The sequence below is a fragment of the Prenolepis imparis genome, unplaced genomic scaffold (assembly GCF_030444845.1).
Source record: "Prenolepis imparis isolate NDT839.2.m4 unplaced genomic scaffold, iyPreImpa1.0 SCAF_1, whole genome shotgun sequence".
NCBI classification, from domain to species: Eukaryota; Metazoa; Arthropoda; class Insecta; order Hymenoptera; family Formicidae; genus Prenolepis; species Prenolepis imparis.
The window spans coordinates 14766517-14869541 of record NW_028141159.1 but is presented as its reverse complement, the minus strand read 5'-3'; the positions used below and the strand labels follow the sequence as shown (position 1 = coordinate 14869541).

The 103025-nt window shown below is 32.9% G+C and overlaps 9 protein-coding genes, 1 long non-coding RNA gene and 1 pseudogene across 18 annotated transcripts; 6 read left to right on the top strand and 5 right to left on the bottom strand.

Annotated features, from left to right (window-relative positions):
• Positions 1-2320: 2320 nt before the first annotated feature.
• Positions 2321-3428, bottom strand: LOC145939637 (uncharacterized). Its single transcript, XM_083044093.1, has one exon. The coding sequence runs from the start codon at positions 3374-3376 to the stop codon at positions 2450-2452; it is 927 nt and encodes a 308-aa protein (XP_082900219.1). The 5' UTR covers positions 3377-3428; the 3' UTR covers positions 2321-2449.
• Positions 3429-3873: 445 nt separating this feature from the next.
• On the top strand, positions 3874-4914 carry LOC145938867 (uncharacterized). Its single transcript, XM_083043112.1, has 2 exons — positions 3874-4200; positions 4519-4914. Exons 1-2 carry the CDS (start codon positions 3874-3876, stop codon positions 4912-4914), a joined length of 723 nt encoding a protein of 240 aa, XP_082899238.1.
• Positions 4915-7784: 2870 nt separating this feature from the next.
• On the top strand, positions 7785-8655 carry LOC145938212 (uncharacterized). The gene is made up of 3 exons (XM_083042051.1): positions 7785-7834; positions 7962-8258; positions 8364-8655. Exons 1-3 carry the CDS (start codon positions 7785-7787, stop codon positions 8620-8622), a joined length of 606 nt encoding a protein of 201 aa, XP_082898177.1. The 3' UTR covers positions 8623-8655.
• A 328-nt stretch (positions 8656-8983) lies between these two features.
• LOC145937569 (uncharacterized) lies at positions 8984-11402 on the bottom strand (annotated as a pseudogene).
• LOC145945237 (uncharacterized) lies at positions 11199-31885 on the bottom strand. Its single transcript, XR_014426815.1, has 3 exons — positions 31703-31885; positions 11338-11576; positions 11199-11241 (listed from the first exon to the last, which is right to left on the bottom strand). It is a non-coding gene; the product is annotated as an uncharacterized LOC145945237 (long non-coding RNA).
• Positions 12674-17832, top strand: LOC145939621 (alpha-tocopherol transfer protein-like). Of its 2 annotated transcripts, XM_083044076.1 has the most exons (7): positions 12674-12815; positions 14713-14857; positions 15140-15299; positions 15446-15626; positions 16856-17041; positions 17122-17227; positions 17483-17832. In XM_083044076.1, exons 2-7 carry the CDS (start codon positions 14719-14721, stop codon positions 17644-17646), a joined length of 936 nt encoding a protein of 311 aa, XP_082900202.1. In that variant the 5' UTR covers positions 12674-12815; positions 14713-14718; the 3' UTR covers positions 17647-17832. The 2 variants fall into 2 exon arrangements, with proteins under 2 accessions (XP_082900202.1, XP_082900210.1); XM_083044084.1 differs by lacking the exon at positions 12674-12815 and having other exon boundaries at positions 14704-14857.
• Positions 31886-31903: 18 nt separating the features above from the next.
• On the top strand, positions 31904-42575 carry Rhobtb (Rho-related BTB domain containing). 2 transcript variants are annotated; one of them, XM_083053980.1, is made up of 14 exons: positions 31904-32086; positions 32426-32529; positions 32593-32790; positions 33793-34000; positions 34223-34465; positions 34546-34631; positions 35050-35176; positions 35248-35382; positions 35861-35884; positions 36670-36823; positions 36888-37018; positions 37288-37530; positions 37610-37758; positions 38022-42575. In XM_083053980.1, exons 1-14 carry the CDS (start codon positions 31907-31909, stop codon positions 38269-38271), a joined length of 2232 nt encoding a protein of 743 aa, XP_082910106.1. In that variant the 5' UTR covers positions 31904-31906; the 3' UTR covers positions 38272-42575. The 2 variants fall into 2 exon arrangements, with proteins under 2 accessions (XP_082910106.1, XP_082910154.1); XM_083054028.1 differs by lacking the exon at positions 35861-35884.
• A 5177-nt stretch (positions 42576-47752) lies between these two features.
• Positions 47753-48607, bottom strand: Nhp2 (NHP2 ribonucleoprotein). 2 transcript variants are annotated; one of them, XM_083053838.1, is made up of 3 exons: positions 48346-48607; positions 48106-48162; positions 47753-48022 (listed from the first exon to the last, which is right to left on the bottom strand). In XM_083053838.1, the coding sequence occupies exons 1-3, from the start codon at positions 48432-48434 to the stop codon at positions 47851-47853; spliced, it is 318 nt and encodes a 105-aa protein (XP_082909964.1). In that variant the 5' UTR covers positions 48435-48607; the 3' UTR covers positions 47753-47850. The 2 variants fall into 2 exon arrangements, with proteins under 2 accessions (XP_082909964.1, XP_082910038.1); XM_083053912.1 differs by having other exon boundaries at positions 47753-48005.
• A 71-nt stretch (positions 48608-48678) lies between these two features.
• On the top strand, positions 48679-50929 carry LOC145944960 (RING finger protein 37). Its single transcript, XM_083053712.1, has 2 exons — positions 48679-49747; positions 49830-50929. Exons 1-2 carry the CDS (start codon positions 49128-49130, stop codon positions 50698-50700), a joined length of 1491 nt encoding a protein of 496 aa, XP_082909838.1. The 5' UTR covers positions 48679-49127; the 3' UTR covers positions 50701-50929.
• Positions 50930-51024: 95 nt separating this feature from the next.
• On the bottom strand, positions 51025-67505 carry Vps13b (vacuolar protein sorting 13B). 6 transcript variants are annotated; one of them, XM_083053348.1, is made up of 40 exons: positions 67457-67486; positions 67265-67372; positions 66441-66723; positions 65959-66136; positions 65799-65880; positions 65495-65670; positions 65275-65378; positions 64915-65164; positions 64653-64834; positions 64359-64568; positions 64149-64287; positions 63960-64077; positions 63739-63881; positions 63453-63625; positions 63170-63346; positions 62807-63095; positions 62559-62721; positions 62073-62466; positions 61801-61936; positions 61444-61611; positions 61115-61332; positions 60813-61032; positions 60539-60740; positions 60233-60410; positions 59774-60100; positions 59493-59696; positions 59236-59351; positions 58805-59159; positions 58606-58728; positions 58414-58533; positions 58045-58308; positions 57350-57973; positions 57179-57274; positions 53529-57093; positions 53031-53435; positions 52767-52943; positions 52501-52671; positions 52234-52427; positions 51822-52163; positions 51025-51752 (listed from the first exon to the last, which is right to left on the bottom strand). In XM_083053348.1, the coding sequence occupies exons 3-40, from the start codon at positions 66525-66527 to the stop codon at positions 51522-51524; spliced, it is 11301 nt and encodes a 3766-aa protein (XP_082909474.1). In that variant the 5' UTR covers positions 66528-66723; positions 67265-67372; positions 67457-67486; the 3' UTR covers positions 51025-51521. The 6 variants fall into 6 exon arrangements, with proteins under 6 accessions (XP_082909474.1, XP_082909377.1, XP_082909631.1 ...); XM_083053251.1 differs by having other exon boundaries at positions 67265-67505; XM_083053505.1 differs by having other exon boundaries at positions 61801-61927; positions 67265-67505.
• A 12938-nt stretch (positions 67506-80443) lies between these two features.
• Kl-3 (dynein heavy chain 8, axonemal kl-3) lies at positions 80444-102814 on the top strand. Its single transcript, XM_083034019.1, has 66 exons — positions 80444-80572; positions 80876-81098; positions 81200-81351; positions 81592-81790; positions 81881-82044; positions 82116-82292; positions 82541-82762; positions 82910-83011; positions 83136-83282; positions 83376-83650; positions 83736-84075; positions 84408-84634; positions 84727-85214; positions 85300-85459; positions 85626-85834; positions 86072-86193; positions 86331-86511; positions 86709-87046; positions 87204-87367; positions 87550-87804; positions 87895-88135; positions 88234-88433; positions 88530-88701; positions 88777-88922; positions 89004-89142; positions 89304-89534; positions 89687-89892; positions 89976-90196; positions 90288-90573; positions 90800-90938; positions 91097-91317; positions 91407-91590; positions 91786-91926; positions 92026-92373; positions 92453-92642; positions 92987-93132; positions 93225-93423; positions 93519-93637; positions 93732-94068; positions 94141-94411; positions 94491-94691; positions 94770-95015; positions 95258-95576; positions 95697-95923; positions 96004-96226; positions 96320-96496; positions 96577-96744; positions 96864-97079; positions 97316-97453; positions 97525-97821; positions 97895-98050; positions 98169-98324; positions 98393-98528; positions 98625-98776; positions 98867-99120; positions 99238-99666; positions 99906-100182; positions 100266-100452; positions 100551-100812; positions 100898-101137; positions 101229-101396; positions 101532-101673; positions 101751-101940; positions 102032-102150; positions 102224-102385; positions 102689-102814. The coding sequence occupies exons 1-66, from the start codon at positions 80444-80446 to the stop codon at positions 102812-102814; spliced, it is 13779 nt and encodes a 4592-aa protein (XP_082890145.1).
• The last annotated feature ends 211 nt before the right edge of the window (positions 102815-103025 follow it).

The following is a 103025-nucleotide window of genomic DNA, read 5'->3' as shown; positions in this document are numbered from 1 at the left end:
TTTCTGAAAATTTAGTGCATTATCGATTTTTATTTACGGATTACGGTGTTGAAATTGAAATTATTGGCGAGGAGAAACTTCGCCGACATTACTTTGCCAGTACCGAGATGCTTAGTTTGACCGGCAATATATATTCACCAAGAAGATCCATTCATGCTAGGCGGAAGTACGCCTCGTTCTACCTCGTCACAACGCGGTGCGGCTTTTGCACGCGTTCATATCGAGAAGTGGCATGTAGAGGCAATTTGTCGCGCTTGTTAGATCCTGTGTATACTTATATAGCACTTGTCAGAAGCTAGCTGTCAGTTATTGTGAACATTGCTACTTAGAACTCATTTTTAGATTCAATCATGAATAGGTGTATATATCAACATGTTGACATAATGCGTTTGAGTAATTCCCACTTAGATCTCATTTAATGATCACTTGTGACTATTTATAGTTTTATTACATATTTATAGTGACTATTTATAGGTTTATGACACTATATACATTCGCATTTAGATAACTGTTACAAATATAAACTGAATAAATAAATGTTTATCGGAAAGAAATAGTGAAAAAAAAGTAAATTAAATATTATTTTATAAACAAAAAATAAAGAGTTGTAAAAAAATCAAAATATTTCAAAATTTAAAATTTATTAACTAGATTAGAAATCGATAGTGATTCGAACGTTCGCTTTTATGTCAATAAGAATGATCAGAAATATTGATTTGCAACATGGAAATTGAATTAAAGCTTGTTATAAATTAATGAAATTAATCGGAGTAATTTTCTTGAAGCTGTCAATAAAGATTATTCCAATTTAGAATTTCATTGCTTTTACGCGAACATTTAGAAAAACAGCTTATACAACTCTTGAATTATGTGAGGAGATACATTGCGCCACTGTGTGAATCACACAATTTAAATTCGAGCATTAATAAATCCGTAACATGAAAAGCATATTGCTCGATTGAAAAATCACGCTGCTCACAGTATTCGGCTTATCATTATACGCGTCAATGGAACGGCTCGATTTCGGATCGCGTACTCTTCACCAAGAAATCATCGTTTTTTTTTCTCCCCATTATCCGTCCCATTCTTCTGAGACTGTCGGGCGTCAAAAAATGGGGGCCTTAGTGTGGGCGGGTGGCTATTCGAATCTCCAAGAAGAGATGAATGAAAGCTAGAAGTCCATTCACGGGCGCACCTGACTCCGAGCGTCGAGTCGTGAGAATCGAGCCGGAGATTTTTCAAGATCTCTTTCTTTCCGCGTTCTAGGCACTCCGTTTGAACATCTTCGGGAATAAAGAGTGCGATGCACGACAATCTTCTCCTCGGCGACGTTTCTTGTCCCTCGATTACGTTTGTGTTACGTCTGTAATGCTAGATTTTACGTATGTCGCTCTTACATCGAAAACGAAAAGATTCGTCAGTCCGTTGAGTCCGGATTTAATTTCGATAATAAATACTTTTATCAACTAGCTATCAATTTTTTATTAATAAAAATAACGAGCTATCGATAGTTTTGCGATTGTAAATAGTCGAAGATAAAACTTGCAAGAGCTTTGTAGCAATGTAATAAATTATAACTGTAATTAATCTGTCCTAAAACGTCTTATTTTTTTAATGATATATATTATCTAATTCAGAAATAGAAGATTCAATTAATAAGTTCGAATATAGAAATTTTAGATGTATGATAAATGTACGGAATTTTGGAAAATTTGATAATTGGCTTTACTTAAGACCTGAGAGCCAAGGAAAGATCGTTTCAAAAAAAGCGGCGTTCGCATTGCACCTGTCGCATTATTTTGAAAGGATATACCTGATCCGAGACAAATTAAGCACATACAATGAAAAACTCACAATCAGTAGAGCTATTGACTATCGAACTCTTTATTCTCGTACGTTCCGGAAATTTAATTCGATACGCATTAATCATTATCTGCACCATGCTGATAGTCTAAGAAAGATTGATCTCGTGAGAAAATATACACACACACACAGTGGATCTTATTATATTTTTCCTTGAAACCCATATAAAAAATAATTAGCAGCTATTGTTTGTTTTCAATCTCTTTAAAAGTTGAAACTGAGAGAATTATTTAATATTTTGATTCGGTATATTTAAGCAAGAATTTTCTTATGCAATAATTATATTTATCATTTAATTATCGTTAATTAAAATTAGAAGCAACAGAGATATAATTAAAGTTTCATCATATTCTTTTATAATATTTATTTTTCAGTATGTTTTTTTATTAATGTTTCTTCTTTATTTTTCAGTTCAGGAGGATATTGAAAAAAATTTCTTAGCATTCGCCATTGATCTTATATGCGGAGATATTAGTGCTATTATTATATATAATATTACAGAGATGATGGGATGTTAAATTACAAATTAAACGCAAAAGAGATATAGTAAAGAAGTTTCGGCATTTTCTTATAAAATTAATCTTTTTTATTCGTCAATGTCTGTTTCTCTGTCAATATCTGTCTGCTCGTCATCGTCGTATCCTTCAACTTGGTCTTCGTGTTCTTCCAAGTCCTCAGACAAGTCTGTGAGAAGTTCCTTCTTCTTACCGTTCCTGGGTCGCCAGGGTCGCGGTGCTCGGAACTCAAGATCGATCTTCTGTTTTTTATCACCGCTATCACAGTGCTTCCTGATTCTCAGTAAGAATATATTCGGATTCTCTTCCAGATCAATTTGTCTTTTCGATCTCTTAACTTCTTCTTTTACATTCGGATACAACATGAGAGTACGACATCCGGTCTCCTCTCGATCGCAGATTTTCTTCATCGACGACGTATCTTCTCGAGAAGTACGACAGAGTTCCAAACTTCCGTTGGCCATGTCGAATGTGACGCCGTCATCGCATCTTTTTAAACTCGACGTAGATTCTTTTACGTCTGCTTGACTGACGCATTCACATGGAGGATCGTACTCTTCCTTGATCTGCTCCTTATGCATCCTGATGATGACGCGATTGTCATTGATGACAGCTTCGATCTCTTTGTACGGTTGTCTCTTTCTAACGATCTCGGAAACAACTTTGTCAGTCGGAGCTTGTTCCATGTTTGACATTTCGGATTTTTTCTCCAACTTCGATTTGCTTCTGCTTTTTGAAAATTGCTTGCTCGTGCTATCTTTCGACATGCAAGTTGTCGCACTTATCGGTCTTCGTGAAGGGGTTTTGAACATATTCATAATGCAATAATTGGAGCATTGTAAAGGAATCGATGATAAGTACGCTTGTTCTCGTGGTTGATATGAAACAGATGGACGAAAGCACCAAGGTGAACAAGGTGCTTGCAATCCGACTGATTCAGCGATCAATGAAGGTTTCTTCAATATAGGACAACCGCAATTGTAAGTTGCCGCAATCATCCTTGCTATTTCTCTTTCATTGTGAAATAATTGAGCTTGTCGGATTACATGATGGCAAATTTCGAGTAATTTAGATCGGGTTATATCGGAACGATGACATGATGATTTGCTAAAAATAGCATGAATCTACGACATGAATTTGTTTTCTGATGCGCACTGAATATAGTGGATTGAAGAATCGATTTTAACAAACTATACGAATTACATAACCACATCTTTGAAAATGGGACGTTAAATAAACAGATGTTTTGCCTTCAATAAAGATTATTTCCCGTAAACTTTAAATTGCAAGTAAAAATGCAACCTTCTAACGATAAAAGTAAATATAAAAACATTTTTTTTTTCAATTAAAGACAGAGGTTTTAATTGAAATTGTATTCAAGATTTTATCTCTTGCTGTTTAAAATTTAATGCTTATAATGAGATAAATAATATTTTTCCAACAAAAAATGGAAATTTTTATATTATAAGATCACCTTAAAATATTTTTACAAGATATGTGCCTTTGTCCTCCAATGTCTCATCCGTCGTCTTCAATACTCGCCAAAGATGCCTGCTCAAAATATTATCAAGAGGTCGGAGCAGAGATGATTAGCAATCAGCTGATCATTAGATTAGAAAAAGACAAAAATAAACAAAAAAAGAAACGAGAAGAATGGGATCCACCTTGCGATTGCGTCGAAATTCAAAGACCAACAAGCAAAAAGGGCCCCAAGATAATCAATGCAGATTATGACGATCGCATTGTATTTCGCGTCCACTCGGCATCCCGTTTCTATGAACAGGAAGAATCTCCTTACAAGTCACAAACAATCGCCTACAAGGTTTGTCTCTTTAAATTTGTCATTTAAAATTTTAAGAACTTGATAATTTGTCACTTACGCCTTTAATAAAAAATAGATCAATGTTTTAATTCGTATATTGCGACCAGAAGAAACTGCTAAATTTTTTAACATTTTATGTATATAGACTCTCAAATCTTTTCTATATAAAATTTTCTATATAACTCTTATTAACTAAGAGAAAAATTTTCATAATAAAAGAAAGAATTAAAAATGGGAGATAAAAAAGTGTAGAGACAATTTTTAATTATAATTTTGATCCGTTCTCTGAAAAGAAATACGTAATTCAAATTGCTGTAGATGAGATCGTGCACAGACGAAAAAGATAGTCATCAATGCAAGACCATCACGGTTTATCCGCAATTTGCCACAGAATCTCAAGAAGTGTACAGTGATCACATAACAGAGGGCAATCAGAATATCTTCTTACTAAGGGTAAAAAAGAAAGCGGAATATTCTGAACAAAAAAATAGAAACGTTGAACTCGAACTAAGAACACCTAAACCGCCAACGCTACCTGCACCTGCGTCCACACCTGTATCTGCAGTTGCACCATCGCAACCCATTTCCGATCTAATTGTAGAAGATGTAAATGAACCCCATATGCCGGAAGAAATTACAAAGCAACCAGCAAAAGTATTAAAAAAAAAAAAAAAAAAAAAAAAAAAAGAAAAGAAAATAATTGACAGCTATTAACAGTATTACTACGTATTTATCTTGCTCTCCTCATATCATATATAAATTTAAATTAAAAATTTAATGTAATTATATCATATTATATAAAAGTCTTGAAAAAAAAAACATTGAAAAATAAGATCACTAATGATTTCAATATGCATTAATAATTTTCTATATTTTATATTTTGCGCATTAAATTTATAAATATTTTTTTTACTTTTTAGTTTATCTAATATTTATGTAAAAAATACATTTATCTTATTAGAGATATATTTATAAGAAGAAGATAATTGCAATATCAGTCAAAACAGCAAATTCAGAGAATTAGCATAACTCGAAAAATTTTCCAGGACTTTAAGGAACATGATTATCACGAATCGGATTTATTGGTAGTCGCGTCGATGACATTCGGAAGAAAAGACTAGAATTTCGTCAATGACTATGTAGAAGGAATCCTCAATAAAATACATGTCGTATGTCGGATAGGCGTGAATGTATAAAGGCGTGCGAAATTCAATGTGCGCTCGGTTCATTCATCGTTTCCAATCGACCAACCGTGCAAAATTGTTTTGTTACGGCTTACCAGATGAACCTCTCGTTCGGGACTATTTCCTCGACTCCTTTCCTCCTCGTACAAAGTCTCAATGGGCCTTACGACTATCGATAGCATAGCGTGTCTCTGGAGACCGCATTGTTAAATCCTGCAGCATTATCGTAATTGCTGCTAACTCCTTCGAGTCTTTGTGTCGGTGACGGTAAGCGGCCAACTTGCTCATCGAAGAATAGAGAAGGCTACCGTGACTTGTCAGATGTCGAAATTCACAATCACTTTGTAATATTTATGTTTGTAATCTAGGTCAATCGAAAATATGAGCGAAGGCGCATATGCGAGAAACGATCTCTGTACAAGTTTTCACGTATAAAGAAATGCATTATATGTGTATCTTATCCATTCATGACAACGTTGAATTTTTATTTAGAAAAGAATTTGTCCATCGTTAATCGATCGTCAGATCAAAATACGATACGAATGATTCTTCATTGAGTATAATTCACGATGCATCGTTTTATAAGTGATTTCGAGGACATTTGAAAAATATCAAACTGTCCTCATATTTCCTCGGTATAGTCACGAGAATTTTCTCGAGGTCGTCACAGTCGGCGAATCACGAATATCCCGCGAACGTCGTCCGCGATGTCCTATGATTCAACGTATAAGATTGAATGCACAAAGAAAGGAGGATAAATGTCGCGATTATCGGTGCGTAGAGGAAGCGTAAAGACGCACAATACGGAGAGATAGCGGGGGTAAGAAAATGCATGGGCGGTTTCGTAATCGTGAATGGCGTGGGAGTTCATAAAGGTGTCATTCGCGTTCTGTGTGGTCGCGCGTTTAAGAACGGTGACAATGAATGCTGGCCAATAAATTAGGACGCCACGAAGAATGAACACGCTCTCGATACACGCGGGAAAACAGCGTGACGAGCAGCAGCGGTCTCGCGGCGGTGAGTGAAAAGCTACTCGTTTTTCCGGACTAAAGAGAAGCCTGCGGTAGCTGATGAATGGAGCGACAAGTGACCGCGATATTATTATACGTGGGACGGCTCTCAAAGCTAAGGAAAGGATCTCGACGCGCGAGATCGGGCCCGTTTTCGGGATGAAAGAGCGGCGATAATTCACGAACCACTTGGAGGAAGCGTAAAATCGAGATTTTTTCGCACGATTCGACGTGAATAAAATTGAAAGTATATAAAGCAGCATCTTGCAGCATCTCAATTAAAGAGAATTCTCGTGTTAGAAATATTTCTTGCTCCACCATCTAAGACTATCATCAGCGATGATTTTTTTCTTCTTTGAATTTTGTCATTTACCTTTAGTCTGATATAAATCGTTGATTTTAAAGTCTCGCGAACTCGCTCATTTTTTCACGTTAATGGCACTAATTGTCGCCAACAGCGGAGAAATAAATAAATTAGCGAACGCGCATTCGCCACAGGTGGTGACGATCGTTTAGGGTGGTCCGTCAATTCTTCGTATTGTCATATCGAGAACCGCAACCGAGCCTGCTTCGTATCCGCAAACGAAAGATAGGGGAGGAAAAGCCGTAATATCATCATTATATTACGTCACACAGATGCGCGGATCGGGGGATCTCGAGACCAGCATTTTTATATTGCGGTTACGGCATCATTGTGCGTCCCGGTGTTCACAAAAGGTCCTTGGAGGACTCCCGTCGAGAGAAGGTCTACGGCATAGCGGGGTTGCTGATTGGCCGATTCCCCTGTCAACAGCTATGGTAATCTGTACGCATTTCCTGCATATCTTCCCTTTCCGATCCCTAATCATCACCTGCCGACTCCGCAAACGAGACGTTTTTGATGAATTTGAAGAATATGTCGTATGTAGGTAAATTTAAAGATCACTACTGAATTCTTTGTATAATATATAGCCATATATAAAGTATATTAAAGTTTAAATAATATATAAAAATTGTTTCAAGAAGAGAAAGTAATTTTTATTCAAATTTAATGAAATTATTCCTTCGCACATATTTTCGAATATATTAAATAATTTACAAAGTAGATATTGTGTTTAAATCACAGACATCTATATGTTATCTATATATATACTAATATATAGATGTCTGTAATTTAAATACTTTAATTCAGTCCGAACGTTGTTACACTCGTAATTGTGAAATATCGCGAACTTAATCGAATTGATATAAATGCCATAAATGGTCGTCATATTATTAAAAGTGAATATGTATCAATTTATCTGATTTTTCGTATAAAATTAAAAAAAAAAAAATTTGCAATAATAGTTGCGTCTGACAAGAAGGGATCGCGGACAATAAACCGTTCCTTTAATCGAGAAAACGAGGGAAGATGTTGGCAAATCATGCTAGAACCACTAATAGTTCTGACGGTGCTGAATTGTATTTTAATGTTCAGTTCCACAGTCACGACCTGCACATTGTTGTAATGAATGATTCGTCCGAATTATTTTATTCCTATTTAAATGTTACAATTAGAATATTAATAAAATTTTCGACATTATATAAGTAATAATTATGCTATCGCACTAATAATTTCGCATATTAGGTGGCAATATCAGGGCCACCATTGTTGCGCTAGGAAAACTGCTCAATCAAGAGCTGACTTGAAAAGATCGAGGATCACACGAACTACTAAAAAGCCAGGAAAATCAGATTTTGACGGCTATGGTGACGTTAAGGTTGTCAGCAATTCCAATAGAAACGATAGTCGCGAGTATAGAAATAAAAGGAAGAAAAGATCTAAGAAGAGTTTGAGATATTTGGCGGAATATCAGAAGAAGAGTGAAGAGAAAATGTCACTCCCGTGAGTCCATTTTTATATTACTTTTTCTTAATTTCCCTTTTTTGTTCTTTATTTTATTACCAATATTATTATGCGCGTCATCGTTTTATTAAATTTGTATTTTAGAGACAGACTGGAAGCAAGAAAGTTCGACGAAAAATCGAAAATGTCGGAAGCTTCTCAAACAATAAATAACACGAAATCGACGGTCGTAATGGAGTTTTCAACAGTCCAAAAAGTTGTGCAGATTGTTGACAACGATTCCGAGGTTAATTTAATGCGACCTCCTTTCAAGGATATTGTCATCCAGAAAGATACGACGGACAGAAAACGTGATCATAACGTTGAGCATAATTTCGAGAGCGATCTAGCCGAAAATACTTAACAATTTATGACACACAAGTTAATAAATTAATAATATAACTCTCTCATTATACAGATAGCGCAGATATTAAAATAAAAAATAATATAGTGACGAAATAAATATATCATATTTGGCATATTTGCTTTATTTTTATTGTCGCGTATATATTTTTACTCAAACACTTGCAAATATAAATAAATAATTCTTCTTAATAAACGTTAGGATATTTCAAAGATTGTATGCATTTCTATGCACTTAATAGCATTGTTATTGATTTTACTAAACATTTAACATATTCTCTATTATTATTCAATATTTGCATTTTAACTTGCACATTTCAAGATTATTTTCAATTTTTGAAAACAGATATTGTCAATATATTTCAAGATCTTTTACAGATATATTCGCTTTTGTCTACTTCCAAATTTGTGTTGCTATTCTTTTTGCTCAGAGATCTGTCCGACTTGTTGTAACTATTCGAATATTTGACCGGTCTTTTATATATTGGTAAAACTGTTTTATCCTTTTTTAAGCATCGACATGCATTTTGACGTTCTCCCAATGCTCGATCGTATATTTTTTCACGGGGACGATGTTCTCGTCGATCTTTATGATCACGTTCAAAGTACGAAAAATCCCTAAATCGTCGTGCACGAACTGAATCAGCTTTCACGCATCTTGAAAAATCACGCGAATGTACTTTTCGATCTTTCAGATTCGACTTTTTGGGTATGCAACACTCGCTCGAATCTACTTTCTTAAGATTTTTCGAGAATCTTGGAAAACTAAAAGGGAAAAGAAAAATAATTTGATCGAAAAAGACACACAGAATATGCTTTAGCATATTCCTACAGATCAGCTTGCAATCGATTGACTGTTACGAAATCGTACCATACCGAAAAGAGAATGCACCAGATACATGCTATGCAGGCGCTGTTGCATATGGTAATGCAGTCCACCATCTCGTGAGTCGATAGAAACTTTACATTTTGTGAATTTCAGAACGACGTTCACGATTTCATGTTTTGACAGCTGAAGCCAATTTTTTTAGACATAATGATGGAATTTTCAATGCAATTATTAATAATGACACTATAAATTGCTTAAAGTATAACGATGTAATGATAACACGTGAAGTATAGAAAGAATGATCGGTCATCATGGCATTCGTCAGCTGTCGTGTCGACTGCAATGAATTACATAAATGCCATTTACAACGAAGATCATGAAATTAGATCTTTTGTCAGTCGCATGTTACGTCAAATCGTTATATTTTTCAATTGTTGAGTCTCAAATAAATTTGAAATGTTAAAAATTATCGAGTTATGCAGCTGCATCTATCTGGCACTTTGGTATTCGAAATGTCAATTTAAGTTGCATTATCTATTTAATTCATTTTACATCTATTTATAAATTGACAGCCACTTTGATTGAGTATTCCGCAAACGTTAGCAGCGTTCAAAGTACAAGTGCACTTATACTTTGACCGCAAACAAGCTCATCATAAGACAAATCCGAAATTTTTCGTATAAAAAAAAATGTCTATGTATGTCTTTATATTTATCTTGGTAATATTGTCAGTATATATATATATAGTCAATATTTAATCTTTCAAATTTAATCACGGATATATAAAAATGCATGATTATCTTTTAACAGTTTTTTTTTAACACACAAGTCTGACTATATTAATTATTATAAAATATTAATTATTTAAGAAAATTAATACATTGAGTTAAAATTATAGATTTAAATATTATAGCTAACATATAAAGTCCTTTAAATTTCAAGTATCTAAATCTGCGAATTTTCTGATATTTGTACAATGGAGAGAGAAACATCGTTTAGGATATATCGAGTAAATTATACTCATGTTTTATGCGTCTTGATAAATATTGCACAATCAATATGCACTCATCGATATAATTTTATATTGTAATTTTACGATTGCTCGAATAGGTTAATATATGGTTTTTAAAATATTCTTTCGGGGACTCTCCGTACTTGCGCACCATAATTCAACAATTTTCGCAATCAAATGCACGGTGAATTGATTACCTTAATCACAAGTTATGCTACCAAAGACAGACAGCTTAAAAATATGATGCAAATAAATATTTGTGGATATTAACAACTATAATTTTGGCCCATTTTACGAGTTATCTTTGTAAAAAACAGTGTGTGATTAGGAAATATTTAAAATCAATTTTAATTTACTCGTTTTCAGCTAATACATATTTATATTGACATCTGCGATGTATCTATTTTATCATAGAAACATCAGTTACGTAAGATTATGTTAGATAAGACTGAATTATGCATAACTGGATTATTGCTTTCTAAAAAACATGCCTTTTTTAGAATATGTTAAAAATATTAAAATAGTAATATGTTGTAAATAATATGTTATAATACTTTATCCGCGATATTAATATTTTTTGACAGAAATCAGCTGATAACTATTAAAAATATTAATCGAGTTTAAAGTATTATAACATATTATTTAAAATATATTACTATTTTAATATTTTCAACATATTATATACACCTCCATTACCGCTATAAAAATGTTATAAAATAAACAATTTGTCACTCACCGATACGTACATACAATAGCGGAGATGTAGTAGTACACAGCATCTGAAAACAAAATATTCAAATTATGTAGATATATGTGTGTGTATGTCGAATATCATAAATAATGCATTTTGGAAAAAATGTTTTTATTTTGCATACCTCACAGTTGCCTCGCTGTCACCCGATGCCTCCCCGGGCCTCCTCCTCCTCTCTTGATCGGCCATCATTGCTCCTTCGTAGCACTCACGACACTCGCGAAAACACGAATAATTACGATTATCCGACACTTTACACGGCACTCCCGACACGCGAAACTTTACATGGCACTCCCGACGCGCGATACTTTACACGCCACTCCCGACACGACGCGTGAATCGCACTTTGTATCGCAATGCTACCTGCAACAAATAAAATACATACATATATTAGAATAATCTTCTTATTTCGCATTATAACATACTAGTTAGAATATTTAATTAGCAAATTTTCGCTTTATTAATATTTTTTGACAGAAATCAGCTGATTAAAGCGTTAATTTACTAATTAATTTTTTAAATAATACCTATATATGTTATAAAAATTAAAATAATAATATGTTATAATACTTTAAACTCGATTAATATTTTTGACAGTTATCAGCTGATTTCTTTCAAAAAATATTAATCGAGAATAAGATATTATAACATTATTTACAACATATTACTATTTTAAGTTTTTAACGTATTATTATTTTAAAATTTAATTAGCAAATTAACACTTTAATCAGCTAATTTCTGTAAAAAAATATTAATCGAGTTTAAACAAACTTTATATTATTTTTTTTAAATATCATTTTTTTAATATAAAATCGAAGAATGCGCGTAGCGCGCGTTTGTGCTGTTCAAGTAAAGTAAAGAGCATATTGAGTCTCAAAAATACAGGAAAATTATCTAGAAATATATAAAAGTAAGCCCAAAAGTTTATAGATTAGTTGCACTGACGCGTATAAATTAACTTATATTTTCAAACATGAGGCTGTCAGTTTGGCATTTTTGAGACACATTTTTTAAGTCTAACTCAACAATGGCTCCATTAATATACACGCTAAGTAAAGGCTTTGGCTTTATTTCAGTGGATTTTCTGAATGATTACAAAAGGGAAATCAAAATTGATTTTGATAAAATTAAAAGTTTGTATAACAAACTAAGAATTATTTTTTTATCAGATCGCACTAATTTCTCGTGCGATTCTCAACTCGCTACTTTCGCGCGAGATCAACGATCGAAATCGAGCAATCATCATTGCAATCCGCTCACGTCAGTCAAGTTTCGTTATGAAAACAATGAGACGGACAGTCTGCATTCTCTACTTAAGTTTACGCACGTGTTGGGTGTCACATGTGTATGTGTGCACGTGGACATTCTTTCCATGTATGCAGCTAACATATTATATATGTGTACGGTACTTCTATGGTGGGGAACTTGAAGTACTGCTCAAGGAAGAAAGGAATCGCTCTGCTTCGAACAGATAGAAATCCCTGAACGCCAGAAACGGAAGGTACTTCTTTACTCGCTAAACTGAGCTGCACGGTGCAACACGTGAAATTTTGACGAACGTCACGACATTTCGGCTGCGATTTATTATCAACTTTTATACAAGTAAGTGTTGCAATATGCTGGAGATTGATCCTCGAATTATACCTTTTTCAACCCGTAAGTGATTCCAAAACACGACTCGTTTCATTGCTCTCGCAAATGTATAGAAACATAACAGAAATTATGCTCTTTTTTTATTTACAAATTTTGACAAAATTAATTTTTTTAGAGAAAATATATTTTATAAAAATCTGAATATATTTTTACACAAAAAACTATTTAATATTTTTTTTTTAATTTAGTCAAATTGACTTTATAGAGAGATATGAGGAGGTAAAAAAAACTTATTTTGCAAATAGTTTTATTCACTTTACATTAAAAATACGTCTGGGAACTGTAATTGACTTTAAGTGACTTTGTGTACAAAACAGTCGTTTCATTATTAAAAAGAAAAGCATGTTCCTTTATTTTAATTTTCATAGCTTTATTTTGTGATTATTCTTTGCCTGATTATACATAATTGCTAATTCTTCCGTAACCGTTTTCAATCATTTTTTTCTTTTGCAACGTAAAACTCTACATTTATGAGAAGAGATGAGAAAGCTGAAAAACTCAAGCAACAATTCGGAGCAAATTATTTACAATTATATAAATATTTTTTTAATATCATGAATTTTATATAATATTTTTTTCCAATTTCTTTTGATTGTGATACTATTTATATGCGAAAAAAATATTTTAAATCAAAGCCAATCAGTCGATTTATAATCTACATAGTGCCAATTTATTATTCTCTTTCCTCATTAGCAAAATTTATCATTATAAGTATGAAAATTCACCAATTGTAACATCAGCGCTGCTTTTTCATGCTTATACGTATATACGAAAAATATGACAAATAAACAAATATTTAGCTATATTAAAAGTCAAAAACTCAATTTATTAGTGTCGAAACAATTTGATTTAATTTTAACTTTTGTGAAAACGATAAGCGTATATATGCGGATTGGAATGCAAATGTTGAGAATATCGACATTTCCGTTTCTTTGCAAATGTCGCAATCCTACGATAATAAAAGAAAATTGTAAACTGATTGATATTCAATACAGTCGATCGGTTTTCGCAAAAAAATGCGTTCGAAATTTGGGAATAATTCGGATACCCCGTCGGCGAAATCATGTCACGTACGCGTTCCCTTTCCTGATGGTCCCCTGACTCGCCTGTATGTTATTTCCTATTACTCCCGCACCTTCGTTTCTCAAGCAAATATTTTAAAAAGGTAAACATCGTTTGTGACGCGGAGAATGGACGAGGTCGTCTTTTCGCAGCAGTAATAAATCATGCTCTAAGATGTGATCAATATAAAAGATGTGTGTATTTTTTTCGTGCAATATGACAAATGACGCTACGACAAGTCAAATGAAATATAAAGATGCAAGGAAATGAATCACAAATATTAATATAAAAATAAATAAAAAATATATGATTACATACATGATTACATTTTTCCTTTATCATTATACTTTATCTTTTGTATCATTTCTTTTTATATTTTTCCAAAATTCTTTGAATTCTACGTTATGAATACCGTTCATCACATAATATTCGGAATTCGAGATTAAATATTTGTTCGCTAAAATGAGAAAATTAAACTGCGAAGGCATGTGGCCTAGTACTATCTTTATTTGTCCTGATAGGAAAAGTGCGAAAGTAAATAGTAGATGCAATCTTATAACGTCAAGTACATTGATTACGAAAGAAATGACATACGTTTACTTTAAAGTGAAAAACTGCAGCGCTGCAGAATAAAGGAGAATAAAAATGTTAAAACTATATTTGTATGAATAAATAAAGTAACAAAAAATATATACATATATATATTATTGGAATTATTCCTCTCTTATATCGAATTCCGTAATCCTCACATCGTGGCCAGACAATAATTCGATAGTGGTTTCAGAAAATCATGACATTGTTACCGCCAACGCTGGCGCAACAGAAACGAATGGACAAGGAGCTCCCACCTGATCCAGAAATGAGAAAGCAGGATATCAGGGCGCTTCGAGAATGGCTTTCTAAGCAGCCGCATTTGCCAAATCATATAGGTGTTTGTCCGTAATTTTATTTTAATCAAAAACAACGTATGATACGCGATTTTGATACTAGCAGTAGCTTCTCATAATATTCAAATTATTAAAGAGCATCGTGCATCTTTTTTCTAATAATAAGATCTATGGCAAAAAATAGAATTTATGTTTATCAAAAAATGAGGAAAATAAAGTACTGGGCAACAATATTGATTTTAGATAAAGAATATATGTCTAACACGCAAAAAGCGAGCGACATTTTGTACAGAAAAAAAACGCATATGATTTTACTGATTGTAGATGACGGCAAACTGGGGAGATTTCTTTACAATTGCAAGAATAGCGTCGAGAGGTGTAAATTAATCCTGGAAAGATATTACACCATTCGAACATCCTTGCCGGAATTTTTCACCGATCGCGATCCGCTGTCTCGAGATATTCAGGACTCCGTTGGCGTAGTGTAAATAAATCTTACATTCTTTCGCACACTTCCAAATAATTTCTGAGAAAGAATTATTAGAGTGCCCCCCTGGGGTTTCGAAACAAATTAGAAAGTTCTAAACAAATTCTCACAGTCATAAGTTTTTAAACAAATATTTTCGTTAGAGACTACTTCGTCTTGCCTTCGTTAACCAAGGAGGGATATCGTGTCAGCATCTTCCGATTACGCGATACCGATGTGGAGAAGTTCTCTTTTCAAGCGGTAGTCAAACGTATCTTAATGATACTTGATGCTCGTTTATGGGAGGAATCCTGCTTGTCCAATATTATGATTATAGATCTTGAGGTATGGATTACTTAATTTTTTTTCTACTGTGCTTAATTTTTCATATCAGAAATGCAGTTTATAAATCTATATATAAAATTTTATTTTTTTAAAATTAATTTATAATATATATATATATATATTATAAATTAATTAATTATTAAACGATTGATGTATCATGAATCGCAGGATCGAGTAAATAAAATAAGGATACGCTCTATGATACATTAATCATCTAATAAACAATTAATCTCTATACTTATAAAATAGTTAAAATATTTGTATACTGTAATATTCCGCGTATATCATATACACTCGTCAAAAAAATTATCGCAACACGTAATTAATATCAAAAGCATACATTCAAATAAGCGTATCTCCGCGAAAAATTGTCGTATTTCAAAAATTTTGTTTTTGTTTTAAAGGGTAAAGTCTCTACTTTAAGGAACTTTCGTTCGATTTTGATTTTATTCTCTCCCCCTTTCTCCATCCCTTTAAAAGGAGGGACGTGTTTTTTTTTCAAAAAATTGCATAGTTTGACGAACTCTACGGAGTGTACTAAATTTTTTTCGCAAATATCATCATAACTATCGTAAAATATGGACTTTTCTCTACAAATTAAAAAAAAAATTTAATACCGTACGATTTTTTTTCGCGAAGTTACAGCATATCAAAGTTACCTATGCATTTTTGCCTATATATTTAATTACCGCCAACATTAGCATTACCCGATGGGCACTACGGGGAGGTTGCTGGTCGGATTTTGCCCATCGTGTGTGTGTATTTATCACTTTAACAGAGCAGTCGCATTTATTTTTCTTTTTTACTATATTGTTCATTCTTTAAGAAGAAAATGTATACAAAGGGTTGGGTGTAGAGAGCTAGGGGATAAAATATGGAAAAATAGGTTGCATTGAAGCACCAAGTACATCGAGTGCACTCTCACTTACGCCATTGTTACGTCGAAAGCAAATCGCGTGAGATGCTTCATTTATAAATCTAGTAAATATAATAAAAAGATATATATACGTATAAATCTGAAAAGATCTAAATAGATCTGAAAGAGATTACGCGCGCGCCTTAGATCATCAAGGAATATTTTTTATAGGCTTCATCTTTCATTATTTTCAGAGATATAATTATATATATATATATATATACACACACACACATATTTTTAATCACTAATGATTTAGCATCAGTGATATAAATCTCTTGCAATTTATATAAAAGAAAATTTATTCTTTTAGAGATGTAGCACAGCACATTTTGCAAAATTTATTCCGACACAATCTATCGTAAGACGGGCGATGTTGGCAGTGCAAGATAGTATGCCTTTCCGATTATTTAGCGTTCATTTTCTTAATGCACCATCGTTAATAACCAATATTGTCAATATATTTTATCCACTTTTGAAAGAAAAGCTGATTCAAAAGGTAAAATTGATACAAAATTATGATAAGATATAATTTAAGATTAATTGCAGACATGCTAGACAATTCTTATATATTTATAGTTTCACATCCATAATGGCGATGGACAGGAATTATATACTTATATGGACAGAGATATACTTCCCAACGAATGGGGTGGCAAAGCAGGCACTTTTCAAGAATTAAATGGTAAATATAATCTTTCATTTATTATTAACTTATAATCAATTCCAGAATATTTCTCTTTTTTATTATGAAAACGTTTCTTCGCGCTTCGTAAAAAATATTGCTTATAAACAATATTATCATAATTAATAAATATATTAATTGTAAAAGTTTCATACGTTATGCATGATTATATTAAAATTACGAGACTTCTACGCATGATTTTATTAAGCTTAGATAGTTGCTTTATAATATTATCTTCCACACGCATATACATAGCTGCGTGGCAAGAGAAAATTGAAAAGAACAGAGATTGGTTTCTGCGGGACGAGAAACTCAGTCGTACGGACGAGAAGACTCGTTTGCTGGAATCGAAAACGTCCCGTCTGTTATTGGAACTTGCAGGAACCCAGGGTACATTCCGAAAATTAAACATAGATTAATCCTATTTTTAGTATCAGAAGCATATTTTTGTATCAATAGATCGAAGCTTTTATTGATCTTCAAAGTTACTTTTTAATCGGATTAAATTGCAGATTATAATTGTCCTAGAATTTTTGTGAACTTGTATAAAAATGTGAAATCGTATATGAATCGTATATGTATATGACGATAGCAATGATAGTTTCAGTAACAGATTTATATAATTTTATATTTTTTAAAATAAAATGTAAATTGTAATTAAAAATAAAATAAAATAAAAATAAAATTATACAGTGCATATGTAGCCTTGAATTTAGTATTAATTTATTGTTTTTTTTAAGACAACAAAAAAAACTAATTTACTATTAAAAAACGTAATTTTATATTTTCGTATAATAAGAAAGAGTGATTTAAATATTTATTAAAATTATATTTTTGTTGGCATAGAGCTTCCATTCTAAATTACTTGTACTGTATCAATGCATTATTCGATGATCGGACGAGTTTTTATTTGTTCTTTATTTGATGACATTGATCTCAAGATAGCGCCACATACTTCTATGCTTCTATCATTGTTAGATACATGTTACTTGATCTGATAAATATCAAGTATATTAAAAGATTTCGTTTTATGATATTTATATTGATAAATAATTTAATAGCAGTAATTAACACATATATAAAAATTATATTTTATATTTTGTCTTATGTTTAAAAAAAATATGTATATATATAAATATACACATCCTTAATATCTAATGTAATAATATAAATAATAATATATAATAAAAGATTAAAAAGTTTAATTTTAAATAAATTTCAATTATTAAAAAACGCTAGAAAGAGTATATAAAATATCAATAAATAATTTTATTTTTGCACACGACTTTGATTTATATCGTTATTATATTACAAGAATAAATGATATACAGCACAAAATGCATAATTGTGCAATTATCTGTAAAATATGTAATTTTTACACATTATCGAATAAAAGCATCTAAAAAAAGTCGCACGCTGCAATTTGCATGACCCAGATATGGTTATCGATATAATAGTGGACGTCTAATCGTCTTGTGTTAGGTTGACGGCTAAATCAATTTATTCCGGCTATTTATGGCGATTTATTTTATGCAACTTAAAGATCGTAAGAATTATAAAATGCCTTTTATGTTTTTCATAAATAAATTTTATGTACTCGTGAATTATAATATATATGTTTCTTAAATGTTTATTTAACTGTATACAAAAAACTCTATTAATATTTATTTTTAGAAAAAAAAAAGATTAATTAATTTGATCAATTAAAAAAATAAAAAATTTACAAATTTTTACACTTTGTATGCTATTGCCTATTGCCTTATCTGCTTAACCTGCATGTGAGCAATTTACTTTTCAAAAGCAAATAAACAATATATGTTATTCTAAAAAAGTTTCACATTATATAAAGAAATATATATTTATTTAAATCTCTCTTCTTTAAGCTAGAAATTTATTTTAATAAGCAAACTTGGTTAACATTTTATGAGAAATTCGACATACTAATTGTTTGTGTGACAAAAATTAATGAGATATAAAGTTACAAAATAATATTGATATCGTTTATAAATATTGTTTATTTATGTGTAAGATTTTTTAATTAATCCTTTGGATTTATTTATGCTCTCGCTCATAGAGCGATTTTATCCAATAATAAAGCCATACAGAAGATAAAAAATGATTATGCTCTATGTTATTATAAAGATAAAGATATTCTTTTCAAAATGACTGTTATAAATGTATCTTTAGTTCAGTGTCAGATGGAAATGTAAATTTTAAATGTGCTAGAAAAAAAGAATCATAGTACAAGGTACAAAATAAAATATTGCGGCTCTAAAACGACGCTTAAAGGCAACTTATGACTGCCGCGATGCGCAATGTTGCCTTCTTTCGTCCTCGCTTAACTAACTTAATAAGCTAATGATGCATGATTTGATGCATCGAATAATGTCTCTGTTGAATCTACTTTGATTCCTCATGCCGAATACGGCGTCAGAAACGAGATTTATTTGTCTCGTACTGAAAAAGAAAATTGCGAAGCGTGTCTGACCATATCCAACTTTTTCTACTAATTCATCGATGAATAGTTGTTTTTTTCACTTCGCTCGCGCGTTTAAGAAACGTAACATTCGGCGCCGCTTCGAGAAACAATAGAAATAATCAAGGAATGCAAGGTGCATGTACTCGTATCGTCTTTACACTCTATTGTTGATATTGTCTTTTGTTTAATCACTTGGCGCCTATTTTGATCCTCTTCGCTTACTTATCTCTCCTTATCTTCATGTATCGTCGCGAATGCAAAGTAAGTGCGCATAAAAATGTTATCAGATGTTATTCTCCGAGCGACTTTGCAAAAGTCATCTCTGTTTTGTCTTGTTATTCTGTTACATTATCATAATTATTCGTAATGGAGTGGCTAACGAAAAAACAACTTCTATGAGTCTCGTCCCATTAATTCCGCGAATATTCGTTTGCGAAATTTCGATTTGCGTCGCATGTGTTCCATACATAGTTGAAGAATCTTTAGACAACGCAATAGAAAGGCTGCCTAGCATATAAATCAAACGCATACACGCATACACACGTGAATGCAATCGCGCGAAGAAGCTGCTTTCGCGAAACATCGAGACATCACGTACGTAAAGAGTATCGCGATTCAGATTCCATTTTCTACAGGCAGCATCCGTGAACGGAAGGTAAACAAGTCAATTTACTGAACTACGCAGCGCATTTATCGCTGTTCCTTTTTGCTAATTACACGCGTTAATAGCGCGCGCACCGTTATCGAATACCAATGAGGCGCGCCGTCTAGCCATAAATCGTTGTCGTTCAGGTCGGAAAATCATTTAGCTTGTACGTATAAATATCCGTACATTGTTTACACAGCGTTATATAAGCGACCAAGTGCTCGGTCGATCAGCAATATCACATATGTACGTATATATTTGCTACTAATAACGGAACGTTATCAAGTCCTTAGATGTGCGTAATAAAGAAAAAAAAATGACTCTAACATTTTTCATGAAAATAGCGATACTCATTAGTCACTGACATATGTATATTTATATGTAAAAAAATATAAAATATGCATGTGCATGAATGCAAATATATATAAAAAAAAATGTTATAATATTTGTGTAAAAAAAATATGTACACATTTACAGCTAATTTTATTAGTTATTTTATCAAATATAAATAATTCGTTAATTCTTGCAAAGATAAAAAGACGCCTTCCTTCAGCGAGCTTCCTTTCATTTTCATTGGCGCCTCGACGTAAGCTTCGTAATATAATTTTTTTTATTATAATGATATAGAATCGTTATCGTCAATCGTATCATAATGTACACATAATACGCGACGAGCGCTGCATGAATTACTTATCCATGAGACACGTATTTGTCTTTCTCAGTCAAAGTCAACGCATTAATGCACTGCGTATAAGACGCTGATTTCAGTGTCGCGATTTCAGTTGTAGCTAACAGTCAACCGAGGGAATTTCGCGTGGTCGGTCTGGCACAGTTTCGGGAAAGAAGCGACTGCTACGTGGGCGGATGCACGTTGCATTTGAGTGCAAGCGTGTTTTTATCGTTGCTTATTGGTACGTGCACAAGTAAGACACGCAATCGTCATTATACGTAATATTTGAGTAATTTCGCATATTAGTCTTCCTCGTCTCCGCTGTTACATAAGTATGTATTACTATCCACGTATGTGTTACTGTGATAGACAGGTCGAGCCAGTTAATTAATCGGTTAACCAATTAATTAATCGTTTACGAATACAACGTGTAATATGTGCCTTTTATTCACGCTACGATTATCGCGAAACGATCAATTTTGCAATTAATAGATAATCGTCTATATCCCAGGAGAACACGCAATAAATATATACGAACATTTCATTCAGTGGGTATTAAAGTTCTATTTATTTCGAGAGGAATTTAAATTCTGTGACTTAAGCGAAATTTCTGCCAAGTTTTAGAAAAACAGTTTTGAAACTTTAAATATATTAAGAAAACTCGTGTAATTTTTATAACCATATGGAAACTAAATAGAGAAGAAGACTTATCATTAGTTTTTTTTAGCTATACGATATATGTTTGCCTTTTATTATTAATCTACTTAAAAAATAGTGGATGATACACCGAATGACTAACCATAATTCATAATCAGATAATATATTCGTGAACACGAAAGCAACAACATATTGCATGGTTTAAAAAATATGCAAAATTTATAATTACGTATCAGTAATCAGTTTCTGATATAAAATTATATATTTGACAATATTTAATTTTACATCAGAAGAAACATGTCTGTAATTAAGATCGGTGATAGTGGAAAATATTAATATTTATATGAAACATCTCTAAGTGAGAATAACCTAAGACTATTTTAGACATCTCGAGCGAACATTGCTTTAAAACGCAGTAATGCGGCAACTAGTTACACTGCGGTGTAAACCGCACCATGACTAAAGATATGATAAAATTTCTACGATGCGACCGTTGATTCGCCTTGACAGCTTGATAGTCATTCGGTACGATTCGCTTTCTATTCAAGCGTAATTTAAAGTGCTTCAAGGATGATGCATGCAACATTTGCGAACCACAATTGCAGTTGATCTCGTTCGCATCGTAGGGATAAACATGATTCTCCTGGTCAATCGATTAGACGGGTTGCGAACTCGAGCGTACGCATCTCCGTTAAATTGCCGAAACCTCATAAAATTTTCTTTTATTGTCACGCAATTACAATCGTGCGAGCGTGACTGCTGTAACAATTAACAGCGACGACGGAGGCTGGTGGTGAGACGTAACACACAACCCCCGGCCTCGTCGCATGCTACAGTGTGGCGGCAGGGTGGATTGATTTTTCGCCCCCTGACGTCACAACGAATCCAGCATGCGCGTGATGGTTAAACACGGTGCCGATATCGGTACCGGTGCATGTTTCTTTGTATTGTTTCCTGTATGAAATGGAGGGCTAAAATTCTTACGGCTTGTCACTTTACGGGAATCGCAATTTGCCGCTCATTAGTAACAAATTATTTTTATCGCTTAAAAGAAGTTTTTACGGAGGATTATTATGATGCACTAAATAAGTATTATCGCGATATTATCATTTCCATTATTTCTTTCTTTAAATAAGATAATTGCTATATTTAAGCAAAGTAAGATACACACACATATATATATATATATATATATATTTAAATAAAAAAAACTTAGAATGTGCATATTTTTACAATTATAATATAATTATTGCAAAAAATATTTATATCACTCAATTAAAAATTATATTAATCATAAATGTAATTTTTTGTTATATAGATTAAATTAATGTTAAATAATAATTGTGCGCGCGCGTTTTATTTTAATTTTCTAACGTTGATATTAATTTGAGAAAAAAGAAGACGTCAAATGCAAATAAGTTAACTTTGTTCTATTCAATTTTGATGAGGTTGTTCGAAGATCCATTCAGCAAATTTCATTGACGATGATCAAACCCTTTAAGTGTAGCTAATAGCTACTGGCACCGACAAGTAATAGATATAGAATGATTATAGCTGACGAGAGGAGGGGAAGATCTGACGCACGTAGAATAGATAGCGCAATAGTGTTCCAATAAGACTGCATAAGTCTGCTCATAAACATACCTCTTTCATAAAGAAGAAATATAGAGTAATAAGTCTGCTATTATCAACACGCAGGATCATTACAATCCAATCGAACATTCGATTATTGTGCCATTTCCTAAATGAAAGATTATCAAATTGCAATCTACTTCTGATCCATCAAATTCATCAAATTCATCAAATTAACAAATTAACATCGTGGTCTATTCTTCACTTTTTAAAATTTTAAGTCATCTTTAGAAACTAGGCGATGATTATCTTTGCTATTCTCCAACAAGATAAAAAAGAGCGATAATTCCTTCTATTATTATATACATGGACAGTTTTTATCGTTGATACAATAAGGAGGAAATTAGATTTGAATCGGAGAGATTATATTTTTGAAGAGGAGCAATAACATGTGCGAGGAGAATTTCTTGCAATTATTACAAATTGTGAAATTTCGTCCAAAGAGAGAGAACCAACCAATTTAAGCCGAGAGAAACTTCAAATGCGTCATCGGAAATTTTATAAAATTTTATACGAGAATCTCTTTCTCAAGACGATACTTCCCCGGGGAAGAGGGGTCGGCGTGCAACGTATCGCTGCATCCCGAGAGACGTCAGCGCGGTCGAAGGGACGAGAGGGTCGCGGAGGGCAGGACGAGCAGCAGGGCGTTTATAAAATAACACCAAGATCGTGTCGGGCGATGGGGAGGAGAAGGCAAACGAGGATCGACGGGGATAGTTGTGTGATTCGGGAGGAGGGTCGGAGTCACGGCGGGTTCATTCAGCGATGTGTAGTTGGCCGGGTGCTGTCGGGTCTATCTCGTCAACCGAGCCGGCTCCCTCCCTCTCTCTCTCTCTCTTTCTCTCTTGCATCTTCCTCTCTTTCATTTTCCCCGACCGGCGCGATGAAACCGTTCTCCCTACCCTATCCTACCCTACCCTAACTCACGTCGTACATACGTTCTCACCGTCGCCGACGCGCCCGTCGACGGCCACCGAGGCAGCACCGAGCGGACAACCGTCGACGACGACGTCGACGACTATCGACCTTTCTCCTTTCATTCCGTCAATCAGTTTCATACCGGAGAGACAGAGCTAAGACGGTACAACTACGTCGTCAGTTCTTGGTGCACGAGACACGTGCGTCGATATGACGCTAGCTCAACATCCTCGTCGTCCACCTGGTGGCTGAGCCTTGGCGGCAGCGGTGGTTTCGATCGACTGACGGCGGCGGCGGCTCTCGTAAGCGGAGGTGGGTCAACTCACGAACCAGCGCTCGTGCGACCGTCAGTCGTTGACAGGTGGTGCGCAGTTCTGCTCGATTCTGCGATGCATACGGAGTCTCCCTCCACGAGATCGGAGACTCGTACGCGTCGATCCGCTAATCGGCGCCCTCGTGAGTTATCCGCTCGAGGGCAAGGTCGAAAGAGAAACTGAAGGGACGCGAAGGGACAGAGAGAGAGAGGGTGGGAATCGCGTAGAAGGGTGGTGGGATACGCCACTTGTCGCGAGTAGAGAAACGAAAGAGATAAGAACGAGGGTCTCTGGTTCACGACGTCTGGAGAACCTTCCTCTTTCTTCCTTGCTGCGATCGCATGGAGAACGTCTGGAACCATCGTTCTGAACACGCGCGATCGTTCCGCGAGCCGAATCTTAGCCAAGGAACTGTCATTCGTCGCAAGTGATCGTAGTCGAGATCTTTCGTCTTTCGTGAAATCGGCGATTTTTTCCAACCAGATTAATCAGACAGGGGGAACAACGTCGAGAGAGATCCGGAGGAGTCTGTTCGGTCCAAAGAATATACACAGGGCGCTTCCTTCCCTTCCTCGCCTCGGCTGGAATGCCCCTCCTCGCGCGCCCATCCTGTCAGGACGTCAGCTGGAACTTGCGTGGAACGTCCTGGTTGCGCGATGTGCCGCCGCTGCAGTTTCTAGTCCGCTCCGACAGACGGTAGCGGCCGAAGAAGACGGGAGGAACGAAGAAGCGGCGATCGTTAGACCGTTCTCGTCTCTGCTATTCGCGACGCGGTGTGATTCGCCGTGTCGCCTTCGCGGAGAAAAGTCCTCTATAAGGGAGACACAGCTTCGCTCGGGAAGAAAAAGAGAGAGAGACACCCCATCGAGTCAACAGGCGTGGGAGAGTGCACGCGGGTAATTTCTCGTGCGTCGACTGTGAATTCCACATCTCCTTCCTCCGGCTCTCTACGCGCAGTCGATCGTATGTACATATGTATACAAATGTACATATATCTTGCTCTACTCGCGCGAGAGCATGCCACCTCGCCAAACTCGTCGCGTGTACTTGCATAGCATGCGTCAGCCGAAGTGAGCGAACCGGCGTGCAGCTGTCATCGGGAAAGAGGAGAGAGAGAGAGAGAAAGAGGGAATCGCCACGAGTGCATTTTCGCGATCATCTCCTCGGTGCCACGTCTTATGAAGAATATAGATTAGTCGCGGGTGTGTGCAAGTCGAAGGGAGAGACAAATACGTCGGCAAGTGTGAAGGGGAGACGCATGATATAAATTGATCACCCACAGAGTAAGTCTCCTCTATCAGAACGTATAGTCAGCTTGTCGACTTGTTTCGTGCGTCGTGTTCCAGCATTTAACTTGACGACACTCGTGAGAAGACTGCGGTCGCGAGCCAGGCAATTTTGTCGTTTTTCCACGAGGGAAAATCTCCCTTTTTCGCGGGATCCGGGTGAACGTTGTCTCGGAGGAAGAACGACAAAGTCGCACGCTGTTTCGAGAAAAGCAACAAAGTCACACGATGAGGTTGCGCTCAATGTCGATACGTTCTGGCCTACGTTTTATCGCCTGTGTGCTGGCCGTTGACTATTATTCCATCTATTTATCTCTCTGGTTTTACTTCTGTCTCTCTCTCTCTCTCTCTCTCTCTCTCTCTCTCTCTCTCTCTCTCTCTCTTTCCTTCTCTTTTGAGTCCATCTCTCTATCTCGCTTTTAACTTATATAAGCACTGTCTGCAGAGCAAGTACGAGCGTCCCCGCCGCTGATGCAGAGGCGAACCTCGAATTTGCAGCACCCTGCTCTTGCGAATGTTAATGTTGCTAGTGCAGCTGGCATTAATATTAGTTTACCTGTACCTATACATATGAACATGCATTCTCTCTTGCACGTGTCATACACACAACATCATCACATACATCATACAATCATTCGATCAAATGCATCACCACCTCCGCTCATTATCGCGAATAGCCAAATATATTTCTCTTGTTATAATCTTATGTAATCTCGTTAAATCTGGGGTTTTTTTTATCTTCATTGCTTCAATAATTTATCTCAAATAAGGTGCAAATGAACTGGCGAATACACAGAACTGATTAGCCATTCGCGAGAACGCAGAGTGTGCCAATGAAGATCGCAACTCGACCGTCGACCCATAGCCGCGGCACAGTTAAAAATTGATTTATGCCCTCCCTCTAACATTGTGACGAGACGTCGCTCGGCATTGCGGTATATCGCGATCGTTTGCTCTAACGACGTCGATTGCTGCGTGTATCGCGATTTAAACGGCGCGTGCCGATGCCGTCTGATTTTATCGCCTGCGTCACGGAGAGGATGTTCCATCGGGAGATATCGGAGCAAAGATATAGACGACGAAAGCATGATACGTGTTGTATATATTGATAGATAGAACGCTCCGAAATTGACAGATACACGTGACGCAATGATTTTCGCGAGACAAAGCGTAAACTCCAATTTCGTTGCTTCGAAGCTTGTAACCATCGCAGTTATTCTGCGATTAGTCGCTGAAAGAGGTCGGCAATAAGAACACCGTTTACTTAATTAATACGGCCGACGACGGACGGACGCGACCGGCTCGTTGACCCCGCATGCAATTCTCTTGGACTTGGACCGTCCTTCGGTCGGGATTGATTTACTGCCGCTTGACGACGCGACGCGGCTCGGCTCGGCTCGGCTCGATGACGAAAAAGGCGAGAGAGAGAAGAACAGAGGATGGAAGAGAAGAAAGTATAGTGCGCCGACCCGGGTCGTCTGTGCGACTTTTTCTACTGACGGCGGACGACGGTGGTCCTCTTCTACTCGCGTTCGCGGCTGACCTCCCCGTGACCCGCGTTCTGCAATGCGTCAGCTGTTCTACGCGCCGCAATGCACGGTCTTCTATCGCCACTGGCACATATGTATCTATACAGTCCGCTCTCGCACGTTCTACATCCGTTCTCTCCGAGCTTCTCTCTCGTTGCTCCAAATACATTGGAACGTCATGTACACTCATGGCATTCGCGAAATGTATTTTTTAAAGAGATATTTACGAGAGAAAACGCGCGCGTTCGATCATACGTCATTTTTGATAGGAAAATAGGCAACGTCGAGCAACAACTGACAGCTATCGAAACTTGTCATGTGTCATATCTCAAGTATAAGCATTAAATGATAAAATAGTAGAGTTATTCCATATTCGAGGAGATTGATATTAAGATTAGAGATATTCGAACCCGTGGAATTTGCCGTTCATTGCGATTCTGGGAAGTATCCACCCAAGTTGTTAGGGTTTGACTATTTAAAGCGGGCTAATAATCGTTTATGTAGATCGATGACGTCAGGACGATATTTCTCTGACTAAATACGTTCTCGTGGAAGTATATAGAACAGTGAAACAGGAACTAAAATCAATTTAAAACCCTAGAGACTGCCTGGCGCGTCATCGATTAAAGTATCCGTGAAAACAGCGAAATTACATTAATTAGCAGTATGTATATATGTCACTTGCATTCATCTTTCCGTTTAACAACAGAAGATAACAAGTAGATATTGCGAATCTATCTCCCAAAGCTTTAATTTTATTTCAAATCATTTTACATAATTTTGCATACTTTCGTAAGAGCGAGAAATTTTGCTAGATTTTCTCGCTTCTGACGTTACTGATGCATATAGTTTCAATCATCGTGCTGCTCTGGTAGCACAATGGTAATTTCCGCGTGGAAAACAATCGACTTTATTTCGCTCGATGAAATCTTACGTAATAGTAAAAATTTACGATTATAATTGATGAGATGGAATTTTGGGGAAAAGAAACTTTGAATTACCTATCTAGAGTTCAAAAAGATGCTGCGACGAGATATTTGTTTGACTATCGTGCAATTTTCAAATACTATATCGGTTTTTTTCTGTTAAATGGGATGGATATCTTTTGAACAGCAATAAGTCGCGAGTGAAGTATCGTTTGCTATTATCGAATTCGCGATTATTGATTTTGATAACAGTGAAATATCCGGGAGTAATGTATCACAGAAATTGGGAAATAAATCTTATTACGATTTATATTTCCGAAGCCACAAAAGGAAAGATATATGTAATTTATTGTCATTTAAAATTATTTAAGTTTTACTATTACTCTCAAGGCTCAATTTGTTAATATGTCATAATTTTCGATCGTATTTTTCATTTGATCGTAGTTGAAACAAATTATTTTTATTCTTACTCCAATGCTTTCGTTGTAAAACTATTTTATTACTTCACTGCAAACACTGCTTTGAATGCAGTCACTGCAACGTGTTAACAATTCGTTTTACGCCCATTTTAATATGCATCACGCATATTTTGTGGTGCGTAGTATAGCACAAAACGAAAACAACTTAACGCCAAGCCAGTCAGAATCGATCAGCCTTGTGCTAAAAGTTGATGGTGACTTTTGCCAGTTTTAACTGGCTTAAATCATTCGTTGTAACTGCATTATGCTTGATTTATGGCGTGCGAATTAAAATATATATTTATTCGCATGCATTATTTTAGGTTTGCAAACATATTAAGAAGATTTAAGATTTAGCATGACAAAAAGTGTTGCAGAAAAAAGTATTATAAGAAAAATCTAGCACATCTCGAAATCTATTTATCCAAATTTGTATCGAAATAAAATTTTAATAATACATTAAAAAATTAGAAAATCGATTTTAATTTGAAAATTAACTATTGAGAACTCATGAGAGATTGAAAGGACAAAGCTATCTATGTACGCAATGATTGTTGCGCAATATCTTAGATTTCTGCTAACAATTTGGGTCAGAATATAATTCTCTCTATCATATAGTGGATTAAATAAAATTATAATGAAATTACATGTAATATAATAATGGATAGAGGAAATTTCATTTCCTTTGAAAGAGGAAGAGAAAATTTAAAATATTGTTCACTGCAACAGATTATGCAATTGTCACCTATTTGCTGATTTAATATTATTGTCGCACGACAAACACACGATAAGGGAAACGATTACATTTACAGATTACACGATAACTAAAAATACGAGGTCAGATTGACACGCGAAGAGCCGGATTGTACTAATTAGCCTCTCTATTCCTTTCGATCGATAGTTTTACGTATAAAATTCTTTTATCGACATAATCTCGCGGATACGCGGGCCGAGCCAATATACATAATTCATTTCCAATTCATTTTTGATCAAAATGTAACTGATTTGTTGAATGAACGGAGAGCGGAGATTTGCCACAAATTCTATTTCATGAAAGTAGGTCTCGTCCAAAGACACTTCCCGGAAAGCGTCAGCGAAACAAGTCGACTATTGAGCGACGGGGCTTTCGATTTTCGCGTCGTGTGACAGACAACACACTCAATGAATATTGCGTTTTGCATATCTCGAGTGGTTGTCACCTAGCATTATCGACATGTTTCCTTTGGACGTACAACATTATCGTAACAAGCGGATATTATAACATTATACCCGCCGTATGTAGGGCGTGTTACCTTGGGATGCGTTCGACGTGAAAGTCGCGAGAAACTAATTCAATTTTTCTCACTACATAGCTTTTACTCACTTTGCTTGATAAGATTAAATCTGCAGCTTTGCTGATCAAAGAGGAGAAATTATAGATTGTCAAAGGGTAGCATAACATAAAGTTTCAATTATTTATAATTTATAATAAAGCCTGAATTATAAATCTGCCTTATAGCTCTGTCATTTCAATTGTCATTTACAGTTAAAAAAAAAATAGCGTTCTTAATTTTGAAAATTTTTGTAGATTATATAAATTTGATTTTTTTAAAGGAAAAGACTTTGATTTAGATAAACTACAAAAATTCAAATTGTAACAATTATATTTTCTAAATTCATGTTTAAGAACAAGAATATATGTAAAAATTATGAATTTCATAAATTAAGAATTTATATTAATAGAGAATAGGTAGAATTGAATTTATCAATAATCAAACATTCTTTATGACATCGGAGAACTCGAGCAGGATTTAATATTAAATCCAGATATGATTTTATACTTAACGTTATTTAAGTAATAAACGTATATAGAACTTTTATGTGGGAAAATTTCTAAGAATTAATTAAATGAATTCCGTTGACTCATCGAGACGTACGTTTGTAACATTGACCAGACAATTTGTTTTGTACAGAAACTAAAGCTACAAAGTAAACGAGAAGTTGAATGAAAATTCAGAGAAAAGTTCATTCAGTGTAGCGTACAGCTACCGAGAACGTAAAGTTAATCGAGTGGCGAGGATTTTGAGAATGAATCAGCTGGAACAATGCTATATAGGTCTATGTCTATATACATATATGCGTTGAATTCAGGGTTAAAACAATATGAAAGTTGAGGTTGCGAAGCTTCTAGCACTAAATATAGAAAATACTTTTGTAGGGTCGAATCAATAGACATATGTTGCGTATATATTTGGAATGTATAAACGTTTCACAGATTCTTATCCCCCTCCCCCCAGACATGTCTAAAATATATCTACCAATACAGCCGTGTGCTTTTTTTTTGGCCAATACGTATAATCATGCAATCTCGTAATTTTCTAAGTTAATATTCTAGTTTTGATGTAATGTGGTTACAAACAATCGTAGATTATTTTTGGTACGAATATGATTCCCCCCGCGTATTCTCCATCTTCGATCGCCACGAGATATGTATGATCGAGGAGGTCAAGCTCGAGGGGAAGCTTTCGATTACGACTTATACGTCGCGTCGTCATCAAATATTGACATATACACATTTACATTATTATTTCACGCAATCATTCCATATTCTATTCATAGCGATTATTATTTTTTGCGCAATTAATGCAAACAGTCTATATCTGTCTCCAAAAAGTCAAATAGGCCTTGCGCCTAGAGTGTGACTATGAATCGCTAAATAATTCATACAACAGAGTACTGCGCGATATATGAAGTACTTAATGTGTGCTCGTCTACTGCATAATATTATGCAACAAACTATCGAAAATATACAATAACGTAACATTACATGAATTCCGGCTGCGTTAAGCGTTCATTTAAAAATTTTATCGTCGCGATTTGCTTTCGGAAAATCAGTGTCGTACACGTTAAAAGATTGAAACATTGATCGCACGACAGCCGCTCTCGAAAAGAAGATAGAAAAACAGTTGTCACTGACTTACCCTTGATGTCCGTATTAGTTTCAGCGCACATCTTATTCGCGGCAAGGTCGGGGACGCCGTGTTACAGTCCGGTTGTCGGATGTGGTGCACGCAATCGGCGGCCACGGAAGCGGTAGAGTCATCTACGCCGGAGACAGCGGTCCGGAACTCGAGCGATCTGGCAGGTGAAAAGGTATATTGCATGAGAAGGGGAGACTGCCGGTGATGGACAATGAGCAACCGCACCAGGAACTGGTCAAGTGCGTGGTCGTGGGTGACACGGCAGTCGGAAAGACCAGACTGATCTGCGCCAGAGCCTGCAACAAGCACGTGTCATTGTCGCAGCTCCTGACCACTCACGTGCCCACGGTCTGGGCTATCGACCAGTATCGGATTTACAAGGATGTGAGTTTGCGAAACACATGTGTAATAAATAGTACAAATTATATATCAGATAAAATAATTTGAGAAACTTATATTTAACACTGAGAGATATTATGGATGAATATATTTTGGATGAAATGTTATTGTAAATATTATTAAAAAATATAATATTAAAATGTTAGATAAAATAATTTTAAAAAATAATTATAAAGTAATTAAATGCCAAAAAATTCAGAAACTTTGTTAAAGCAAAAATATATTTTTTTCATATTTAATTATCAAAAAAATATATCTCTGTTATTAATTTTCTTAGAGATATATAGTGATATTAAATATGATATATGATACACGTGCTGATAGGTGTTGGAGCGATCTTGGGAGGTAGTAGACAATGTAAACGTGTCGCTACGTCTTTGGGACACATTTGGCGATCACGAAAAGGATCGACGTTTCGCATACGGCAGGTAAGATCATCATCGAGCGCAATTTCAGCGTGAATCGGTATTAATAAAAAAAAATATTGCTAGGTCTGACGTCGTGTTACTATGTTTCTCCATAACCAACCCCGTTTCCTTGCGAAACTGCAAGGTGATGTGGTACCCCGAGATAAGAAGGTTCTGCCCGCAAACTCCGGTCTTATTGGTCGGATGCAAAAACGATCTGCGGTACATGTACCGGGACGAGACTTATCTCAGCTATTTCCGCGATCGCAGTCCTTTTGTAAGGTAAATTATTTTCTTCAAGAAGTTTTAATTTAAAGAGAGAAAAATTAGAAAATTAGAGAAGAATTGAAAGAATATAATGAAAGTTTTTCAAGAATTAAAAAATATTACATTTGTTAAACATTTTAAAATTTACAAATTTTTTATTTTTTATTTTTAAAACTTTTTATAAATTTTTTAACATTAAATTTTATTTTAGTTTCTATTTCTTTTTCTAAATATTAAGAATTACAAAATTTAATTTTTTGATATATATATATAAGAACAATGATTTAATTTTCACACACATATTAGCTACTTTTCAATTTTAATAATTTAATCTCAGAAAGTAAATTCCAATATAAACAAAATTGATTGCTCTATAAAATAAATAAAAAGTAATTTTTTAGAAACCCGATCCAAGCACATGTACCATTTAATTATTCTAATCGATTAGTCGCTTTTTGGCTATAAAACGAAACTCATGTTCAAAGTCGATTTTTTTAATCTCATGTGTGAAACTCATTCAATCGCATCGGTGCTCCTTCAACGATGGCCAGTTTACTGAATTGTGCCAAAGTATTGATCTCAGTGAGTCTCTTCGTAAGCTACCTCGAAATCTTTTACTGGCAAAAAATATTCATTATGATCAGCTTATGTGACATATGAAATTTATCGCGGCATATGAAATTTATGATGACACTGCGGTCGATTATGAAAAGCTTAAAATTCCCGATGAGTCGTCGTGTAATCGGGTCGAGCCAAAATTAACTAAACCTTGACATATAACGATTACTCCCTCGGGAAAAAGATTGAAAGTTTCTTGTGACTTTTAACAAGTCTTTTTCTAGTATGTTGTATGTGTGATGACTATAGTCAATAATTTCTTATTATGGTATAATAAAATTTCATTCCATATTTTAATTTTATCGATTAGTTTCGTTTTCATTTTCATATTATGGAATATATCACGGCTGTAATTAATACGTAATTACAAATTTATAAAATATTGATAATTATTCACAGGGCTACGAGAAAGAGCGATCTGGTGATGCCAGATCAGGCACGGGCGGTAGCGCGAGAACTCGGTATCTGCTATTACGAGACGAGTGTCTTCACTTATTACGGCGTGAACGAAGTGTTCGAAAATTCGATACGCGCTGCCTTGATCGCACGTCGTCAGCAGCGTTTCTGGATGACGAACCTGAAGAGGGTGCAACGACCTTTGTTACAGGTAACTGGTATATATAATATAATTAAATATCTCTATTTTATAATAAATTTATCTTCAAAAAACAAGAGATAAAAAAATCTTTCGCGCATTTTCTCATCTTTAATATCGTCTCACAAGTAAATAAAGTTATAGAAATTGCTTGTTTTGGACTTTTTTTAAGTTTAATAAATACTCGAGACACATTTTTTTCACAATGACAAGTATAATGATTTTGCTTGACAGGCACCGTTCTGCCCACCGAAACCTGTACCGCCGGAAGTATGCCTGGCTGCGAGTACCTATGAGGAGAACATGAAGAGCCTGTGGACGAGACCAGTTCACACGGACGTGACTCTGATAGCTGGCAACTGCACGTTCTTGGCTCATCGGTGCTTGCTCGCCGCGGCTTCACCGGCGTTTCATCGGTTATTCTCGATGGAACTCTCTCATGAACTGACACCGCGCAGCTCCAGCGAGTCCAGCATGGTATATGCCAGCTCTATCAGGTTCGGAGGTAGTAAACAGGATAACACAATAACACATGTTTCCCTTATTGTCTCGTCAAGGTGAGCACTTTCGGCGAGGCCACTGTCGGTGACTTCAACGACGATACCGAGTGCCTAATTCGTATCGATCAAAGCAAACCCGCAAAGTGAGTTAATCCTTCCTCGTATGTTTGATTCCTGCGTCAGTTAATCCTTTATTTGGCAAGTCGCAGCTAATACGTGACGAAAAACAAGTCTAATCTTGCGACAACTAACGCATTAACACATTAAACGTTGCTTGAGCTTAACGCTAACGATGAGGCAGATGTGCATAATTAAAATAAATGCTACCATCACATGTAAAAATATTACACCCTGACATCATGCTTGAAAGCACTATTGCCAAATAAAGAGTTAGATGCAGCCCCCTTCCCTTAGCCTTTGCACGGTCTTTCAGTGTCGACATAATCCACATTATAAGTAGCGATGGAACAGAGTTTACAATATTTTCGTAATAAAAAGTTTGTATATTTCATTTTGCGATGAAACATGAGTCTTTCGCACAAACGAGTAAATACGTTGCAGAGTTTGGGAACAACTTAAGCGACGATCGAGTTTTCAAGTACTGCCGACGGTGGATAATCAGAGAAAGACTAACGGCGCGACGAGGGAGCTGAATCATCCTGCCTTCCAAAATATTCGTATATGTCTGGTGAGAATTTTGATCGCGAAAACTTACGCGAAAAGTCGCGATCTCATAATTGTCACGAACATTTTTTGCAGACTGAAAACGCGAACGGAGTGCAGCAACCTATGACCGTGGTTACGCTGTCGAAGCTGATCACGCCGCAAGCGATGCAGCAGTGCTTGCAATTCATTTACACGGGGAGCTTGGATAAACGGTATCACGATCTACAAGTACGTTGGATCGGTAGAAATTATCCTAAGAAAAAAAAAGGTACACTCGTGAATGTGAGAAGAACTCCTTCGTTCATTTTTGCTACGAAAGACGTGAGCGTATTTTATGAAAAAACGAAATAGAAGTGTAATCTTCTGGATATGAAAATTGAACGGAAAACGTGATCTATCTCATAGGCTTACGATAGGTAGAACTCGATCGAATAACTGCGCTTTCTTCAGTTTTGACTACCTTTGCGGTTGTGCAAACTCTCTCTTGTGCGTATATTGTTTATATTAGGTATATTAATTTTTGAAAAAGATATTATTTTATTGTGTGAATTTCAGTTGAAATCATGAGAAAAATGGCGTGTACTCCTGACATATCGCGTTTGTAATAAATCAGTTTGTACATGTATGAGCTTCTTTTAAGAGCGTTTGAGCTAAAATCGCAACTGTTGCAGAGTATACAGTAACTAACGCGGCTCTATTCTTTCAGACAGCTCCTATCGGGCTTCTACTGGTTAGTACAAAGCGTTTGAAATTGCGTTTGAAAATTTGACAGTTCGCATCAGATACATACGTACACGTTACATGCGCACGCACGCACGCACATAGTAGCCTCATCTAGCTGATCTGTTTCGACTTTGAGAAAGATTTAATTGCGAGATCATATATCACATCATACGAGCATGCGCCTTTCTATAATTATGACTCTTCAATTATAGAACAAACTTGACGCATTACTCATTAATTTTTCGTTAAACAAAAAGTAAAAGATAATTAAATAAAAAGACTAAATAAAAAACAAAATATTATAATTAAGAGATAAATATCAAAGAGGCCGTCTGTAAAAATTGCTTATGTATCTCGAGAACGTTCTTGTTTTCTGCAGAAATTTTTGTCTGTCTAATAACAATATCGTTGCAATTTGCATCGATCTTCGGCGTTTAGCTAACAGGCCATGCTCATTAAGCTTCTAGTTCGTGAATCATCGCTATCGTATTTAGTATCGTATCGACCATCGCCCTCGACATCATCGAGCGAGGAGGATCCTCGAGGAATCGACATGCGATCGACCTCGGCCGATTATAGAGGTGCATGGATACGCTTCCGATTGTTATCACAGACATTCTAGAATCATTGCCTAATAGGATAGGTTCCTCTAGCGACCCGAAAGCTAGATCAGATATCGTATCTTCTTTTTTCTTTTTTTTTTTCTTCTTTCTTTCTTTTCTTGATCATTCTACGTTGATGAGAATGCGCGATGGCGCATCGATATGACGTTCCGTTTTCTCTCACCCGCAGGAGATCAGGCAAGCGGCCGAGTTCCTCGAGCTACCGCAGTTACTCATGGTGCTCGGCAGCATACAGACGCGGGAACAATTTGTCAATAGTGATCTCAATAACCGGTACAAGCAAGTGGTTAGACAACGACTAGAGGACATCTGCCTGGAGCAAGGTTGGTATCGATTAATAAGCATTGAAGCAATTATCGCTTTCAATCGTAAATGTAATATGTTCAGGTCTCTTCGCTGATGTGATGTTCGAGTTGGACGATGGCAGCGTACCGGCACACAAAGCGATTCTCACTGCCCGATGCGACGTGATGAAAGCCATGTTCTCTGGCGATTTTCGCGAAAGCAGCGCAAAAGTCGTAAGTATATACTTTCCGCGTAATATAATTCATTAAACCCGACATTTTATTAACTCGACATTTAATTGTGTAATCGATCGAAGCTCTACAACGATTCAATGTAAATTATGCGTTCACATTTCTTTTTTTACATTAATAATTCACTCTCTGATATTTGATAAAGTCTTCACAAAATGTCAATTTATATAAGTATAAATCGTATGGCTATACGTGTTATTGGATCACAAATAATTATAACAGATTCTTGCAATTGTGTGTGCAATCAATAGATAGTCTTTCCTGGAGTACGGGAGTACACATTCCACAAGTTGCTGTGCTACCTTTATACGGACGAAGTGCCGGCGATCTCCTCGGCCAGATGCCTGAACCTATTGGAACTAGCCAACAGACTCTGCCTTCAACGATTAGTGAATCTAGTCGAAAGCAGAGTGATCGAAGATCTTGATCGTCTTTCGCAAAACGAGGGGAATGACGCTGTCGAAAACTGCCTGAGATTGTTGGAGCCGTGCAAGGTCGGTTTCCTTCACATCAATTAAGACACGATAATACAGCGATTACTTATATATTTAACGCTTGGTTACGACTTTGCAGCTGCATAATGCCGATCAGCTGGCCGATTGGTGCATGAATCATCTCTGCGTTAACTATAATAAGCTGTGCAAAATGTCGCCTCGCAGCGTGCGGCTGCTTCATCCCGAGAACCAAGAATATCTGAATGAGCACCGATGGCCGCCGGTTTGGTATGTATTACGTTATAATTTTTCCATTCATTTTATTTCAATCGATATAATTAATTTTTATTTGAGAGAATTTATCTCGTTATAATAATATCAAAATAATTGAGATTATAGCAATATTTTCTTTCCGTAATGCAAAGAGAGAGCAGAATAATGCTATACGTTCGGATCTAAGATTACTTATTATTTTTTTCATGATATACATATTATAAGATCGCTCTCGTTTAATTCCCGATTTTGATACTATCGCGATGTGTCCTCGACAGGTATTTGAAAGACTACGATTACTACCAGAAGTGTCTAGCGGAGCAGGACCGCGAGAACAAGCCGACGTTGAAGCGGAATCGCAACCAGTCCGGTTGCCTGTGTTTCTCGGGTTCGAGCAAGACTAGACGAGAGGGTAGCACCGCGAACGGAGGTGGTGCTGGCGGTACAACGTCGACGACGTCGAACGAGACGCCGGCGGATCGACCGCTCTTCGACGCCTCCACCGAATCGGGCGAGCAGGCCGTATGACAGGAGCCAAGCGGCCTCAGCCGCTCAGTCAGATTCATCTTGGTCTTACCTGTGCTCATGGTCTTCATATGCACTATTTTTACCATTTTGATACTGCTACAGATTTATACTTAAGCGAACCGCGCAGAACGAAGCTATGCGTAAACGCACGTAAATACACATGAATATAACATATACATATACACACATACACACACACATACATACATACATATACACATATATACGCATGAGCAAACACGAGAATATACACACACATACACATAGACGCTGATGATCAACGATCAAAGCGTGATAAAAGCAGATCCGAGGGCTAACTCGAGATGTATTCGATTCTTAGCCCGAGAGGTCGAGTTCCAAAAATTCCCCTATGAAGTATTTAGTTTTTCTTCTAACAATGTGCACCTCCATTGTTCGCGTCGTGTATTTTTAAAAGCGCGACCGCCGACGACTCGGATTCTCGCGAGTGTCCGTAAATTTTTTCATATTTGCGGACTTTTGCGATGCAGCTCACACTTTTACCTTCCGCAAGCGACAGCTCACACTTTTACCTTCCGCAAGCGCGACAAGTGAGAACAGTATTTTTCAAGAAGAGATTTCCTACTTTCTACACGCGTTGATATTTCGGTACGTGTACATTCAGAGACAAGATTGTGTGGATGCTGATACGAATAAAGGTCAGATCGCTCTTTCTTCGTTTAATTCGTACTTTTTCTTGTAAAAACGACGATTGTTGATACGAATAAACATATCCATAAACAATCGTTTCACATATGTACAAATATGTCTCAACATTTCGAAAAAAAATGGCAATCTATAAAAAATAGAAAAGCAAAACTGAAGAAGATAATGTATTATTTTTTAACATATATAAAAAATACAATGCGATGATTCCTTCAACTCTTGTTCAATTTTAGTCATAGTTTTAAAAAGATATTTTCATATGAAAAGCATTTTCATGCTAAGTCATATCAAGACACTAGATAATGGAAAGATGGATGTGATGTGAAGAATAAGAATGGATAAAAAAAAAGACTAGCTAAAGTATGTATAAGATTATTTAAAGTTCTCGAAACGCGTTGTATGTGATAAATTTGTACGCGCATACGTTTATCGATGTTCAATGCTTTGTCGTCTCTGTAAAACAGAATCGTCGATTATAAATTAGGAAATTATAAGGTTCGAGTGTCCACTCATCATTGTCCCTGATTGTATGTTGTCAACAGCGACTTTCATCGATACGCATCTGCATCGCGCGAATGTCGCCGCAACTTCGCCGATGCAACGTCAATTTGATGAAGATCAACCACGTCGCGTGTTGCATCGCCGCGATTAGCATCGATCACGGCGTGATTGTCGTCCCGATATGATTTCGGTACATTCTTTCGACGGATTAACGATTATTGCGACAATCATCCGCGATCTGCCGTTTGACAATTGTGGTAATTATACGATTTCGCGTCTAATAAAAAAAAAAAAAAGATGTGAAGCAATGAGCGAAAGACCCGAATACTGAGCTTGTGATACGCGAATATATAGAAGAAGAAAAGGAAAATAATATGTAATATTGTCCTCCTATCGATGCGTGGTAAACTGAAGAAACGAGCAATAGCTTTAGTTCGTAGCAAAGCTAATAAGCGTTATCGTGAAATGCAGCGAATCAGTCTGCCAAAGTCAATCACTTTTCTTAATCTGTTGTCAATGGACAGATAGTTGTTGACAGAGACAAGCTGGCGCTACACGGCCAGAGTCAATGGCAACTGGCCAAACTGCTGTCTTGTGTCGTTTTAATTAGAGCAAACGAGACGTGATAAACTTTGGTCAAGATTGATCAATTTTACGCTACTTTACGGTATAACGGTGTTGGGCATTTACGGATATATTTAGGTGAACGACGCAGGTTATTGACCACTTGAGAAACATTTATTCCTAATTATTTTATGAAATAATCGAAATAATCAAGACCTCATCAATAATTATGTTTAATTATATGTGATAAACGCACGAAATTTTAATTTTGTTTACGACTTTCGCATAAACAATTTAAAACATAAATAAGAAATTTGTAAAGCGGATTTTGCACAATTAAAAGTTATATTAAAGTTTCATATTAAAAATTAAAATAAAAGCCATTGGTCACTTTCTTTATCCAAAGAAAAAAAAAACTATACCGCGAGTACTGAAAGTAAATAAAAACTCTCGCTAAATGAAAATTCATAAATGCAAGTGATCAATAATCGCAGTCAGTATTTACAGTGATCAGTAATTACGCTATACATAGAATACTAAAACTGTCACCTTATAAGTAGCGCAACTTTAAATTACTGTAAAGAAATATGAGTTGTTTTTCATACTTAAATACAATCTAAAAGTTATCTAGGAGATGCCTTGATCTGCATCAGACGTCTTTTAGATGCTTTTTGTAAACATGTCTTTCGGATATTTGTGTTATTCGAGAGAAAGCTTAATTACATAATAAAGTGATAGTTTAGATATTCTGCGCCGTTAGTATCGTTTACTCGAAGACGCCCAAGACTGGTATGTAGTCGTTTAGGAGACACGATATAAAAGTATATATCGTACCATGTAAGTTCGTGCGAATTTGTATTCTTTACGCGAAGAACACGCGGCGATAAGTTCCGCCTCTCCTTCGTCCCATCCGTACAATTTGCAATAAATAAAGTTGCTATTTTTTTCATACAAAAAAATTCTCGCGCCACAAAACCGCTTACAATTGCACGCATCAGATCGCGTTTAATAAATAATCGTCCATTTTCGCGAAGGGAGGAAACTAATCACAGCATTAAATATCGCGGCAGCCAACATATCGATTATGATAATTAATCACTGCTGCGACGACTATCATTATCGTCATCGCTACGGTGATTTATTATAGATAGAAAGAAACGATTGTTTGTAACGGAGAGATGTAATGTACCTAGTATTAGGACCTAGATAAGGCAAAGCTTCCTATTTTTTCGCCCACGAAAAAAAGAAAATCATCACGTTTCGGCCGGGACGAGAGAGAGATTTTTTCTTTGTCCAAAATATTAATTTTTTCAATTTATATTAAATCTGCGATTATTTATTTTACATTATTGTAACATGGATATCTCTCTCGTTGAAGTAATATGTAGTGTGTTTCAATGTTGATTTTCTATTCTAATCTTGTGTGAGGGCCGTGCATGAAACGGCAAATCGAAAAAAAAAGAAATTCGAATTTCTTTGCAAGTACATTTTATAAAAATTTTTGCATATACAAAAAGAAATGTAATTTTGCATTTACATCGACCCCCGGCTGTGACGCTCGTATGATTGGATTAGCATAATATTGATACTAATACTGATAACACGATATTAAAAATAGTCGTAATATATAATCGATAATCTAATCAGTGTTAAGAGATATTATCGTTAATAATTTGATACTCGTTAGCTCCGATATCATTCACATAATCATCCTCGTACACATAATCATCCTTTTCAATCTCGATTCGCCCATATCCGCGATCGTGAAAAAAATTTGTATTGCAAAGGGAGAAATGGTGAGAAAAAGCGAGATACATAGGGATTAAAAGTGCGAGTATGGGACGGAGAACGAAACGGGGAGAAAAGAGAGAAAGTGCAATGCACAGGGATGAATTGACGTCCATACGGTATGTATGCACATTTGTATCACGAAACAATTGCGTATGGACAATTAAAAGCGAAAAGTTAATCTTCTCTTTTTTAAATTAATATTTTTAAAAATTGCGATTAAAAATATAAATTTCTTCTTGCTTTTTTTTCAATTTATTTTAACCCATCTATTTTTTTTCGCAATGAATCTTTCGTCACGGATACACACATTCACAACAAAATTGCGCTACTGCCCGATAATGGAATTATGTTTAAGTGAGGAGAGAAAAAGAAAGAAAAAGAAAGAATATTCGAATATAATAACTGAATGCACAGTGATACGCTGTACGTTTGTTCCGGCGAGGATATTAAGAATAACGTCCCACTTGTACGCTACGTCAATTTCGATGTCAATGTTCTCCTTCGTCGCTCATGTATATATGATATATTTAGTCCTAAGTGTATATTTTATACTGAAATATTGGTAACAGTAGAATTAAGCGCTCGGTCATATTGATAGATCGACAAACCAAAGAATTCGTGCGCGGTTTCCTCGCATTTGCGTTCCTGAGTTCAAGAGTAAGAGAGAATAAACGAGGAAAGTGAAAAGAAATGTATTTCCTCGTAAAACATTTATTTTCTCGACATTATCGGAGCAATAAGACCAGATAATTAATCGCGTTTCATATTTAGTATTTTATTTCAATTATTTTTCGTTTGCTCTCTTTCCCCATATCGCTTCAATAATATCATGAAAATGTGTTTCAATGAGACAAATGTAAATGATAACTGGACACTAAAAGAACAAATAGCAATTCAAAAAATGTTAAGTCCATTTGTGTAAATTTGTGCATCTGGCTGAATTTTATTTAGGAATTGGCATAAAACTTTTTAAATATCGTTTAGACAAGAATGTTAACTTATGTCATGCTTATACAATATATTCTTTATTTTTTACGTGATTTAGGCTAAATTCAAATTAAAAATTACGTTCTCTTTTCGTGTGGAAAATTAACAAATGCAAATTTTATAAATTTTTATAGATACACTAGAATGCTACTCAATAGAATTATGACTATATTAGAATGATTTTTTATTGCGGAATCTTCATCAAGAAAAAATTAACAAATCTCTCTCTAAGATTTATCACACAGCAGTGAAAAAAACGTTATGCATTTTTAATATAGGATTTCATTTATAGATATTTATTTATTTTTACACTGAGAGAATTTTCTCTTAGAATTTACACTGAAAATCATGGTAATCGTGGGACAATATGGTATGAAAAGAATTTTATGAGAATTTCTCTGATTAATATTTTTATCATAATAAAAATAATAATATCTATCACAATAAAATATAAAACATATTTAATTAATTTTACTAACCTGCATAGTAAAATTGATAAAACATATTTTATATTTTATTGTAATAGATATTATTATTTTTATTGTAATAAATATTAATCAGAAAAATTCTTCTAAAATTCTTTCTATATCATATTGTCCCGATTACCATGATTTTCAGGGTAAATTCTAAGAGAAAATTCTCTCTGTGTACTAAACTTTTACTTATATGTTCATTTCTTGTTTAAAAAATTCGCGATATCTTGCTTTTGTATAGTTGAAAAAGAATTCGAGATTTATTGCAATTTAATCGAAGACACAGAACAAGACTTCTCAACCTAAGTCACAACAAAAGTCGCACTTTCCCATTCGCTTTAATTATTCTAGATTATAATTACAAATACACATCGCATATATGGACACATACACACAAACTCGTTTGTATCTAAAAATAGCACAATATGTTTTTATTTCTTATTTTAATGATTTCGATGTGTAATATTCGCCAAGATGAATGCAGGAAAAATTTTGCTGCATCTCTCTCTCAGGAAACAAGTTTTTTTTAAATATAAGAAGATAATTTTTCTTTTTTATAAAATATATACAAAGTCTATCAAGAATTTAGCACAAAAAAAATATTTAGTTACCTGGATAAATAAACTTAATAAATGACTATCCCTTTCTAAAAAAAGGCATGTTATTGACATCGTTGTCGCTTTTCCGTGATGCTGATTTGCTGATTGGCTGTCTCGATTCGCGTTGTGCATTATATTAGCATCGAACAGCTGCCATTGCGAGGATTAGCAGTTTGACAGTTTGTTCAAAAAATAAAATTAAATAAAATAATAATATGTTTCAAATAATATGTTATAATACTTTAAACTCGATTAATATTTTTGACAGTTATCAGCTGATTTTTGTCAAAAAATATTAATCGCGGATAAAGTATTATAACATATTATATTACTTACAAAATATTATTATTTTAATTATAATAATATGTTGTAAATAATATAATATGTTATAATATATACTTTGTCCGCGATTAATATTTTTTGACAGAAATCAACTGATAACTGTCAAAAATATTAATCGAATTTGAAGTATTAACACATATTATTATATTATTTAATTTTATTTTGGACAAATTGTCAAACTGCTAACCCTCGCGATGACAGCCTCTCGATGTATAAAACGCACAACGCAAATTAAGGCAGCTAATTAACATCGCGAGAAAGAGGCAACAATACTTGCGAGAATCGACTTAACATGCTTTTTTTAGAAAGGGACTAGAACACAAGCGCGCGATATTCCTCGATTTTATGTTAAAAAAATGATATAGAAATCAGCTGATAACTGTTAAAAAATATTAATCGAGTTTAAAGTACTACAACATTTTATTTAAAACATATTATTATTTAAATTTTTATAACATATTATTTTTAAATTTAATTACCAAATTAACGCTTTAATCAGCTGATTTCTGTCAAAAAATATTAATAAAGCGTTAATTTGTTAATTAAATTTTAAAATAATAATAGGTTATAAAATTTAAAATAGCAATATGTTGTAAATAATATGTTATAATGCCTTATCTGCGATTAATATTTTTTGACAGAAATCAGCTGAGAACTGTCAAAAATATTAATCAAGTTTAAGGAATTATAACATACTGTTAAAACATATTATTATTTTAATTTTTATAAAATATTTTTATTTTTAAATTTAATTAACAAATTAATACCTTATTAATATTTTTTGACAGAAATCAGCTGATTAAATAGTTAATTTGCTAATTAATTTTTAACATAATATGTTATAAAAATTAAAATAATAATATGTTTTAAATAATATGTCATAATTCTTTAAACTCGATTAATATTTTTGATAGTTAATAGCTGATTTCTGTCAAAAGTATTAATCGCGGATAAGAAATACTATAACATATTATTTACAACATATTACTATTTTAATATTTTTAACATATTATTTTAAAATTTAATTAACAAATTGAAGTTTTAATCAGCTGCGATTTCTGTCAAAAAATATTAATAAAGCGTTAATTTGTTAATCAAATTTTAAAATAATAATAAATTATAAAATTTAGAATAACTCTTTAATCAGCTGATTTCTGTCAAAAATATTAATAAGATGTTAATTTGCTAATTAATTTTTAAAATAAAAATATGTTATAAAAATTGAAATAATAATATGTTTTAAATAATATGTGTTATAATTCCTTAAATTCAATTAATATTTTTGACAATTATCAACTGATTTCTGTCAAAAAATATTAATCGCAGATAAGGCATTATAACATATTATTTTCAACATATTACTCTATTTTACTTTTTATAACATATTATTATTTTAAAATTTAATTAGCAAATTAACGTTTTATTAATATTTTTGACAGAAATTAACTGATTAAAGCGTTAATTTGTTAATTAAGTTTAAAAATAAGAATATGTTATAAAAGGTAAAATAGTAATATATTTTAAATATTATGGGTTATAATTCTTTAAATTCAATTAATATTTTTGACAATTATCAGCTGATTTCTGTCAAAAAATATTAATCGCAGATAAGGCATTATAACACATTATTTACAACATGTTACTATTTTAATTTTTATAACCTATTATTATTTTAAAAATTAATTAGCAAATTAACGCTTTATTAATATTTTTTGACAGAAATCAGCTGATTAAAACGTTAATTTGTTAATTAATTTTTAAAATAAGAATATGTTATGTTACAAAGTATTTAAAAAATATTTTAAAAATTACAAACATTGAAGTTTATCCATTTTTCATCAATAATTGTTTACTAAAATGTTGCTTAAAACTTGGGCAATCCAGAAATGTAAAACAGGTAGAGAAGCGCGTTAGTATGTGACATATCTGTACTTTGAGTTTTGTTTCACCAAATCTTTTTTTTTTGCAACTATTTTGCGTACTCCTTTTCTTTACTGTTCTAGCTGTAATTAACTTGCGATTTTGCAGATTACTTTTCTGCGATCACACATGCATATTATTTGACGATTAATCGGCACGTTTTAACGCAAATCTAAGAAGAAACACACGTTTTTATAGTTGTCAATGTGTAACGAGAATAAGTAACGCGCGTTAGTTATTAAATATAACTTATCCTGTAATAGCATAAGAGAGAATCCAGCGGTATTTTAAAAAACGCAAGACGAAAACGCAGAGAACATAGTTCAAAAAGGATCGGCTGACAATCTACAATTAATTTCGCACTCCCCTAATTGATCGAACCGATCACGACTTATGTGTTTCGGTTTAATCTGTGCGCGCGAATGCGAATCGTCGTTCTACGCTCATCTATCTTGAGGGGTGATAATAGTCTTCACGATATATAACACACACATACATATTATATATATATAGGTACAAATATATATTGCATGTATGTATGTATATATAATACCACGCACTATTTTTGCGTATGGACGTGATAAATATCTAGCAGATACGACTGTATTATTTATACGAATAATCTCATTCAAGGAGCACGGGATATCCTTCCGCATCATTCATAAATAAATAGATTTCTTTACAATACGCTACAATTAATTAAGAGTGCTTTTTACCAGACACGCTTTTAATAGTTTTAATTATATTAGTTATCTGTAAATATTTTTTTAAGTTTTCTTATTTAAATATAAATTCTCTTTTAAAAATACCAGTATAAAATTCCTGTAAGATGTCTTATATGTTCGATAATATTTCTCAATGAAAATGTAATTTTTGCAGGATATTATTTTCTATATGTCTTTCTTGATTTTGTAGAACATTCTAAAGTTTATATTGTCGAAGAGAATTATAACAAAAATCAATTTAAACTTACCTTAAAAAATATAATTGATCAATCTTAATTATATCTGTTCTCAAATTATTTTATCTTAATGAAATATTTTAAGGCAATAAAATAAACGATATTTAAAGTAGATTTATATAGGGGAACATTCTTTTTCTATTACCATAAAAATATGTAATGTATAATAATAAAAATGTATTATAAGTAATTGTTTTTACCATACTTATGCAGACAAAATTATTACTGGTGGTATAATTAAAATTTTAATTTTAAATGCAGAAAATGTTCTAATCCTTAATTTGATTATGTATTTTATAATTATAAATAAATATTAATTAAAGCTTCATTAAATTTAAATCAATTATATTTGTTATATGTGTATAAGTTGTAAGATTATTTCATAAAAAATGTTTGTCATAAATTTAATTGTTGATAGAAATTTTATCTATTTTACAGATGTATATCATTCTCATAAAAAAACGTATAAAGTACTGTACAATGAGACATATGATTGTATATTGTAAAATAATGCATTTTGATTAATAATATAAGTTAGTAACAATTTATATAAAATGGTTTAATGAATGATATGGAAAATTTGTACAATCTTGACAGTCTTAATTTAATTTAGAAAATATTTACCTACTTTTGCTGTTGACTTAAATATCAACATTTATATATTAAAATATATAATACAAAATATAAGCTAAATATAAAAGCTATAGGGATGTGGAAAGTGTTAATCATTGCATTTTTAACCTCATCATACAGATCTTTATAATCTTGATGTTTTTTTATGAGCACCATGAGACTGCTTTACATTCATCGCTGTGCCAATATTCAATTTCGATAGAGTAAAACAATAAGGAATATTTTTGTCCTCACATACAATTGGTAAGTGGCACATAATTTCAATGGGATATACATCCCCTGCAAAGACAACCAAACTAAAATAAAAAATATTTGTAATTTACCTTACAATCGACGTGCAATTCATTTGAAGGAACTGAAGCTACTCTGTTTCCCTTACAAAGGTGTTTCTGTACATCTTTTAAGCCATTGCGCAGGTATGTCTTGTGCTTGGATGCTGTAATAAATAAATAATTGTTTATGTATAATCAACATATATCTTTTAATGAAAATATATGTTATATTATACATATTATAGATTGTATTATATTATATATTTATATTATAGGTTTATATTATATATTGTATATATTTATATTCTAAAAAGTGCTAGTAATAACAAAAGGTAACAACAGTTTACCTTTTTTTATACATTTTCTTGGTTAGTTTTTTAGATGCTATAGGTTTAGTTATAGGATTTACAAGCTGCAATCTTTCCTTACAGCTCATCTCTGGAGCATTGATACTTTCTTCTTTTATATTTTATATCTTTGTCAACCTCTATTTCCTCCTGCATTTTATGTTAATATTTTTATACGATTTTATCAAATCTCTCTCTGCACGTTTCCGCGAGCACTATACTTTATTCAAATTCAATGCAAGTAACGCACTAGCCAATCATCCTTCGCTCTTATGGCTAAACTGTAATTGATTGGCTGTCGCATCGTCTTGTCGCGCATGTGCGTACGCGTGATGTATCCTGTGTACAAGAGCTTTGAGGCTTACGAATGAATGTGTGTGAATGATTTTACATATAGAAATGTCAGTTGCGCCAGTAAATTGGCAATTTATATCGGAATAGAAAGAGATGTACCTGTTCTATACTATTATAGATTTTCTGTATTCAATATGAAATAAAGTTTTGGAGAGAAAAAGATTTTAAAAAAATATAGAAATATATATTAAAAAAAAAAAAATAAATAAATAAATCTATGTGACGTCTAAAGCTTATCAGTTTGGAGATCAATTCAGTTATATTATTGTGTATACTTTTGATAATAATTGAGCTTGTTTGAAATTTATAGTAGTTGAGATTACAAATGTTCGATGATTGGAATTATTAAATCTTCGTGAAAATTGCTGGACCACGTGTGATTATATCATATATATCGACGATCTCTGCGTGTAAAAAAAAAAAAGGAAATGCTTTTGAATTTTTGTGATCCTCGCTTACGTCCAGAAATCAAATGCAGTACCATCAGCACAGAAGGACACGATGTGACCAATTTGATAAGCGACTCTTGCAAAGGATTTCTGGCATATTCCTGCATTAAACCGCCAATTCATATAGACATCACATTTCTTTGTAACATTAGGATAAATCATATATTGATTTGGCCATCCGTTGGATCGCAGAAGTCATCGGGTTTTCAACTTTACTCTAGAAACACTAATGATCACAGTATCCCATTTACTTTATTGTCGAATGGATTTTTGAGCACCTCTGATGCTGGACTATTATTTTATCCAAGTAATATTGATCCTGCAAAAATTCTCGCACCAGCAAATTTCTTAAAACGTTACATTAAAATGTCGATGCAACACTTGACTATGTACACTCATGTTTTACGAATAACAATATGTAAAACAGAAAAGTCGGTACCAGCATTAGGGAAGATTGAAGTTTGGGGAACAGTATCACCTCGTTGTGGAAAAGATGTTGTGGCAAGTGTGTACACTTTATGGACCAAACAAGCCACATTGACATTGCCTGTAACCGAGACTAAAACTGGGACTACTTCTGCAAATATTACTGACAACAGGTATGCATATATTTATATACAATATTAATACATTACATATCTTTGTAATTAATTAATAAAAATATTTTTTATGCATATCCAGACAAGAGAATAAAGTGATGCTTGAAGTTCCTGAGAGTTTCTTAGACCCCATTACATGGGAGTTAATGACTCAGCCAATTACATTACCTAGTGGCAAAGTAATTGATCAGACCACATTAGAAAAGCATGGACAGAATGAAGCAATCTGGGGTAGACCATTATCAGATCCATTCACTGGCATTGCATTTAATGAAGATCGTAAACCAATTATGGCAACTGCATTGAAGTCGAGAATTGATAAATTTCTGTTGGACAATAGCAATTTGAATGAAATAAAGAGTATACCAAGAGTCTTAGGTCATAATGCAACTTCAGCTATAGAAGGAGACAGAAGGATAATTAAAGTATCAAAGTGTGTGCTCAACAAAAACTTGCCAAAGAGGACTGTCAAAGATGCTAAATTAGATGCCTGCAAGCAAACAATAGATGGTTATTCGCAGCAAACAAAGAGATTTTGCCATCGACTGCCAGCAGTTATCGTATGTCCCAAACAATCCACTGCCAACACTAATGTAAGATCAGAGCAAATTTCAAGTACCTCTAAATTAGTTCATAATAATTCTTATAATCATAATAGAAGTGATAAATCAGAAAAATTAGTGGAGACTGATATTGACAATTCTCTAGATGGCAATGTAAAGATTCTATTGTCAAACATTAAACGCTTCAGTTCACCAGAAAAAGTAGAGTTATATAATATATCTAACAATTGTAAATGTTGTAATAATAGTATTCTTTACAAGCTTCCGTGTAAACATGTAATATGTAGAAAAGTATTATTATCTATTGAGAATAGTCAGTGTAAATCTTGTGGACTTTCTTACAAATTAAGCGACATTGAACGAATTCATGACAGTATTTTAAATAGATAACAAGAAAAGATTATAAAATATTATAAATATATATTATATATTATCAGTAATAGAATGTTTCAGTTCTTGCTTAATTCTTCAGCTCCACTGATATAACTCGAGCTTTTTCACATTCATTATTTGTCAAATTTTATGAGAGTATGTAAAATATATTATTGTAACATACTGAATCATTAGAGATCAATGTTACATCATTCATGATAATTCCAATGATGATAAAATTGCTTGCAACATTTTGGCACATACAATATAGTTTACATTTATGTAAAGTCGAAATTACATGTGTGTAAATAATGTTTATAAAAATTTGTTTTTCTTTCTCATGTATATGGTATATTATAACTTATAAATAAAGTTTATACATGTGCTTTTCTTTAATTTGTACGTTTTTGTATGAATTAATAAGCAACGCGTTATTTTAAATATTTTTTACAATTATATAAAATATTTTATATAGCTTTATAATATATATATTGATAATAAATTTATGCTATATATTCGTAATAAACATTCTTTATGTAAAACGATATATAAAGCGTCAATTATGCAATATATTTTAATAAAAATTAGAAATATGATTATTCAAATATAATTTGGAATATTAATTGTTTACTTGGGCATTTGGAAATTTCTTTCTCGCTATAATACTGTTATCACTTTAATAATTTCTCAAAACAAATTTCTCAAAAATATATATATAAAATTTAGGTTTCAATACCCAAAGAAAACATTTTGAATGCATTTGATTCGGCATACAAAATTATTTGGAATATTCTCTCAGTCACTGTGGTTTATAATAAATGTTTGAAAATTACATACCATTACAAAACAGCGAAACCAGAACCCTGATTTTGTCGCTTGGCAATGTTGAACAATGATAATAAGTAATTACGGGTGTCTGGACAAACGTAAAAGGTAAGTGTATGTTCTGGATGTGAGGTCGTTTTCTCGAAGGTATCAGACTGTCTGTCGCTATTAGTTGATACGCTGGCCAAACCAGTGCTGCTTGTCCGCACGTACTCTTCAACTCGCGCTCTCATTTCTTGATTCATCTTAAAAAGTTTGCGTTTACATTAGTTCTCATGATTCGATTATAAGGCATAAAATTAGGCTCATTTTACCTCGTGTTCGACTGGCGAGAGAGGTCTGCTCGATTGTGTCGCAGCCGGTGGACAATACAAGCATAACATGGTCGATTCCGCGACATGATCAACGCTCGTCAATTCTTTCAACGAGAATATACGTTCTACGCTGTCCTCTGCCATGTTAACGAGCAATAGAGCTTGTCGCGTGAGGACGAGCGTCACCGCGCGATTGCTACCCTGATGAATGACGTAATCTGCACTGGTCACATGAAGGATACTGTCGTGGCTGTGCTCGAGCAAGGGTGACAAACGCCAGGTGTATCGCACGGATGTGCTATTATTGCCAGTAGTATATTGCACGATTGGTCTCTGACGTGGCTGTTGGAAAAATGGATAAAAATTAGATTGCGGTGACAAATTGCAGAAAAACATATTTTCATTATTTTACCGCAGGCAAGGAATTCCATCCAGCTCCCTGTAATAATCCTTGACCAGTAAGAGCGACCAATTCCGCAGCACCGCTCAGTGGTTTAGTTACGACGCCGACTAAACCGAGTCCGACTCCGGTGACTAAACTCTTGGTGGTCGCCTCGCCTGACCACACTTGCTGCAGAGGATGATGCGCCAAGCCAGCCACGGCCGCTGATTAGCAATTAACAATTAGTAATTATATACGACAAAGATATTTAAGAACAAAAAAGAAAGGAATAACTACCGAGTAAACTCATTCCGAGACCAGTTAAACCCTGATAAAGTCCTTGCGCCATGCCTTGAGGACGCATTCTGCGCGACTCTTCTTGTCGCTGAAGATGTTCCTCGTCTAACGTTAAACGATCCAAGTTTCTTGCCACGCTGGATGCCAGTTTTGTTACCGAATTCACAGTACCTACGAGAGGAAACAAGACGCGGTTAATTCTTTTTATTATTATATTTTTAAGTAATCAGAATAATGAGAGAGAAAGAAGAAAATAATTTCTATACCTGCTGTAACGTGTTTCATTAGACTAGCTGACCCGTGCGTGATTCCAACGATGAAACCCCATGGACCTTGCAAGAGTCCTTGAAACGGTAGTGAAACGAAGTCTCTGAGACCGGATCCGAGTGCTTGCGCCAAACCTCCCGGTGATCCAAGTATTTCTAACGATCCGACCACCCAACCTGACCACATCAAACAAGCATAACTTCGTTATTATATGTATAACAACAAAGATAAAAGTAATTTGCACATATGTATCATATGTCAACCTGCTCCGAATATAGCGCCGGACAAGTAATGCATGGTAAGCGCATTGCCGAGTCTATAAGGAGTGGTCAGTAGATTCTTCCTCTCGAAGGTACCAAAGTACAACGGAGAATGATCCAGAGCGACGTACAATCGTACAGACGTGTGGACGCTCAACAAAATAGACAGCGGTTCTATCACAAAGTTTTGCAATCTCAACGGCTTGCTCAGGATTTTCGAGTCGATCATAATGTAGTCCGGTATGTACATTGCGTTCGAAACAGCTATTGTTTGTATCCTCTTGGGACTGTCAGTTAACACCAAACGCGGCGGTATCATCGTAGTTGCGTAATCTAATAATTGCGTTATGTACGTGTCCTCAATATATGCGCTAATGGGCGCGATTCTCATGCGATATTCCTTCGATGCTGCAACAGAAATATACATCCACGTGAACTAAACATTTATCTACATATTTCTTTTCTCGATAGATATATGTTTTTCATGTAAAATGTACATACCTATCATACATCCGTTTACTTCCCAGACGTACTCGATAGCTATTAAAGAATCTTGTTTGATTTTCTCCATATTCGTCAGTAAACAATTATTGCTGTAAAATACAATCTCCCTGTTGGGCAATGGATTCTGATTTATCAATACTACGGGGAAGTCGAAACCTCCCTGATCGAATAATTGATTATCCAGCTGCAAGTCACCTATGTAGCAATTTAGATTAATAAATCTGGCCTTTGAATTTACAGTAACAACCAAATCCGTCATAGACAGACTCGCGACTTCGATTCTCTGTGCATTTTCATTGATGTCGTGAAGAATGACGATGGTACACGCGCGCAGATAAACCGTTACAGAGCCTTCCCTAGGATTCGTCGAAGTGGCATCGCTGGACTTCGATTGACTTTCATCAGGGCGAGTTTTTTCCGTCATTTTCGGAATCAACTGCTTCGACGACGACGAGACACTCGATTCCATCGGCAAGATGTCTTCTTGAGCAGAGAAGAAACTCGTCAGCGACGTTGAGCTACTTGAACTTTGTATATACGGCAACAGTTTATCCTCTTCTGATCTTTTCAAGGGAATCGGTGCGATTGTATCATGATCCTTTGCCGTGTTCTTCTTCCGCAGTAATCTGCTTCTAATATCTTGAGCGGATATTTCGATCTGAGAGATAGGTACGATGCTGATGTGAGTGGTGTAACAGCGATTCTGCATTATTAGCTTTACGTCGCCGTAGGAGGGTAATCGCAGATACTGATCCATCGGCGTAGACGATAATGCAGACAGATTCACTCCTCTCGACCATTTTAAACTTGCCTTTTCTGTCATCTGATCGTTTTGCACGGTGGAAAATAGCAGCACGTTCGACGCGTTTGGAACAACAGTGTCGGGTAGCCTGTTACTGACGCAGGGAAGGGAATAATGAAACGTTGCTCCGCTATCAACCTCGCACATCCACGTAAAATGTACGGTATCCGGTAATATCTCGCTTCCTCTTTCATCAGCTTGTCCCAGCAGGATCTTGAAGCCGCAAGCGTTCTCGATCAACAATTGCGGATGATCGTCATTATGTATCACGACGAACGTGGTACCTTTGTCCTCTTGCGTCGTCACAATAACAGGCAAGGTCGAGGAACCGTTCGGAATCGTGACAGATTTGCGGCTCATCGCTTGGTCCACTCTGATCGGACAGGACCATTTGTGACCGAGGCTGAGAGATACGTACAATACGAGCGGCTCGACATTGCTCTCCGTATACAGCGTGTACCACTGTACGATTGGTGTACCTTGCCTTTGATCCTCGGACGGCGAGATGTTCAGGCTACAAGGGGTAAGATCGTGCGGCAGCTGCAGGTCTTTCGCTTCCTCCTGCACCGCAAGCGTGGCTACGCACAATTCCTGAGACGTCAGATTGGCGATCACGTGGCTGCTCGCGATCCGCACGAGACGCATGTCCTCGTGCATGGAGGAACCGATGCTCAAGATGGACACGCTTGTGCCGCAGTCCACGGACGTCTTGACGTTCCCATCCACCGGTATGATGCCGTTGATTCGCGGCATGTAGAAGCTCTGGCTCCAGTCGGGTCGCGCCAACTGTAACGTCTGCGACGTGTAATAAGTATCGCCGATTCCGACGCCAACGTGAAAGGTGCCTTCCAACTTGGGTGGCGTGACTATGCCGTAGTGAGGGATTTGACACAGCTCTGTATCCTCCGATACTAGCGAGATGTGGCAGCCTAGTGAATTCATTACGAAGCACCAAGGCTGCAGTTCCAACAACAAGGTACTAGAGACTAGTCCTGCGTCCTGGTACTTTACCTGTACGTGCGTCTGCGGCTGTTCTGCAGATATCCATTTTTCTCCTGTGTCGTCTCCTTGGAAAGGCCATTTTGCGTCGTCCTTTCGGTCTTTGAGATCACGCAAAATTTTGTCGATGTCCTCGACGTCGGGTCTTCTAAAGAACTTTCGCTGATCCACCGAGCTGTACGAGAGCGGCACATAGGGATTCGACGCGGAGACACCGGATTCCAGTTGAAACGTCAGTTGATGAAAGTGCTCGAACGTACCGGGGCAGTACAGTTGTTGACACTCGCCGCGACCGTTGGCCATCGTGCTCAATGACGTCTTCAAGGACGGAGTTTCCATCTGAACTCTAACCGGCACCGGTAAATGCGATCTAATCATGTAAAGCGGACTCAGTACCGCCAGAATCTTCACCTTATCCTGTATCGTCTGCGTTACAATCCGTACCCAGATACTTAAAAATTGACCGCGTTCTTGAAGCGGTACTTTTACGAGCCAGGGTTGGCCCCATTTGACGTTTGGTTGCAGAGGAATGTCGCCGGTCCAGGATAAGTGCGTCAAGTTGGTGAAACGTAGCCGCATAGCCATCTTTTTATTATTTTCAAGCATAATAGATGATGGAAAACTCTTACCCGGTATGGGATACATCTCCTTCGAGACAGTTACCTTAGAGCCGACATCTGTCTCGTACTTTACCAATCTCATCTCGAAATTATCTATCAGTTGATTGGAAATTACGAGCTGCCCCGAGAACGTTACGAGCTTCTGCGTAGTGGAAAGTGACGTAACATTGACGAAAACTGTCGTGCCAGTCATCGAATTATTGAATTCTATCACGTAGATTCCATCTTTGTTGACGGGAAAGGGCCGGCTCCACACCCAGGCGTTCTCTTCGATCGATATTCGTATCGTCTGATTGCCAATCTGTCGCCACGAATAAAAATTACACTGTCTGCTTTCGAGAAGTATACTGTCGCCGGTGCCACTTTGACCGAAACGAATAGGAATATTGCTATCATTGGCGATTACATAACGCGTCAAGACAATCACATTTTTCTCCTCCTCGTCGAAAGACGCCAGCCATAGTCGGGTGGAGACCGTAAGAGTGTGAGTGATTGCCGGACCCAATTTCAGCGTAAACGGGTTGCTCGTTAACGACGCGTCTATCTTGTCCGATAATGACAATTGTAATCTTCCTTCCAGGGAATCCAGCACCTCTTGCATGGTCAAATGACTGTAATCTAGCACGTGTACGCTTAAGGTACCGCCGATATCGAGTAACGTGGAATCGTCCACCCATTTGTTAAGCACCAGAACAGCTCCCTTTTGTTCCATGGACATGAAACATTGTATCTCGGGGATCCTCCCGTTCAGTGTGTACCTGTCCAGCGGTGGCGGCAGATTACTGTACATAGACGTATCGATATGATTGTACAGAGACACGTGAAGCACACCGATATTTAAGGCGATCTGCACGTTGGGTATTAACAGAGGATTAAAGTAAGAATCGATGCGCAAACAAGCCGCGAGGGCACGCGCGGAAACGAGGCTTTTGGAGAGCGATCGCTTGTTGTTGGATGAAATAATCACGCGCCAGACGCAGGCCACTGCACGTGCCGGTGCCCTCTCCGGCAAATCCAATCGATAGGAATCCGTTTCCGATAAGTAAAAATCTGCGTAATGTTGATACGACATGTGACTGTCGCTCCAATATTCGAGGATGCAAGAAATTCTGTCAATATAATTGCCATCGGCGTCCATCGTCTGCAACGAATCCTTTTGTTTTCAAACTGACACTGATACTATTTTAATTTATAAAAAAAAGGTAACGAATTGTTTCAATACTTACTTCAAATGGAACGGGAGATATATGTATTCTCGTTAATGTGCGCGGTTGCGGATATCTCCAAGCCATCGCTTGCTGAGGATAAGCAAAGAATACTACCTGTAAAAAAAACAATAGAAAATCAGGCGCATGTATTTTATTTTTACTTAATTTAGTATAATCACGTTCACTAACTTGATATGGAAAAGGTAACTCGTCCGCAGTGCCATCGACAAATTGGAATGCACCAGCCTTTAAATCATCCTTGTAATGTTGTTCGGTCGAGAGTACAATTTGCTTCTCATTTTTATTCTCGCTCGTAGAGAACGAGGCAAATTCGCTTAAGAGCAACTGACAATCTTGCATGACCATTTTTATAATTTTAATCTGATCAGGTCCAAAATCGAGATACAGGCTTTCACTGTCTGCCTGTATTTGTATCTGCGGAATCACTTCGCTGTTGTACGAAGATTCCCGAAGTAAGCAGGTCGTTATGTTGCAACACCATGGATTTAATAACACCTTGATATTTCCGTTTAAGATCGCAGATATAATAAAGGAATCTATAGATAAGTTTGAATATATCCTGTCTGGTCTCACGAGTGTCGACAGATTCCCGTTTAACGATGCTAAACTTATAATAATTTCTGCTCCGGTGTCAGTCTTTAAAGACAGTACGATTTGTTTTGTATTTAGATGTAGATCAGGTACACTGAATTTTTTCGATTTTGTCGGTGTTGCTAAATTTTGAGAGTCCACAGCCTCCTCTTTCTTTATTGATATTTGCGTAACGTCGCCGTCCATAAAACACGATAGTACCTGAAGAGAACGTAAAACAGAGTGATAGCAAATATGCATAAATGTTATGCATTTTTTTTTCCATGGCATACCTTATTCCGTATATTATAAAGCTGATTGAGCCGAGATAAAGAAAGATGTATTTTCGTAGGCCTTCCCATTTCAATAAAAAATTGTCGATTTTTGCCTAGAATCGTCTCAGATTTTATTGTAACAAAAGAAGGCGGGATGCCCGTGTCTGGATGTGGATCTCCGTGCTTCGTTTCTATCATAAAAATTTTGAAATCCTTTTCAGTCGGTATCGTGTTCAGATTTTGGGCATCGCCAAGCGCCGTCGTTATGTCAAAACAGGATATCTATAAATCGGACAATAATATTAATTAACGCAAGAGATATAAATTCAAGTAATTAAGCGTCAAATATATTATTTTTTTTTTTTTTTGGAGCTAAAAAATGCATACTTGAATTTTTTTAGATAAGTGTTGCTGAGAAAAGTAAATATTTGGTTGATTGATCATTAAATAAAATAGTGGCTGTTTTATATTATCGTTATCGTCTTCACAATCAGTTTTATGTATATCCTGAAAAAAATAATACAACAATAATTAAAATACTGTAATTAAAATGATAACTATTAATTAACTATTACTCACTACATCATCCTCTAAATCAAGGAATACATTGTGGACTTCGTACAAAATAAGCGTTATCTTTCCACAATTTATTAAAAATTCAAATGGTGGAAGTATCATGGTTTCAGCAACCGCAGATCTTCCCTGAAAATTATTATTTTTAGAGCAAATTAATAATTCGTGAAGCGTTATTTCCATAAGAATGTACCGTATAACTTACAATTATTGTCGAATGTACACTGGACATTTCAAAATCAACACCACTGTCTTTCATAAAATCGGTATCTAATGGATCATCTAACGTCTGTTTTAACCCACTGACAGGTTTAATGCTTTGAGAGCCCGAAGGAAACCTTTGAACTGTATTATTGAAACTATTTTGCTCTTCTGTCTTCTCAAAACTTCCAGACAATAGCGTTACAAATTCATTATTGAGCGTCGATATTAATTTAATTTGATCCAAATTTATTGTCAATTCTATGTCTGTAATGCAATTGACTTCTATGGCACTTCCACAAACTATCGTGTCATTTTTAAATGTGACAGCTGGTGCAATGATCAAGCAGAGATCAAATCTAGAATTAAACATTAAAGTTAGAAAGTTTAATTAGCTAAATAGATTTTTGTATGTATGCGTATTAATTATATTACTTTGTTAAAACAGGAGATGTAGAGAAATATGGATCGAGACTACTACCATTTCCAAGTTTATTCCATTCCAATGCAGGATTCTCATTCATTGTATATAAATATGATTGAGACATTCTCTGAAAATATGCGCAGAAATTATATAATTATCAAATCTGTGTATATTAATGTTTCAGACAGTTTTTTTTAAAGTTTCGGATAAGATATATAAAAAATATGCAGATGTTTATAATATAAAATGTCTCTGTTTAATATTAAACCTTATTAATGCTTAGTTGATAATTCCTCCATGTGGTGGTATATGCACACACTCCTTTAACGTTAATTTGATACTGACGATCTTCCACGGCCGAACCTGGTACATTTAATATATTTGCTTGAGCAGCCAATTGATATATGTCAGTTCGCAATGGAGTTCTGCAAATTGGATTTTCCGCATCCGGCGTGATACGAATTCCGTCCAACTATAAAAAAATATAAATTAATTTAAACATTATATCATTAGGGAAGTTTTTCAAAAATAAAATGTTTTAACAACAACCTGGAGCATCAGTAAATCGTGTTGCAATTTATTTGCATGACTTAAGGCTGGCATTATGAGTCGAAAACCTTTAAACTCCAAATGTATCAATGGTAATAATTCATTATTCAGAGTAATTATACCAGTTAATGGCGTTGACGTGCTTTTACCACGAGTGACTTCCGCACTTTTCTCAATAGAGGAACCGAGACGTGCAAAAGGTTTCACCAGTTGGGTATATTTACCAATTACACTGAGTGGTAAGATTATATCGACCATTTGCATTTTGATGAATATTTCAGAAATGTAGCCGTTCATGGACAACGTCGAATCAATCAGCATTTCTTTCTAAATGTTCGAGAGAATTATTATTAATTCACATGTAAATATATATATATATATATATATATATATATATATATGGAATTGAAACTGTGAGAATTCTTTTTTATAATTTAAACGAGATTGCGAATGTCCTACCTTTTGTGACTTGTAACGCTTATGGGTACCCCAACGTGTGTACACATTTCCTGATTTCGCACGAGTAAGTGTAAAACTTAGAAAACCCGAATCATCGCCTTTCTCTAAATTATCTTCCCTTCCGCAGAGTACTAGTCCAGCATATTCGCCAGCTTCCCAATTTAATGCGTGTGGACCTCTATTAAATTACAATATAAATACAATATAAGTACAATACAAATTAAAAAAAGCATTGAGTGTAAGCATAAAGAATTCATCTTTGTTAAGAAAAATAATATATGTATCTATAAAAATATTTTAATTTACCTAATATAATGTAATATCGTAGCTGTTGTTATTTTACTTTTTACTTGCATATAGACCGATTGTAAATCTAAAGATGTTATAATATCTTCCAGTTCTAACATCAATTTTAAAGAAGATCCGTCTTCTTCCATAATGTATAATTTAATTGCTACCTTTGTTATAGTCCACTGAATCCATGCTGTTACAACTAAAGTGTCTTTCTCTGTAAAAATTACACATTAATCATAAGAATGAATATAAGAGACAAATATATTCAAATATATTCGTAACTCACCATATCCTAAATCGTCTTTCGATGTAGATATAGTTGAATTAGTAGTTGTATCTTCTTGATACATTATTTGTGTCGGAGTGGACGGAGTTTGAGGTATGGCAGGGAGAACAATTTGCATTTCATTGCTCATCTGTCGTATAATTGTGTTATTTTCTCGAGAGTCGTATAGAGTTTGTAATATTTTTATAATATTTAAAACTATATTGCTCATGAAAACAACCTGAAAAATGCATTTCAAAATCATACATCTTTATGTTATATTATGTCAGTATTATTTAAATAAATAGATTCATAATTAATACCTGTTCCTCTGAAAGTGAAATGAAGATAGGAGAATTATCAATATGTACGCAAATACTTAAAGCGGTAAGCGTATTTGATTGAATTGCAGTTGTCTTAGTTGTAAGAGCTACTGTAGCGTTTAATGTAACTTTCTTTATGAAATTCTTTTGTATCCTCTGTTGCATTGTATAACAATGAAAGTCTATAAGACTTAACGTCCATGGAAAGCTTTGTATTGCTAAAATAGTAAGAGTAACAGTAATAATAATAAACATGTATTTATATCATATAAATATATATATATAAAATAACAGCAAGTTTTTTTTCTAAATTATATGAATAAACTTACGAGATGTCCACATAGATTCTGGTAATTTAACAGGAAGATTTTGTAGATACGGGTTCAATGATTCGGCATTCAGATTAGATGAGTGTATAAGAAGACTTGGTAGTTTTATTATCATTATCTCTAAATCTTCATTCTCTATTAAGGCTCTGTCTTTGGCTTGTTCTATGCCTTGTGTAATAAATTTTATTATTTTTATAAATTATACATATAAAAATGCATTAATATTTATCAAAAAGATGGAAATTAATAGAATGACTCCGTCAATGGATCTAAGAATGATTCAATCCCCATCTTTTTGTCTTAAATTATTTTTTATTTAATAATTATAAAATATATAATAACATAGTAAATATTTACCATCAGCGCCAATGCCACTCATTGTATTGGATGGTATGTAAATAATAATATGTCCTATGTAACCATTTAGCACAAGATTGCACCACCATGAATACGATTCTGCTAATTTGACCAATATTCCCGATTTCTGCAATATCTATCATAAACTACTTATTTTTTATCTTTAATTAAGATCATTATCATATTAAAAGCAATTCCTTTCTTCACAGTAACCGATTAATACAATCACTATGTAATGTATTATGTATATTTGCGATATAATTTTTTAATACCTGTTGTTCCTCTTCTGTTTTAGATTCAGTTTTCTTTTGCGTTTCATCGTATCGCAGTGTTTTCGATTTTTCTGTCACAGCTGATCTCTTTTTCTCTTTGTCCGATGAACTATGCACACTTTCGTATAGACTTGGAAATGTTTTTTTCCGAGTACCTGTATCGGACGATGTACCTTCAGTGATCAATTGTTGGCTATCTGAACGTAATACATGTACGCTTCCTGATTTATGATATGTGGCACGATATTTTAACCATTCAAAGAAAAGTGGATCTAATGAAGCTCTGATTTCAGAAATTTTAAACGAAACAAGCGATGGGTGTGTATGGGTGTGCAGTTCGACATTCTTAGGAAACTGCATTACACTAGATAAAAGCGGTACATTTTCTATGTCACTAAAAATATAAAGGTTTAATTAGTCGAGATTCCTCACAGTTTTGTGTACACATGTTATTGATACGTATAATATATGTATGTATATACGAACTTGCCGTCATAATTTTCTGGACCCGAAAGAATAAAAGCTTGTTGCGAATCATTGAGAGCAAATACTTTTACAGAGTTTACATTCATTTCGTTTGATATCATAACAGAAGATGATACATTTTTATACATTATATTTTCTAGGTATAGCTCTAAGTACACTGGACCTGCAACAAATAAAAAAAATGTATAACTGTAGTTGAAAAAAATATAACATTAAACCACATTAAAATATTTATATCATTCACATACTTTTCTCTTGACAGGCGTCATTAAAAAGAGTAGAACAGATAAGTGGATTTGTTGTATCTGCAGAACTAAAAAGAGAAGTTGCTATAGATACAGCAGCCATTAATTTTGCCTTAGTCCCTGTGATAGTGACACTATCCGATTGAAAAGAGTACGATTTTTTAACCAAATCTATGTCTCGCCAATATTGAGGATACAATAATATTTTTGAAGAAGCTTCCACTGAGAAAGGCATTACTATTGAAGTGTCGCAAGCTTTTGTCAAGTGGAGTTGACTTTTCGCTCCAGTTATCTATATAAGTATTCCAATATTAGATCTGTTACAGAGATGTGTTCATAATGATTATACATAAAAACTCTGCTTACTTGTATGTCAGTAATTGCATGGCATTGGGTAAACATTTCCGGTTGTAAATCTGTCAATTTTGACGCACAAGCCACGAGTCTGAACGGATACATAGGCTGAACTATGATAGCAATTGCTTCGTCGCATTCAATGCTTACAAAAGGATCATCCGTTAGAGCTGGAGATAATGGAGTGGTCTAGAAAGAGACAAATTATTCATAAATATATTTAACATAATTATTAAAATTAAGAATTATTTTATACAATTATTAAAATATTTAAAAAATATAATAGCTACTTTACCCGAGCTTCGACAATTTTACGTTGTCGCGGCACTCCCATGACGCAATGATCTGTCAGTTGTAATTGCAGCATTGCTGTTTTTAATATTAACTTTGTTTCCGTCATCGATACATTCTCTCTAAGAGCTTCGTACTCTTCCAATGTAACTGGAGGTAATTCATCGATGAGAGGATCTAAAATCAAAATTCATATGTAACTTCTATTTATAAGTTTTTTTTTATTTGATATAAGATTGTAGTTAAAATAAAATATATCTCTTTCTCAACATCATATAATAAATACTCACCAGGTTTTGTTACAATGTAGGGACTATAATCATATTTCGCTGCAGCTTGTTTGATAGTATCAATACGATGAAAAATACCGGAGCATAATCTGATTGTCAGATCTCCCGATAGATATCTTATTATCCTGCGTTCCTGAAAATTGCTGCAAAAGGCTGTTTATAGAAATTCTTTGTTACGTTTCACGCATATCTATCGAGATCTTTTAAGCACTTGTAGTCACCTGTATTCAAAGTTTGACCCGAACTCGAGCAGTCTTTCAGGCGTTATATCATCAGGCAATTCCACGCAATAAACATAATCCATCACGAACGCTGGACATCTTTCTAATAATTTTTCAACTGGAAAAAAAAAAAAATTATCATTATTTGTAAAATATTATATGTATGCCTTTAAATAGATGATGTTATACTCGAAGCTATCGTCAAGTGATAATCTATTCCTTGCTTGTAATCTCTTTTCTTCCCTTTGTTTTCCACGGCTTCTTTGTCAAACAACGAATCTTTCAGATAATCAGTATTCAAGTTCCCAGCTATTACGTAAAGAGGCGGCTATAATAATAATTTACCTCTCAGACATTCTATCTAACTTTGTATCTGACTAAAATAATTAATTGTTTTACCTGTACACCATCAACAACTTCTACATGCCCGCAACTGCATGTTCCTCGTGGATAGAGCTGTATGCATGCCACTCCTACTTGAAAGGTTGTCATTGTGATTCCTTGAATTAAAGTATCCATCACAACCCCATTTAATCGAAGTGATAAAAAGGATTTGTATCTAAGTTTCCGAGATTTGTAAAATAACTGTTCTTTGACGCTTTCGACAGTCTGCAAAAATGAGATATAATCATTTGTTCCCAAGTTGTATGTAACAGAAATGTTTTCCGTTGAAAGATAAATTGTGTTCATTACCTTAAATGTTAAAGTAGCATCATCTATATAAACACCCAGGTGTATAGTATGACCAGAATATGCCATTTGTTGTTCAGTGGACCAATTATTATCAACAGGCAGAACAGAAGATACTATGTCCCAAGCCCATCCACCCCATCCGACAGCATCTGTCGAAGTTCCCACTACCTGACTTGTATCATCTGAAAATTATTAATATTATGTATATGTAGAATATAAAAAAAAATATTATATGAAAAATCATCTAAATGTGATATCGAACCTTGTATAACATCCTCTCTCTCATCCACAGCAATGGAAGATTTTTCCTTGCTTAATGGAAACTGCTTCGTTTGTAATACCATTATCAAGGCCGCTAGTCTGAGGAGCATCGGTACTTGTTGTTCGGTCATACTAAACTCCATTTTTTCACAATGAAGATCAAGTCTCGTGGTGGATGCTCTCTTTGAAGTGTTGCTGTGATAGTTTATAATCATGCGGATTGTCATTGAGCATCGATATAAAACGGGATCCTATTTTAATTGATTATTTGAATTAGCTTCTTCCTAGATCATTTTACACTATTTTTTCCACATATTTTTTAAAAAAGATATATGTACAAAATATATCTCAAAATAAATACCTGATATATCTCTATCTTCCCCGATGCATCCATTTTATCTAAGCACAACGTTAAATCCTGGATAGTGATAACTTTTCTAAGCATCACTTCCTGAGTGTTCACATCTGTAAATATGAATATTTCATATGTATATTAATGTTTAATTCATAATAACAAAATTTATATTAATAAAACAAAGGACGATTCTTGTTCTTCTTTAATTATGCATAAAAATACTCACCAGTGAATGCTGGCTCCCACTTATTATCAACAGTTTGCATACTTAATAATTTGACATTTACGCTAAGCACAATATCCTCTTCTACATACTTCAAGATGAGATTGTTGCAGTGAATAGTGATATTATTAATAACTTTTGTAACTATACTTTTTATGTACCCAGGTGGAGCTTCCTCTCTATGATAAAAAATTCAAAGTCTCTTTATTTATATACATATATTTTACTATTTTCAAATAAGCAATCAAATAAATATTAAGCTAATAAAATTTCATGATAATATTAGATTATAAAAAATAATACTTACTGCACCGTCTCCTTTTTCTTTTGTAACGTCGTCGTGTTAGCTTCTGTGATAAAATTCTCATCTTTCAATTTTAAGATGCACTCTATAAAAAAAAATAGTCATGATTATTCATTTCAAAATATATTTTTAATATATTAAACAGATATTTTTTGTTATTTACCTATAGTATTAATAGTAACAACTATTGGTTCAGAGGTAATTTTTACCCAAGGAACATGTATCAACAATTCATGTATGTGGCCACTAACAAAAACAAATGGAAGATTAAGTTGCTCTTCCAATACCTCTAATCGTAGATCTAGATTCTGAAACGATGCATCTCCACCCCACAAGGATACCTGGAAAAGATATTTTTTTTCTATAATATCTTGAAGAATTTTGTTTATTTTATTTTAAAATGTTTTATTAAACTTGTTCTAAATATCATTAATTCACTTAATATTTTGGAATGAAAGCAATGTCATTTCATGACAAGAATATGATGCAAATATTCTGTATATGTTTAAATTCCTTTTTTTCTTCCAAACTATTGATATTATAAATGAGAAATGTAAAACAGATTTTTAGAAAATTTAGAAACATTTCACAAAATAAAACATTTTATCAAATGAATATACATATAGAAAACTCATATATGCTTACCTGTGATTGTTCTGGTTTGAAATTTTTTACATATTTCTCTACATAACTGAGAATTACTGGAGTTATATAAGATTCCAATTTAAACATTGTGTTTGGCAGCGCAAGACAACTATCATATTTTCATAAACTTCTTTCATTAAAAATAGCAAGAGTCGTATCTTAGATCAGAAATCTTTCTTTGATCTTTTCGTATAATAAATAATATATATTTTATAATTTATATATATACCATCTCTCTATTCAATGAAACAGTGTGATGATTTGAAATGATTTGAAGTATATCCTGATAAACATGTAGATTTGTTTAAAAATTATATAAACTTTATATAAATTAAATTTATTGTATATTAAACTAGATATCAACATTGTTGATGCTATTGCATAATAGAATTAAAAAAAGAACGTAAATATATTCAAACAAATTATATAGTTACTAAGATATGAAGAAAATTGATATGCATATATGTATATATATATTATATATATTCATGACAAAATTATTTTCAATATATCAGACTCAAAAAAGAAAAAAATTATTTAAAATATTTCAAGGCGTATATTTTTTTTATTTACACATAACTAAAGTTATTGAAATGATACACCTTTATTAATTTTATCATGTACTCATATATAAGGCAAATTTACGAGAGAGAAAGAGAAATGAGATAAATAGAAATTATTATAAAGTTAAAAATAAAAAAAAAATAAAAAAAAATTATTGGCATTCAGATTTTCTAGCTAATGGCATTTCTTTATCTCATTATAATTTAAGAAACCTGAATATTATAAAATATTATAATGCAGAGAATCACAGCTGATCGCACCTGTTAAATGACAAGCTACACGATTTTTGTAAAAACACGTCCCGAAACTATTACAACATAAACATGTTGCAAATATGACAAACGCAGTGACAGCATCGATATTTCATCCTACGAAAGTAATTTTCAATTAAAAATTTTAGTTTTGATCATGACTATTTTACAATCTGCCTCTATACGGTGACTTTCATTAACCTCTTTTCACGAACTGCAACTACACACGCTACACGTCTACAAACCTACAATCAGCTGTTACATCTCATATGAAGTATGAAGGCAGCTATACAACGCATGCGCGAATTAAAATTGTGCTTTTTTATAAAGTACGTGATAAAGATCTTTGACTTATGAAGAGTATAATATTTGAAAGACAACATATAAATTTTGAAAGAAATTCAATTTTGTAAGATAAATTTTATTTTTTATATATTTCCCCCGTAAAAAAGTTTATAGGAGACAGATCAAACAATCTTGTAAGCCCACCTTTTTTTCCAATCTATATATAATAACTTCGAACAATATTTTGATCAGTTAATCAGAAGAAAGAAATATTGAATTTTCTTCTTGCTTCAGAACAGTTCTTTTTAATCGGGACAAAAGGAAAATGTTTAAATATTGTTCGAAGCACTTGTCACATATCGATTAAAAGCGCTCTATGTTAATCGATCTTTTCAATGATCGATTAATCGCGAAAGACTGATAATTTCTAATTAGACAGTTGGCATCACTGCGGCGACTCCGCGTAAATATCTAGCGTCGCGCCGCGCGGATCGTAGCTTCGTGTATAATTATAATTATAATTCGCGTGCTGTACTCTCAAATATACGTCGCGTATAATTAACACATGCGCATAAAATAGGCGATATAAAATATATATGTACGATTAAAAGCGGAAGTGCCGAAATATGAAAATAAGTTACGTACGATGGTACGATTTTGATGTCGGAAGTTCTGCACAAAGTATCGCGCGATTCAAATCGGAAGTGCCGTATATATAGAGTCGCCTTAACGTCGGGAGTGTCGTTGAAATTGTCGTGCGATTTTATTTTGCTGATTAACGCGCGATCGTAATTTCGCGAGCGTGTGCTGTGTAAGTGCCAAAAAGACGCTATAGATATGAACGAAAGAGGAAGAGAGAAAGAGGAGGCCCGGGGAGGCATCGGGCAACGGCAGAGCAACGATGCGGTAATATAAGCAGATGATTATAATTAAAACATATAAATTAATATTATATAAATATATGTATAAATAAAATATATAATTATATATATATATATATTTATATATAATTTATATATAATAAATTTATTATTTAAATTTTTATTAAAATAAAGTTGAAAATAAGTTAATTAAGAATAAATTTAAAATAAAATTTAAAAAAATAATAAGCAAAAAAAAATAAATATGGATATTTAAGGGATAATTTACAGAAAAATAAAATATTACATTAAACTTTATTATAATTATAGATTATTAATAATAAAAAATATTATTATATATATAATTTTAATATTGTTTATACAATTTATAATTATTTAACATATTAATTTATAATTACTTAACTTTAAAAATAAAATTTTATTATATTTTATATAAATTTAGATCTAAAAAAATAATTAAAAAGTTTAATAATTTTTATGACGTAATTTTATTAAATATATTTTACGATATGAATAAAAGTTTAATTGCACATTATTGACTTTTTTAAATATTAATTATTTTGAAACTATTTTGTATATATATAATTTGTGTTTCTTATTTGTTATATAGACCAACGCTGTGTACTATATATAAAGCTCCGCTGTTGCGCATCGTATCGGTGAGTGTATTGCATGTACATTTTATCTGTATATGAATTAATCACCAAAAATTAACTAGAGCGACTTCAGAAAAAAGAGTTAAGAAATTATATGTTAATTTTACACTGAGAGAATTTTCTCTTAGAATTTACCCTGAAAATCATGGTAATCGTGGAACAATTATGGTATGAAAAGAATTTTATGAGAATTTCTCTGATTAATATTTATTACAATAAAAATAATATCTATCACAATAAAATATAAAACGTGTTTAATTAATTTTACTAAACTGCATAGTAAAATTAATCAAACATATTTTATATTTTATTGTAATAGATATTATTTTTATTGTGATAAATATTAATCAGAGAAATTCTCATAAATTTTTTCTATACCATATTGTTCCACGATTATCATGATTTTCAGGGTAAATTATAAGAGAAAATTCTCTCAATGTAAAATTAACATATAAAATTAACATATAAAAATGTATACATTTAATATTATTTAATCTTTTATAATATAATAACATACAAACACGATTCGTGTGAAAATATTATAACAAAATACAAATTACAATATTAAAAATATTAAAATTAATTAAAGACTTGTGTGCGGAAAAAAGGCAAAAATACTTGCGAGAATCGACTTAATATCTTTTTTAGAAAAAGATTAGAATAACAAAAGCGCGCGTTACGCCATTCCTCGATTTAAAAAAAAAAGAATAATATTTTTATATAAAGTTTGTTTAAACTTGGTTACTATTTTTTTATAGAAATCAGATGATTAAAGCATTACATTGCTAATTAAGTTTTAACATAAAAATATGTAATAAAAATTAATATAATAATGTTATAAATAATATGTTATAATGCCTTATCTGCGATTAATATTTTTTGACAGAAATCAACTGATAGCTGTTATAAATATTAATCGAATTTAAGGAATTATTAAATTATTATTATTATTATTATTATTTTTATTATTATTTATTCACAACATATTGCTATTTTAATTAATATAACATATTATTTTAAAATTTAATTAGCTCGCTATATTAATATTTTTAAATTTATTCATTTAATTATAAAGTAATATATTTATTAAGTTAAAAATAGAAGTGAGAGATAAATCCAAATTAACAATTAAGGTTCCGTAACAATTTTTAAGAACAATAAATATTTCCTTAATTAGAGTCATAAATATATTTCGTCCGACACTTTTCGATAATCTTAATATAATTCGAATTGCAAATGCGCAGTAGAAATGAGTATCGACATCTATTACCGATATATGTATATAGTTACGCATAATATTAAAAATTAAAATTTTAAGCCGCTGATCCCATACGGCGCGGATTCATTTTACGTATATTATACCAAAAAGTTTGTAGGCTATTATGGTGATGGTACCATCATAATGTGCAGGCAATGTACTGTTGAAATATGTAAACGAATAATTTTTGGCGCGTTTTAAAATACTAAAAATTAAAATTTTTAAGCCGCGAATCCCATACGCCGCGGATTCATTTTACGTTTATTAGACCAAAAAGGTAGTACGCTGGTATGCTTATGGTACCAAAATAATCTCCAAACAATACACTATTGAAACTTATATACGATTAATTTTTGGCTCGTTTTAAAATATAGAAAATTAAAATTTTTAAGCCGTTGATCACATACGGCGCACAATTATGTTACGAATATTATACCAAGAAGTTTGTAGGCTGGTATGGTGATGGTACCATCATAATATGCAGGCAATGTACTGTTGAAATATGTAAACAAATAATTTTTGGCGCGTTTTAAAATACTGAAAATTGAAATTTTTAAGCCTCGGATCGCATACGGCGCGGATTAATTTTACGTTTATTAGACCAAAAAGGTAGTACACTGGTATGCTTATGGTACCAAAATAATCTGCAAACAATACACTATTCAAACTTATATACGATTAATTTTTGGCTCGTTTTAAAATATAGAAAACTAAAATTTTTAAGCCGCGGATCCCATACGGCGCGGATTAATTTTACGTTTATTAGATCAAAAGGATAGTACGCTGATATGCTTATGGTACCAAAATAATCTGCAAACAAGACACTATTCAAACTTATATACGATTAATTTTTGGCTCGTTTTAAAATATAGAAAATTAAAATTTTTAAGCCGCTGATCCCATACGGCGCACAATTATATTACGAATATTATACCAAGAAGTTTGTAGGCTGGTATGGTGATGGTACCATCATAATATGCAGGCAATGTACTGTTGAAATAGGTAAACAAATAATTTTTGGCGCGTTTTAAAATACTGAAAATTGAAATTTTTAAGCCTCGGATCGCATACGGCGCGGATTAATTTTACGTTTATTAGACCAAAAATGTAGTACGCTGGTATGCTTATGGTACCAAAATAATCTGCAAACAATACACTATTCAAACTTATATACGATTAATTTTTGGCTCGTTTTAAAATATAGAAAATTAAAATTTTTAAGCCGCTGATCCCATACGGCGCACAATTATATTACGAATATTATACCAAGAAGTTTGTAGGCTGGTATGGTGATGGTACCATCATAATATGCAGGCAATGTACTGTTGAAATAGGTAAACAAATAATTTTTGGCGCGTTTTAAAATACTGAAAATTGAAATTTTTAAGCCTCGGATCGCATACGGCGCGGATTAATTTTACGTTTATTAGACCAAAAATGTAGTACGCTGGTATGCTTATGGTACCAAAATAATCTGCAAACAATACACTATTCAAACTTATATACGATTAATTTTTGGCTCGTTTTAAAATATAGAAAATTAAAATTTTTAAGCCGCTGATCCCATACGGCGCACAATTATATTACGAATATTATACCAAGAAGTTTGTAGGCTGGTATGGTGATGGTACCATCATAATATGCAGGCAATGTACTGTTGAAATACGTAAACAAATAATTTTTGGCGCGTTTTAAAAAACTGAAAATTAAAATTTTTAAGCCGCGGATCGCATACGGCGCGGATTAATTTTACGTTTATTAGATCAAAAGGGTAGTACGCTGATATGCTTATGGTACCAAAATAATCTGCAAACAATACACTACTGAAACATATATACGATTAATTTTTGGCTCGTTTTAAAATATAAAAAACTAAAATTTTTAAGCCGCGGATCCTATACGGCGCGGATTAATTTTACGTTTATTAGATCAAAAGGATAGTACGCTGATATGCTTATGGTACCAAAATAATCTGCAAACAATACACTATTCAAACTTATATACGATTAATTTTTGGCTCGTTTTAAAATATAGAAAATTAAAATTTTTAAGCCGCTGATCCCATACGGCGCACAATTATATTACGAATATTATACCAAGAAGTTTGTAGGCTGGTATGGTGATGGTACCATCATAATATGCAGGCAATGTACTGTTGAAATAGGTAAACAAATAATTTTTGGCGCGTTTTAAAATACTGAAAATTGAAATTTTTAAGCCGCGGATCGCATACGGCGCGGATTAATTTTACGTTTATTAGATCAAAAGGGTAGTACGCTGATATGCTTATGGTACCAAAATAATCTGCAAACAATACACTACTGAAACATATATACGATTAATTTTTGGCTCGTTTTAAAATATAGAAAACTAAAATTTTTAAGCCGCGGATCCCATACGGCGCGGATTAATTTTACGTTTATTAGATCAACAGGTACGCTGATATGCTTATGGTACCAAAATAATCTGCAAACAATACACTACTGAAACATATATACGATTCATTTTTGGCTCGTTTTAAAATATAGAAAACTAAAATTTTTAAGCCGCGGATCCCATACGGCGCACAATTATATTATGTATATTACACCTAAAAGTTTGTAGGCTGCTATGGTGATGGTACCATCATAATGTGCAGGCAATGTACTGTTGAAATATGTAAACGAATAATTTTTGGCGCGTTTTGAATAATTGAAAATTAAAATATTTAAGCCGCCGATCCCATACGGCGCGGATTCATTTTACGTTTATTAGACCAAAAAGGTAGTACGCTGGTATGCTTATGGTACCAAAATAATCTGCAAACAATACACTATTCAAACTTATATACGATTAATTTTTGGCTCGTTTTAAAATATAGAAAATTAAAATTTTTAAGCCGCTGATCCCATACGGCGCACAATTATATTACGAATATTATACCAAGAAGTTTGTAGGCTGGTATGGTGATGGTACCATCATAATATGCAGGCAATGTACTGTTGAAATACGTAAACAAATAATTTTTGGCGCGTTTTAAAATACTGAAAATTGAAATTTTTAAGCCTCGGATCGCATACGGCGCGGATTAATTTTACGTTTATTAGATCAAAAGGGTAGTACGCTGATATGCTTATGGTACCAAAATAATCTGCAAACAATACACTACTGAAACATATATACGATTAATTTTTGGCTCGTTTTAAAATATAGAAAACTAAAATTTTTAAGCCGCGGATCCTATACGGCGCGGATTAATTTTACGTTTATTAGATCAAAAGGATAGTACGCTGATATGCTTATGGTACCAAAATAATCTGCAAACAATACACTATTCAAACTTATATACGATTAATTTTTGGCTCGTTTTAAAATATAGAAAATTAAAATTTTTAAGCCGCTGATCCCATACGGCGCACAATTATATTACGAATATTATACCAAGAAGTTTGTAGGCTGGTATGGTGATGGTACCATCATAATATGCAGGCAATGTACTGTTGAAATACGTAAACAAATAATTTTTGGCGCGTTTTAAAAAACTGAAAATTAAAATTTTTAAGCCGCGGATCGCATACGGCGCGGATTAATTTTACGTTTATTAGATCAAAAGGGTAGTACGCTGATATGCTTATGGTACCAAAATAATCTGCAAACAATACACTACTGAAACATATATACGATTAATTTTTGGCTCGTTTTAAAATATAAAAAACTAAAATTTTTAAGCCGCGGATCCTATACGGCGCGGATTAATTTTACGTTTATTAGATCAAAAGGATAGTACGCTGATATGCTTATGGTACCAAAATAATCTGCAAACAATACACTATTCAAACTTATATACGATTAATTTTTGGCTCGTTTTAAAATATAGAAAATTAAAATTTTTAAGCCGCTGATCCCATACGGCGCACAATTATATTACGAATATTATACCAAGAAGTTTGTAGGCTGGTATGGTGATGGTACCATCATAATATGCAGGCAATGTACTGTTGAAATAGGTAAACAAATAATTTTTGGCGCGTTTTTAAATACTGAAAATTGAAATTTTTAAGCCGCGGATCGCATACGGCGCGGATTAATTTTACGTTTATTAGATCAAAAGGGTAGTACGCTGATATGCTTATGGTACCAAAATAATCTGCAAACAATACACTACTGAAACATATATACGATTAATTTTTGGCTCGTTTTAAAATATAGAAAACTAAAATTTTTAAACCGCGGATCCCATACGGCGCACAATTATATTATGTATATTACACCTAAAAGTTTGTAGGCTGCTATGGTGATGGTACCATCATAATGTGCAGGCAATGTACTGTTGAAATATGTAAACGAATAATTTTTGGCGCGTTTTGAATAATTGAAAATTAAAATATTTAAGCCGCCGATCCCATACGGCGCGGATTCATTTTACGTTTATTAGACCAAAAAGGTAGTACGCTGGTATGCTTATGGTACCAAAATAATCTGCAAACAATACACTATTCAAACTTATATACGATTAATTTTTGGCTCGTTTTAAAATATAGAAAATTAAAATTTTTAAGCCGCTGATCCCATACGGCGCACAATTATATTACGAATATTATACCAAGAAGTTTGTAGGCTGGTATGGTGATGGTACCATCATAATATGCAGGCAATGTACTGTTGAAATACGTAAACAAATAATTTTTGGCGCGTTTTAAAATACTGAAAATTGAAATTTTTAAGCCTCGGATCGCATACGGCGCGGATTAATTTTACGTTTATTAGATCAAAAGGGTAGTACGCTGATATGCTTATGGTACCAAAATAATCTGCAAACAATACACTACTGAAACATATATACGATTAATTTTTGGCTCGTTTTAAAATATAGAAAACTAAAATTTTTAAGCCGCGGATCCTATACGGCGCGGATTAATTTTACGTTTATTAGATCAAAAGGATAGTACGCTGATATGCTTATGGTACCAAAATAATCTGCAAACAATACACTATTCAAACTTATATACGATTAATTTTTGGCTCGTTTTAAAATATAGAAAATTAAAATTTTTAAGCCGCTGATCCCATACGGCGCACAATTATATTACGAATATTATACCAAGAAGTTTGTAGGCTGGTATGGTGATGGTACCATCATAATATGCAGGCAATGTACTGTTGAAATAGGTAAACAAATAATTTTTGGCGCGTTTTAAAATACTGAAAATTGAAATTTTTAAGCCGCGGATCGCATACGGCGCGGATTAATTTTACGTTTATTAGATCAAAAGGGTAGTACGCTGATATGCTTATGGTACCAAAATAATCTGCAAACAATACACTACTGAAACATATATACGATTAATTTTTGGCTCGTTTTAAAATATAGAAAACTAAAATTTTTAAGCCGCGGATCCCATACGGCGCGGATTAATTTTACGTTTATTAGATCAAAAGGTACGCTGATATGCTTATGGTACCAAAATAATCTGCAAACAATACACTACTGAAACATATATACGATTCATTTTTGGCTCGTTTTAAAATATAGAAAACTAAAATTTTTAAGCCGCGGATCCCATACGGCGCACAATTATATTATGTATATTACACCTAAAAGTTTGTAGGCTGCTATGCTGATGGTACCATCATAATGTGCAGGCAATGTACTGTTGAAATATGTAAACGAATAATTTTTGGCGCGTTTTGAATAATTGAAAATTAAAATATTTAAGCCGCCGATCCCATACGGCGCGGATTCATTTTACGTTTATTAGACCAAAAAGATAGTACGCTGGTATGGTGATGGTACCATCATAATCTGCAAACAATACACTATTCAAACTTATATACGATTAATTTTTGGCTCGTTTTAAAATATAGAAAATTAAAATTTTTAAGCCGCTGATCCCATACGGCGCACAATTATATTACGAATATTATACCAAGAAGTTTGTAGGCTGGTATGGTGATGGTACCATCATAATATGCAGGCAATGTACTGTTGAAATAGGTAAACAAATAATTTTTGGCGCGTTTTAAAATACTGAAAATTGAAATTTTTAAGCCGCGGATCGCATACGGCGCGGATTAATTTTACGTTTATTAGATCAAAAGGGTAGTACGCTGATATGCTTATGGTACCAAAATAATCTGCAAACAATACACTACTGAAACATATATACGATTAATTTTTGGCTCGTTTTAAAATATAGAAAACTAAAATTTTTAAGCCGCGGATCCTGTATGGCGCGGATTAATTTTACGTTTATTAGATATTAGATCAAAAGGATAGTACGCTGATATGCTTATGGTACCAAAATAATCTGCAAACAATACACTACTGAAACATATATACGATTAATTTTTGGCTCGTTTTAAAATATAGAAAACTAAAATTTTTTACCCGCTAACCCCATTCGGCGCGGATTCATTTTACGTATATTAGACCAAAAAGGTAGTACGCTGGTATGCTGATGGTACCAAAATAATCTGCAAACAATACGCTATTGAAACTTATATACGATTAATTTTTGGCTCGTTTTAAAATATAGAAAACTAAAATTTTTAAGCCGCGGATCCCATACGGCGCACAATTATATTACGTATATTATACCAAGAAGTTTGTAAGCTGATATGGTGATGGTACCATCATAATATGCAGGCAATGTACTGTTGAAATATGTAAACAAATAATTTTTGGCGCGTTTTAAAATACTGAAAATTGAAATTTTTAAGCCGCGGATCGCATACGGCCCGGATTAATTTTACGTTTATTAGAACAAGAGGGTAGTACGCTGATATGCTTATGGTACCAAAATAATCTGCAAACAATACACTACTGAAACATATATACGATTAATTTTTGGCTCGTTTTAAAATATAGGAAACTAAAATTTTTAAGCCGCGGATCCCATACGGCGCGGATTAATTTTACGTTTATTAGATCAAAAGGGTAGTATGCTGATATGCTTATGGTACCAAAATAATCTGCAAACAATACACTACTGAAACTTATATACGATTAATTTTTAGCTCGTTTTAAAATATAGAAAACTAAAATATTTATGCCGCTGATCCCATAAGGCGCACAATTATATTACGTATATTACACTAAAAAGTTTGTAGGCTGGTATGGTGATGGTACCATCATAATGTGCAGGCAATGTACTGTTGAAATATGTAAACGAATAATTTTTGGCGCTTTAAATAACTGAAAATTAAAATTTTTAAGCCGAGGATCCCATACGGCGCACAATTATATTACGTATATTACACCAAAAAGTTTGTCGGCTGGTATGGTGATGGTACCATCATAATATGCAGGCAATGTACTGTTGAAATATGTAAACGAATAATTTTTGGCGCGTTTTAAAATACTGAAAATTGAAATTTTTAAGCCGAGGATCCCATACGGCGCACAATTATATTACGTATATTACACCAAAAAGTTTGTCGGCTGGTATGGTGATGGTACCATCATAATATGCAGGCAATGTACTGTTGAAATATGTAAACGAATAATTTTTGGCGCGTTTTAAAATACTGAAAATTGAAATTTTTAAGCCGCGGATCGCATACGGCGCGGATTCATTTTACGTTTATTAGATTAAAAAGTTTGTAGGCTGGTATGCTGATGGTACCATCAAAATGTGCAGACAATGTACTGATAAAATATATGAAAGATTAAGTTTTGGCTCGCTTTAAAATATTGAAAATTAATATTTTTAAACCGCAGACCCGATACGGCGCACAATTATCAGCTGATTTCTGTCAAAAAATATTAATCGAGTTTAATGTACTATAACATTTTATTTAAAACATATTATTGTATAATTTCTATTGCATACTATTATTTTAAAATTTAATTATCAAATTAATGCTTTAATCAGCTGATTTCTATCAAAAAATATTAATCAAGTTGAAACAAACTTTATATAAAAATATCATTTTTTTTATATAAAATCGAAGAATAGTGCGCGCATGCGCGCACTTGTATGTTGTTATAGTGATATATAAAGTGCGTGATATTTTATATTGTTTTTGACTCGCATTTATGATTTTATGTTAATGATTAAGTGATTGCGCGACGAAAAGGCTAACCGTAGTGAGAAATTGTTTACTCGTACTACTTAATCTATCTACATTCTTACTTTGCGCATAATAAAATTATGATATATAAAGTGCGTGTTATTTTTTTATTATTTTTGACTCGCATTTATGATTTTATGTTAATGATGAAATGATTGCGCGACGAAAAGGCTAAAGGTAGTGAGAAATTGCCGACTCGTACTACTTAATTTCTCTACATTCTTACCTTGCGCATTATAAAATTACGATATATAAAGTGCATATAATTTTTTATTGTTCTTGACTCGCATTTATAATTTTATGTTAATGATTAAATGATTGCGCGACGAAAAGCCTAACCTTACTGAGAAATTGTTGACTCGTACTACTTAATTTCTCTACATTCTTACTTTGCGCATAATAAAATTACGATATATAAAGTGCGAGTTATTATTTTATTATTTTTGACTCGAATTTAATATTTTATGCTCATGGCAGAGTAATTGTGTGACAAAAAGGTTGAATTCTTTTCTTTTCTAAGAAAGATATGTAAAATCGATACTCGCATATATCAAAGTTTATTGTTGTCGCTTTTCCGTGATGCTTATTGGCTGTCAAGATTCGCGTTGTGTGTTATATTCGTAGCATCGAGAGGCTGTTATCGCGAGAATTAGCAGTTTGACAGTTTGTTCAAAATAAAATTAAAAAAAATAATAATATTAAATAGTTTTAAATAATATGTTATAATACTTTAAACTCGATTAATATTTTTGAAAGTTATCAGCTGATTTCCATCAAAAAATATTAATCGAGAATAAGATATTATAACATATTATTTACAATTTTACAACATTTTACTATTTTAATATTTTAACATATTATTTTAAAATTTAATTACCAAATTAACGCTTTAATCAGTTGATTTCTATGAAAAAATATTAATCGAGTTTAAACAAATTTTATATTATTTTTTAATAAACATAAAACCGAAGAATGGCGCGCGCGTAGCGCGCGCTTGTGTTGTTCTAGTTTATCCTAAAAAATAAGTTACCGCTCATATTTACAATTTATTTCAAAGACACATAACAGAATAATATAATATCAATGTAATGCCAATAGTAATACACAGATAACAAAATTATGGATTGTATTCTATTTTTATATATTTGCATACAATTATAAAGTATATATATATATATATATATATATATATATATGTGTTTATTCTTATGAAAATTATAATTAAAACAATATGATATTAACACAATCTGTAAAATATATTTATAGGTAAAGAAATTTATTGGTTAAAGAAATTCTTGATTTTTTGTTAGCTATTTTTTATGGCAAAGCTTATACATGAGTTTATGCTTGGTAAAATTAAAAAAAATCGATGAATTACTTTAGTCTGAACATTGATTAAAAAATAAGAATCAGATTACTTTAAAAATTATTTAAGGTTTAATTTATAAAATAAATTCATAATATTTTACATTCTTAAAATTAATATTCCGAAAACTGTTCAACTCTCTTAAGATTTCTAATTTACGTATTTCTATCTTGTAATTAATTAATGAAATTAGATTGAAAAATTTTCTTATGTGTGCATTTCATTATCTAAAATAATTATATATTAATAAATTCTTTTTATAATACATTTTTTAAATATTTTCAAGATTTTTTAAAGATTTTTTAAATATACTTTTTTGTAAAACAAAAGGAAAAGGAATACTTATATGAACATATTACTTATTATAAACATCTTATAAATAATAAATATTTTATATAATAATAATTAATAATTAAAATAATTAAACAGATAAATGGTCTGCGTATTCATGTATTTTATTTTATTTTACCTGTGCTGGTACTTTAATAAAAGCATTGTAAAAATATGCTAAGTCGCATTCATTTGTTTATTCATTCTGCTTTATATGCATAATTTCCGATCAATGCATAAGGAATTGTCAATATCAAACGTGTTTTATACATATATAGTTGAAGTTATACTTTTCTTCAAGCTTCGTCAAAGTTTTTTTATCGTCGCAATATTTACAATTTTTTGCCCTTTTTTAAAATAATGGCAAACGCGTATCTAACATCGCGAGATTACACGAAACCAGCTATTGATCAACGAATTGCACAATTAGTGAAAAGAAGAATTGGTGCACGGGAAGATTTGCCTACGGAGAGTACAAAGGAGCGACTTGTAAGTACTTTTATGAGTTTAATATTTTTTCCAAGTAGTTTAAACATACATTTGTTCTCGAATATTTTTTACAGTATTTAATATAACCAAACACAAAGAGAAATGCTTGTTAATCTTTATCAGATTAACAAAGTAATAAAAAAAATGAATAAACGTATAAAAAAATAAATAATAAGTAAATATAAAAATAAAGACAATTAAAAGAAATATTTATGTTAACAACATTTAAATCTCTTTTCGTTAACATGTTATGCGATTTAAAAAAAAAATTGTTTTTTAGTATATTAAATACTTTTATTTTAGGCAAAATTCAAAGAGATTCGTAATGCCAGGCAAGGATTGCTAAAAGTTACACATAGACATGTTTTGGAGACAGTGGCATATATTTTGAGTACAGATGCTGAAGTGCTGGAAGAAGGAATTCTCGATAAAGACGAATACGTGAACGTATTTAGCAGTTTTTTCGCCGAGGGTGGAAAACAAGCTATTATTGTCTATCTTCAACCTATGAGTCCCCCGGCACTTGGTACAAAATGATCATTGTATTTAATATGTGACATTAATTACGCGATAATTACGTTCTTTTATATTACATCGTGATATTATACACGAGACTTACGATCACAGAATCTGGGCGATGGATTCCGCAATTTAGCAAAGAACAGCAAGTTATACGTTGCTGCATAACGGATGGTACTACCGAAGAATTTTCCGGCAAATGCGTCATAGTTTATCGATTAAAGTCAAATTTTGAATTTGGAGTCAAGCAGTTACTTGACGTAAGTCAATCTCACATAAAAAAAGCTAATGCTCTCGTGAACTATTAAATCTACAATCGTATTTTTTGATTAATAGCAATATGAATCTATAAAATATAAAGTTATAATTTAGTACTTTCAAATTAATAATACACAGGAGATTGTATTAGGTTTTAGAGTATGCAATTTATATATATCCTTGCTTTTTTATGATTTTCTCCAATATTTTTCATGCTGCCCTTTATTTTATCTTCCATATAGGAAACGTATTATGCCTATGCCGAAGTAAATCATATATCACACAGTGCACTGGCAGGTATATCTGATTTAATTTCACGTTTACATGCACGAACATTAGCTGCTAATGTGCAATGGGGAGAATTGTCGAGAAGCGAAGCTGGCGAAAAGATAAAGGACGATTTTATAGGCGATTTTAGAGATTTTTGTGAATTTCTTAATAGTAAGTAGCTTATGATTTGTATTTGTTTAGTTATCGCAATTATGGATATATCTTTTCTAGATGCGTGATAATCTTTTTTTCTTTTTATAGTGACAAAGATAGATTTGGAAAATATAACATGGTTTCAAATTAATTGGGATTTTTATCATAAATATTTGGCGCTGCCTGAAAATATTAGTGAAAACATTCGTAAACCGAATATAATCGAAGCAGCAGAGACTGATGTTAAAATATGGGAAAAATTGATGGAACGGGTATATGATTTTTATCGACTATATTTTTAAATATTTTTAATAAAATTTAAAGAAAAAATGATTTCTCACAGGCCATTGTCGAGAGTCAACAATTGCGCAGAGAAACTGAAACTGTAGGACCGTCCGCGGAACTTGCGTATTGGAGAAGATTATTCGCTCAATTTTCATCGATAATGAATCACATCAAGTCTCCTTATACTCAAGCGTTTATACAATTTTTAACAGAAGCAAAATCAAAATTTATTAAGGTATAAATCCGTAATACATTGAAGTTAATATTATATCTATATATATGAAATAAAAATATTGTTGGATAACAAGGGAAACAATTAAATATTAATAAATATTTTAAAAATTATATATTATATATACATATAAGAATTATTAGAAAAGAATAAGAAATAATAAATTATAAATATATAATATAATAACTATATAATAAATATAATAACAATATATAAATAATTAATTTAAATTAATTAATTTCTCTATATAGAAATGGAAGATATTAGAAAATCATGTGATAAAGATACATATTCTATCGCAAGATAATGTAAAGTATTTATACGCCTTAGAAAAATTTACACAACCGTTGTACAGATTAGATCCAACGAAAATTGGAGATCATTTACCCGCTCTCATGTATGCAATAAGAATGATTTATGCTACTTCGCGATTTTTTAATACGAGAAAGATGGTAACTGCAGTATATATAAAGGTATTTTTCTTTAACATTAATTATTAATTATAATTTAAATTATTCTTTTGAGTATATTAATTGCAAAAAATTAATCACAATTCATAATCAAGTATTATAAGTTCTTTATTTTTTATTCTATTGTATTGATTTATTATTTTTATTCAGATAACAAATCAAATGATATTAGCATGTAAAGCGTATTTGACAGAGAATGGAAAACTAAGCATTTGGGATGAGTCGAAATATATTATGATATCTAAAATAGAGGTGAATATTAAACAAAAATATAAAATTAATGTCTTCTATTTTTTTAAATTAATTTCTCCTAAATTTTTAAAATTAATAATTTTTATAATTAAAACAATAAAATTAGTGTAATTATGTTATGCAGGATTGTATTAAACTTTGCGAGACATATCATAAGTGTTACAATGATATGTGCAAAAAGGTCGAAGAATCCCCAGATGAAAAATCTTTTAAGATATCCGAAATGTATGTTTTTGGAAAGTTTGGCACTTTTAAGACAAGATTAATAAAGGTGAGTAAGTAATAAATAAAAGTGAAAGTAAGTCATAATATCTGCGTACAGAGTCATGTTATTATAGTAACTTATTTTCGATATATAACATAGATCATGGATATCCTTGAAACAACACGAATGTACTCCATTCTGCATAGTTCGACCATAGAAGGAATTGACACATATGCGCAAAAGTATACAAATTATTTTAAAAATATTTCATTGCAGAAGTATGATCCTTTGGATCACAGAAAACCGTATTTTGATTCTGATTACGATGAATTTAAAAAGAACGTAGCAGAGATGGATATAGAACTTAGAACGTTTTTCCATAATTGCGTTTCTCTTGTACCAAATATAACGCAGAGTTTAGAATTGGTAGCTAGGTAATACATGTGCAAACTTTTCTGTGTACATATTATCTGGTCATATATAAGAATATATTTTAATCCATTATATGTTCTCTTTTAGATTTCAAAAATTAAATCTGAAGCAACTGAGAATTGATAGAAAGTGTTTAGAACTTGTCGCAATGTACGAACGAGAAATTGAAGATATTCGCGATAGATATAATGAGGATAGATCCGATCCACCTGTACCAAGAAACATTCCATCTATCACTGGTAGAATTTTGTGGATTCGGCAATTATATAATCGCATTGAGATTCCTATGAGTATGTTTAGATCGCACCAGAGAGTGATTATGCATGATTCTCTGCAGAAGTGTACTAAAATATATAATACACTCGTCGGTGTATTTATTCATTACGAATTAATATATCATAAAGCGTGGTATGATTCAGCTGATATTGTAAGTGTAACATTATTACTTAAGCTAATTGGGATATTAGTCGAGAATTTCCAAAGTTATTTGCAATTTAAAATTAGATAAATGTATCCTCTTCTTTTTAGGAAAAAATAGATTTAATCAATATATAGTATTTTTTCTAATCAAAATTTACATTAAAAAGAATTTAAAATGACGATGCTATAAAAATTAAAAAAAGTAAACTTTAAATGTTTTAAGATAACAAAATTTGAAAATTGCTTATACGTATATATATGTTTATATATATTTTTTTAATATATTTGTTTTAAAATTTAGACAGAGATATAATTTATAATTTATAATTATATCTCTAGGTTCGTCTTGCATTATCATCACCTATACTTGTGCGTCATCCAAAAACAAATAAGTACCATTTAAATTTCGATTCTTACATATATGAAGTGATACGGGAATCGGAGCATATGTCTAAGTTTGGATTGGAAGTACCGGATTTTATACAAATTTTAATTATTTGTAAAGAGAATATATTTTTATCTTATGAGAGAGTGAAAAAATTGGTTAGAAGAAATGATTCCCTTAGGTACATAAATTTACTTAATAATTATTGATCTAAGATTATATATATACATATATATATGTATAGATTTATACATTTATTATTTATTTATGTAGACGATCCATCCCGATTATATTTTTACATTTAATGAAGATTGCCCTCGTCAATCTCGAGATTGCTTTTTATCCTTGTTTGTCAGTTATTACGTGGTCTTCGTTAAAGATTCCTAAAGTTTGTGCTAATATAGAGGAAGCGATACAAAATGCAGAGATATTTGTGAAGGAAGTGACAGATATGAAAGAAGCGAGAGTGGATGAAGTATTTGAATCTATTGCGGAAACAATGTTATTTCAATTAAATGAGTATCCGAAAAGTCCAGAACAACTTTTAGCCGATAACATAGCTTTTCGAGATAAAATAGCAATTGAGTTAGAGATAAAATCTTCGGCGGCGGAGAAAGCTGTTTTCATGATTATTAATAAATTTATGGATCATATAACTGATCCTACTGTGCAAGATATTAAATATGATTGGCTGGATCCTGAAAAAATTCAAAGACAAGTGGGATTCGAAAACAAATTAATAGAAGGACCTTTCGAACCCGGTATTGTATTTATTTAGAGAATGATTATAACGTTGCGTATTATTCTGTTACTATGAATAATTGACTTATTGTTAATCAAATATAGGCTTTGGCCATATCGAAAGAACGAGTACAGTTAAAATAACTCAAATACACAATGAGTGCATAGAACTCTTTGCACATTTCAATAATAAATTGATAGAAGCCTTAGTAAAGGGTACGAAGAATTCATTAGATTTATTAAAGAAAAAAGCAACCGTTATGAGGTATTTTAATGTACACTTTTATACATATTTATATTTATTTCATATATTTTATTTTATATTTATTTTCTATATTTCTATTTTGTCATGTTTATATCTATATTTATATTTATATTTTGTGGTTTTAATGTATAATAAAAAACGTAAATTTATATGAATTATATTTTAGCGTGTTAGTTGAAGATCTTGAAATAGAGCAAGAAATTCCAATTATGATGACATATTTTATTTTACAAATACCGAATATTATTATTACCCCATCGATAGAAGAATTACAAAACTACTTCGGTAAAGTTATAACAAATATTATAAAAACGCATAAGAAAGTGTTTATGTGGGGACAACGATATTCTAAAAATATGCAAACTAAAGCGTTTGGTAAGATTAAGTATAATATTGTGACATTAAATCAAATTAAATATTAAATAAACATATGTAATATTATTATTAAAAGAAGAAAGAGAAAAAAATCGATGCATTTTTTATCAATACCGTATCAATATTAAAAAGCTTTTTAAATAAATTATGCAATTACTGATAAAGAAAGTAGATGTTTACGCGCGCAACGTATCTTTAATCATTTACATTTATTACATTAATTTTTGTATCAAGTAGATAAAAAAGATCTAAATACCTATTTTCAAAGTGTATCGGATCACAAAGAGATAATACGAAGCTCAATGAGTCTACAAGGCTTAATATTAATGTTGAGAGATGATGTTTCCAAAGTTGGCAATGTATGGAAATTTATTATAATTAATAATTCAATTACATTTACAGCTATATGTATATAATAATTTATATAGATACTATATATAAAATATATTATATATAATTATTAAATAACATTAAATATATAATTATCTATTTTTAGTCATATTTACGATATTCCTACATATGGGCAGAAAATAGAAATGAGATTATACAAGCGTTTGTGGACTCCAAACCTTTTTTACAAGAAATTAAAGAAAAGTTTATGGAATATGAAGATCTAATGGCAGAAATTAGGAATTTACCTGATCGGCATATACTTGGTCCTCTTCAAATCAATACAAGTATGTATGTATCAATATATAAATATGTATATTAATGTTGTTAGAAATATTATCTTTTTAGCAAATCATATTTTATGTACACTTGTCTCATTAGAATAATAATAGTAATAATTATATTAATATTCAATTTAAATATATTAAAACAATGGAGTAAAATAAATAAATTTTAAATATTACTGTAAATAATTATTTTGCAGATAAATTAAAATTAGCATTCCTCGTTGAATCAAATGCGTGGAAGAAATCGTTGGGTATTTGTTTATTAAATAGCTACAAGAAAAAATTGCAAACTATAACAGACTATATTTCTGAAAAGAACAAAGTTCTCTCAAGGCATATTAAAGATTTAGATGATGTTAGAGTTGCAATGAAATGCTTGGGGGAAATACGAGATGACTTCATATTATTAGATATGGAACTAATTCTGATTGAAGAGACTTACACGTTGTTAGGAAGATTTGACATAGATATATTGAAGGAAGATCAAGATATAGTAGATGGATTGAGATATAATTTTAGCAACATGCTTAATATGGTATTAAATTATATTTAAATTATATTTCTGTTGCTTTTATTTAATTCTATTCAATATTTGTATATTTTAGGTTGTTTAAAATTAATAGAAATTATGCTTTAAAAGTAAAATGTTTTTTTCATATATATCTCCGCGATAAATATTTATATTTTTGTAGACAAAACAAGTTCAAGCAGTTATATGCGAGATGCAAGAGCCATTGAAAAATGAACTTATTGAAGGAGTTGCAGTTCTTAAAAAGAAAGTGGCTCAATTTAACATTGATTTTGAACTTAATGGTCCAATGGTTGAAGGAATACCTGCAAAAGAAGCCAGTGAACGGTATAATGTTTCACTATTATTTAATATTTATATAAAAATGCTTGTAAGTTTATTGTATATCGATATTAAGAGAAAATTTAATTCTAATACAAATTTTTACTAATAAAAAATAATGTTTTTTATTTATATAAAACAATATGTTGATAATAATATTTTATTTTTCATGTAATACCGATTTCAAGACTCATCCTGTTCCAAGCACGCTTTGAAGAATTATGGGAAAGATATGAAACCTACAGCAGTGGTGAAAGCTTATTCGGTATAGAAATAACGGAGTATCCAGTATTGCAACAAAGAAAAAGAGAGATTACTTTATTGCAAAAATTGTATACATTATACTTACAAGTTATGCGCACTGTTGACAATTATTATGATATTCCATGGTCCGAAATTGACATCGAGGCAATTGAAACTGAATTGACCGATTTTCAAAACAAGTAAGAATTGTTTTATTTAGAATTTAATTATATAAACTTATATAAAATTTTTGTAATAAAATACTACAATATACTATAATTAAAATATAGATGCCGAAGATTACCTAAAGCTATGAGAGAATGGCCCGCGTATATTGATTTAAAAAAGAAGATCGATGATTTTACTGAAATGTGTCCATTATTAGAAATGATGGCTAATAAAGCTATGAAAGACAGACATTGGAAAAAATTATCTAAGCTGTGTCAATATTTTTTTGATGTGGAATCTGAAACTTTTACCTTGGCAAACATTATGCAAGCACCATTGCTAAAATACAAAGATGATGTGGAGGTATATCTAAATAAATTGCAAAATTTAATAATTATGTTATTTATTATTTAAATTATATTTTTTCTACAAAGTATAAATGGCATATTTGTACATTATAGGACATATGTATTAGTGCAGTGAAAGAACAAGATATTGAAATTAAATTGAAGCAGACAATTGCAGATTGGGCGATTGTGAATCTGCAATTTGCCAGCTTCAAGCAAAGAGGCGAATTATTGTTAAAAGGTATCGAAACGGCTGAAATAATAGCACAGCTTGAAGACAGTTTAATGATCATAAGTTCCTTGCTGGCAAATCGGTAAAAAAATAATTATTATATATTTGAAAAACTAAAATCACATACATATTTGGTTTAAAATAAAATATTCTTTATATATTGATTGAATATTTGCAGTTACAACATACCGTTTAAGAAAGATATTCAGTTATGGCAGACTAAGCTTAGCAATACGTTAGAAATATTAGCGAAATGGTTAACGGTGCAGAATCTATGGGCTTATCTGGAAGCAGTATTTATCGGCGGTGACATATCAAAGCAACTGCCTACTGAAGCGAAGCGTTTTAATGTAAAAAAAAACTTTACGAGAAAATTGCAATCTTGTTAATTAAAAATAATCTAAACATTTATTATTATTATTTAGACCATTGACAAAGCTTGGGTCAAGCTTATGCTTCGCGCTCATGAGAAATTGAATGCAGTGGAAACGTGTACTGAAGATGAAACTATGAGTCAGTTTTTACCTCATTTATTAGAACAACTAGAGTCGTGCCAGAAATCTCTTAGCGGGTACACATATTATCAGCAAAACAATGTAATTTACATTTGAATTAAATTGTCAAGTTTAATCAACACATTCTATTAATGTAGTTATCTGGAGACCAAACGAGTTATTTTTCCGAGATTCTGCTTTATATCGGACCCTACCTTGTTGGAGATACTTGGACAAGCAGCGGATTGTCACACAATACAGAATTATCTTGATGGATTTTTCGATAATATAGCAAAGGTATAAATAATAAGATAAAAAAAAAGTCTAATGCATCAATAAAATAAAATAATTATGATATACGAGATACAACAATTCCGTATAATTTGCAAAAATAATTTTTACTGTTTCTGTAGTTTTATATAGCATGTATGAGAGAGAGTTTATTATATTTTTTATAGCTGAAGTTTTCCGAAAAGGAATATGAAAAGATTGTAGCAATGTACTCGCGAGAAAATGAAGAAATAGTATTAGAAAAAGAAGTCGCATGTACAGGAGGCGTAGAGAATTGGCTAAATATTTTATTAGCGGTCCATCAACAATCTGTTGGCGCCGTAATTTCGTTAGGATTGCAGTCATTCAATACACCTGAATTTGACATCTTGTCTTTGATAGAAAACTCTGTTTTACAAGTAAGACGATGTATATATATATATACACAAAATATATTATATATAATATAATTAGAACATAATTAGAACAAAGATTATATATTTATTAGTTATATAATTCAAATTCACAAAAATTCAATGTACAGTTTTAATCATATTTTTATTTGTTGCAGGTGGGTTTATTAGGATTACAAGTTTTGTGGACACGTAATTCGGAAAAAGCAGTCACAACAGCTAAACGTGACAGGACGATAATGAAAAGGACTAATCAGTGGTTTTTAGATTTGCTAAATAGTCTTATAGAAGTAACCGTTAAGGATCTTACAAAATATTCTAGAGCAAAGTACGAATGTTTAATAACAATACATGTGCATCAAAGGTATTGCTTTAAAAAATATTTATTTTTAATATGATAATTACAAAATAATAAGGATTGTTAAATCGCGTAAATAAATCTTTTAGAGACATATTTGATGAACTGTGTCGTCTTAAAATTCGGAATATATATGATTTTGAATGGTTAAAACAGTGTCGATTTTATTACAACGAGGATTCAGAGGAGGTCCAAGTTAAAATAACCGATGTGGAATTTATTTATCAAAATGAATTTTTGGGTTGTACAGATCGACTTGCAATTACGCCGCTCACAGACAGATGTTATATAACGTTAGCGCAGGCTGTAGGTATGATACGTGTACCAAAAGAGAAGTGGCATTTATTTACGATTATTTACGTTCCATCATTTATTATCATCCCTGCAAATATTTCTCTTAGGAATGAATTTCGGTGGGAATCCCACGGGCCCTGCTGGCACAGGTAAAACAGAAACAACGAAAGACATGGGGAAAGCGCTAGGAAAATATGTGGTGGTGTTTAATTGCTCCGATCAAATGGATTTTCGAGGTTTAGGCAGGATATTTAAGGGATTAGCGCAATCCGGTAGCTGGGGATGTTTTGACGAATTTAATCGAATTGATCTACCAGTATTATCTGTTGCCGCACAACAAACAGCAATTGTGCTTAATGCGCGAAAAGAACGAAAAATGAGTTTCTTGTTTAGGTACAAAAACAATTTTCCAAACAATTGTTTATTATGTAAAATTATTTCTTGTTATTTTATGTGAAAAACATTTAAAAAATTTATATCTTCGTATAAAATTTTATCATGTCTTTTTAATTTGTTTATTTCATTCGTTAATATATATCAATTTATTGAATGGCATTTGTATCTTTAAATTATAGATGACATTACATTTCTAATAAACTGATATGAACTTTATTTGCAGTGATGGCGAAACTTATAAACTCAACTACGAATTCGGTATATTTATTACAATGAATCCTGGATATGCTGGTCGACAAGAGTTACCGGAAAATTTGAAAATACAGTTTAGAAGCGTGGCTATGATGGTTCCTGACAGACAGGTAAAATAAAATTATTATTACTGTTCTCTTTTGTACATTAAATTATTACCAGTTACATTTTCAAATGTAAACCGGATTTATAATTCATAATATTCGCACATAAAACTTGAAATGTAATGGTTACATTGCGTGAATTTAATTTAATTCCGTTTGCACAGATCATAATGCGAGTAAAACTCGCGGCATGCGGCTTCAAAGAGAACATAGTATTATCGCGGAAATTTTTCACATTGTATAAATTATGCGAGGAGCAGCTCAGCAAACAAGTGCATTATGATTTTGGATTAAGAAACATTTTATCGTGTTTACGCACGCTCGGTGCTCAAAAACGCGCGCATCCCACTGATTCCGAAGAGACCACGCTTATGAGAGTATTACGGTATAAAAGCACACAATTGTTACATATCTTATTTTGAAAAATTATTTGAGTACAGAAAAAGATGATATATTTTTGTGTTAATTTTTTAGCGATATGAATCTATCCAAATTGGTAGATGAAGATGAGTCTCTTTTTATGTCGCTTATTGAAGATATGTTTCCGGGTATTAAGCTAACAACGAAGATATATACAGAATTACAGAAAGCGATAGCTAACGCTACAGTTGCCCTTGGCATAATGAATCATAGCGAATGGAATTTAAAAACTGTGCAGGTATATACATATATCTGACATTAAACATATATGTATAATATTCTCGTATGTTCGTATATTCATTTCTTCCATTCTCTCTTTCTGAGAGAAAAAAAATTATTTTAAATGCTTTTAAAGGGCGGGATATATACGCAAAATTAATATAAATTTTATTATTGAAGAAATATGAATGACGATAATGCTATTCGTTTTTAGCTATACGAAACATCACTCGTTCGTCATGGTTTGATGGTTTTGGGACCAACGGGATCTGGTAAAACAAGATGCATGTGGGCGCTGATGAGAGCTCTAACAGAGATGGGTATGCCACATAAGGAAATTAGAATGAATCCAAAAGTTGGTATTTGTTTATTAAATATTTCTTCACTATACATTAAATATTTCTCAGCATAGAAATAACTTTTCTCTAAATTAATATTTAAAAAAAATCGATAGGCGATAACTGCATCTCAAATGTTTGGAAAACTCGATGTTGCAACGAACGATTGGACGGATGGTATATTTTCTATTATATGGCGAAGATCTATGCAAACGAAGAAAACAGAGAATTTATGGATCGTATTGGACGGTCCTGTCGATGCAGTATGGATTGAAAATTTAAATTCCGTTCTGGATGACAATAAAACGTTGACATTAGCAAATGGAGATCGTATTATAATGACACCGAATACGAAATTAGTGTTCGAACCTGACAATGTGGATAATGCGTCTCCGGCGACCATATCGCGCATGGGAATGGTCTTTGTTAGTGCTTCTGTGCTAAAATGGAATTCAATTTTAGAGGTAATATAAATCCGAGGTTTTGTGATAGCGATATCTTTACGCGCAGAAACCCATTTCGATGTTGCAATACTTTTTATAGGGTTGGCTTAAAAAATGTTCCACCAATGAAGCCAGAGTGTTACGAATGTTGTTTCATAAAATATACGACGATGCGCATACGTTCGTTCAAACAAAGCTTCATACTAAAATGACGCTCTTAGAAGCGCTTTATATACGGCAATGTATCGACCTATTGGAAGGTTTGAATATCGGAAATTCTGATCCAACCAGTAAATATGTGATATTTTCTTCTATATTCAAATATTTATTTACTAGAAATGGCTATGTAATATCAGCATTATAAACAGCAAGCACTTTACCAGATTACATTTCTTTTTTTACGCATTTCTTTTTTCATGCATCTTTGCTATTTTCTCATATTCTCTTATTTCTTAATATGTTGTTAATGTATAGTTAATATTGTTAATATTTTGTTAATATTTTCAATAATATATGACATATAATCTACACAGTAGTAATTAATTGATTAAAATAAGTTAGGATTTATATATAATTAAATTTTAATGTTTGACAAAATACTTATCAGATACTTAATTAAAATCGCAATTTACAGAAATATTGCCTGAGCATCATATCGAGAAACTTTTCCTGTTCTCTCTTATGTGGAGCCTTGGTGCAGTATTAGAGCTCGATGGACGACTCGCATTACAAGAGTATCTTGTAAATCATGAATCAAATTGTAACTGGCCGAGTTATACAGTTCGTATGATATATAATTTTATGACATATTATTTAATTTGCTGAAAAATGCAGCATTCTTGATTTCTTTATGACATATAAATATTCGATAGGAAGATGAAACTATTTTTGAGTACCTAGTATCAAACGACGGAAAATGGATACATTGGAGTAAAATGGTGTCAGAATTCGAATATCCTTCAGATCGTATCTTGGAATACCATACTATTCTTGTGCCTAACGTTGATAATACAAGGACATTATATCTAATCGATATTATAGCGAAGCAGGAAAAAGCAGTACTTTTAATAGGTAAATAATTCAGTATATTTTCGATAATTTTAATATATATGTATATTATATACTAACATTAATTATGTGTGCATAATAAATTAATTGCATAATAGGCGAAGCGGGTACCGCAAAAAGCGTAATGATGAAAAGCCACTTGTCTAGGCATGATCCTGAATATCATTTAAATAAGTTTTTCAACTTTTCTTCAGCATCCACGCCTAACATGATTCAGGTAATAACTCCGAGAGTAAATAAACTTTTAATTCAAATTTTAAGATTCATATAATTATATTCTGATTTACTTTATTATAAAACTTATTTTGCAGCGCGTATTTGAAAGTTACGTCGAAAAGCGAGTGGGTACTACTTATGGTCCTCCTGGTGGACGGAAAATGACCATTTTTATCGACGACATAAATATGCCAGCTATAAACGAATGGGGCGATCAAAGTACAAACGAGGTTGTTCGTCAGTTAATGGAATACAAAGGATTTTACTCCCTGGATAAACCGGGCGATTTTTGCACTATGCAAGATATTATGTTACTTGCCGCGATGCATCATCCGGGTGGAGGACGAAACGATATCCCAGCGCGATTGAAACGACAATTCAATATTTTTAATTGCACATTACCGTGCAATAAATCTATGGATACAATTTTCAGTAAGGAAACGTTTAGCGAAACACAATAAAAAAACGTGATAATTTATTCAAGTGAATTTATAACAATTGCAGGCGTCATCGGTCAAGGCTACTTTTGCACCACGAGATTCTCCGAAACCATCGTCAATTTCTTGCCGAAGCTTATACCATTGACACGAATACTATGGCAGCAAACCAAAGTGAAAATGTTACCGACTCCAGCAAAATTCCATTACGTCTTTAATTTACGTGATTTGTCACGTATTTGGGAGGGAATACTTCGTATAGAAAGAGCCGAATGCGAATCTATAACGACACTGCTGAAATTATGGGAGCACGAATGCACGCGCGTGATAGCGGATCGGTTCGTTATTCTTACGAAGTATTTTTATGCTTATATAATTATCGCGGCGCAAGACAATAAATCTCCGATTTCTTTTTAGCTTCATCACTGCCGCCGATAAAGAATGGTTTCAAAATACTTTAAGACGGGCTACGGAGAAGATATTAGGTCCAGATTTCCAATATTATTCTCCAGTCGAGACGTATTTTGTTAACTTTTTGCGCGAACCACCAGAACCGACAGGTGACGAGCCGGAAGATTTTGTATTCGAGGCACCTAAGATTTACGAGGAGATACCAAGGTACAGCTTCCGATCCCGAGATTTTTGTCCAGTCGATTCACAAGCAGAATCACATTAATATCTCTACGTCTCTCGTAGCTACGATGCCGTTATCACCGAAGTTCAACAAAATATGGAGCAATTTAATGAATACATACGCGGCATGCATCTTGATTTGGTCTTCTTCCACGACGCTCTGGTGCACTTAATACGAATATCGAGAATACTTGGAGTTCCCAGAGGCAATGCATTGCTAGTGGGTATCGGAGGTTCTGGCAAGCAGAGTCTGACGCGACTGGCGTCCTTTATTGCGGGATTTAACTTTTTTCAAATAACATTATCTAGGCAAGTATTAGAATTTTATTAAACGAATCGAAGAAATTGCGAAAATAAAAATTAATTACGAAAAATATTATAAAATTTAAATGAAATTTTGATTTTATATATTATTTTATCAAATACATTAAAATCTTTACTTTGTACGCATGTATATTATGTTTATGAAAATATCATGCAAATACTTTTAAAACTAAATGCATATACGAGTAAAATGTGTGGAAAAATAATATATGTAATTATATTTTTAGAATTTATAATGTAGCTAGCTTGATGGACGATTTGCGAAAATTATACCGCACCGCCGGTATTGGTTTAAAAGGCCTCACATTTATTTTTACCGACAATGAAATAAAAGACGAAGCATTTTTAGAATATATAAATAATGTGCTAAGTGTCGGCGAAGTGGCTAATCTTTTTCCAAAGGATGAGTTAGATGACATTTTGACAATTGTCACTCCGCTAATGAAGAAGGACGATCCTCGACGACCACCGACGCAAGACAATCTTTATGATTATTTTATATCTCGAGCAAGAAATAATTTGCATATTGTTTTATGCTTCTCACCAGTAAGCTCCTTTATTATCGCTATTAAAAGAGATTTTATGTTTTCTAAATTTCTTATTTTGGATTGTTAAATAAAATTAAGTCAATTGAAGTTAATTAAATTAATAATTGTATTTATATAGGTTAGTGGAAAATTTAGATCTCGAGCTTTAAAATTTCCTGCTCTTATATCTGGTTGCACAATAAATTGGTTCTTAAGATGGCCAAGGGACGCATTATACGCAGTCGGTGAACATTTCTTAGGCAACTATAAAGTCATATGTAGCCCAGAAGTAAAGCAACAATTAATGCAAGTTGTAGGTGATATTCAAGATGACGTAAGCGACACCTGTATAGAATATTTCGACAGGTTTTACTTTATTTTTCTTTCATTTCTTTTAGTATTTGTATGTAAAAATAATTAAATCAATTTAATTTTAATAAACGCAGGTTTCGACGTCAAGTATATGTGACTCCAAAATCATTTTTAACATTTCTCGACAGCTATAAAACGCTATATAAGCAACGTTTGGATAACATTAATACACTTGCTTCTCGTATGACCAGTGGTTTAAGCAAATTAATTGATGCTGCTAATCAAGTTGATTTATTGCGGAAAGAATTGGAAAAAAATCAAGAAGATATTGCAGCAAAAAATGTTCAAGTGGAAGCGGTAAGCATTGGAATTATTTTTATAAAATATTAATTTTATTAGATTCTGTAATTTTATCTTTTTATAACATATAATAACATAACATTTTTTCAGATTCTCATTACTGTGAATGAGAAAAAGAGAGAAGCTGAGAGTGTGAAAGCAAAAGTGCAAGTGTCGAAAGATGAGGCAGAAGCGATTCTACAAGTGATAGCGAAAGATAAGGTTGTTGCAGAACAAAAATTGAAAGCCGCAGAGCCTGCCTTGTTAGAAGCTGAAGCTGCATTACAGGTGTGATGCATTATGAGCAATAATATCAAGCACCTTTGTTATAAAACAAATATTTATTGGAAGCAATACTTATATTTTAGACTATAAAAGCAGCAGACATTTCTACTGTTCGTAAATTAGCTAAACCACCGTATTTAATTACACTCATAATGGATTGTGTTTTGATTTTATTCGGACGAAAGCTAGAACCAGTCAAACCTGATTACGAACATCAATTTTTAACACCTTCATGGGGAGAATCATTAAAGGTAAGTGTATACTAATTTCTAAATCATTTTTAATCTATCTTTGTTAATTGATAAAATCGCAAATTTTAAAATAAGGTAACATGCTTTCTTATTTTAAGTCATGCATTATTTTCTTGCAGGTCTTGGCTGATACTAGATTTTTGTATAATTTACAAAACTTTCCAAAGGATAACATCAATGCTGAAACTGTCGATTTAATGATGCCATACTTAAATTTTCACATGTACACTTACGAAGCTGCAATGCAAGCCTGTGGAAATGTAGCGGGTCTCATACAGTGGACTATCTCTATGGTTGCTTTTTACGAAATAAATAAAGACGTGCTGCCTTTAAAGGTATAATGCTCTGATTAATAAATCATTAATACATATTAATATATAAAAACAGCCATTGTGAATTACTAGTTTGTAACTAAAGGGAAAAATGCTTCATATTTAAATGTATAACATTTTCTCTTCTTTGTTTTCTCCAAAATTGTTAAGCCTGAGAATAACATTGATCAATTAATTAATGTCAAAAATATATAATGTTAAAAAATTATGTAATAAGAAAGAGCATATAATTTTTTTAGGCAGATCTTGTCATAGAAGAAAGTAAGTATGAGAAAGCCAACAGTAATTTGCTTGAGTCTGAAGAATTGCTGAAAGAAAAAGACAACGCTTTAAAAATTGTCCAAAGTGAATTTGATGCCATGATGCAAGAACGACAAGTATGATAACAGTAATAATAATACATTAAGTAATTGTTATTGTAATATATATATCTTATATTCATTATTAGATAATCATCAATCAAGCTGTGGTTTGTCAAACAAAAATGGATACAGCGGCTGCCATGATAGAAGGATTGTCTGGGGAGAGAGTAAGATGGACAGAACAAGTAGCTGTATTTAAATCAGAAACAGACCGCCTTGTCGGAGATGCGTTGGTATTTACCGGCTTTCTTTCTTACTGCGGGCCATTCAATCAAGAATTCCGAGTTCTTTTACAAAAGAAGTGGTTTAACTTCATACAAGACAGAAAGATTCCAATTTCTGTTACTATAAATATCATTAACACACTGACAGATACAGCTATGGTCAGTATCTACTATAATAAATATAATAATAATTTTCGCTAAATGTGCAAGAAATGTTTAATTTATTATATAGATCGGCGATTGGAGTTTGCAAGGCCTGCCGACCGATGAATTGTCTGTTCAAAATGGGATAATTGTAACAAAAGCATCGAGATATCCTCTTTTGATTGATCCACAATTGCAAGGCAAAACATGGATTAAGAATAAAGAAGCGAATTTTGATTTACAAGTACGTAGTAAAGCGAAATGTGAAATACAATATAAAACGCGGTTTGATATATAATATCAAAAAATGAAATACAATATAAAATGCGACTTGATATATAATATTTTAAATTATTTTCCAGATAACATGGTTTGCGCACAAATACTTCAGAAATCATCTAGAAGATTCTGTATCTATAGGACGACCATTATTGATTCAAGATGTAGGGGAAGAGTTAGATCCAATATTAGATAATTTACTGGAAAAGAATTTTATAAAAATAGGAACTTCTTTAAAGGTAAGAAGATAGTTTTCGTACTTTTTTTTTCTGTGTAATTTTACATTCGACCTAATTTATTATAATAGGTTAAATTAGGCGATAAAGAAGTGGATGTTAGCAAAGATTTTAGACTTTATATTACAACAAAATTACCAAATCCTTCTTATACTCCCGAAATATTTGCCCGCGCGTCTATAATCGATTTTACTGTTACGATGAAAGGTAAAATTATGTTATGCTATAATGTTTTATAAATTTATATATTTTTTAAATTATATTTATTTAATTTTTTACACTTAAATTGTCTTACGTTCATAGGCCTAGAGGACCAACTTTTAGGAAGAGTTATTTTAACAGAAAGGAAGGAATTGGAAATAGAAAGAACGCAACTGATTGCTGATGTAACCGAAAATAATAGAAAGATTAAAGAGCTAGAAACGAATCTTCTACATAAATTGGGAACCGTACAGGTATGCGTTTCTCTTTGAAGCGTTAATTAAATAACTGTGAAATATACAAATTTAATAATCATTTTTATGATATTTTTTATGTTTCTAAAGGGCCCTTTGATAGAAGACGTTGAATTAATGTCGGTATTAAATACCACGAAACAAACAGCGGCGGAAGTAAATGAAAAGCTGAGTATCGCAAAGGATACAGAATTAAAAATCGATACAGCACGCGAAGAATTCCGACCGGTTGCAACGCGTGGTAGCGTTTTATATTTCCTGATATGTGACATGCCGCACGTCAATTGCATGTACCAAACGTCCCTCGTTCAATTCTTAGAACGATTTGATATCTCAATGGAAAGGTAAATACGAATTTTCGTAATAATCTGCAATACGTCGTGACAGATGTTTTTAATATTAATAAATACATTGTTTTTCTTATTGACACATATATATTGAATCATAATTCTTTTTATTAGATCCGAGAAGAGTCCAGTCAATCAAAGAAGAATAAATTACATTATCGAGTATCTAACGTACGATACATTTAAATACAAAGCACGAGGACTTTACGAGATACACAAATATATGTTCATTTTATTGATGACACTAAAAATCGATCTACAAGGCGGCAACATTACGCACGAAGAGTTTCAATATTTTATTAAAGGCGGTGCGGCATTGGACCTAAAAGCGGTCGATCCGAAACCTTGCAAATGGATTACAGATGTGACATGGCTTAATTTGATTGCACTCTCGTCATTGCGACAATTTCAGTACATTGTATCTCAACTATCTGCTTCCGAGAAAGTGTGGAAACATTGGTTCGACAAAGAAGCACCAGAGGAGGAAGTTATACCAGATGGTTATAATACTTTGGACACGTTTCGCCGATTGCTCTTAATTAGGTAATCTTCTAACACATTCTTGTCATTGAAAGTCAGGATTCGGCAACATATTGCAAACATATTTCATGTATAAAATGCACAAAATATTCGGAAAAGCGAATCAAAGGTCGCGAATTGAATCTCGAATCAAAGATTTAAAATATCGATAGATTGCTCTCGGAAATTTAATTGAGAATACAAAATCTCAAATATTTCTATGTCACTTGTGTGTACGTTAAACGAAATGAAATATTTTATAGAGCTTGGTGCATGGACAGAACGTTGTCGCAATCTAGGAAATACATAGCGTCGTCCTTAGGAACGAAATATGCAGAGCCCGTAATTACGCTTCTGGACGTGATGCATAGCGAGTCAAGGCCAAACACGCCAATGATTTGTTTCTTAAGTATGGGGTCGGATCCTACACCTAGTATCGAGCATCTTGCAAAGAGGATGGAGATCGTTTGTAAAAGCATATCGATGGGACAGGGTCAAGAAGTTCATGCTCGTCGATTACTTAATAGCGCGAAAACTGAGGTATATATATATAATATACAGAAGAATTTTTTTTTTGTTTTCACAGAAGTTTCTTAAATATCCTTAATTGAAACAATTTGCAGGGTTTTTGGGCTCTATGCCAGAATTGTCATTTAGGCTTGGAGTACATGGCGGAATTAGCAAACTTTCTTTTAGAGATAGAGGCACCTCATCCGGATTTCCGTGTATGGATTACGACGGAACCGCACAAAGACTTTCCCGTTTCCTTGCTACAAATGTCTATAAAATATACATGCGAACCTCCGCAAGGTATCTATATTTTTACTTCTTTGAATAAAAATATAACATTAGCCTGTATAAGGAAATGGTAAAAGCAGGATAATCGAAATATGATTTTTCTGCGTTAGGAATACGCGCAGGTTTGTTGGCGACGTATAGTGGTATGAATCAGGAAATGTTGGATCAATGCGATGCCGCGCAATATATACCGCTAATATACACCGTGTCTTTTCTGCACACGATTGTTCAGGAAAGACGAAAATTTGGTCCACTGGGATGGAATATACCATATGAATTTAACTCGGCGGACTGGTTGGCGTCCAGCATGTTTATAAATAATCACTTGAATGATTACGATGCGAAACGCGGTATAAATTGGCAGATTGTGCGGTAAATGAGAATTCCACATTGTCTTTCTTTCCTTTTTTATGATGCTGTCAATATTTTCTATTGTATAAATATATTACGTTTACAGTTATATGATAGGTGAAGTGCAATACGGCGGACGTGTTACAGACGATTACGATAAAAGACTGTTAAATACCTTTGCGAAAGTATGGTTTACAGATACGCTTTTTGCGGAAGGTTTCGCTTTTTACAAGGGTTATCCTCTCTTGATATTTAAACTAGTGAGCGATTATTTAAAGGCGATAGATGCCATGAGTACCATAGATCCGCCGCAAGTATATAGTTTACATCCAAATGCAGATATTGCGTAAGATATTTTTTTCGAGAAAGGAAAGATATGTACGAATAAGCAGAGTTACGCAAAGTAGTTGAAAAATTATGTGTGCATTGTATTGTAGATATCAGAGTAACACTACGCAGACTGTATTAGATACAATAATATCTGTACAGCCGAAAGAAGCGGGTATTGTTGGCGCAGAATCTCGCGAGGCTGTTGTTATAAGACAGGCAAAGGAAATGCTAGAAAAAGTTCCAGCATTGTACGACATGTTTCAAGTCAAAGACAGGTTTGTCAATTTGTTTATTATCTTAAACTATTAATTATTATTATTATTTTTTTTTTTTTTTGCGAGCGATCAATAAAGTTATGACGACGTATTTTTTGAATCTGATAAAGATGAAATTCTTTAACGTTATCGCAGATTACACGCAATGGATCATGCTGCCCCGATGAATATTTTTCTAAAGCAAGAGATCGACAGGATACAAGTAGTTATAAAATTAGTTCGCATTACACTGAAGGATCTTCTGCTGGCTATAGGAGGTGTAATTATAATGAGCGAGGTAATTTTGTTAGAGTTCTAATTATACAGTTGTTAAAGCACAATTTCTCAAAGCGAATAAATGTCGGTACATTAAAGGAATTGCGAGATGCCCTCGATAATATATACGACGCGAAAATACCAAGAATCTGGAAAGCTCGATCATGGGAATCCGCTTCCTTGGGCTTCTGGTTTACGGAACTATTAGAGAGAAACCAACAATTCTCGACTTGGCTGTATAGTGGGAGACCGACAAAGTTTTGGATGACCGGATTTTTTAATCCACAAGGTAAATAACATAATTTTCATGTTAAATGAGTTCTTGATGCAATTTTATAAAAATATGAAGCTTGATTGATTTGAAAACTGGGAAATTACAGGTTTTTTAACGGCGATGAAGCAGGAAGTAACGCGGGCTCATAAATGGGCTTTGGATAATGTTATGCTTCATAATGAAGTTTTGCGTAATATGCCAGAGGAGATTAAGAAACCACCACTGGTATATGCAATAATAATTAGTTCAACATACATATACAACTTGCGTAAAAATTATGCTGATATTTGTTAAACAGGAAGGTGTTTATGTTTATGGACTATTTCTGGAAGGTGCTGGCTGGGATAGAAGACACAACCATTTGTGTGAATCGGCAAATAAAGTTCTTTATGTATTAATGCCAGTAATACATATTTTTATTTTACATAATGCTCCAGATAAAAGTCCGAAATTATATCAGGTAAATGACTGATAGATCTTTAAATGTTTAACTACAATTTTATAAATAATAAAACAGATAAAATACATATTTAAAATAGATATATAAATAGATATATAAATAGATATAATAATATATATATATATAAAATATATTATATAATATATATTATATATATAAAACTATTATTATATATATCTATTTTATATATCTATCTATTATATTTAGAGTTTTATATATATGTATATATAAAACTCTAAATAATATAAGATATAGAAAAAATATATGTATATATATTTCTTACGTAAATATTTTCCTCTGCAGTGTCCCGTATATAAAAAACCTCAGAGAACTTACATGTTATTAATAACACCACTTTGGCTGCAAACTATGAAAAGTCCTGATTATTGGATATTACGTGGCGTTGCTTTGTTATGTGATAATAAATAATTCTATTATGAATAAAAATAAAATTGCACTTAAACTTTACGTTACGTAAATTTTCTACGCATTGTATGTGCATTAAAGTTTTGTATTAGTATGTTTTAAATAAAATATCAAGAAAAAATAAAAAGCAAAAACTAGTAAATTATCGAGAATTAATAAATAAATCTTATATATATTGAAAACATTTATATTTTGTGATAAATGATAATTTTAT

Bases quoted from the DNA above. Each gene is read 5' to 3' on its own strand.
- LOC145938867 (XM_083043112.1), top strand. From the start codon at position 3,874: ATGTGCCTTTGTCCTCCAATGTCTCATCCGTCGTCTTCAATACTCGCC. The intron at 4,201-4,518 runs GTTTGTCTCTTT...AAATTGCTGTAG, and splicing joins CACAAACAATCGCCTACAAG to ATGAGATCGTGCACAGACGA.
- LOC145939637 (XM_083044093.1), bottom strand. From the start codon at position 3,376: ATGATTGCGGCAACTTACAATTGCGGTTGTCCTATATTGAAGAAACCT.
- Vps13b (XM_083053251.1), bottom strand. From the start codon at position 66,527: ATGTTTAAATTGGAATCTTATATAACTCCAGTAATTCTCAGTTATGTA. The intron at 57,275-57,349 runs GTTAGTGAACGT...TTTTTTTTACAG, and splicing joins AGTTACCTTTTCCATATCAA to GTAGTATTCTTTGCTTATCC. The intron at 51,753-51,821 runs GTAAAATGAGCC...AAACTTTTTAAG, and splicing joins TCTCGCCAGTCGAACACGAG to ATGAATCAAGAAATGAGAGC.
- LOC145939621 (XM_083044076.1), top strand. From the start codon at position 14,719: ATGACATTGTTACCGCCAACGCTGGCGCAACAGAAACGAATGGACAAG. The intron at 15,300-15,445 runs GTAAATAAATCT...TATTTTCGTTAG, and splicing joins CAGGACTCCGTTGGCGTAGT to AGACTACTTCGTCTTGCCTT. The intron at 15,627-16,855 runs GTATGGATTACT...TTATTCTTTTAG, and splicing joins TTATGATTATAGATCTTGAG to AGATGTAGCACAGCACATTT.
- Rhobtb (XM_083053980.1), top strand. From the start codon at position 31,907: ATGGACAATGAGCAACCGCACCAGGAACTGGTCAAGTGCGTGGTCGTG. The intron at 35,383-35,860 runs GTACGTTGGATC...CTATTCTTTCAG, and splicing joins AACGGTATCACGATCTACAA to ACAGCTCCTATCGGGCTTCT. The intron at 36,824-36,887 runs GTTGGTATCGAT...TAATATGTTCAG, and splicing joins GGACATCTGCCTGGAGCAAG to GTCTCTTCGCTGATGTGATG.
- LOC145944960 (XM_083053712.1), top strand. From the start codon at position 49,128: ATGCTTTTGAATTTTTGTGATCCTCGCTTACGTCCAGAAATCAAATGC. The intron at 49,748-49,829 runs GTATGCATATAT...ATGCATATCCAG, and splicing joins GCAAATATTACTGACAACAG to ACAAGAGAATAAAGTGATGC.
- Kl-3 (XM_083034019.1), top strand. From the start codon at position 80,444: ATGGCAAACGCGTATCTAACATCGCGAGATTACACGAAACCAGCTATT. The intron at 88,136-88,233 runs GTATATCTAAAT...TGTACATTATAG, and splicing joins AATACAAAGATGATGTGGAG to GACATATGTATTAGTGCAGT. The intron at 99,121-99,237 runs GTAAATACGAAT...TCTTTTTATTAG, and splicing joins TTTGATATCTCAATGGAAAG to ATCCGAGAAGAGTCCAGTCA.
- Nhp2 (XM_083053838.1), bottom strand. From the start codon at position 48,434: ATGAGCTGTAAGGAAAGATTGCAGCTTGTAAATCCTATAACTAAACCT. The intron at 48,163-48,345 runs GTAAACTGTTGT...TATTTATTACAG, and splicing joins AAGAAAATGTATAAAAAAAG to CATCCAAGCACAAGACATAC. The intron at 48,023-48,105 runs GTAAGGGAAACA...TTTTTATTTTAG, and splicing joins AGATGTACAGAAACACCTTT to TTTGGTTGTCTTTGCAGGGG.
- LOC145938212 (XM_083042051.1), top strand. From the start codon at position 7,785: ATGTTGGCAAATCATGCTAGAACCACTAATAGTTCTGACGGTGCTGAA. The intron at 7,835-7,961 runs GTATTTTAATGT...ACATTATATAAG, and splicing joins AGTTCTGACGGTGCTGAATT to TAATAATTATGCTATCGCAC. The intron at 8,259-8,363 runs GTGAGTCCATTT...TTTGTATTTTAG, and splicing joins GAAGAGAAAATGTCACTCCC to AGACAGACTGGAAGCAAGAA.